This window comes from Cyclopterus lumpus, chromosome 14 (assembly GCF_009769545.1).
Source record: "Cyclopterus lumpus isolate fCycLum1 chromosome 14, fCycLum1.pri, whole genome shotgun sequence".
Lineage (NCBI taxonomy): Eukaryota > Metazoa > Chordata > Actinopteri > Perciformes > Cyclopteridae > Cyclopterus > Cyclopterus lumpus.
The window spans coordinates 6937108-7080009 of NC_046979.1; the positions used below are offsets into that span (position 1 = coordinate 6937108).

Below are 142902 nucleotides of genomic sequence, written 5' to 3' on the forward strand. Positions count from 1 at the left end.
TCCAGCAGCCTAGCCGCGTACTGTAAACAGGAGCTGTGACCTAAACACCAGTCAGGGTCCCAAGTTCAGCTATCCTACGCGTCCCAGTGGAAGGAATTAGGTTTGCAAGACGAGCAATATTCAACTCATAGAAGCACAAGCCGGCAAAGTAAATAGGAAAAATATATACATACTGATTTATCAAGGAAAAAAACATTGGAATGTGTCTAAACTGTTAACAATGTGTTCCCTCTACATTATGGACATTTCTGAGGCCATTGGTAGTGCATTGAATTTAACTTCAGAGTGCAATAGCTGCTAGGAGGATTGTAAAACTTTTGTCTACCTCTATGACCTCAAATAACAGCATTACCGTGAATAAATAATTAGTGCGCTAAATATGAATATTGTGTTTCCTCAAGTTATTTCAATCCTTGAAAAAAAATCGTGACTCCAGGAGGAGCGAGGCTTTAGAACTCATTGTAATTGGTGAATTGACAAAATCATAATCATAATCATAATCAGTGATGATCCCACTGAAGGGATTTAATAATAAAAGCTGTTCTTCAGGGTCAGACTGAGAAACAGGTGCTGCTGGAATAAAAAAAAGAAGAAAATAACGTAAAAATTGCCTTCTTGATGGTGCAGAATCTTGACAACCACTCCTCCTATGTGCACAGCCATCTATGTCTGTTGCATCATAATAATAATAATAATATTAATAATAATAATGCCAATAATTATGTCTTTTCTGTGTTCATTGGGAAAACAATAAGGTGCATATTTCCAGCCATTAAGAGCTAAGAGTACTTGTTTAGTGCACACTCACCTAATATGCTGAGGAACCTCTCTCTTCCCTGAAGCCTTTAATTTTCCAGACAGTCACCCATCTTGATTTCTTTTCAGCTCCTTCTAATCACCTTTCCTTCTTACTCCCTGCACACCTGTCACTCACTCCTTCATTTAGCCCCAGTTTATAGATACCAGCCACTGCCCCTACTCCCAGTTGCCTGGTCATGGATGCATTTTATCTACCGTCATGGTTAAAACTGTGTTAATCGGCTGCATGTCCTTTCTGCTTTTGCAGATTTGTTTAGATTGTTTGACTGATTTTGAAAATCATCATTTAAAAGTAAAGCGGCTTTTTTTATTTTATTCCTTTCCTTGACTTAAACTTGACTTAATAGAGGTGTCAGATGTGTGCCGTAGTTATCCCTGTATCACCAACAGCCAGCCTTCACACTGTTATACAACTGCAGGTCAAACCTAACAAGCTCGTCAGGTCCAGGTGAAATCCATCTGGCTCCTCAGATGAAGATCGGTTCCAGGAATAATTGCCTTTAGTCGCCAGGAGTCATATCTGTGGTTATTTTTACCCACCACCGGCTTCTCTACTCCATCGGGGGGTGGAATTCATATGCTGCCTACACCTCATTAAGAGAAATTCACAAAGTGATCTTGTTGCCAAGGAATATCTCTGTATTTCTACCATCCAATCAGGAACGATGAATAGAATGAGAAGTCAGCCTCATATTGTTGCATATGATACGAGCAAATATATGTTATCAATGGGATACAAAGATATTTCCATATATTACCAAACACATCCTGCTTATACATTGAGTCATTAGTGAAATGTAAGGGATAGCCAACCAGTGAGGAGCCCTTCTAGATACACGTCATCTCGTACCTCAGCCAGTGCAATCTGGATTCAGCACAAATATAATCACAGTGGCCTTTTTATTGAAATCAATCAAAAATGTATTACTCGGGCTCATGATTAGATCCAAAAAGCCACATAGAGATGTTCATTCAGCAGTGCAATACTCAAAAAGAAGCTCAGACATAATGTGTGTAAAAGTTACATAATCAGAGAGCATTGCAGGATAAAGGTGAAACATATGTGCTATATAGCAAACACAAGATACAAAATGAAACACATCTTGTTTATGTTTTCCGACTGTTAAGGAGATGATTAAATGGACGTAGAGTTTTGTGAAATGTACCGTACATGTCATTTAGCTGACGCTTCTATCCAAAGACTTACAATCATGTTACATTCATACACCGTAGACACAGCTACAGGAAACAATTCAAGGTTAAGTGTCTTGCTCAAGGACACATCAACTAGGGCGGGGATTGAACCGCCAACCCCCTGATTGAATGACGGAACTGCTAACCACTGACCCACAGTCACCCATGTTGTTGCTGTTGGTTGGAGCCTTGCATTCATTTCAGCTGTTCAAGTAAAATAATATTATATACAATTGCTGTTTTTCTTGATTGATTCAGTGGCATTATTCTGGAAAATATAAGGTTTCAAGGAGCGAAGCAAGTTGTTATTCCTTTTATGGTGCCCGTGCAGCATCGGGCCAATCTCCCTTCTCTTCTGTCTTTGTTCTGCTTTTTCATTCAAGTGTTTCAGGGACAAAACCCAACTCTCCTTCAGACATCAATGTGAGAGGTAGATCTAATTTTTGTTTTGGACACTGCTGTTCTGATTCATTGCAAAAAAGGCTTTGACTTTGAAAAATAACACATTGTATTCCAATGGTTAAATAAAAGTTCTGTTTTCATGTGATATGGAAATGTGATTCTGTCTTTAACGTGCTGCAGAAAAGGAACGTGAGTCGGGCCAGTTTCAATGCGATTATTGGGTACATTTCCCTGGTGCCTCAGCTCGGTACGGAATAAATTGAAGAAGCGGTTAGAAACTTTATTTGCACTTGCACCTCCATCTGTTTATGTATTGGCTCAGTACAGGTTGGGGCTTACATGGGTTTCAGATTTTTAAATGTTTTATTATGTAAATCTTTAAATCTGGAAAAGCACTTAAATTTGAGAAGTGTTACATGAATAAAATAATACTTATTAATAATGCTCCATCGTGTATCTCTCTACCGTCAAGGGATTTATTTTCTAAATGCTTTTGTTTAACGTGTGCACCTGGTTCCCTTCCTTCCCAGAGTGATGCCGTGGCTCTGTGGCACAAGGCAAAGAATGGCATCTGTCGTAAGAAACTTTTGAGACTTCCTGTCTGACGTTCGGGAGCTGAGGTGCTTAATGTTTAATTAATGATGAAAGCATCTCTGTAAAAGGCGAGGAGTTGTCTGCCATGCGGCTACTGAAGAAAAACGGGGGGGGGGTGTAAAACGTGCAGCCTGATCGTCGTCTTTATCTCTGGAGTCTCTTTGCCTCCATCTCGTGCCCCACTCTCTGCCATCCGTCACTGCTCTTAGCGCCATGTGTTCATCTGCCTTTGTTTTTCCCTCCTGTTGATTTGCGTTTTGATGATGGAAACATAACTGTCCTCCTTTTTTCCTTTTTCAAATGTCATAAAAAGAGAGTGAGCTGATGCATATGATTGTGTTTATGAGGGGGTGTATTTATTTGTGCAAATTTGACTGTGTGCGTCCACACATGCGTGTAAATATGAATGCTCAGAGCCGAATGCACTTCACGGCACATATGGCGTCGGAGTAAACAAAAGCTAGCGGGCCATATGTCTTCCTGCAGGTGCTGCTCGGTGCTCAAATGCCTGAAATCCTCCAGAGGTCTGTGCTGCGAAGCACGTTCTACATACCCAGGATGTCTTTTTCTTATATTTTCAACTATAATATTAGACAAATATGAGGACGTTAGACACACAATCCAGGCTTAAAGCTTCCCACGTGCGGCTGCACAAATGCAGGAGGGAGATCTGGCCACATATCACGGACTGTATGAATGTGTAAATTATTATGTTTAAAATATCACTGCCCCAACTAGAGAAGGATTAGAGCTGACTATAATTAGGTTCTCTCTGTGTGTGTGTGTGTGTGTGTGTGTGTGTGTGTGTGTGTGTGTGTGTGTGTGGGTGTGTGTGTGTGTGGGTGTGTGTGTGTGTGTATTATATTCAAGTTTAATTCTGGGAGATACCGATGTTGGCGTACTAGATTTAAAGACAAAACAACCCTGTACTTTAAAGAGTTTGTGAGCATGTTCCCTCTGTCCCCCCTCTGTCCCCCCCCCCCCCCCCCCCCCCCCCTCCCGCTCATTTCTTTGCACCTGTTAGCAGCCTTAGTCACAGGGAAACATTAAATCCTTCTGTCCACCCTGTCCTAACTGGTTATCTCTGGTGCGGCACTCCATTGCCTTTGAGTCCAACCTCACAGGGCGATTGCTCGAGTGGCAAAGCAAGGACAGGTATCCAAACGTCATTACCCCTCTACGGGGTGGATCCGCAAAGATCGGCGCTTCGATCCCTTTCGTCGCAACATAAATCCCCTCTCTCGCTATGCTGATGATACCCAGCTCTATCTGTCCTTCCTGCCAGACATTCTTACCGCCTCGCCGCACATTTCATCCTTCCTCACTGACATGTTAAAGTGGATGATGAAACGCAACCATCAACTCCATCTGACCGAGCTCCCGGTGGTCCCCGCCAGTCCCTCGGCTTTGCACAAAATTAGCATCCAGCTGTGCTTCTCCTTTTTCTCTCCAACAAAAAGTCTGCAAGAAATCTGGGCATCAGTGATTGACGATGACTCATTTTCCCTTCGCAGGTTGCATCTGTCACTTTGTCAACGCCGAAAAGATCCGCTTGACTACTGTGATATTCTTCTGTTCTTCAATAAGCAAAAGACAATACTTTATTTCATTATTCAATAATAGTCTCCACTGGATCCCTGACATTGCTCTCATTATGTCAGCTATATAGCTGCCATTGGCTCAGAACCCACCTACTTGAACTCCCATATATGAGATATGGGAGTTCAAGTAGGTGGGTTCTGAGCCAATGATCAACCAACAACAATGCACTCAAAGTGAATCCCTCTCTGTCTTCAAGAATCACCTGAATACCTACCTACATAAATACGCTCTTTTTCCAGGCTCTAGAAAAGTTATACAGATATATCTTAAAGTAAAGAAAAAGAAAAAAATCACAATGCATTGATGGATTGAATGATTCAATAGGCTTTTTTTTGTTGTTGCCATGACTTGATCCATTGTAATTGCTCTGAATACAAACTCACCAGAGCTGCCTGCCATCCTCCACAAAGGAGCAAACTAGTAATTAAATATTTCAGGCATTCAGGCAGTAAGAAGTTAATCAATTACAATTTGGATAATGAATCGATATTCATCAGAAGTGCCACACACATCTGGCCGGTTGGGTGATGAGACGTTTACACACAAATGTTCAATGTTAGGTGGTGCATTGTAGCTATTTTCTAATCGCATATTCATAGGATGAAAATGGCTACTTCAAGAAGACTGCCTTTCAAAGAAGAGGTAGACTTTTCAGAGGGCTGTCGAAAGGAGTTTTGTACAAACAAATGTTTGCCGTGTCCATTTGCAAAGAGTATTTATAACATCAAAAGATTTAGTCCTTTTATAGAGTGTTGCTCTGTTTTTTACTGTCCAAATGCTGTTTAAATTAACACATATGTTATGGATCTAAAAAAAAAAAAGACATGCTCGGATCGAAGGAGAATTCCCACCCTTTGATTAAGTCAGAATCAGACAATAAGCCAGACCTGCCGTCCTTTCACCAGTGGGTGAGTGACAATCTTTTGATGCACAAGCTTTATCCTTTTATAAAGAGCTTAAGTTGATATATTTTGCAATTGAGTAAAATCTATGTAGGGCACATAACTTCATAAAAGGACATAGTTTTGACATAACAGTATTAAAGGTAAGGCTTTATTAAGTAATTATATAATTCCATTATAACAGTCAATAGATTCACCTTCATGAAGGGGCATTTCTCCAAAGAACAAAGACGTTTCTCTCCACAGTCCAGTCATTGGTGGATTCTCTGTCCAAGCAACCCGTTCAACCCGTTCAACCCGTTCAACCCATTCATTCATTCATTCCCAATTTGTCGTCACATACGGACACTTGGTCAGGAACCCTTGACATCACATTTTAACACACAGGGTACCCCTTGGCATCGCTTAGGTTTAGGCAACAAAACTCCATGTTTAGGTTTAGGAAATGATCATGACTAGGGTTAAATCAAGTTTGTTTGGCAGGAACTTAAGTTACATATGTACGGAAGATAAGTATGTTACTTATGTACTTCAAATAAGGAATACAATTTATTATAAATACTATCAGGACACATCCTACCTTCAATGTTATTCAAGAGATTGTATTTTGTACATGGCAATTAGTCACTGTGACCATCTTGCCAGCGCCAACTCGCATTTCTGAACTCGGCATTTATTTATAAGAACATGTTGTCATTTGCTCTGAGGTTCTCTAAGTGCTATTATGAGTGCAGTTTTTAAGGGCTTCATCAAAGAGCGACGGCTTTTATAAGAGATGTACAGTACATTGCCATGTAGCTGTTGCCATCCATGAAATGTTTGCCTTCTGTGTGAGTGTGGTGTTTTACTAATCTGAATATCCACGGCTGCATGTAAACAGGAACATTAGAGGAATATTCATTTTCACCGGCCATGTAAACAGCTTCGAAGGAATATTGTCTTTTCGGAATAAGGGGGGGAAAAAACACTGAATGTGCGGTGCATGTAAACATAGCCAATGAGTTATAGAAGCTATTTTGCTGAAATAGATTACACAAGGTCAGGTGTACCATTACCGACCGCTGCACTCAAGCAAGCAGCAAAAAGCGACAAAATACAGCCCAGGACTGCTCGGATCCAGAGCACCAAAACACGACCCTCAACCGAATAGACTGGGTCTTGCCGATGGGCTGTTTCTCTAACTGATAGGACTCTTGTCAGGTTTGGCAACTTCTTTAGGGAAACATGTGGACTGCATAAGTGATAAAAAAAATAAAATAGTGACACCTGAACATCATCGCATCAGCATTCAGAGCACAAGCCTCCCTCAGGCCGCATACATAAATATGTTAGGAGCACGGCCTGCCGTCACTATACAGTCTGGCAGTAATGGATATTCAGGGTGAAGGGGCTCTTGTGGGAGCAGCATGTAAAGGATGACTGGGCTGGAGTTAGTAACGCACCATTAACTGACTCCTCGGGATGCACACAGACAGGGCAGAGAAGGAAACCCGGCCAGTCAGGAAATCAATACAAAGCACATCAGTATGTGAGTCCGTGAGAGAGAGATGGGGGGGGGGAGGATGTTTGCCATATCAGGATCACTTTAAACACACAGAGTGCAATAAACGCACAGGAATGCTCGGATGCTTGTACTTAACAAGTTTGACTGTGCATGCTCTGACACTCAGCGACAACAGAAGCTGCATACTTGATATCTACATTTCCTTTATGTTGTTTTTCTATTTAGAATGAATGGTTTTTAAATCTTGCAACAACCATTTCTGGTTTATAACAAGTGCAATACAGTACAACTAAGATAACTGGACATGTGTGTGTATATACACTTTTGTTAAGCATATAATTACATTAGCCTTGCTTTGAATTGCAGAGTAAAAAAGGATACAGCCAACATAATTATAAAGTATAATGTATATAGGGAAACAGAAAATTGCTTTTATAATGACAAAGCAATTGCAAAGTAATGAAATGGACAATCCAATAGTGAAAAGCTCAGATTGCCTTGGACGAAATATACAAGAAAATCTGTGAAAGCGGCAAGTTTTACGGAATCTTCTTACAAGTCCCTTTAAAGAGCCATGTGTTGGATTTAGTAGCATCTAGTGGTGAAGTTCTAGATTGCATCCAACTTAATAGCCCTTCGTTCACCCCTACCTTTCCAATTGTGTCAGAGAACTATTAGGTGATGTAAAAATATGAAAGGCTCTCTATAGAGCTAGTGTTTGGTTTGTGTGTTCTGAGCTACTGTAGAAACATGGCGGTGCAACATGGCGGACTCTGTGAAACGGGACAGGACACGGTAACACAATTCTTAGTTTCAGGTGATTATACACTATTGAAACCATAGTTCTGAATATTATCTTAATTTTCTGCCAATAAATCCCCTTAACTCCTACAGACTGTTGATTTAAGAATAAACCTGTTTACATGTGAGGTCCCGTGCACACATTTCTTTTAAAAACTGTAATGCACCTTTACAGCTTGAACCGGGGTCAGGCCTTCCTGAATTGTATATGTTTCCTCAGAATCATCCTCAGTTCATGTTAAAAATCTGTCTAAAACCTTTTTGATATGACGTGCTATCCAACCGGAAACATTGGCCGGAAACATTACCTCATTAGGCAAAGGCCCCTTGACTCGCCTCTCCATCAGAGAAGCATGTTCAGACTCCTAATATGTTTTACTATCTCAGCAGCTCAGTAGTCTGTTAATGACTTCCCAAACCTGTAGTGTGAAGAGAGTGAGTGTGTGTGCGCGCGCGTGTGTGTGTGTGTGTGTGTGTGAAGGCTCTCTGCTGTCTACGGGTGGGTGGGTTTACTTAAGATTTTGTTTACACAAGCTGTTGCTCCCATGCGGTGTTTCCTCCTTGTGTAAAAGCTTTCCGAAGAACTCGACGTGTTAAAAGTTCTGCCAAATGAGCAATCGCACGCTGACAGCGTTTGTCTGCGTCGCTGTTCGTCTGCGGGACTCCAAACCGATAAAACAAAGCCGTTAACGGTGACCGCACCTGGGTTTTGAGGGTGTGATTTTTTTTCAGCTATTTTTTCTCAGATTCAGGATAGAGATCCAAGTTCAGTGTAGAACCATGTGAATGAATTGACATTAACAAAGAGGGGCCTCCCAGGTTTTCAGTAGCGTGTGACATGAAACAAGACGTCGCATAGAATATCAATGTCATACAGGAGCAGCCACTCAGGGGAGCTTAACGAGAACATCAGAGAAGTGAACCCGAGGCTGTCGACGGCGGAGGAGTGGAGCATTCAAATGGTAGGACGTCTCACGGGGTGCGGGGAGGAAAAGACAACTTTTTTTTTCTTTTTCAGCTCTCTGAGTAAAACAAGGACACTCTTTTAATCTTAAAACCCAAGCTTCTGCTCCTTCTCATCTTCAGCCATCTTCCCTGCATGAGTCATCCCAAATAGACTTGCCATGTTAAAAAGGGCAGCCAGCGCTTTTCAAAGTTTTAGAATGTTCTTTAGATCAAACTTTAATAGAATTCTATGTTTCACAGGAGATGAGCTAGTGTAACTTTTACATTTTGCATGTTTTACTCTGGACTAGATATCACCTTTATTTATTTATATATATATATATATATATATATATATATATATATATATATATATATATATATATATATATATAGATAGATAGATAGATAGATAGATAGATAGATAGATAGATAGATATACATGAATGTTCATGTCCCCATTTTTATAGGACAGAAAATGACAACGTACTTAAATAAAGTCGTCATTTTTTAAACAGTTGGTGTCAGATCTTCTGCAGTCTGCTGCTGAAGTATCACCGACATCAACAGGCAAGTCCTTGCAGTTGCTGCATGTCTGTTCTGCAGCCATATTCACTTCGTCAGTAGTGAAACAAAACGCATGATCATTTGGATGCATTCACGTAAAATAAAATAAAACTCTTGGGGGCCGTGCAAAAGAAAAATGGCCACAAGTCACGACACTGTTTATCTAATAGTGTAACTACAGATATCAGTTTTACAACAAAGCTTTTTGATGAATTTTGAACCCAAATTGCTGCAATCAAGAGACAGACCAATAACAATCTATCACAGTCCTAAAACCTAACAAACTTTACTACACTATCAGCTTCCCTAAAGCCTCCTTAAATCCGGGAAGAGTCTGAATGCAAACATGCCAACACACACATTCACACAAACTTGTTTGCAGTGTGTCATGTGTTGTAAGATGTTGCACAGACTGTATAATTGACTTGCCAGTTGCCATGACCTATATATGACAGAATGTTATTGCTATGCAGTTCGTATGGAGCCCATGTTGGCAAGTCCTAAAATAATGCTGTGTAGCTTGGGACTGCCTCTGACAGCTTGTCTTAGACTGATTTATGTAAATATAACCAGAGCTGAAATTCCTCCTTTTTGAATAGTGGCTTGAATAGTAACTTTACAGTCATTACAGTAAAGTCATCCAGTAACTTCCAGTCTTATTTCACCGAGGAGCACATCCCACCTGTCTGTGGAAAGATGGAGGAAGAAGCCAGTCAATAAATATTTCATGAGTTTCATTACTGCATATTTATAGTGTGTCTGCCACAGTAAATCCATGGCGTGAAACAATTGTTTTAACCCAACAGCCACAAATCCGAGCCACGCAGCGTCGTCTAATTTAACCGCCCCGCCAAGTGATGCCCGCGGAGTCGTTACCGCCAGCAAAATGGCAACAAGGGCACAATCTTGTTAGTTGATCTACTACGGTGAAGTTTGTCTTTGAGAGCATCGAGACGCAATATGCACAACAGAAGAAGAAGAAAAAGAAGAAGAAGAAGAAGAAGAAAAAAGCCACTGCTAATGAGAGTGAACTGAATTCCAACGGGTTTGTTTTTTTTATCTGCGTTGCTGCTTTATGCAGCGAGCGTCTCATTGCGCAGCTGGAGAGCGAGAGACAAATGATATGAGGCAATAGAGCTTTAGATTGAATGTTAGAGGGAAGGGCTTTTTGTAAGCATTAAACGGCTGAGCAAATCTGTTTTTGGGCAGGACTTCTTTTTTTTTTTTTTTTATCCATCCTACGCACATTATTAAGCATCACATTAGTCCGAGTCAAAAGATATATTCTAAATGAAAAGAAATTCAAGACCCAATTAAATATTTAAAACGTTAGTTTTAATTGAAATGTAATGATATGAGGCAGATATGGCTCAGTTGGCAGCTCAGGACCCCTGCGATAATGAATGATCGATGGATGGATGGATGGCTGGATGGATGAATGAATGATTGGATGGATGGATGGATGGATGGATGAATGAATGAATGGATGGATGGATGGATGATTGGATGGTCAGCCATTAATTTTGGGAGTAGTTAATTGGAGTTGACGGATCTGGGGGTACCAATGAAAGTCAAAATGTGCAAAGAAAGTCATTTTATAACCAAATCACATTTTTCTGAGAAGAAATAAGTTGAAAAGGATGTTGCTAAAAGACAAAAAAAAAACTCTTACATTTATATAAATACACTGTGTTTTAGTTCCATATTAACTAAGACTTCAGCCCAGACTAACATCAAATAGAAAGATATTCTCTTATAAGAAAATTGAATCAAAATCCTCTCTAAAATAGTCTGAAACATTTATTTGGAAACAATTTCACCCAAAAAAATAGCCTCTGTGATAAATACAACGTTATATTCTGGTTTCTATTCGAACAAGCACATATGGAAACTCAACAGAGCCTGTCAATGAGGATGAATATGATATGAGGCTAATTAAAATCTTAAAAAACAGTGACCGCTTGTTACTGAGAGCGGTTTCAACATTTGCTGGATGAAGGAAAAATGAGGGAATAAAAAAAGTACCCCATGACATATACAGTAACTCATTAACAACATTTTAAATTGCAGGCTGGAGCAGAGTAAAAGCTTCACATGGAGAGAAAGATGACGATTGCCTTTGTTGGTTTGAAGAATGGTGACGGAATTGAAGGCACCTCGCTGACCCTTTCTACAGAACCCAGGGCCTTAATTTGAGGCACTTAATCATGGTCTTATTCAGACTCACATAATGCAACACATTGTAACTTGCAACTGCTTTTTTTCTCCTTTGGTACTCCCAAATTGCTCTCAGTGCAAAAAACACACCTGGACTCCAGAGTGGAGGCAATTTCCTGCTTCAGTTTTGATAACGAAAGGTTTTGATTGTGACTTCAAACAAACACCTTCAGGTGTGCTCTGAATATAAATGTATCGCTGGGTTTAAAATGCACTTCTTTGATCTCTAATATTTCAAATTGAGCAAGAATTGACCTGGATGTTCCTTGAGTGGCAGCCATGTTCAGGCCTTTGTGCAAGTCTGTTTTTCTAACTCCCTCAGGGAGAAACGGGAACATCCTTCATGACCCCCCAAATAACACAATTAACACTTAAGATTAAAGAAAAAACAATCATATTGTACCATATGCCGCATGCTGTTAATGTTTTTAAACACTTTGAGGTATTCTGGCTCATGATCAGTAGCTCATTTATATTTTGTTTTTTTCCTCTTAACTTTCTATTGCAGGAAGCATATTCTAAATTCTGTAAACTGGAGACTTGGTCTTCACATGGGAAAACATAAACAAAGTTCTGATTATCATTTAGTGAAAAATAGGATCAACCTGGTAGCTGAACGTTGTTGAAGTGATGTTGGTGGCTGAGATCCTTATCATAAGTGTGTATTTGTCTCTCTGAATCAATCGATTCACTGTTTTGCAAATTACTCCCAATGAATGCTGATGACCTGAATCCTTTGAGACTGTTCAACACTTTATAAATAATAAATACAAAATAATTCATTCCAATGAATTGCTCGTGTGACGGTCAGCTGTGTATATGTATATATATATATATATATATATATATATATATATATATATAGCAAAATCAACAATCTTATAATTGAGAATATATGGAAAATAATGAATGAATAATTCAATTCAATTTATTTTATATATCCCAATATCACAAATTACGAATTTGCCTGAGAGGGCTTTACAATCTGTACACATACGACATATCTGTCCCAGGACCTCACATCGGATCAGGAAAAACTCCCAAGAAATAGAAAAAACCCTTTCACGGGGAAAAAAAGGAAGAAATCTTCAGGAGAGCAACAGAGGAGGATCCCTCTCCCCGGATGGACAGCAGCAATAGATGTCATGAGTACAGAATGAACAGCGTTACATAAACACATGACATGAATATGACAGAATGTATGAATAGTTCATAGTAGGCATGCATTATTGCCCCATTGGATGCCTACTCCATTAAACAGACGGAGGTAGAGAGGAGGGGGGGCGGGGCGCATCAGCAGGGCCAAGGCAGGAGGCATCAGACACCGCCAGGTCCGATGGACCCTATGAGACAGGAAGTCACAAAGACTCCGGGGAGAAAGCAGAGTTACTAATGTGCGATGGAGAGATGTAAATTCATCCATAAATAGAGAGAGAAGAGGAGATAGGTGCTCAGTGTATCCTAAAACGTCCCCCAGATGAAGCTTTTATTTCAAGAAACGTTCCTACTTAACACCAAATTGCATAAAACTGCCTTGAAAATGATTAATTATTGACCGATAAAATAAAACATTATCAAATGTTCTTTTACAACTATCCTTGACCCCATGAGGATTCCTATCAAGAGGGAAGAAGACCTTCCGGGAGAGCTTTCAATGTGCACAACGATGATGAAGTTCCCCAGTAAAACAATCTCATGGTGCAGTGCAGTGGTCCACCCCGCCCCCCCCCCCCCCCCCGACCCTGAACCCTGGAGACTGATCTACGACTTCCCTCAAAGCTTCATGGACACACACACACACACACACACACACACTCAGCCCGTCTGACTTCCTCCCAGTCACGACCTTCCCATGCCTCATTTGCCTGACGTCACCGCTCACGTTCCCTCAAGATGTTTTCTCCCTGTGCAGTGTGTGTATCTGTGCGAGGATGCAAGGAGCCGTCTGAAGATGTGACCCCAATACCTTCACCCCCGGTCCCCAGCGAGCCCGGCCCGCCGCCGCCATTATTTCCCATTAGTGCTCGACGGCAGGCCGTTTGTAGCAGCGAGACCCTGCAGAGAATCAGGTCAGCCACCGTGCCCCCCCATCCCTCTGTGGGCACATGTGCTGTTCGGCCTCACGTGGACCACATGTCTGGTGGAGGTCATCTGAAAATAAGGACAAACAAGCTTGTAATCTACATTTGCTGTAAACAGATTGCTTTGAATGAATGCCATGCATCTACTGGGTGCAGTTGAATTTAAAGCCGTTGCGTCAACAGATTGCGTTTGAGCCTCTCCCGTTGGCCACGTAGTGTATCCGTCTGTAAGGTTACTGGGAAGTTGTGCTTTTGAGGGTGTGAATGAAAGAAGAAAAAAAGAAAGAAAAGAGATTTGGATGGGCAAGTCCCCGCCAACGAACAGTCTGTACAGAGGGGTGGAAATGAAAAAGTGTTTGGAGTATTAGTTTGTCCTTCAGTGTACGAGACAATCCAGCTCAATGCTAAGAGGGCAACACTGTGTTTGGGATCATGCCAGTGAATCATGAACACACAAACACACACACACGCACACGCACACACACAGCCAGCACAGCAGAGCTAATCACGATCGCTGCTGCATCTGCTCCGAGTCCTCTCGTCTAATGAACAGATATGACAAGCACTTCTCTCATCGTGTCATCTAATTCATCATCTACTGTCTTTTTCTTTTCCCTTTTTCTTTCCCCCGCCCCCCCCCCTTGTCTTTTTCCTTCAGGCTGATTGGAAATAAAATGCAATTAGCGACAGTTTTCTTCTGACCCGTTTTTACGAGCAATTTAAATTCAAGAGGCCCACATATACTGCATGCACATGCTTCATTCATTTTATAAGTATGCATAATCAGACACACACACACACACACACTGTAAAGGGCTTTTAATGCCTGAAAAAGGAACAGCCGGGTTGTGAAGCAAGGCTATTCTAAAACGTCATTGAAGGTTAGTCTGAGGTCGGCACCATTGGAATATCAGATGAACATACTAAGCAAAATACAAATATACAAATCACAGTTCAGGCATATTCAATCTAACCAATGAGTGGACTGCAGAGGGGCCAAAGAAAAGTGGCTACCCCAAATATTTAGAGCCCAAATCCACTGTTTGAGAATGATCTCGGGTCAGTGATGTTTTTCTCGACTGGAATTATTTTAATTTTTTTATCAAATAGTATTTGGGAGAAGAAAAAGTATTTTACACAACTTATTCAACTGTACATAATACACTTGGTGTCAAGATTGTATCATCTGTTAAATAGTAATTATTCAAGCAAAGAAGAAAAATGTAACCTGTGACTCCAAACTTTTGAACATCAGTGTGTGGGTGTATTAATAAATATATATATATTTCTTTCCCTTGCTCACACATACACATACAGTGTCCTTTTCAGTGTTTAGTTTACCTCGATGACACGTTGGCCCCGCTAGAAATACCTATATCCTTAAAAAAATCTTCCTTCCCTCTTCTCCTTACACGTCTGCTTCGGCTGGGCATGATGAACGATCGCTCAGACCAATCAATTCTATTTAGATAAGCGAACCTCCAGAGTGGACAGGAAAAGGGAAGAAGGATGGCTTTTGTTGTTGTTATGCAACACAGGGGCCCAAGGTTATTGTTATTTCAGCTGCTATTTGTGTTTAGGTGTAGGGCAGGCCGTGACACATTGATATCTGTATTTCTAAGATATTAACCTCTGGGAAAGGACTGTGACTATACAGCAGCGGTGTGCAGGATGAACACCATGAAGCCTCAGGTGCAACACACAAGAACTGGATTACGTGTTGCCTGAGTGTTATTGCACATTAATTACAGCAAAAGCTCATTTTAATTATGTTCAAAGGTATTCAGGGATTTCTGACAAACGCTAACTTGAAAGTTATTTGTTTTTATACATTTCCTTTGAGAATAACAACCTTTGTGAATGTCAGACTTGTGTATGTACATATAAGTTTACACACTTTACTTTCATATGCGAAGCTGCCTATGCTTCTTTTCATTTATAATTATTTTTAAAGAAGTGGCTTTGGAGGGCGGTATGACGGGATGGGACTGTCACTTTTGCCATCTTGAAAGAATTTTCATATTTTTTTGTTTATTTCTCCCAGAACAGAGTACTTTGGATCAAGTTATGACACTGTGTACATCAAGAACATTACAGTGAATATTCTAGCTTTACTCATCTTTTGTCTTAAGTTAGAGAAATGGTCCACATCTACGGATGTTCAAACTGTACTCGGTACTCCAACCAAGTATGTCCCAGAAACCTGAGCTTAAAGTTCATCTCTCACCTTCCTCTTTAACAATCATATCAAGTGCTGATTAACAGCAGTTCAAATCCAGAAGTGGTTCAGTCGTGAATGCGCCAAAGTTATGGCTGATTATTGCCCTACAGCTCCACCTAGTGGCTCATTACCGTTGTTTCCTGAAATGGTAGAAGCCACCACCAGAAAAACACATTTGCATGTTTTTTATTGTATTTATTTAGTTATCGCCTCTTAAAGGTTGTTGCTTTTGGTGCTCGCGTATGATCTTAAACAGTCAGCTATGACATTCTAACATTTACTGCAACAAAAAGTTTCACCAAAGTCGTCCAGTTCCACAACTTTCTCAGTTAACACATCTTGCATGACTTTTCTTACATACATCTCCCCGAGACTGCGTAAAGAAGCTGTATATCCATGTTTCTCAACACTTTTTGGCATTCGATTTGGTTTTTAGGTTCTAAAAGAAAACTCCTCATAGCCACAGATAAACAAGTACAATGGGATGTTATAAAGTGCTCAAACGCAAAACAAAACACATAAGATCGTTATTTTATATATATTTTATTGTAATGTTAAACACTATTTTCTTTGTTTTTAAGCCTTGTGACCCCATTTAGAAACAGTGCTGTTGTGATGGACGCACTGACATTAGACACCTCACCCTGCTTATGGACGATCCGTGCACATAGAGAGAATCAATTACAACTTTTCTCCCAAATGAGTCTTTACTTCATGTTCAATGCTCATAAATGTCACTAGAAATACAGAGAGAAAACAATGCGTCAGCTTCATGTCAAAGAAGAAGAAAAAGACTTTGAAAAGAATTCCCAAAGAATCTTCTTTTTTTTATTTTTATGTTTACTTCTTTCCCCCTGGAGAACAAGCTCACCTATAATTATCCGCCATTCTGACGAACAAAATGAGCCGTGGAGATATCAATCGCATCTGTGAAGTGACATGTTTTTGAGGCATTACTTCAAAGCCTCCCCGCTTCTTCCCTGCGAGTGACAGATGACTGACATGAATCGGCGACATGAAAGCAGTCGACACAACGGAACGAGGATATTTCGTGACAACGTTTTGTTCTGCGGAAGCCGACTTGTCAAAGTGAAAAGCAGCAAAATGGTGTCGAGGAAAATCAGCTCTTATACGTCAGCTCCTCCACCAGCTGTGAGCCCGCGGAATGGAAAGTTGAAGGGATCCCCGACCACACAAAACATGAAAACTAAAGATTAAATGTATTCAAGGCAAGAGAAAATAGAATTCTGAACTCTGTTGACGATCGGACTTTGTGATTTTTTTTTTTGTTGCAATTTTGCGACATCGCATGGAAATACTTTCACGCAAGAAGGAAAAGGAGCACGACTTGGTATGTATTTTTGCAATATTTTTGATCGCTGCACCGTAAGCCACTTGCAGTTGAGACATCAGAGGCTGTCTTTCTTCTGACGGGCTTCAGAGTCAGCTTATATGTTGCTTTCATAGGACACTTGTCCGTGAGCCCGGCGCCATCTTCTCGGACACCGTGTGGATGGAAACTTTGACGTCGACGCTTTCGCCGTTCCCTCCGCTCGGCGGCAGCAGCAGCGCCTGGCACCCCTCCTCCTCACTTCTCTCCGCGGAAGGAGGGCCGATAGCTTGTCTGCTCCTGGACACCGAGGGCCCGGCCTGCTCTGCGGGGTGAGGCGGCCCAGTCTCCGCGACCTCCTCCGTGGACACGCGGCAGTTCATGATGAGCGGCGGCAGCGGGACGCTACGAGCCAGGTCCTCCATGTGCCGGGCGAACTCCATGGTCTTGAACTGCGTGACCTTGGCGAGCTCCAGCGTCTTGGCTGATGTGACGATGGGAATGCGCTTGGCGACCTCGAATGCCTTCTGCAGCTTCTCTGCGCCCTCGGTGCGGAAGAAGTCATTGATGGCCTGCTCTGTCTTCTTGAGGTGGCTGCTTACCATGCAGAGGCGCGCCACGTTGAGGATCATGATGATGGTGAAGGTCACCAGGCATACGATGACGTAGTACAGGCCCAGGTCGCTGTCGGTGTGGGCGACGCGAAGCGTCACGGCGTAGCTCTGGGCACCGTCGGTGACGCAGGTGTAGCGGCCGCGGTCCTCAAAGGAGACCGTGGTGATGTTCAGGACGCCCTTCTCCTGAACGTTCCACTTCCCACCTGGAGTCAAAAAGCGCGAGACAACGCAAAGATGCGAGTTGAGAATTGGAAAAGCAGGAAAAAGTCATCATAATCATCTCCTCCAATAAGTTTAGAATGTGTAAAAACATTGACGCTGGCTTGTGACGTACAGGGTTTTTGTACAGGAGTCCCTGTTTTAAACACACCGGTTTCAGAAATAGACACATTAATTTGTGTGTGTATATATATATATATATATATGAATAGCCTTCTCCTACTTGTGTCGTCACCCAGCAGAAGTCCCTTAGAGTTGTACCACTCGATTTCATCGTAGCTTCGGGTCACGTTGCACTCGATCAGCACGCTGGATCCCTCTTTCGCCACAATGGTTCCGCTGGAGGGGACGCCGGACGCCACCGCCTCCGACCCATTCAGAGCTCCGTCTGCTGTCCAGCCGCCGAGCAGCAGGACCACGAGAAGCAGGCGGGGCGGGTGGCGTTTCTGAGGCGGTGACATGTCGAGAGGAGTTGCACCTTCAGCTCACATTTAGATGGGACGAACCTGCAAAATAGAAGAACATGTACGCTCATGGAGGAAAACAGGATGAGGGACGCTTCAGGACATACTATGGTTAATGGATTACTTTAAAATTCAAACCGCATTTTCCGGTATTTTTGTCTTTTTATTTATTTTTTTATTTATATTCTTTGACTATTGTTGACTTATAAACGCCCATGTTTTCATTGTTTGCGTTTGTATCTCTTGGAAAAACATTGATATTTTATTAGCTGAAATATTGTTTGATTTGATCCCTTGACCTTTCAATGACAAATACATTACAGTGTTGTCCCTCAAAAATGAACTAAAAATGATATCCAAAATTAGATAGAAGATAACAGTCAATTAATTAGCCACATAGAAGAAATAAGAATATGTGAACATTTAATTAATTTACAAACTGTGAATAGATTTGGTAATATACAGTGATTCAGTTGGAAATACAAAAATGACATTCTTAGATCTTCAATTGTTGGGCTATATACAGACGACCTGCTTTACTGATCTGCGATTTGAACAGTTGATTTATTAAGCACTGCATGCAAAGCTAATCCGTCGGCATATTGGTGAAGGCCCAAGTAGCACATTTTATTAAAAAAAGACAGCCAACAAAACCCCAAACAGAACCTAAGCCATGGATTCTCACCTGCTCCGACAGCGACCAAACAAACGAAACCGAGGCCAATACTTATGTAACTTCTCTGTTCGAAGATATTCCGTTTCAACTTTATTTTAGTACGTAATGCAGCCTCAGCTTGTTTGAGCAAAACTCAGCTCGGCCCGCTCACTTCCTGGTGAGTGAAGTGTAAGTGAGTGGGCGTGGCTTCTTCTCAATTCTCCCACACAGTTATGCTAAATATATGATGACACTGATGACACATTTTCGTCTTGTGTTGACATTAAATGGTTTTATTTATGTATTTGTATCGAGTTAAATCTATTGAGAATTTAAATAATGTTTCTTTATTTCATTGCCCGCACACAACACATTTGGATTGATGAATGACATTAGACATTTAAAAAAGGTGTATGAAACTGTGAGACGGGCTAGATTTAGAATGTTTTTAATAGTTAAAATGCAAGTTTTTTTGTAGAATGGTCTATGTCTTAACGTTTGAAAATAGACATGAAAGATAATCAAAAAACGTCATATTAGAATCCTTTTATTTCTTGTTATTTATATAGCGGAAGTTTAAATTATTTGACGTCACTGTTCCGGAAGTTGACTGGCAACGGGATAAATCAAGCTACATTAAGTGACATAGAGAAATCCAATAGTATGGCAGGTCTTCCTTCCAAAATAATATTGTAATGCCGCTCACCCTTGAGAAAATTCAAATAACAGGCAAATCTAAAATATCCAACACACATTGCATGTATCCCTAATTGTAAAAGAAAAAATATACTAATGAGCCGTGATGCATCTTGCAATACGATTTCTTTTTCTTAAAAAAAAATACTTTTATTTTGAAAGTGCTCACCGGAACCCCTATTTCTCAATTGTACCATCTGTCGGACCCTGTGAGTGAAAACAAGTTGTGACGTGGCTAATCCGTGGACAAAAAAAAGAACCAGACACCCTGAATCATTAAACTCTTTACTGAGAAACTAAAAGGCGAAACGTCAATGAGGTGAAATAAAGAAGATAAAACCGATATCGTTGTTGATTTTGGGAAGGAAACTGGGCAGCTTAGCCAGCTCGGGTCACGTTGACTGCTAGCGTCAAGACTTTGACAGGGGTAGAAGGTGAGTTTGTAACAGCGTCATGTTGTTTTGTTAACATTAAATTGTGTGTTGATCATCTTTAGAGCAGCGTGTGTTAATTAAATAACATCTAAACGCTCCTCCTCACCATGTTGCGATGTGGTCATTGACGTTAGCTTACTGAAACAACTAACTAGAAACTTACCGTACATTGAGGCGTGCATAGCAATTAGTTAAACTAATGTTGATGTGCATTGATGCCAGTAGAATGTGTTATTAACAGATCTGAATGTATGTGTCGTTATTCTCATAATATCAATTCCTGCATTATAAACATTATAAAATAATAAATTGGGTTCCAGAAAACCAAGACTGGACTTTAAACTAACTCTCCAAGCTGTGCAGATAAACAACAACTAAGTAGTTAACTGCTGTTTCTTGTGTGTTTTGAAATGCATTCTGGGAAATTTCTGATACCACTAGCTTGAAGGAAAGTCAACACCTGGAATAAATACGACAGTTGAGGAATAATTAGATGTATTGTGTTTATTTAGTGATTTGTTCAAGAACTCTCACATCAAACACTTCAAATGTCTTCAGTTAACTTCAATATAAACCAGCTCTGCATTAACTTTATTTGTTTTTCTTGTTCCAAACTCTGTTGGATCATTATCTAATATTTACACCTTCCATCACATTTTCACATTAAGGCATGCCCTAAGACGTAGAGATGTCAGACAGCGAAGCAACAGCCGCGGAGGCTCCAGAGGTGGCAACGGAGATTCAGGATGCCACTCGCGCAGAGACGCCCGACGACGGCTCTTTGCCGTCCGTCCCTGACAACTCGACCGACGTGGCCCCGACGAGGAAAGCCAGGAGGAGACCAGACGTGAAACCTGCGGCCGAAGTTGAGGAGGTGCCAAAAGTAGAGGAGCAGCCGGCTAAGACACTGGTAAGATAAGCCTTGTCTATCCTAGACAAAACTGCTAATTATGTTTTAAAAAGGGAACATCTTCTGTTGCAAAAAAAGTATTCAGACTTCATTGAATAAAGCCTGGTATTGCAGCTCAGAGAGGTACGCAACCAAAAGTAGTGCAATTGTAGTACTTTCGTCTCCTGGGCCCCCATTGATGTCAATTTATGATGTTCTTGACATTCATTAGTATTATTGGACAAACCTGTCTCTCCCAAAAAAACATCTCACTGACCCTCTTGTGACTTCCTGACCTTACACCAGATAGTGCGCTCTCTTGCATCACTATTCAGGTGCTACCAGTGCAATTGTATTCAAGCTGCTGTTTGAACTCACTTACCCCGAGTTCACAAAAGCCATTTCTTTGTTGTCTATTATCCCATTCTTCGCGACCAACGTTTCTTGCTCTCTCTTGTCGTTTGTTTCACCCCCTTTTCCTTCCGCCCTCATCCTTGTGTCCTCTCTCTTAGACGCCGAGTGAGTCCACTGTGTCTCAGGGTGGTTGGGGATACTGGGGCAGCTGGGGCAAATCCATCCTATCCACTGCAACAGCGACTGTGGCCACTGTGGGTGAGTAAGGACCGCATAATACCCCGATTGCAATGTGCGAGGTGGCTAAAACGTTGTCTTTGCTTCGGTTCTGCACCTTCATTTGAAACAAAGCAGCATGCCATGTGACACTGAGTGTTGATCTCAAGCTTTAATAGTTCAGAATGCGGACTTGAAGTAATGGTAACATATTAAATATATTCAACTTACATTTTCAAGGTAAATGCTGGTGGATGTTGTCAACTGTACCAATCAATCAAAGAATAGTCGAAGAAATAATGTGAATGCATTTCTCATTCTCTCTTTTCCATACATTTTTTCTCTTTTCTCCTCTGTCCGTCCAGGCCAAGGTCTCACTCAGGTGATCGAGAAGGCCGAGACGTCGCTGGGTATCCCCAGTCCGACCGAGCTCTCGGCGCAAGTTGAGGAAGAGCAGAAGGAGCCCGGTAAAGCACAGCTGCACGTTGTGTGTCAACGCCGGGTCAACCGGTCCACTCACAATGGGATCGACTCCTCTTTTACACAAATCGTACATTTTGTCCATATTGCGTTGACTTTGTATAACGGCGGGTATTGTGTTTGTGTCCTCGTCCTGCAGCTGAATCCAGCAGCGAGACGGACAGAGCGACGGTCGAGGGATCAGCGGCGGTGGGAGGGGCGATGGGAATGCTGTCGTCGCTCACCAGCGTCGTCCAGAGCACGGTGAGCAGGAATATCCTCTGTTTTATTTCTGTGCCCAGGAAGGATAAAGTAGGAAACCATCTCATGTGAAGCATTGATACTGAATTTACCTGTTACTCTCCACCATTGTTTTCTTATTGTTTTAAGCCAGTTTGCAATTGGTTCTTCTTTTAAGAAGCAGAAGAGTTCAAAAAGCTGTGAGTGCAGTTTTGGTGATTTGTATCTTTTGGGGAAATTGAAGGTTTGAATTTGCTTATGGGGTTTGGTCAAAAACCCATAAGCAAGTTGTATTTCCAAAGCTGACATTTTGGAAATGCGTTCTTACCCGAAAATAAGGACCTTTTGCATATAAATATTTTTTTGAAAATGTCTTTATTTGCCCAATTTGTTGCAGGAAGCGAGCTAGCAACAGCCTTTTAGAAGTTAGTGTGACATTGGCTTAAGCTTCGTAATAACTCATTAATTCAGTCATTAAATACTTTGTCTTTCGTGGTAATCGTTCCAAAGCGCTTCATATTTTCCGTCCACTCACAGGGGAAGACGATGATAACGGGCGGGCTGGATGCTCTGGAGTTCATCGGGAAGAAGACCATGGATGTGATAGCAGAAGGAGATCCCGGCTTTAAGAAGACCAAAAGACTGATGATCAGGAACTCCACTCTGTCTCAGGTGGGCGGCCCGGGGGTCAAACACTCATTTTCAAAGCGCCACATATTCATTTGTGACGAAGACTGGACTGGAATATTTGCGGCCTAGATTTTGACCTTCAGCACCTGTCAAAGATGAGGAGTCAAAGTCAAAGTCAGCTTTATTTGTCATTTCTTCGATGTGCAAACATACAAAGATCTGAAATTGTGTTTCTCCCCTTGTCCAACATAAAGTGATAAAAGTGATAATAATAATAATGATAATAAAGTGCAAAACAGATAACAACAAAGAACATGTAGACAACATTTTAGGCTCTAACGAAAGGTGACACTCAGAGGTATCCTATCCCATATACAAATTCACTATTGCTGACACAAAGTAACTGAAGCATATATACATTATAGTGTTTTAGTGGAAAAGCAGTTTATATAAAAAAAAAATAACACAGCAAACTATTTACATTTATACAAATATGACTCACATGTCATTTGCAGTGTGCCATTCATTGTCCCTATTTGGGAGCAGACACAACATCACATCACACAAGGAGCACTTCAGGGGCGCTTTTTTATGGCACAGTTGGCACCTCAGCCGACCAGCAGTGCTGGACCCACTGATGTGCACTGGCTTGTGATGTGCCCCGTATGGAGCAGGAGGTGGTACGGGTCTGGCTGTGGAGGGAGATCCCACCTCTGCCAGCTGCTCGGCGAGGGTCTCCCTGAACTCCTTCTGGCTCAATGGAATTTCTCTGCGGCCTTTTGTAAGGTCTTTGTGGAGCAGGAAGGCGTTTACAATTGCAATGTCCATGAAATGATAAAAGAATGTTTTATACCACTTCATGGTCTTGTGGATGACTTTATAGTACCCTATCAGGGCATCGGATAGGTCCACTCCACCCATGCACCGGTTGTATTCTTTCACCGCTGGTGGAATTGGGATGTCCTTCACTTCCCAGTGCCCAGCTGCATCCTTTAGTCTCCTTTGGATATAGTCATTTGCATGGGCTGTGTGGATGGTGGAACACATGAGGACATCTTTTGTGTCTCGCCACTGGACAAAGAGGAGGGAGTCCTTCCTGATCCACCTAATGCTGCCACGTGCTGATTTAGAGGTCAGACAGTTCAAATTAGTTTTGGGGAATCCAATTCTGTTCGTGCGGATGGTTCCGCACGCCCAGATCTTCATTTCAAGGAGGTCCCTGAAAAGTGTTGGACTTGAATAAAAATTGTCCACATACAGCTTATAGCCAGTGCCCAGCAACTTGGTGTCAGTGAGCTGCATCACTGAGTCGTAACTGAAACCCTTGCCAGTCTGTCCCTCTATCTTTCCACCATATATAAAAAAATCCCATGTATAACCATTGCGGGAGTCCGCCAGAACAAACTGTTTGAATCCCCAGCGAACAGGCTTGTTCTTCATGTACTGCTTGATCGCAATGCGGGCTTTGGAGGCAACCATCCTCTCATCAATTGAAATGTCTTGGCTGGGGTGACAGTGTGTTCGGCAGGCTTCTCTTATCTCCTCGTAGAGAGGTTTTATTTGGGCCAGTCGATCAAAAGCCGGCGTGCCTCTTAGTTGTTCATTAGCAGCATCCGCCACCAAGCTGCTGAGGTGAAGTGTCCGGCTGATCCGAAGGAACTTCTTTCCCGTCATGATCTTTTTGGGGAGCTGCAAGTACATTTTCCCCCCTCTCCAGTAGTCTGTGAATGCACGCCATTTCACCAGACCAAGGAATACCACCAAAGCCATGAAGGAAAACATGTCCTCCGATGTTATATGAATCCACGGGTTGGAGGGTGTTTTGTGGTGAGCTTCCCCAAACTCATTTGTGTTTTCAACAATTTTTTGGATAATTGTTGATGTAAAAAACAGCTGGAACAGCTGCAGGACTGCGTATTTCACAGTCAAAATGAGTTGGGGTCCTGGTTCCCGTTTTGGTCTGAAGGTGGGCTGTGGTGGTGAAATGTCTGGAACATCTACATCATTCCATTCTTCATCAGGTCTGCCAGTTGACGACCCGGCTTGATTGTTGCTGCTTCTCCCTCTCCCCCTCGTCCTCCCCCCACGTCCTCTGCCTCTCGGTGTTCTCCTGCTGGCAGAACTTCTTTGGGGAGTTGGGGTATGAGGCTCCTCTTCCGATATACTTTCAACCACTAAGTGGCGCTTGCTGACTGGGCACGAAGTACCCGGCTCCCAATCTGAGTCAGATGATGGCCTATTATGGAAATTAAAGAAATAACAGTTAGTTATTTACAAAACTAGACAAAACTTTTCCATCTTTCCTCACAATGAAACAGAGGGGGGACGTCACAAGTACACACCACTCCCAGACTTGCAGTAACACCTAAAATGTGTATTTATAATTCAAACTAAAGCTTATTTATGTGAAAATACTATAATAATATATATATTACAATATTACTACAACATATAATAATAATAATACTACAATAATAAAATACCTGTCGAAAATAATGTCTCCTTCCAGAAATATTTCCCTTATGTCAAAATACTATAATAATATATAATATATATATACTATATATATATAGTATATATTATATATTATAATAATAATGATTATTAATAATCATTATTATTATTAGTCTACAATATTACTACAACATATAATAATACGAAAATAATAAAACACTTACTTGTCGAGAATAATGTCTCCTCCCTCCAGAAACATTTCCTCTTCCTCGGAGTCAAAAGACATTTCGGTGTCGACCTCGGAGATTTCATCCCCAGAGTTGCCAGAGACACACTTCCATTGCCTCTTTCTGTTTAGCCATTCTGTTGCTTCTTCCAAACACTCAGAAACTAACTACTTATTTTACGCACGGACGCACGGACCCACCCAAGAGTCAGTTTATCATTACGCAGTGAAATTCCCTGGTCTTTTACTCTACCTGACCATGTCATTTACATATCGTTGTTTTCCTCTTTTCATCGGCTATTCGAATCCAGCGTCATTCGACAAATCCGCCTCTGTGCGAGCGCACAGTACACGAAAGAAGAGGGTCGTCCACTTTCCTTCAACGCTGACTCCGCTTGGCTAATGTGGGCTGAGAAGACGAAATGTTGCTCCGATTGGTTGAAGTGGGGTGTCATTCAAAAGGTTAGAGTCCAACGAACAGTTTGATATCCGGCTTGTAAATGTGAGCGGCAGAGAACGGCTCTTTACAGCTACTTTTCTGAAATATTTTATCATATCTGCCGGCTGATTTGAAATGATGCAATGCCAGTTTGTGGATATTTATCGATGTAATCACGTGTTTTGGACAACATCTTTTACTGAATTTACGACGTATCAAGACCGTTTTTATTGGAATGTGATGACCTGTGGCTCAAAACGAAGCCTTGATTTTAAAAACGTTTGTTTGTTTGTTGTTGTCTGACAAAAACGTTGACTGTAGCTGCTGTGGTGGTCCGATCTTGATAGTTAGAATCACAAGAATCGTAGGTTTCCAGAACATACGACACTAGTACCTAACTATAAATAGATGGACAGTGAACGGTACGATCTCCAGCGCACAGGTGTAGTCTAATACTAATATTAATGCCATTTGTTAAGTGTTGAAAAAGCTGGGCAGGAACATGCTGGAAATAGGGAACCATACAGATGTTTTATTTATTACAATTATAGATAAATATACCGAGGTGTTGTTGCCGACACGTACTGCTTGTGGCCTCTCACTGAGGAAGTCCAGCAGCCAGTTACACAGTGAGGTGTTGAGCCCCAGCTGGTCAAGTTTGCAGATCAGACCGGACAGGCACAGGACCTGATCGTGGGGAGGGGGCAGAGTCATGCATGGACGTGTGCCGTTTTGTGCTTCAAACCGTGCAACGAAGCTGTTGAGGTCATTTAACAGAGAGATGTTGTTGTCGCAGGTCTGTGGCTTGGGTTTGTAATCCGTAATGGTCTGAATGCCCTGCCACAGGCTCCGTGTATCTCTGCTGTCTTTGAAGTGCAAGGTTATCTTATTTGTGTAGTCCTGTTTTGCTTTCCTGAGGCCGTGGGACAGGTTGGCTCTCGCTCTTCTCAGGCCAGTTTCATCCCCGGCTCTGAAGGCCTTGTTTCTGGCCCTCAGCAGCCGATGGACTTGCCCTGTCAGCCATGGCTTCTGGTAAGCCCGAGTGGTGATGGTCTTTATACGGGTCACATCATCCATGCACTTACTGATGTAGGAAGTAAACGTGTCTGTGTACTCCTCAATGTCTGTGTGGTTGTTGTATGTGGCTGCCTGCTTAAACATACCCCAGTCTGTTGAGTCAAAGCAGTCTTGGAGAGCAGAGAAGGCCCCCTCTGGCCACACCCGGACCTGCTTCAGAACCGGTCTAGAGACTTTCACTCTGGGTCTGTAAGCTGGCATTAGCATGACGGTGATGTGGTCAGAGAGTCCAATGTGGGGTAGGGGGGAGGCCTTGTACGCTCCTTTGTGGTTAGTGTAGACCAGGTCCAAGATGTTCTCCTCTTGTTGGGAAGTCAACGTGCTGATCTAGTTTCGGAAGGACAGTTTTGAGGTTTGCATGGTTGAAATTACCAGCGAGGATGGTGGGGGAGGAGGTACAGGAGAGACGAGACGTCATCCTGTCTAAATACAATACACTTCAGTTGTCTCACTCCGGGGTTTTACTGCCGGCTGTCTTTGACAGGGAGCTGACGTCTTCTCAACTCTGTCTCGTAGGTGTTGAGGGAGGCGAAGGAGCGAGAGGAGCTGCAGACAGCGGAAAAAGAGTTCTCCGATTCAGAGTACAAGGCAGTCGCTCACTACGGGATGCTGTTTGATGAGTTTCAGGGTCTGTCGCACCTCGAGGCGCTGGAGATTCTGTCTCGGGAGAGTGAGTCTAAGGTACGGAGACACCCACAAAGACATGCCGATACATTGTTTTCACGTCTCATATTTCAATTTGATCTGATAGTGTGTGTGTGTGTGTGTGTGTGTGTGTGTGTGTGTGTTAGGTGAAGTCGGTGCTGACCACGCTATCGGGCGAGGAGCTGGTTCAGCTCAGAGGGGAGCTGAATCTGATCAGGGACTCCTTCTCACTGGTGGAGTTTGATGACGAGGAAGTGGACGAGAAGAAAGGTAACGCATCCCTGTGAAAGTGTATGTGCAACGTAAATGTCTGAAGTGATGTAAACGCCTGGAAAAATCTTTATTCATTTACTTTTTTCTAATTCCAGACGAAGACGGCTCTGAGTTTGAGAAGGAGTTAGTGGAGGCCTTGGAAGGTCTCGGTGTCCCTGCCACAGCTGACAAACTCAGCAAGGTACCAACGACACAGTGCTGTGTTTTGTGAGGTTCCAATTTGTCCTGTTGTTGTTGTTGTTGTTGTTGTTGTTGTTGTTGTTGTTGCGGTGGTACCAAATAACTATGTGGCTAAGGCTGGGCCATGTGGCCAAAATCTTCTATCACCACATCGGTCATTATGTAACTCGGTAACAATACATATCATGATATAGCAAGTTTTCTTTCTGGTTATTCAATGGACCGTCCTTATGTGGTTTTGTGTACGCTTGTGTGAATTAATTTCACTAAGAGCTTTAGTGCACAATAATCATCAGTAATTTAAGTTGGTATGTGCTGGTTCTTATCAATTGTGTAGTATTGTGTAAATTCTCACATTTAATTATCGCCCAGTCCTGCGTATGGCATTCAAATTCAGTCAAATATAATGTCGCCATTTAATCATTAGATTGTGACCTTCCTGTTTGTTTGTTTGTTTGTTTTTTTGTTTGTTTGGTTTTGTGCGATTTTAATACCATGATCTCTGACCTGCAACAGGCCTGCAGGAGCACCTGCAGCCAGATCACTGACATGAGCAAACCAGCGACGGAGGAGGAGGAGGAGGAGGAGGAGAGCGAGGAAGAAGCAAAGAAAACACCTTCTGTGGAGGTATGCCACCGATATCGTCAGTATTAAAACTTTGTGGAAGTGACACGATGTCCCAGTGCACGAGGTCTTCAAATCTCTTAGTTTGTCCGACCAGCAGTCCAAAACCCAAAGATATTAAATGTACAATAATATAAAATAAGAAAGCAGCTAATTCTGGCGCCTTGACAGATTTCTTTTTCGTATTATAACGTGATAAATTAATAAGTGACATTTGCTTTGGCACTACACATTTGAATGTTTCTGTGGGATGTTTCAGTCCACACAGCTTCCTCTGCTTGTGTGTGTGTGTGTATGTGTGTGTGTGTGATTCCACCAGGAGGTTCATGCCGCAGCCATCAGGAGTCTGGCGGAGCTGACGGCTCGATCCATCGAGCTTTTCCACAAACTGGCTGAGATGACCCTCTTCACCAGCGGCAGCACGAAGGCCAGCGTTCTGTCACAGTAAGGCGGCGTGGGGGGGGGTTCTTTCTTCTGAAGGGTGTGTGAATTATGATTAATCCATGCTGAAATCTAACACCTGTATTGTTTTTTTTCACGCCGTCTGTCCTCAGGTTAACTGTCGTCCTGTGTAAAGAGCTCTCGCTACTTTCCAAGAGGTTCACCTCCTGCCTAGCAACAGCCGGGGTGAGTGTGATTACACTAACCGGACTAACAGTCTGGTTTCACATTTAGATATTTCATTGATGCATAATGTGAAAGGAGAACAGACATGACTGACAAGCCTCTCCTGCTTCAATTGAGTCAAATCCCCCAACATACCGGACCTTTTATGAAGTCACCACCTGTCGCATCGTCTGAATTAGTTTGATTAAGAGTTCACAGGGATGCGTTTGGTCATCTTTACCTCATTTGATCCTTGTGTTTGTTTTCACAATACGTTGAAATGCCAATACTTATTTTTTCACAGAACTCCTGCTGCTCTTTGCACCCCTCGGGATTTTTGTATTTTCCAAAACTGGGCTGAGCTGTAATTGGATCTGAACGTTCTGTTTGTTTTTTTTCAGTCAAACGAGAAGGGAGACGTCCTCAACCCGCTGATAACCGGAGTCTTTTTAGAGGTCTGTTTCACGGCACTGCATCGCTCTGTTCACTGTTCCAGTTTTATCTGTATATCCATTGCCTGTACAATGGGTCAGTCTCTCCTTGAAACGCTTCCACCGTTTTATTGATTTCACCTCTAGTATCTAGCTCTTGAATCTTTGATCCGTATACCTGCATGTGCTTCTTTACCCGATTTTAGAGCGCAAAACACAAGATTGGTTATTGTAGCGCCACAATTCTGTATTTCATGGTAAAACACTGAAAATGTGTGAATAATTGCGAAGCAAAAATAAAAACGAGCATTTCAGAATGATACTGAACTGCGTTTTGAATCCTCTGTCCTTGCAGGCATCCAACAGTGCGTCGTACATCCAGGACGCTTTCCAGCTGCTGATGCCCATCCTGGAGATCTCCCACATCCAGAGGAGAGCTGAATCCACAGAGCAGTGACGTGTGTGTGTGTGTGTGTGTGTGTGTGTGTGTGTGTGTGTGTGTGTGTGTGTGTGTGTGTGTGTGTGTGTGTGTGTGTGTGTGTGTGTGTGTGTGTGTGTGTGTGTGTGTGTGTGTGTGTGTGTGTGTGTGTGTGTGTGTGTGTGTGTGTGTGTGTGTGTGTGTGTGTGTGTGTGTGTGTGTGTGTGTGTGTGTGTGTGTGTGTGTGTGTGTGTGTGTGTGTGAGAATCGTCTGCGTCAGCTCTTTTCTATGGCTGGTGTTCACACTCAGGAGAAAGAAAACAGTGTTAACATGTGTGTATTGCTGTTTTAATTATTGAGCCCAGTAGACTCATTACAAGTAGAGCATTGAAGAGGTCTGGATCGACCAGCGAAGGCGAACCAATGCAATTGTGTTAAACGGGGAAGCAACTTCTTGTTCTTCCTTTTTATTCCAACGTGTACACTATTTCCCTCTGACAGCACGAGGTCACCTTAGCTTCAACATCTCTTAATTTTAATCGTCGTAATTTGTTTTTAGAAAAAGGTGCGTCTCGTGATAAATAGTACGATTTGTTGTTATTATTATTTTTCTCTCTACTGCACAGAGATAATCTGTCTTTTATGCATACATGTGTTCCCCAATGTACAGAGCATTGTTCTTTTAGTTTTTGCCAACTTTAGCATCGTCCTCCAATCGTGAGCAAGCTGGCCGTAGTTGGTTTACAGCACCGTGGATCTAATGACGTCCGTTTGGAGAGGGGAAGACGGTTTACTGCCATGCTTGCATTTTTGACTCTCCTGCTTTCTTTTGCCCCTGACTGTACAACAATATATCTGCTTGAAATAAGTATTTCCTGTCATATCCTTGCATGTTTTTCGAGGCTCTCCGTATTCACATCACTTCCCAGCTGCCTTGTTTTCACTTCAGCCGTACGGTCTATTTGAGACATGACACTAATTACCGTTTTATTGCTGAGAAATAAATAAAGTCTCACATTTTGACCTCATGGAATTGAAAAGCACACACAGAAAACATATTATAATAATCAGACTGCAACACAGCTTTTTGATAATACAGCTCTGTTTTCTCTCTATTGACCACACTTGTAAATGTACAATGTCCAGTTAGAGAGAAATATGCAAACATACACGTTTTAGATTTCATCCATTTCTAGCTCCCTTTTTATTGCTATGAACGTCATAATTCATGAGGCTTCAGGAGTTCATTAACCCCCCCAAAGGAACGTCTTATCTGAGCTTCCGTTCTATGATGCTGAAATGCTGTGTGCGTGTGTTGTGTCAAGCAATATACTTTACTGTACATCAAGTATTGAAGATGGTTTACAAATAAATTGGCTTTCATATTGGCCTGTGATTTGTGTGTGAGTGTAAATGACAGATTTAGTTTTATTGTGTATTGGAAATACATTTTCAAATAATTTGCTAGGATAATGGGTTAAAGTCCTGTGTGTTGATGGTTCAGTGTGGTTTCCTGGTTTGGACCCAGTGGTTCCAATAAAGAGAGATCTTAAGGCCTACAGCAAACAATGATATCTTAGTGTGCGTGTGTACAACATTCCTGTTTGATCCAATGCCGACTGCGAGCCGGGTTTTCGTTGATGCTCTTGTGGTTGAATGAGAGCAGATCTTTCCAGCCAGGTTCCAAAATCTGAAGCCAGAAGACTGGATGCTTTTTTATGACGACAATCACATTTGGGTGTAATGTCCATGTTTGTAATGTCCATGTTTCCATGTCATGGTGTATATAATATGCCATTATGTATGTATGTTTTGTTTGTTTGTTTGTTTCTCAATCCATAGACTTTATTGCAGGCAGGTTGCGTCAGAACTATTTATTTTACATGTATCAAAGGCAAAAGCACCAATATGATTTAAAAAAAGACCCCTAAAAGAATTATACTATTATATTATGGTATTATTCTAGTGATAGCTTTTTTCTAGTTGGTCAATATGAAGCCTATTGCATAACCTCTACTGTTGGATAGTTGAATCTCTTTTTTTGTACTTCTATTTTTTAAATAAAAAAAATCTTAATTTCTAACAATAATAATTTGCAAAAGAAACAACTAACTATGGTTCTCAAACAAAAATGTAATTTCCCTCTGAAATGTAATTTTGTATTTGCCCGTTGCGCCTCACACATCTTCGCGTCATTACGCCACCCATGCAGTAGGTGGCGGTGTGCTCGTGCGCCGTCTAGAAGAAGATGTAGAATAGGAAGAAAACGAAGAAGAAGAACAACAGAAGCGCTATCAACTATTTAGCTAGCTTGTTAGGTTACGTCGAGGAAATTCTGAGGTAAACCTGTTTTTCTTTTTCATTAGCACTTAGTACTTTCCGACCGCGATACGATGCAGCACAGTGCGCGCAGCAGCTGTGGCCTATCGAGGCGTGTAAAAGCAGAGCCGGTTCATTTATCCTCTGCTCCGGTGTTGTTAGCTCTCCCGGTAACGCGAGGATTAGCTTGTACGCGTTAGCCGTTCGTGCTAAGTACGGCGCCAGCGTCGTTAGTTTGCAGCGATATTACCTAAAAAATGAGCTGTAATTAAAACCTAAACATTATCAACCTTTTCCAAAGACTTCAAGATAAACGGGACGCTTTCTTGTATTATCCTGGTGTTATGTTGTTAGATATCTGTCGGATAATCGGATAAGTATAAACAACTAACTGCTAGCTAACTTATATAATGTTAATTCAACTTAATGTCACGGTAGCATAAAGGTCGTTCATTTAAAAATGAAATCCCATTCCATAACTGTTGGCGATGAGTTGCATCAAACAAATGTTGTCATTGCAGTTAACTAATGAAGAGAAAATGCCGCTTAAATCCAACCAGTTAGTGGTTGTATATTAAAACCTCACAGCATGGCACGATACTGTGTATTCTAATCAGTACCTCTGTTTAACGGTGTCAACAAAGGGTGACCATTATACCCTTCATTATGGTATGTTTGATTGCAGGGCACGCTGCTGTATTGTGCATTAGTTTTAACCAGTTGGTTTACTGAACTGTAACGACTACTGTAACTACTCGCGATACATGCAAACATGGCTTCATGAAAGTTTCATTCAAAACATAAAGCATTTTAATTTACTGCAGCTCTTATTCTGCAGCTAAAAAACACAAGTCAGTTGAAATATTAAAATCGTATTTAGTTGCTTCAAAAAAATATCATTTGATTTCTCAGATGTTGTTGTTTATATATAGTTATTTTAATATATTTTGTGTGCATTAATGTATGCATTATTATCAATTGTAACAGCAGTAGTGGTACCATCAATCTACAAGCATGATCCTTGTTTATCTGATGCTGTTGTAATACCACCATTGAAGTGCAATTTAAATTTTTTATATTTCCGTTTTATCCTTTTTTCCTAGAGGTGTCTGCCTTCGTCACTCTGCCTCCCCTTCGCCCCCTTCACAAGGTTGCAGGATTGTTGGGGTTTTAGCTTTTTTTGTTTCCTGACCCGCCAACATGCCAGCCGCACTTACGGATTCCAGTCAGATAATCTGTGAAGTCTGGGCGAGCAATGTGGAGGAGGAAATGAGGAAGATCCGACAAATTATTCAAAGCTACAATTTCATTGCCATGGTAAGAGACATCGTATCGCCTTAAACAACCGTACAGATCACGCAACGGCTAAGTAGTTACACGTTTTGTGCTATTTTTCAGCATGAGGAAAACAGTTTTCAACTTTACGTTACAAAGTCAAGGTACAATATATCATGAAATATGTCATAACAAAATGATTGTTTACTATGTCATAAAAATGTCATTACAGAAAGTCAAATGACCAATTTGCTTCTTTTTTTTTAAATAACTCAAAATAATTTTTCAGCTAATCTGTAATCTATACTACACAACTGGAGTGAGTCCCCTGCAGTAGATGAGCCTTGACCGCCACATACTGATGAGACGTGGCCGTATAGGAATATTATAGTGTGGAGCTTTCTGTTCACGTCTTTTCTATTTCATCAGGACACAGAATTCCCCGGAGTGGTTGTCCGGCCCATCGGCGAGTTTCGAAGCACAGTAGACTACCAGTACCAGCTGCTGAGATGTAACGTCGACCTCCTGAAGATTATCCAGCTCGGCCTCACGTTCATGAACGAGGATGGAGACTACCCTCTTGGCACGACGACGTGGCAGTTCAACTTCAAGTTCAACCTCACGTATGCGGACCGCCTTCTAGCACTTTCTAGTCTGATCGGCCCTGACTTCATGGTTGAGCTTGGTGATGATGGCGCTGTCTGAACGGTTGTCTGTTTTTCTTTTGCTCCTCACAGAGAAGACATGTACTCACAGGACTCCATAGACCTACTCCAGAACTCTGGGCTCCAGTTTAAGAAACACGAAGAAGAGGGAATTGAGACACTCTATTTCGCTGAGCTCCTCATGACGTCTGGTCTGGTGCTGTGTGAAAACACCAAGTGGCTCTCCTTCCACAGGTCAGTGGTGTGCTCTCACTCACTGTTCGATCGGTAAAAAGAGATATCATGCTTGTCTTCGTTTAAAATGAACACCTGCGTCTTTGAAGATCCTTCTTGTTTTTATACCAAGAAACCACATTTATTAAAAAAGAATGTCTCCATAATTATTTATGTTACTTAAAACAAAATGTGTTTATTACATCCTCTTCATTTTTACCAAAACCCAAAGGAGGGAAGATTCTCACGGCCCACAGTGTTTGTTTATTTGAGAAAGTTTGTGCTTTTTGGGGTAACAAGCCATGGCAGCATTATTCTCAAAGAAAACTAAACCTGCGCCAGAAAGGCCACCTTTTGGATTTGATTATGTTCTACTCTGGACCGGCTGCTGGGTCAACAACTCGTAGTGGTACAATCCTGTTTAGCCGACCCTAAACACCAGTGTGATCCCGTCCCCCCGTCACCCTAATCCCTGTACTCTATATTTCTCAGTGGCTATGACTTTGGCTACCTGGTGAAGCTCCTGACAGACACACGGCTCCCCGAAGAGGAACACGACTTCTTCCAGATCCTCAACCTCTTCTTCCCCGCGATCTACGACGTCAAATACTTGATGAAGAGCTGCAAGAACCTAAAGGTATGCACAATACAGACGGGGGCTCATCGGTGTGTTCTCCTCCACTTGTACATAGGAGGCTAAATTTGTCACATCATGTCAAAACAAGCCTTTAGCAATCTCACTTAAGTGTTTTGGACTTGTGTGCGTGCAGGGAGGGCTCCAGGAAGTAGCGGACCAGCTGGAGCTGAAGCGGATCGGGCGGCAGCATCAGGCTGGATCCGACTCGCTTCTCACCGGCATGGCGTTCTTCAGGATGAAAGAGGTACCGTCACACGCATATCCAGAGGTGTTGTTTTTATTTTTATAGTGTAGCTGATTTGTAGGATAGTCGGTGTCATTGCATTTTCAGACAATTCTTCTTTTAACTTTTTATTACCAGAACATGTTTTACTGCCCCTCGCTTTGTTTACTGTAATCTGTGCTGAAGGATGCCCACTGGAAGTATTTATTTATGAATGAATATATTTACAGATGCCATGCCATTTCTTTACCCCCTTCCCCAATCACAGTTAATGTATTAGACCTTTCCCCTGGGCATTACTGGCTTATCCCGTCATGCTCCTCGCTAGAGATTCAAATGAACGGGAGCAAGCTGCTTCGCTCGGCTCGCTGCTTCCTGTTTTTTTTTTTTACCCAAACTAGTCACATGTCCCACTCTTAATTTCCTGGTTTTAAACACAAAAGCACATCCCATCAATGAAGTGATTTTGTGGCACATGTAAATGTACAGCATGTGAGAATAGAAGGGTGTTAATCGATGATCTTTTATTATTTATTTTTTCTGTTCAGCTTTTCTTCGAAGACAACATTGACGACGCAAAGTATTGTGGGAGATTGTACGGCCTGGGCTCAGGCTCCACCCAACCCCAGAACGGCATCTCCGGCTCGGGCCAGGAGGAAACGAACAACAAGCACTGACTGTGCGCTCACAATCTTCAAGTGGAATACGCACTTGTTTTAAAACCCAACCAGCAGATTCCCCCCTTTGATCTCCCTCAACACTCGACCGCTGAACAAGACTAAACAAAATATATATATATATATATATATATATATATATATTTCTTTAAATTTTCCTTCCTGGGTGACTGTAAAATGGACTCACAGTGACATAGGATCCGTCACTGGCTCAGTCTTTTTTTTAAAGTCGCTTTTACTGAGTATACGGTCGTATATCCAGAACTCTTTTTTCTTTTCTTTTTTTTCCTTTTTTTTTTCAGCAGCATTAGTGGCCCCCCTTCTTTCACAGCATGGGACCAGCCCCTGTATCATACTGTGATTTCAGACCAAACTTTGCCAAAAACAGTCGGATTCTTCAGTTCAGACTATCCTCCTCATCAGTGGGATTTTGTCTCTTGTTGCAGGGATTTCATTTTTTTTAAGTTAATGTTGGAAGGGCCTGTAAATTACAATGTATAATTTTGATGAAAATAAAAAAAGTGTTTTAGCTCTTTTCCACTTTGAGAAACTTTTAACGGCGGGCGTCGAGGTGTATAACTGTGCTTGGTTATGCATGTGTTTCAATGGGCAAACTACTGTCGTTCTGTACATCCACCAAACCAAACTGTCCACGGTCAGGTTGACAGATGTTGTGGTTACTGTTGTTTTTACATTCTACATTGTTTTAAACAGTTGTATATTAAATTGTTTTGTATTTTGAATGTAATCCTTTTAAGTATTTTATCTTTTTATTTTTTTTTACACACCTACACAGTTTTTAATGCTTCTGTTCGAAAGGGTTTATTTCGAGTCATTAGAAACTCTCATCTGGAATTTTGTGTTGCGGTAGATTAAAAATATTAGTCGAAAATTATGTGGAGAGTTGCCTGAAAATATGCATGATAAAAGGTAATTTCTGTCAAATCTGACGGCAATCAATTATTTAGCCTTTTCTGGATGTCAACTCAAACATAAAACATTCTGTCTGAACAGCATTTTGTAATTACTTTTTTATTCAACAAATAGCTGTACAGTGGGCGTGCTTCTGTCAGAGGGAAAGAGAGAGAACGTAGAACAACTTAACTGTCCATAGGTGTTGACCATTAGGTGACATCTGTAAGCAGATTGGTTTTTCCTTTATTTTTTTTTACATTTATGGTTCACGGTTATACTAACTATAAACAATTGATGAAGAATACAAAGATGCTTGTGAAATTCAGCAGGGTGTTTCAGTTCAAGTTAAACACCTGCACGTGTTTTGTGTTTCCAAGATCTCAAATTGTGACTATCAACAACATCATTCTGACATTTTTCGTGACTTGATCCTGAAATCTAAATCTATCAAATGGAAATCTGAATGTATGTTAAAAAATGCTAAACTAGATTCAGGGATTCAGAAAAAACAACTTATTTTAGATTTAGACTTGTTTGTTTGTCATTTTAACCGTAAAAAATACAGCTGAATAGAATGATATTGTGTTGCTCACAGACCCAGGGAATAAAAATAACAGAGCATAAAAACTAAAACTTTAAAATGTACAGGGTCTCAGTGGGTTCAATCTGAATTTAAAGAACTTAACATAAAATGCATTGTGTGGAGTTGTATGAACAAAACTTGATCAGAGCAGGGAAATGCATCACCTCAAACACACACTGGAGGCCAGTGGGGTTCCTTCAGTTTGGTTTAGTGTGTGCAGAACGCAGTGTGTGCTGTGCAACCTTTAGTCCGGGTTCCACTGTTATATTGAGACGGTAACAAGTGCGTAAGCAATTATTCTTCAAATGCATTTTGGGGCTTTTGTTCCACATCAGAATAAGAGGCAGAACGTTTTTCATGCAACCAGTCAGCATTTTGTTTGTTTACAACACAAACAGATTTATATGTAAAAACGACAATGTGTGTAGTGACAATGTAACAAGAAACGGCGTGTTCATTAAGAAGGCTTTAGAGGTTTCACCCTGCTTCCAAGGCTTCAAGCTGAGTCCAAAATCAGCTTGGCTAATTATGTCTCAACTCCAGCTCCATACAGAAATAGTGAAACATTTTTGGGAAATTGTTATATTAATACCAATAAATGTGAAACAGCACAAGTCCAAGAGAGTAAACTCTGCCTTCCAGCACCTCCGTTGGTCACTAGTTAGCACGTTTGTCTGTTTAATTCGTCTCTGGACCTAATTTTTAACAAAGGATGATGTCATGATATTTTGTAGGTGAAATTAAGGGGAAAAAGGTGTATTTGGTACAGATAAACCATAAATAAACCCTTATGATGGAAGGTAATATCAGCTCAAAATAAAAGACAGAAGATTGGACAGTGACACCTAGTGGTTTTATTTAGTACTTTACTTTTGTAAACGTCTTTTCTTGTTTTGTATTCATAAACAAATGCATTTATGGATACATCTCTGGATCGCTGTAGTTCAGTCCTTAGATGGCGCTGCTAGAGGTGATTATAATATTGGGCATAAGTTCCCCCTCTAGAGTTATGCCACATCTGCTCTAAAAATACAACCCACATGCCAATAAAAGAGAAACATAATGCGCTAATAGTTCATATTATTGTTATTGTGTTGAAGTTATTTATTGTTACTGACTTTTTTTAGAAGAGTAGTTCAACTTCAATCTATATTTATACAATAGCGGTTATAGTGCCATAATTTAATATCAAAATAGGTAAAATGATTACAGAGGGAGTATCACTTTACACAGGGGAAATGCTGGCAATAATGTTTGCATTACAGTGGATAGAGGACACAGGACCATTGAGGGCAATCATTTGTTCGGACTCAAGTGCATCATTAGAGAGCTTACAGATCAGCCATTCAGACAGTAGACCGGACCCCCTTATTGAAATACAGCAAACATCATACAGGATTCAAATGATGGGTTTGACATAGTGTTCCAGCCCATGTTGGTGTCAGGGGAGGAAAGTGGGAGAAAGGAGATGAAGGAACAGGAGAGAGGAAGCAGTGTTATGATTCGGACACACTGGGCTGAACAGTACGCTACAAAGAATAGGGAAACATGAAACAGGCATGTGTGACTATTGTGGGCCAGAGGAAACAAACACACATGTTATTTTAGACAGCTAATTGGAGAGAAGACAGCTAATTGGAAGCCTCTGCAAGAAAAAAGTAAATTTAGATATAGTATATAACTAAAGTGATATCAAGTACTATTACAGGAACTAGAACATTTCTTAAGAAATTTAGATGGTGTGGCTACTACCGAGAGGTGTTTATATACATATATTATATATATATATATATATATATATATATATATATATATATATATATATATATATATATATATATATACATACACTAGAAAAAGCAATTCTGGATTTTCTACCAAACCATTTAAAACCCTGTAAAAAAACCATGACCAAATCACCAAAATAGTATTATCAATAGAGCGGAAAGAACGCGTTGATATATTTGTTATCTTTGTGGAGTAAATGTAACCCGAGCAACTCTGAAGCTGTTTCTCCTCTGATCTCTCTATAAAGACACAAACACACGTGCGCTCACACGTGCGCTCACACGTGGCGATTCCCGCGCGTGCACTTTGCTGTTCGCGCGCATGCACGTGGCTCTAACTTGTAACTTTAACTTGTAACTTTAAGTCATAACTTCATCTTGTAACTCTAACTTGTAACTTCAACTTGTAACTTCAACTTTAACTTTAACTAACTTTAAATGTAACTTTAACTTTTAATATAACTTTAATTTTAACTTTAAATGTAACTTTAACTTCAACTTTAACTTGAACTAACTTTAAATATAACTTAAAGCATGTCCTCTTCCCACCCCCCTGCACTGGACTGTGTAGATAATAAAGATTTAATCGGGGAGGTGGGGGCAGCAGAGGAAGGGGTCTCTGTGTGGCAGCGGCGGCCATACATCTCCTCCTCTGCCTCAGTCCAAACAAAGCTCCCTGGGTACGGAGCGTCTCCAGTATATGCCAGATTTATTTAGTTACATTTAAAGTTAAAGTTACAGTTAAAGTTACATTTAAAGTTACAGTTACATAGTTACAGTTACATTTAAAGTTACAGTTAAAGTTACAGTTACATTTTAAGTTACATTTAAAGTTAGTTACATTTTAAGTTACAGTTACATTTTAAGTTAGTTACATTTAAAGTTACATTTAAAGTTACAGTTGCATTTAAAGTTACAGTTACATTTTAAGTTACATTTAAAGTTAGTTACATTTTAAGTTACAGTTACATTTTAAGTTAGTTACATTTAAAGTTACATTTAAAGTTACAGTTGCATTTAAAGTTACAGTTACATTTAAAGTTACATTAAAAGTTACAGTTACATTTAAAGTTACATTTAAAGGTACAATTACATTTAAAGTTACAGTTACATTTAAAGTGAAATTTATTCTTTTCATGTGTATGTTCTTTTGCTCTGCGTTGGATAGTAGCTGTAAACTAGAAAATGGCAGCGGCCATACATCTCCTTCTCTGCCTCAGTCCAAACAAAGCTCTCTGGGTACGGAGCGTCTCCAGTATATGCCCGATTTATTTAGTTACATTTAAAGTTACAGTATGTGTCTGTGTGTATATATGCATGTGTGTGTGTGTTTGTGCGTGTGCGTGTGTGTGTGTGTGTGTGTGTGTGTGTGTGTGTGTGTGTGTGTGTGCTTGTGTCACAGACACACACATAGAGAAGCTCACCTTCGACTCCCACCCCATTGTGGCGCAGATGGAGAGCAGCAGTGAGACGAACACACACAAACAAGTAAGACATCTCATACCGGGGTCCCTGCTGTCTGGGTGTGTTGCTGCAGCCGTGTGATGAGCAGGGTCTGTGTAGGTCTCACAGGCAGGCCCGTGGCTCTCCGGGTCTCACAGGCAGGCCACGGAGCCCGAGGGCCGGTTCCGTAGGTCGGGGGCTGTACTGTATCCGATTTTGGACCACCGTCGTCGGATGTTAGTGAATCCCCCCCATCATATACCAGGGGCGCGAGGTGGAGTACCGGGGGCCTTAAAACTCGTGGTGACCGAGCTTTTGAGGCAGTAGCACCAACGCTGTGGAATGCTCTGCCTGCACCCCTAAGGTTTGCTGATTCAATAGTGTCATTTAAACACCAACTCAAGACATACCTGTTTATACTGGCGTTTGGTTAATTACATATTCTATGGCCTGCTTTTAATCTGTTTTGTTTATTTATTTTTCTTATTGGTTTTATTATGTTTTTTACTGCACCATCTTTTACTGTGCTCTTTTAACTGTTGCAATGTGTTGGCCCCTGTTATTGTCAATTTGTTTTAATTGAGTATTGTACTGCACTTTGGGACCCTTTGTCTGTGATAAGTGTAATATACATGAACCATACTTACTTACTTACTTACGAGAGTCGGAAACATTTTTCAGAAAGGAGAATGGGGAAGATATGAGACGAAAACCCTCAAAATAATAAAAACGTTTTTGGACGGGAGCTGGATAAAAAAAAAAAAAACAGACTTAATCCATTATAACCTAGAGTTCAGAACAGGAAGCAGAGTTGTAGTCTTACACCCTTCTCTGCATTTAAATTCTTCTATTTGGGTTGAATCCGGTGGACTCAAACCAAATATAAAGACATGTTTACTTTAGGTTAGGGCACTCCCACAACTAGAAAAAATACATCTACATGTGTAATCTTCTTGTGGGATATATATATATATATATATATATATATATATATACACACACAAATAAATAAATACATAAATAAACACAAACCTGGTGTGGTTTCTAAACTGTGATTGGATAATTCCAGTTTGGGAATTTGAGGTTTTAATGAAATATGACATTTTTAAGTCATAGGGCCATGTTTAAATGATTTACACAACAAAGTCAACATATTTTGAGAAAAAAGTAATAATTATATTTGAAAAAGTATATTGTTGTATAGTGTTATAATATAGTAAACTGGAGACTGAATACCAGACCAAACACAAACAAGTCTTTGTGGAAGAATAGTTTCTATACAACAATGTAATGACAGTCAGATTTAAACATGGACTTTAATTACATCTATTTCTGGTAATAAGTAATCTTACTTGACTATTGATATAGTGCACACTGTAACAAGTTTCTCTAGTTTTCACAGTAATATCACCGTATACTGGCCATAATCTTACTGTACTCCTATACAGCATTTTGCTGTAGATCTGCAAAGCATCATGGTCAAAATTAATTCCCGGGTGAATCCTACTGTAAATAAATGTCACTGTGAATCACAATACATTACATGTACACTGAGATCAACAGTAACACACACAAACAGTCAAATACCTTGTATGTGTTCACTTACCTGTCCAATAATGCTGATTCTAGCAACAGAAAAAATGATGGATCAAACTTCTTGACTTTTAAGCTCGTGACAAACAGGTCAAACTCAATTCAGAATGGCAAATTTATTTTATTGACAACTCCTGAATCCACACGGGCAGCAAAATGGAAATCATTTCACATGTAAACATGTTGTTTAAGGTCACTTAAATGTTTTGAGTGTTGGCAGGACATACAGACACACGGACACACAAAGAGATGTTATCCCACTGAAAGTCTTCTTCGATTATTTGTCAACATGGTCATATTAGTGGGTTTCTTACTGTACGTAAAGTTGAGCATGCAGAAGAACTTTCCCAGCAGCCTTCATTTAAAACACCAAAATGGATTAATTATGGTCAGTATTGTTATTTTTTTTAACAGTATAGAGTTTAGGATCACATCCTTCAGATAACAAATGTGTAACACGTCAGAGGCCTCGTAGACAGTGTTAACGTCCCAAAGTATTGAAATCCCACTGTAGAGATTTTACTTAGAGCCAGTCGATGATTGAAACCATTAAACAACATTATTTTAGGAAAGATTGTTCTTTGAAATGCTGACACAAAACAAATTCCAAAGCAAGTGAGCATAAAATCACACAAAATGTTATTTACACCTGCGCGCAAATCTCCAAACCCCCTGTAGCAGTGCGAACCCGCCGAGCAACTCTGCCTTTTAATTAACTTTTAAATTATTAATGAATTAATCAGTGGCGCTAATGGAGCTACGTTTCATTTAGGACCTATTTCTGGTGTGTAATTACTGCTGGGCTTTAATTTTCCCAACACTCACACCTCCCTCATTTCCCAATAAGACTGAACGGCGTCTGCCTGTTCAAAGCAGCATTTATCTTCTCATTTAATTTTTTTAATAATTCCCCACTGAAAACTACCAGATTTGACTGCCTAATGTTAGAATATTGTGGAGCACCGGAGCCATAAATGTTGTTGGCATATTAAGGGCAGAAAACCTCCCAAAACCAGCAAAGAGACACACAGCACTGACATATTAACGCCCTTTAAAGTTACGGCTAACGTGATTGCAAATAGCTGCCAGTTCTTCTGTGTCTGCTGAATGGAGAGTCTGAGCATTCATGTGAAGACAAATGTCCAATATTCTCTCTTTTAGCTCTGGTTTGGTTTGCTGAGAAATAAATCTGTCTCTTTGAAAACGGTTTGGCTTTCTAACTGTTGCAAACTACTGCAAACTACCACTAACTACTGCAAATTACCGCTAACTGCTACAAACTACCGCTAACTGCTGCAAACTAACGCTAACTGCTGCAAAGTGCTGCTAACTACCTCTAACTAGTTTTATAATAAAGTTTTAATCAGTTATGATTCAATAAATATAAATGTTTACTTGCGCAAACGTATTGTGTACATATTGTGTTGACATTAAAAGAATGTATATTTTACAAGAAAATACATTTTGTTGTTTACTTATTGTGCAGTTAAATGTTCCCTTTCAATGATTAAAGGTCATGTTTCTGGATTAATACTACGGCAGCATTACTATGTATGTAGATGTTTACCGTTGTACTTATGTTAATTTCTAATTACCTTGAATTTGCAAGGACAGTGCTTTGCAATGTTTTGTGACAATCTGATGTAACAAAGGCTTTAAAGGTCAGAATTTACAAAGAAAACACGTGTTCAGGTTATAAAACATAACCCATTGTTGTAGATTAAACAACACAAAGTATATGAAGTAGTTAAAATGAGCTCTGCTTTGAGCAACAGCAATATTAAAGTGCCGCTTTTATATTAATACATCAATAATGATCCAATTATATAGTAGTAATGACAGTAGCCACTCTGCATTAATATATATCTTCTTTTTTCTTTTTTTTAAATTACATTTTAAATGCAGGATTTTTACTTGCAACAGAGTATTTTTTAAAATCTTCTACATGGATTAAAGTGAGTGAAGCAGCTATTGATCTAGAAATAATGTTTCCGCTGAACAAACACACATTTTGTTGTTTTTGTTTCAGTAAATCAGATGTTCAGACAGTCGACCAGCTGGTCCACTGCCAGCTAAAATATCCATCACATTTACGGCTTCGTGGCTTCTCATCCATACGGAGAAGCTGAACTAATGTATTTGATATAAATATTTTAGCATTATTGGGACTCAGCTGCATCATAAAGGCTGATGTCAAAGGTCCCGTAGGAATAACCCAGAGCTGTTTGTAAATAACTTAATAAAATATATTCTTATATCATCAATCAATTCTAACTTTGCCCCAAAATTACATGATAATGTTAATGTTATATTATGTTGCATTTTTTTTTTTGTCCACTCTGGGGGACAGATGATCTTTCCCCTCCCAGCTGGACCAATTAAACCAGTGACCTTCCAGTCACACACCTGCTGGCATTAAGATAAGTGCTTTTATTATTTACCCCATCAAACATTTATTGCCTCTTTGAATCTGAATTAATGCGATATGGAGTCTCAATATCTTTACATTTATAGTTTGCCTGCATTAAAAATGAATTATTTGTTTAATTTCATTTATTCTTCTTATATTTTTTAGAGCTCTTGAGTACCCTAAACAAAACCTCTTTTTAGAGCTCTTCAGTACCCTAAATATGAAGTAAAACTCTCTTTGGCCACTTGGGGCAGCAGAAACAAGCTGACATATCGCCTTATAAAGTTAATATGACAAACATGTTGGAAGACAGTTGTTCACACAAACCGTACGAGGACCTAAACATAACTAAATAGTTTTGTTGACTAAAACTTAAAAAAGTATTTCATGATCTTTTCCTGTGACATTTATATTGACAATACTTTATGCATGGGAAGAGCTTAAATTGATTTGTTGCTCGACTTTAGTAGGAAAACAATGAGGAGAAACCTAAGATACAATTGGAAGAAGATACAATGGTTAATTATCTCTGGAGCCATCAGATTTATCCCATGGCCTCTTTGTGGGAACCGCTTCTAAAACCACTTTGCAGTTACTTATTTATTTTATTCCTCTTTTTGATGTTGCTGCCGGTTCCGCCGCTCGGCTCTGAAGTTTATGTGACTTCTCCTGTGTATTTTGTAACCTACTTAACTCTGACTCACGGGTTGAATGGAGCTAAAAACACATAAATAATATGAACTTCCAGTTCTTAAACTACATCAAAGTTTTATTTGAGCGGTACGTTTTGGATGTTACGGCCGACACGCTTCAAGTGCATCGGTGGACTGAAACGGTTCCATCTTTAACGACGCGACTCCAAAGCTCCATTGCGGGTGGAAAACATAAAAGTCTTGCGATCATTCAGCAGAAATCATTTTGGCTTGGAAAGTAGCCTTCACAGCTCGTTGAGGCCCGAGTCTTAATCAGCACAAACGGCGTCTCCGGAGATTTTATGATAATGGGCTCAAGTGAGTGTATTCAAGTTCACAGCCCTCCTTGGTTTCATGTAAAAAACAATACCAACTGTACACAGCAAGAATGACCATTTTCTGACCCTTGACATCCAGATATTCTACTATCAACAGCAAAATGAAATGAAGTATTAAAATGTTGCCAGAATCTCTAAAAAGAACAAATGACCCGTTTTCAGCTTTGTGGCAATGCTTTTTCCAACCGATGCTAGAGGCTTTTTAAAGAGTTTTTCTTCATCCTTCAAACATTCGTCAACACATCTGGAGATACGTGGTTTTCACTGGACAGGATGGGGATGAAAAACTGTCTTCTGAGAAGAAACTAAAGCTGTCAAGACAACTGATGTGGCGTTAAAAAGTACAATAAAAATACTTAAAAGTACAAGTAATTTTGCCGCGTTGCCCTTTAACATGAATTAACGATGACCTCATTAAACACGAGGCCTCTTAACCGTCATTTTTGTTGTAAATCCGTAAACTGTTCATACACGAGGCCTCCGATTTAGCCGACTCCCATTTAAAACACCAATAGTCCTCTTATTATATGACGATGCATTCAAATGCCAGCAGACGGTGGAGCAAATGAAGCGGTGGGCTTTGTTATTTCTGAGAGACGAGGTCAAAGATCAGAATTTCCCACAAGTTGACATTTCCCTTCGTGAGCCTCCAGCCACACATGCTGTTACCAACTGCAGCTGCCGAAACGCACGAGCCGGAAGTGACTCGACTTGGATATTATTAGCTCGTCTCCGCTCACTGCGACGCTGATCGGCTTTGACGTCGCTCCCCAATCATCTGCTACGAACGCCTGCAGCAGCCGCGGCTTTCCTTCATCTCGAGAATGCTGCAGATGCAAATCACCCGAGATGTTTCAGGGCGTTTGGCTCAGTGAGTGGCAGTATTTTATTTTGAAAAATCAAACAAAAAAAAAACGTTTGTTTCAACGTTCGTTTCTCCATGTCATTACTGCTCGTTTTGGGAGGAGCGAAGGCTGCTGGGATAAATCCTTAGATTAGATTAGAAAAAGAGACACACAATATAATAAGAGCGGACAAACAAAACCCACAGTTGCAGTAACAAGCACTTTACATTTCAAAAGGACATTTTCAAAACAAATTAAATCCCAGTTTTGTTTGTTTGTTTTTTTGTTTGTTTCAGACTCACTGAGCATCAACCGTTACAACCTTCATTCGGTTAAATCTCTCTGCAACAAGTGAATGAGGTGATTTGGTGTTACTGTGGTTATGGACTTGAGGATTTGGGGGCGGGGCAACATGAGATCCACCGAGTCCATCTGTGCTACAGGTAAAGAAGCAGCACTGCGTTGTTTTTTCCTGAGTGGACACAGAACTGCATGTTTGGTTAAAGCCAGCGCCCAGTTACACAGAACGTTGATGGAAGAACATCAGTCGCTTTCGTCGAGGAGGAGATGATGAAACACACAAACGTGAGAATCAATCAGTTCATCCATCAATAAGCGTACAGATTTCCCAAAAAATGTGAACTGTTCCCTTAAGGGAGTTGCAGGAAACACCTCAGATACGGGAGGCTTGTTCAAATATGGAGTGATTTCTTATTGATGTATATTTTAAAAAGGCTCTTCCTCTATTTATAATTTGGTCAAAGGCATGTAACTAAATAAAAGTAGTTGTACAAAAAAATGTAAAAAAATAGGACGAGGCAATAAAATCAAATATCCCGATATTTTTGACCAAATACCTCGATATCGATATTGTGACCATTTGGTGCTTTCACACAACATTTAAAACAATGAGATTTTTGGTATCTGAATAAAATGAGTATAATGACATCACGTTACTGTAATGCAGCCATTTAAAACCAGGAAAAGACAGTTATAACAGACAATATCGATATAATAATCAATATAATTGCCCAGCCCGAAATGAGACTAAAGGGGACTCACAATGCCAAAAAGAAAAGAATATTGCAAACAGCATCGTGCAGACGAACGTCCTCGGTACATTTCAATCACAAATAAAACAGACATTTTAAAGAATCCATTGTGTCTGTTAGTCATCATATTATAATAACATTTGACATTGGATCTGTAAATGTGGCAAACAAGCCGACAACTATTTTTAATCCAAATTAGTTTTATTTACAACCTGCCTGAACGTGTTCCTCACAATAAATAGGAAGTCAAAAAGAAAAACAAACAAATCAGAATAAAAACGATTTTTTTTTATAGCAGCTTCTTCGCAGTTTTCCCATTAGCAGCTGGGTCGAAAGGGATGAAACCTCAATTCATATCAGAAAATAAACAAACAGAAACGTAGAACAAAAAAAAAAAGCGTATTTTATTTTACCCAGAAATGTTATTTCTTTTTCAGCGTAGCTTCATTCACAGATCCCAGCAGTTACTTATTTATGAACGATGGCCACAACTATATAAGCAGAAGGCATTTTCACGCATTTTGTCGAGCTGTCGTAATCATGCACGTATGAGTTATTAATGAGAAATGAATGTTTGTTCAAGAGCAGAACCATCAAAAACTACAATCCAGAGCTCTTCCCTTTTAAATGCTTACGGATGAATGCAAAAAAAGAAAAAGAGAGCGATGATGAGAAGGAAAAAAACTCCTTAACCTCCTTATATTCATTCAACTGTGGGGTTTTTCAGAGCGCCAACATTCTCATAGAGATTAAATTCCCCTCACTCTTCATCTTCAGAAGGGGGGGGAGGATGAAAAATAGAAATAAAACAGGGGAGTAGCTCTTCATTTAGCACGGTAAACAAGAAGCTTTGAAGTCAGCCATTTAAAATAGGATTTACATGAATAAATAAACCAACACTGTTCATGAAATTGCACGAGAAGGCAGACGGCTTTTTTTTGGTGGTGGTGGAGGGGGAGGGGGCAAAGAATATTGACAGGTTATGGGAATTAATAATAAATACCACTCGCTCCGTTTGTGTTTGTTCAAACTTGATTATCAGCACTCGTGATCTTGGGAATGTTTGCAAGTGAAAAACAATGAGTTTATATTAAAACACAACTTTATTGATGTCCACGTTCCACTTTGATGAATCCTCTCGTCTCACAGAGCCTCTTTGTCCTGAAGAACAATGAGATCCTTTTAGTTTGTTTTTTGTTTTTTTTACTGAAGGTGTGCTTCACAACCGTGTGCTTCACAACCGGTGTAAAGTATATATATTTAAAAAAGTATAATAAAATCGAAAAATTATAAAAACGTTCCCATCTCAGGTTCATCTTTAAACTTTTACAAGTGATTAAACTTTTTTTAAATCACCGTTTTGTTGGCGGAGGAGAAAGAAACGCGACCGTCTTTGATGGCGCCCTCACAACTTGGTCCAGAAAGTGAGACATATTTATGTGAAAAGTTTTGTTACTTTAGCCTGAATGTTTATTCTCTACAGTCGTTTTGTTGGATCCCGCGGAACCGTTTACATGTCAGACACATGGTCGCTAAATGCCATTAAAACAAAAAGGTGAGGACCTCCAGATGCTAAACTTAAATTTATATTTGCAAAACTTAAACTTAAATTAACAGAACAGCTGGAGGACCTTTCTGAGAAGCAGCTGCTCCAACAGCAAATTCCCTTTCTTTAATGTCCACTATTCAGAGTTTATTTACGCTTATTTATCTCTCGCTAGATCGGTGCTCTCGCATGTTTATTGTGTGTTTTTGTTTGCATTAAATTAGGCATTTCTTTTGATTAAAATGCAAGAAATCTTGACGTTTAATGATTTAAATCACGAGTTTAGTAATTAACGCTGGACTCGATTCGCCGCTCCACATTCAGACGGTGGCGGTCGGACAGAAGCGGTACGTTCGGACACGACTGTGACCGAGGGAGGGATGACGGCGGGCCGCGAGTAACCCAAACGTCACTGCTTACGTGTGTGTGTGTGTGTGTGTGTGTGTCGTGGGGATGAAGAACAGAGACGGACGTCTGCGGTGCTGCCTGGATCAGTCTTAGCTTACGTGTTTGTGAAAGCCACTGTTTGGTTGCGTGTCTCAGAAGACCCGTCAAACCGGCTCCTCATCATCCTCCCTACTCCTCTTCCTCCCTCTCTCCTTCCTTCCCTCCTCCTCCTCATGGAGCTTATCGGTACGGCGGTTCGGGCTGTTGAGGGTTCGGCCTGTAAAGCTGCTGCACTCTCACCGGCCGCCCGTTCGCCGGCCAGCCGCCCGGTAACTGTCCGATGACCCTGAGGCCGACCGGCTGGCCGTGTCCCGTCAGCGGGGTGCCGGGGCTGAGGATGTGGGTCTGACCCAGCTGGGGCTCGGGCGGCGGGGTGCAACTTTGGTGGCTCGGCGCCGAGGCCGGGGGAGAAACGGGGTAATGGGGGAGGAGGATGGCGGGCGTGAGGCCGTAGCGGACCTGGAACACTCGGAGGGGTCCCTGCGCCACGAAGCCGTTGGGCCTCTGAGGCTCGCGAGGCTGCTCCGAGTCCCTCTTCACCTCTTTGCTCTCCTCCGCCGGCTTGGTTTTGCCCTGCTGCCGCTTGGCCCGCATGGCCTCCTGCATCTTCTCCGCCTGAGCCCGGCGGACGTGGTACGTCTTCCTGGAGCTTTGGAACTCGTCCAGGAACTCGTCCAGGCTTGCGTTCCCCTCCATGAACTTCTCCAGCAGCTCCTGTGAACAAATAAACCCACATCAGTGGACGGGGCGAGACACAAAGGGAGGCCTACCGCGGGCGTTCAAACAAACTCCTCGAAGAATGAAGAGGATTTAATCAGCTCGGGGATGTTTACCCGTGAACTTTGGCACAGTTTGACGGCTGTAATGTTTCACTGTAAGTAGGTTTCACACCGCTGACAAAATATCCGTGTGACGCAACTGTTACTTTTGGCCCGTGATCCGTCGCCATGTGTGTTCCCAGGATGTGAAGTTGTATTTGTGAAGTAATCACTGCACGTACCACAGAGATTGATTATAAGCCAATTCTGATTGCGTTTTACAGGCCTTGGACTGAAAAAGTTTTTTTTTTTTTTTATTCACATTCTGGGGGGAGAAAATATTCCGCTTTATGTGGGTTTGTATGCACTTGAGTCGTGAAGATACCGTTGGTTTTTCTGCGGTAATCTAATTTCTCGAGCCGTCATGTAAATGAGGTTTTACATAATCAGGGTGAGGGATTAGAGAGACACATTTCATGGTATAAACAAACTTCTTTTTTTTTTTTTTTTACAAAAACAAACGTTTCGACAAAGACTTTGTTCAGGTAAAGTATTGCTGTGAGATCAGCGTGGAGGGATGAAAGGAAACGCGTATTGTTTTTTGGATAATTTCATGCAAAGGCCGACTAAAAGTGAAACCGACACAAAGCTCTAAATTTGTTGGTTTTACAGCTTTTCTAATTGTAAATATCAGACACATTGATACTGTGAAGAAACACTGTTTAATCATCTCGTCTCACTGTGCAAATTAAACTGTATTTGTGGCTTAATAATGAAGGATTTTCCTTCAGAACATTATTTTTGTATGTCTTTTGTCTGATAAAGCGACGCGTTTCTATTATATACATATATCATCTTCCTGTGAATAAACTGATGTGAGACATTCACACTGATGAGAAACTAGAATAAAATGGCTTTACTTTGTTTGTGAATGAAAAAAAATGAGTGCATTTGTCATTAAATGATGAAAAATGAAAATGTATGTCTCATCAGCAGAACGAAACCCCCAAATATTCTATTTACTGTCATACAAGACAATAAAACAGAGCAATTACTCAAATTGGAGAAGCTTAAACCAAAGAAGTGTTACTAATTTGTTATCAATAAGTTGAATTTACTCCTCATTTCTCCTCAAGGTAGATCTGCCATTTGTTCCCTGACATGAAAACCAGTGATAATCTGCAACTAAAAGACTGATCTGGTGAATATTCACTCAACCAATAAATGATTTGGTCCACAAAGCGCTCAACACAGTGTCCATCGACTGGCCGCAACTCAAACATGTTCACTTTGAGAAGTTTCAATCGTCACATATTTGTCTTAAATGGTTCATCGATTAGAATAATTGTTGCCACCGATTTTGCAATCAATCGACAGGTTCCATCGTTTCCGGTCTAAACGTGTTAACCTGATTTCTCCCAGTGACCTTGTTTCTCCTCACAGACTGACCTGCTGTCCAACAGAGTCTTTTAATGAGGACTGGAACCTAGTTTCCTCCACACAGTGAAATACAAAATGCTGTTTAACAGGCACTGAAACAGAAGGAAAACTGCATTGAGGCTTGAAGGATACGTTTGATTTTATTCTTCTTATTGGTTTCTCTGAAAAAAAACTAATTAAAAGACGTGTTAGTCTGACTTCTCAATGCCGTCTGAGGCTCATTCATTCTACAAAAAAACCCTGAATCTTTTAAACGGGGTCACACATTGTTAGCAACATTTTAGCCAATCATGTTGGGGACTATTTTTAGCAGCGGATTAATACACGTTCATGACAGCAGGATGGTGTTTGTGGGATTAAGTCAAAATAAACTACAGCCAATGAAGCAAAAACAAGATTTTGGCTTGTTTTTTTCACAACAAAGTAGCTCTTTGGCATAAATCAGCCTTTATACACACACACAAAGAATACTTTTTATTGGGAGGTACATAGATTAAACAAAAAGAAAAAAAAGATACATTATCACCAGATTTATCCTTTAAAAGTGTGTTAAATTCTAAATTCAGAGCATCGACACAGCAACAAACAACTGTTTCCTCAGGACGCCTTCACTCTCTTTACAGAGAATTCAGTCACTCTCCCTCCACATTGTTTACATATGGCTCTCAACATGGCTGAGCCGTCGCCATGTTGAGAGCCGCGCAGAGACAGACAATCCCTTTCATCAAAGATGTGCTCAGAAGGTCTGAGAAGTTTAAAAAGGCCAAACCAGAGCCTAAGTGTTATTCTGACTCCTGCACTGGTCAACCACGTCCTGTGATTGGTTGAGTTTGTGATTTATTACATCTCCTCCCACTGCGTCTTCTCCAACTGTGTCGAGAGATTCTCCATCTGGCGTGGACGCCAGTAAATAACCTCAGGTCACAGGGAATGTTATTGGCCTTTATTGCCAACAGCTGTTACAGGCTCATTTAATTTTAATGTGTGTGTGTGTGCGTGTGTGTAAACAATAATCTGTATCTGTAAAATTAAATCTAAATAAAGCACAAAGCCACAATTGAATCTTGACGCTGATCAACATTAAAATACTTTAAAATAATCCTTTGAATCTGCTGTTTTTTTTGCAGATTTAAACTTGTTTATTGATCTGAATTTCATGCTGGAGAATAAATAGCAGATCAAAGTAGATGAAAATTCTGAATTAATTTCTTAGTCGAAAACTATTTTGGTAATTCATTAAACGTTTGTTTCAAATTCTCTGATTCCAGCTTTCCAAACATCAGCGCTTTTATTTATCTCGACAGCAAAGTGAATATTTTGGGGACATTTCGACATTTTATCCAGAATACTATGATATTCTATAAACGAAGCAGTTTATCAAATTAACAAATACCACATCAATCGGTCTTCCAAGTCTGTTTGTCTTTAATATTTAGATTCATAAATAAAAATGTAAATAAACTTGGTCATTATTTAGCGTTTAGTTTATGATTGGCAGAAATGTACCCGTATTAACAGCTAATTACAATGTGTTTATATTTCAGCTTCTCTGTTTACGATCCCCCCATTCACAGCAACATTGATCTCTGAAACATTAATACAAAAAAGTGTTTTTTCTTTCTCAGACTGAGGAAAGAAGAGACACTGTGGACAGATTTTCTGAAGGTTGTTTGTTCTGTACGTGTGTGTGTGTGTGTGCGTGACAGAAAGCGCACGACAAAAGAAAACATCCCTTTGGCAGCAGTGCAACATCAGTCTCCTCTTGGCAGTGATCTGGCGGCTTCAGCATAGAAAACAAAGCTGCGAGGTAAAACCCCAAACCGGTTTGCTCTCGGCGCGGCCTCAGCTCAGCACGAATCTGCAGCGACGAAGTCAAAACAAGCTCTGCTTGAAGGCTGGAGGGTCATTTGACTTGATTTTCTAAACGAGCGCCGAGGACAACGAGACAAAAGCTGCTTTTTCCTTCATCCGGGTTTTCGTGTTGGTACCTGGTGAGGAATCCTCCCAACGAGGAGGCTTCTTCGACTGCAGGCAACGGAAGAAGAAGGAGAAGAAGCCGCCTTTCTTTGAGGCCGTGGGAACACATGCTCTTTTCAGATTTTCACCGTCACATTGGCTTTGATTACGTCTTTGTGAATTCTGATAGATGTTTTGGGATTTGAATCTGCTGCATTTCTTGTGACAAAACAACAAAAACAAGATGGTTTCTTTTTTCTCTCCCCCTCCTCCCCCACTGAAGCAACGGCCCTCAATCAGAGGAGATCAGAAGAGAGAGTCCCAGAAGAAGGGACATGAGAGAGAGATATCAGGTCTGCTGAAACACAGAGCCTCAGTGAGACGGAGATGCGTTTTAAATAGGAAATGTAAAGTGTGAAATAACAGGCCGAACGTCAACCGACCTCTTAAACAAATGGACGGAGGACGTGCGAGGCTGCTCGGCATGTGCTGGTTGTCGCTAAATCAATCAGCGGGACAGCCGCTCTAATGAGTCGTGCAGGTATTGATCGGCGCCGGGGGAGGTGTGCAGAGCGGATCAATCCCAGCTCGGAGCCGTGGCGAGGGTTTCGTGATAGAGGCCAACACAACATGCAGGACCGCTTGTTAATGCGTCGTGATGGTTTTTAAATTGGTATTATTGCATACAAAGACAAATGCAGACTGTCCAAAGATAACGGTTTTATTCCTTGGCTCTACCTTCATGTGTTCACACAGAGCTTTGCACACAGGGAACATCCATAAAGTAATAAAATGATATTAATTGAACAACATTAAATTGATTTTTATAACACTGAATGAAAGAAAAGATGTTCGGGGGAAACATCAGAAATGCTCTGACTGTGTGAGTGGGCGGGACTTTATGTGCGTTTGATTGACAGCTTAACCAATTGGGAGACACAATGAGAACCGCTGCCAACAAACGTTGAGCATCAAATCTGAACAATGTTTACACTTGCAGCGATATTTTTAAGCGGTTTAAATTCCTATCTATTTGATTCATTATAGCCATCTTCTGATTTTATATTCAAGCCCCTTCTTCAGTATTGAGCAATTGCCATCTGGCCCCCAAGAGAAATCACCATTTAGTAAAAAAAAGACGCAGAGAATGGCAGCTAGCCGTTTGTTCCACAAGCCTTAAACCGGTACAAATCTGAACGTGGGATTGGCAGAACACATGTGCAGTGTGTAGACAGGTTTCTGCAGAGGTGGGAGTGGGCTTAGTCACTCACTGTATGTACATGCATCGTGTCTTTGGAGATCATGTTGCACAGAAGTGGGAGGGCTTGACTGCAGGCTTTTCAAGAATCATGTGCTGCCAAAGTGACGCAAGACCGTGTTTGATTCTCAGCGAGAGCACAACAGGAAGAAAGCTCCACTTTGCTTTGGGGGAAACGGGGAGGGGGGTGTGGTGGTGGTTGACATCTCTTACCTCCGAACGCTCCTCGGCACCAGCCACCTCCTCCTGCAGGACGTTCTGCGCCGTCTGCAGGCTGTGCTTCTGGACGCGAGCCCCTGCAACGACAAAAGAGACACAGCTTGATGCATTGCAGAGTGAGGGTGAGACGGAAGAAGAATCCAGCAACCAGGAAAACCACAGCATAAAAGAAATAGTTTCCGAATCACAAAGAGCCACGAGGGTTTGTGCTGGCGAGGAGCTGGTGGCGGCGGTGATGGCGTGGATGGCAGTTGGCTTGATAAAAGGGAAAACGGGCATTCAATATTCAACTTTTGGCTCTTCTGAGAAGCTGGTCTTAGTTTGGCTTGACCACGAAACTGAAACCCATTTCGAAGTCTCCTTTTTGCCATCAACTCGCATTACTTTCTCCGATGCACCAATTGATCCCCCCCCCCTCCCCCCGCCCCCGTTTACAGTCAATAAATCTATAAAACTTAAATAAACGATTAATTATCCAAGCTCTCTTTGATGTCGAGCCTCATCAAATTTGCCATAGAGCTCTGTGTTTGTGTTCACACGCAGATACCGCATCTGAATTATTCATGTTCGCGTCAATATAATAAAACAAATGCACGGCAGCTCTCAAAACCACATCGCCTGTAATCAGCCGCAGAACGTTCAGCCCAGCTCGCATCAGCTTTATATCCGGGTAAAGGGAGCGGGGACGGGGTGTCGTTTGGTCGCCGTGACGCTGAAACCGTCAGGAGAGTCTGGATGCTCGGGAATGAAATCATCTTTTAGCAACCTCAACATGTTCCCAGATCAGAGTGTTGGCATTACCGACAGGAACGAAAGGCCAAAACTACAAAGAATGTGACCCGAGCTGAAAAAGAAAATGAAGGAAAATCCTGAGAGCTTTGAAATAAAATAACCCAATGTTACTCATATTAAGGACAAGTTGTCAGGATGTGACTTAAGTTTAATTCAAACAAACATTTGTTGAATCTTGAACAGTGAGGCGCCTCGGGGGTTAAGGTGCCCCAACATGAACCTCCGACTTCATATGAATGCAGGATTATGGAGTGATTTCCTTGTCTTCTCTCTACTGCTAATAAAGCTAATAAAACAAAAAGGCTTTAGAATTTAGAAGTGAAGCTCATCGAAGAATTTAAAAAAGGCACTTTAAAACCATTAAGGCCCGGGTTGCTTAAATCACACTCCTGTGTCTTTTACTTCCCGAGGACATCATTAAAAGACGCTCCTTATAACCCCAAAACGTACTTGGGAATAATTCCGTTTTTAAATTTTCTTCAGAATCAAAAGTAGCCTGAACATACATGACAGGAACTGCTCATACCTAATTCTGTATACATTTTTTGTGATAATTTGCCAATATAAGAATAAACATAGGCTCTTAAATTGCTCTTGTATAGTTTTCTTTTTACTCCTGTTATTTTAGTCGTATCTACCTCCTGTTGTCAATTGTTCCACTTTCTCCATCTGTACTTTCTGTGCTGAGTTCCCCCACCGGGGTTCAATAAAAGGCTGATCTTATCTCCTCTTCAACAAACGGGGCAAAGCTTATTTTATTATGACACAAATTAAACAAATTCACACTGGCTTACATATACAGGAGGCCCCACCAACACATCGTCTGTGCGACGACCATCAGAGAGAGGGCGAAAAAAAAAGGTCCACACGGCCTGCTTGATGAATACGTATAATAAGTGTAGCACGCCGCACCATGTGTTCACCTCCTGGGGAATCGCGGTCGGTCATCATTATGAACAAGCTTGACCCAGCTGACTGCAAAGTGTGTCTTGCCCCTCCAAGAGACGCTGTGACAGACCCGCCCCCTCCCTCCCACGAATCAGCCCGAGTTCAGTGGAGACCGAGGGGCAGATAAAGGTCACAGTAATGACTAATAACTATGTAACCTCGGAGGGGGAGTGTGTGAGGATGGGGAGGGAGAGATCTGGTAAAATGGACATTGTGTGCAAGCTGATTCTCTTTAAACGTTCTCTGCATTGTCGCTGAAAGTAACGCACGTTTACAGTTAAAAAGGTTTCCATGTGGGAAAACGCGTTGCTTTGGAAGAACCTCACAGCACGTTCCGCTTCCTCTAACCTTTAGCATTAATAATCCATTGCTCCGCGCTACATCTCAGCGGTCTGGCCATCATTGTGTGAAAGAAAGAAAGAAAAAAAATAAAGCTTGCATTAAGGAACGGTCTCGTTCGTGGCCCCCTCGACGAGGCAGATGTGGGGAGATGGGGGGTGTAATGAGAGGTGACAGCCAGGCAAACAAATTCTCCTTACAGCAGCTGTATGTGACCTACATATGAGGAGGGGGAGAGTGGCGGGGCGAGGGTGGGGTTGGACTTGGAGGCTAGCGCAGCCTATATAGCTGCACTTATTCCAGTGAATGGTGATGGAGAAACACGTTTTCGTCTGGGAGCAGACATGAGATGATGAGGACTCGTGGAGCTTAGTTTGTGACTAAAGGACCGTTTCACTCACGCAGTCCGTCGCTGAAATGCCCAGAAACAGTTCCTGGTTGGTGTGAATTAGAGCAGAGATGGATATTCACAGCAATCTGTTAACACTAATCGTCTGCACTGTTCACACTACACAACTTTCACACTGGACAGAACGCCATAATGTTTACACTACACAACTTTCACACTGGACAGAACGCCATAATGTTTACACTACACAACTTTCACACTGGTCAGATCGTTGCACTGTTCACAGTTCAAATACAAAATGAGCCTCAGAGGGCTTTACAAACTGTACACATACGACATCCTGTCCCGGGACCTCACATCGGATCAGAAAAAAAGAAAACACACTACAATAACTTACACAAGGAGGAATCTAACGATGATGTCTGCTCTAAAAAATTTAAAAAAGAAAGAAAAAAAAGTAGCCTCGTCACAAAAACAAAGTGACACTGGGGATGTCGTTCTTGTTGATGTTGCTGTCGGCACACATGTTCACATAAAAGGTTTCCACCCTTACTGAGTTCGAGCAGGTCTCCTCTTAACCCGTGTCTCAGGCTCTCATTGGCTGTCGCTCCCCAACAGGTTCATTTATCTAGCCCGACTCTCTCGTCTCTGATCTCCAAAACAAATCGGTGCAGTGTGAACTAGGCCTGAAGAGTCTCCTTGAGATGTTGTGACATTTTGTGATTTATCACCTTGTTGTCGTTTTTTTTTTTTACATTAAGCGACCAAACTATCAAATCAATCATCATTGATAATTAAATCAAGGAAATAGATTTTGGCTGAAAAACATGCTACCTTGTGTTCTTCAACAAGGCTGACGGTGTAAATCCCCTGTGGTGGCCCATTGAAGGTGGTCATTACATAGAGACAATATACAACTATTTGGATGGAACAAACATACTGACAGATTATTTTTCCACTGGGGTCAATGATATCCACAGCTCATTTCATTCAAACGTGAAGATACTTCGCCAGGGACCAGAGTGCTCGTCGGGGGAGGTTTCTGAGTTGTTGGAGGCGCAAGATAAAACCAAAGCTATTCTGAATTCTGTTCTGGGAACAAACGGGCGGACAGATGGACCAACTGGCATCACCTCGCTGTTAAAAGGGTCAGTTCACGAAGCAGAAACTATGGGCTAGTTGGGCAGATTTCTTGTGAAGAAATAGTCCTCATGAATTATGTGTGTTGTGAGGATTGTCAGCGATTATAACAAAAGTCGCTGTTCCTGTTTAATTTGTAGATTGTGAGGACCACAAATTAAATCCCCATTGAACCTGGACAAATGGAACTCAAACTATATAAAATCAGTTGAAATATATTTTAGAGGTAGATTAATAAAAGTACAAACTATGCGACATTGTCGTTACGTACTATTTTGATATTCAAATAGTCATTTATTTCTGTAAAATTCTATATCTAAATAATGTATAAATTAATCTAGAAAATAATCCTCAAATTAATCTGTAATAAAAATAATCCCTGATTGCAGCAGTGGATAAATTACTTTGGTGAACATTTTCTTTTGGAAGTTATCTACTATTTTCACAAAACACAAGAAAACAAATTAATGGATTGAATAATGAAAATAATATTTAGCTGCAGCCTGAATATTCACATATGTGGATCAATCGAGATATAATGAAACTTAACAGTTTATTGAACTGTTAATGTATGAATGAATATGTGCTTGCTTTGAACAAAGCCTCCATTAATGTCCTGGACTTTGTCACGTCCGCGGCTCCAGACTGGACCAAACAAATCAAAAACACGTTTAAAAGAAATCATGGACTGCATGACCCACAACACAACAATGGGATCGGGCCTTCAGGCACCGGTTCCCCTCGAGCCCCCCCCCCCCCTTCCCCCCCGACTGTCGAGGCGTGCAGTGCGGTCAGGTTTCAGAGTCAGCATTTAAAACCCTCTGCAGCCATCTGAACCCAAACCTCTCTGTGTTCTTGGAGGACTGCGGGGAGGAAAACATTGATGGATGTGACAGTTGCAGTTACCGTGCTGGGCCGAGCAGCAACCTCTCGGCAAACAGCTGATGCCAACATGTTAGTAGACCATGCTGGAGCTGGAGGAGACCTCAAGGGAACTCGGAGATAAGAGTACACAGTACATTTTTTAATTGTCCCAGGTGGCGAGAGAGAGAGGCTCGGCTTACTACTTGTAATCTCCTGTGTCTCTGCTGTAATCTGGTCATTTAAAAGCATTCTTTTTAGAGAATGATAAATACTACCAAAAAGGCGAGGAGTGGACGGTTGAAGTCACGGTTTGAGGAGGCCGATTGGACCCAAAATGGAGGACTTTCCTTTTCTTATTTCATGCTTATTTTGTTCTGCACAACTATTGTGAAGTCCAAACAGAAACCGTAAACGAACAAAAGCATAAACCGGGACTTCCAGCCACACATTTATTGACCCGTGATCTAATAAACTTTGATTTGTAAGTGTTCATTTAAAGTACATTTGATGTGTGTGAGGGAGCGAGAGACATATTGAGCAAGACCTAGTGGAGGTGAATAATCATGTTATATTCATTTTCGGTCCGGCTCGTATGGACACACGGCTCGATTTTAATTTAAAAGGCATAAAGGACTGGCTGAAGTGGAATATTGATCGGTGGGTGTGGTGATTATTAATTAACACTCTCAGCCAGTGGCTTCGCTGGTCTCGTAGCTCTGAGCCAGCTGTGTAAACCCCAGTGACACAAAGGAAGAAACCCGAAAATCATGTCGCTGTCTGGCTGGTGCGGAGTGGCACGACGTGAACACACACACACACACGCAAATCTGCAGCCAGAGGCGGAACTTAATTAGCATAACGTGTGTTGAAGCCGTTCATAAGGTTGCATCGAACCGATGCAGTTTCAGTCACAACTCTTTTGTCTGTCATCACATCGTAACCGATGCGATAAAACAGCATTTAAATGAAAAAAAACACGAGCTCGCTAATCAGATCACTTCCGCTTAAACAAGCAGGAGAGTGAGTTACAATAATGGCCCTGTGTGTGTGTGTGTGTGTGTGTGTGTGTGTGGTTGCTCTGTAGCAGTTTGGTGTTATTTGCATCCGATTTAATGAAGGTAAACACAGCGGATGGCTGAGAGTAATGGCATTACACCGCTACACTGCCGCTCCAACCTCCGAGGCTTGACACATCTGCTCTGTTCAGACAGCTGTTTTCATACAGCAGAAATCAGCTGTGGACAACAGACACAGGGAGAATTTGTGTATGGATTAAATATTTTTTGATGGCTATTTAGTAGATACTTGTAGTAGATGTGTTTCACTTCGACACTTAAGTTACATTAAAGTCCCTTATTCCCTCTGATGATGCTTTTCGTGCAGCACGCGGATCGATCACAAAGAGTGAAGCGCTTAGAGACTTTTGCATGCTTCAGAAATGTCAGGAAATTACTCAATGGCATTTTCTTACAGCGTCCGCTGTCGCCCTCTGAGCACAACAGATTTCCACGCTTCACGCCTGACCTGCCACCAACATCGTCTCCGGACGATCAAAGTCTTTGAGCGATATCAATGCAACTGACTGATGGAGCGCCAGCTGGAAACCACACGAAGACGCCACGGGTCGATCACACACACACACACACACACACACACACACACACGCACATACACACGCACACACGCACACAAAAAAAGCCTCTAGCTCTACAGCACCGAGCGGTTTTGAGAAATCAAGTGAATAAATGCAGTTTAACGTGCCGGGACAGCGTTCTGCTGCCGATTATACACAAAATAGGTCATGGTATTACAGATGGGGGCCTTGCGGGGCACGGATGTATCGGAGGCTTGAAAATTAGCCAGCGAGTCAGCAGTGAATTACACCCCTGCGGCGCTCCGGCCTCATGTTTGTCCTCCGCTGACACGGCGCCATATCACGGCAGACCTGAGAGGCTTAGTGTTTGCATCCAACACCAGTGTGATAACAGCTTCACAGCTCTGCGCGGAACCAACTGACACCAACGCTTTCAAGTTCATTTGAGAATCGGGGCTGAAAAATAACACATTTGGAAACACATGATATCTGTGTTATTAAATGACTTCTGTTATTTTCCGCGCACCCGGTGGTGTTTGAGTCGAGTGACGATGTTTACTCTGTTCAACCATTGCTGGTCAATGCAGCGTTTTAAAGACAGCTGTCTGATGCCAGAACTCATGTTTCTACGAGGGGAGAGAGTCGTTCTGACATCTTCACACTCGATCGATCTTGCAACATCTTTTTTTTTATTTTCATTCCCGAGCGGAAAACCAAAGTTCCTGCCAGTCTTTCTTCCATGTCACTGCTCACTCTATTGTCGGTTAGTGGAAGGGCCGAGCGGGAGTTTCACGCTGTGCCTCCAAGTCAAACCCCCACAGTACGAGTGTCTCAACAATGTAGTATGAATGGCAGTGTGACTGGGACTGAATAATCAATGAATTTCATATAAATGATGGTTTGAATGAGCCAAGAATTTAATTTGCGACTCACATGATTAATAGCGTCTTAACGAGCCGAAGCAAGTGACAGTTTGAGCCGGAAAATATGGATTTCACAGGTGATAACTGTCGCATTTGGTAAGCAAACCTGCAGACAAGGTTGCGTAAATTGGGATTATTCTATATGGCCGTTATTCACAAAGTGGCTTCAATCAAACATCTGAAAATACACTGTGAAATTCCCGCACGTTAGAGGCCTTTAACGTCTCACAATAAGGACGATGACTGATGACTCATCTAATATAATCTAATTAGATATTACTTTATTCATCCCCAGGGTGAAATTTCTTGAAGCAGCAGCAAACATGTTTACAAATATACAATAAAATAAAATAGCAGGGCATATTACATTTAAGAATTAACAATAATGATGTGAGTAACTACATCCCCACACCCCTCTATTTTACATAGAAAACCAGGACATGTGAGGTATTAAGTACAGTTGTTGATGGATTGTTGATGCTTTTTTTCACGTTCGAGGCACTTAAATTCACAGAGAAGAGGCCCTTCAGCCCAAATTCTGGGTTTTAGTTCCTCTTTAATATGCGTGCCGCTGTCTGAACTGTTTACACTTGACGGTTTTGACAAAGAGAGACAGGACAGGCTGCTGTGTATCATCCGCCCTGCTGAGAGGCTTCAAGGACGCTAAAGCAAGCAAGAGAGATTGTGGCCGACCGCTCTCATCCTGACCTGGACAAAAACAGTTTTGAGTCCCTTCTGGCAGGAGGCTGAGGTCCATCAGGACCAAGACCTCACGCCACAAGAACAGTTTCTTCCCGTCGGCAGTCGGGCTCATTAACAGAGTCCGGGTCCCCCACTGACGGACTGTCATCCCCAGGACAATTTCCTACCCGGTCACTCCCCTGCGTGTCAACTTTGACTGATGTTGCGCAAATCATTTGCAACATCAGAGGGAAAGATCATTTATCATATTAATATTTTTAAAAAACATATTTAAATGAATGGTGTGGTTTTTGTGGGGATCCATCTTGAACAAAAGTTGTTTTCTCAAGTCTTAAACCTCAGATATAGTGTGACGGTCAGGACTATGATATTTAATTTGCAATGGAATTTCATACATTCGCCGTAAACAAGTATGTTTACAGAAATAGTAAACATGTTTGATTTTTCTACATTTTGATTAATTGCGCAGTCCTCTCAGCATGTTAACTTAATGTTAGCTGAAGCAGCTCCAGAGCAGAGCTGTTAAAACACTGTAGTTCATTAACATAATAGAACCTGCGTAGCTGTTGTAATCGATTAAATGAGTAATGTTACGTATATCACTGATGAAATATTCTAGAAAACGTCAGCTAAATTGGCAAATTTTGCCATTTAGGAATTGGCTTTTATATGAGAAACCCAGATGGGGGTTATTTTACACAAAATACAAACTATGTTGACCACAAACAGATGGTTTTGATCTTCCTCAAATCAACACTTTCTGGCTTCCCACTAGCAAATTAGCCAATTATGTTGGAGTGCAGAACCGAGCTGAGAACGCCTCAAGCGCCTGGGTTTTTTGAGGGGGAAGATAGGAACTTTACCCCTGACAGCTTCACCATAACACCCCTCAGTATGGGGAAATCTGACCTGACAGCCAAGCGCCTCATAAATATAAAAAATGTCTACAGACGCGAAGAAACATTCAGATCTTTTACACCCTTCAAACCCACAAGCGATTTGAGTAAAATGCTTTCACTCAAATCCGAAGATGGAAAGCCCCAAACAGAAAGATCTGTTTCTAGACAGCAGACATGCACTTAGCTCTCTGGCTGCACAATAAGTCAGCTACCCAGAGGAAGTGAATATTTAAAAAAAAAAAAAAAAAAAGTCTCGCCTAACAGCTCCCATTCATCTTTGAAGGCAACAGAAAGCTCATAATCCCACTTTGATGACCACACCCTACATCACAAATACAAGAATGAAAATAAGATGGAGCAAGAACAGACCTGCAGCCACATGAGCAGATGTTGACCTCTACTTGTCCTGAACTGGTGGGATTGTGGAGTATTTACTGGGTGGTCGGTGGGTTAAAGGTTTGATTTCATATTATATTTTCACATATTTTGTTGTCACAAGAATATCTATACACTATTTTTAATGTAAAGCATGGATTGGCAATTACAGGGGATACTGAAGGAATTGTAACAGACAAAAGGTGCTTGTCAGCAGACTGAGCTGATAAAACATGAGGCTGTTGTGTTGAATGGTGTTAAAGTCTCACACTATTTTTTAATATGGTCTTCGTCACAACAGGGAAGAGGTACGCTACTCGGCCGGTTCACAACAATCTGTTGGACGATATATTTTCTTAGATATAGTTGTGATATTATTATTTTAAGACCATTTTATGCCACTGAAATAATTGTATTATAATAGCATACTATAATAAAATATAATATAATAGCATACAGTGCACTTTTTAATCTTAAGAATATGCAGGCATTGGAATCGAGCTGTGAAATAATATAAAAATATACTGAATAAATAAACGGAAGTAGAATAAAAACACACAACCAAAAGAATTAAAATATGCATTGAGGCTCAGTTCACAAAAAAATATGCAAAGTCTTATAATTGTATAATAAACTGCCGTTTATTGTGGGTAATCTGTTACCGCGGTCATGTCCAGATATTGAACAATATCTCCATATATGGTCCACTTTCCAGGAGCCATTTTAATCCACTTCATTTATCGTTGAGATTGGAGGATAACTGTGGTTAATACAAATAACGCCACAAAATATTGCAGTATAGGAAATGTCTCTTGCCTTGGAAGTAACCCTGGGTTAAGCTACGACTGTAGGTCATAAGCAAGTTGGCTATTCCTGCTTACACGTATACACTTTTGCATGTATTTTTGGTTGGAAACCACAATCAAAACTCGTTGCATAGAGTTTTATTCTTACAACAGCCCCATCCGAACACCTTCGACATGCATGGAAAACGCCCTCACCTGAAATACCTGTATTAATAACAGTTTTTTAATATGGACTCCTAAATACACAGGAGCTCGTACTCTTTGATTCATAGTTGGTGACACCATTTGCAGATGTTTTAAATAGCACATGTCGCTGTACCAAAAATATCTTCCAAGTGATCTGAAGCTGTCAACACGTGACCCGTTTAAACATTCAATAGAGGCCCGAGGCAAAATAGACACCTAATCCTGCTTTTCTATATCTCAGTGATTTTTTTTTTTTTTTTTAAATTCTACATTTTTGAAGTCCCAAAATGTTTACACGTCATGTCTGCAGAAAAGTTTTTATTCTACAATACCCTCTCTTACAAATACAATTGCATCTAAAGCAGTATTTTTAAGGTTACGTTAAAGTACAGCATTTCTTTTTCCGGTAACGTCACCACAGACACTAAGTTTGTAACATTTATTGACATTAAAACCTTTGAGTTTGCCGCTTTAAGGCACTTAAAGCCTTTTGTTAGGGTTTCGGGAAAGATCGTGGTTTTGGTTTGATATTGACAAACGCAAGAGTGACTCCAAGCACAAAACCTACTTCATTAACATTTAAACAAAACCACAATCCTTCCCTCAACACCAAAGTGCTTTTGTTGCCTCAGGCGCCAAAGTCCTGCGCTTTGTACGCCCACCACACACCACCACCCTTCAACAAAACGGGGCAGGAAAACAATGCTGGTGGCAACCGCAAATTAAGAAGATGTATGAAAAGGTTTCTAAGAAACAGGGTTGCTTTAAAAGAACAGGGTCACCTGTTTGTGTGAAGCATAGACTGTATAAAAGAAGTGGACGTAGTCATGGTGACGTCTTTGCGGACTGACGTTTTAAAGCCTCAAGTTCGGCGGTTTCGTCGTCGCCATCTTGCATTATGGCCATCGCCATGATGTTTTTTTTTCAGAAGTGACCATATTAGGACTGAGGAGGAGCGACGTAGAGATGCAGTATACGTCACCATGTAGCCCCGCCCTAAAGCATACCTTGCTTTATGGTCTGTTTGACTCTAAATGACCATCATTTACTAAATGAATATCATGCTGTATTGAAGAAGACTTGAAACCATAAACTCTGTTGTAACTGTTTACTGAGGGAATAAATCCAGAAGTAGAGTCATTTTCTCCTAAACTTCAATACAACCAGGGGAGTCGCCCCTGGTGGTCAGTAGAGAGAATGACGGTTTTAAGACACTTCCGCATCCGCTTCACTCGGCATAACCGCCTGGTGTGAAGGGGATTATTTATCTTTTATCTCAAAAGGTTTAGAAGTCAGTGCCGATGATCAGCAACAAGGTTAGCGACAGAAAGAAGCAACTATCTGTAACTGACGGTAAAAAACTCCCCCTGGGAGCAACAACCTCGACTCGGCTCAGCTTTTCTCTGATCACAGCTCAACGTCCACCAAACGGCAGGATGCATTTAACAGCACAGCTGTCTCCCCTGATCCACTCCACAGTGTATCTCTGCTGCGAGGCCCTTCTTCATTCATCTTTTTTCCCCCTCTTCTCCTCCCTTGTTGCTGCAAATGAGAATCAGATGCTTAGCAGGAGGAAGGACAGACCCCCGCCCATCCGGCTTTGCTGGGGAGGTGGGACAGCATCTGTGTAACACTCTCGCACACATCGACAGGAAGTTTAACATTCCACCCAACTTCCATCACCGTCCGGCAGCTGAGGCACAGAGATTCTGGCAACGTCTTTTCAGTACAGTGAACCGAGAACTGGGGGGGCCTGCTGCTCCATAGAAGCTCAGACTAAACAGTCATAAATAAGTAGCAGTTGACATTACGTCGGGTAATTAATGCAGCGGGATTTATTTTATCACCTGCTCTCGGCTTGGCTCTGTACACGGCAAAGGAATTTCTAAAGCTTGCCCTGAGAGGCTTAAAATTTAGAGCTGAGGCTTAAGAAGACATCCTCTGGTGCTGCCCTATAGCTGCCCCATCAAAAGCATGACTTGCCCTCAACAAAGACAAGGCCCCTTTCACCGCGCAAATTCCTTGACAACTGCTGCAAGCTTCCTGCTGGCATTTGATATGCTCCGTTTTCGTTTCCCATGACCAAAAACTGCAGTCGCGCTGAGCGGTTGAAGGCTTGTCTCGCTGACGCTCTGAAGCTTTTTTTTCCTCCTCTCCTCGCACACTCCCTGCGATGCGAGACGTCCCATCGCTCTCTGCACCAGCGAGAGTGTCACCGCGAATCAGAAGCGATTGAAAACGTTGCTTTCGGAGTCTCAGTTGAGGGCGGTTTGTCTGCAACTGCGAGTTAAGACGACGAGGAGCCGCAGTGGGACGTCGCAAAGACTTTCAATCCGAAGTGTTGAGGGGGGACGCAACCGCCCCTTCTTTTGATTCGTTTTCACTGACGTCCGCTCAAAACCTTATGAGAGCTCTGTGGCCGTTTAAGTAAATAACGGCGACAACAATAGTCCGCTGTTCAGGGTCATTGAGAAACAGAAGAATGTATTTTAGTAAGAGGAGCATTTCAGTGCTGCACATTCACTTAGCAAGGCCACATTTACACAACCAGTGACCTTGTCATCACACCCACACTCCTCGACTTACGTCTCGACAGTTATCGTCCACTGGCATCCCGGATGAAACCAGACACACACACACACACACACACTCAGACACACACACATACACACCCCTTTCCCCCCCAACTTCCTCCTCCTCTTTGTCTCTTTAGCGCTGGGTCAAACTCACCAAGCTGACTCTGTTTTTCACAGCACGTGGTTGCCAGGTTGGACAGTTCCCGGTATTTCACCGCCAGTTGGAGTTTGCCGTTACAGAGGCGGGGTCGCCGGGTGAGGCTGTCCTCAGCCAGGCTCCGATTGGTCGTCTGCAGCGTCTCCCTGTCCACTTGGAGCTCCTGAAACTGAGCAGAAAGTACAATGTCAACACATGTCAGATTAGTATATCACGCATGCGGTTCAGCGGTGTAATTATCTACAGGATGTTAGAAATCCTTCTCACATACACGTGGATTAGGCTTTTATTTTGAAGGATACATGTTAACTGTGTGGGAATACATGTGTTTTCATATATACGGAAAGCTTTGTGTGTTAAGAGATGATAAAAACCTTGTTTATCTTTACTGTATGTGTGTTTATGTTTGCTTTACTTCCTCCGTTTTGCACTCTTCTAAGCCGTGTTTACTGGTGATTAGAGTTTTATGGCATTTTCTCAAGCAAATACATGTGGGGACTTGTCGCTTTTCTCTATTCTATATCCTTGATACTGGAAGACGTCACGTTGAGCTCTGGGAAATTGTTTTTAGTGTTTTTTCACTCTTTCCTGTCATTTTATAGACTTTGGTGATTTTTTAGGGTGCATAATGCAAGAGAGACCCTGTGAATGTGTTGTGTCCCTCCCTCTTACGGTGTCCTCCGAGGGACCTATTTTAGAAAAGAAAAAAGTACAGTAGTCATTGGCAAACGATGTATCTTCTTGAGCTGGCTAATGGGGACAGGACACCGAATCACCTGAAGGTGAAGAGCACCTGCTGAATGAGGGAAGAGGGTTCATCGGTCACATTCGCGGCAGCCATCATACCAAAGCACTGCTTCTCAAACCACCGGCACCAACACTGGTCCAACAAGACTTGGACTTCAACAGAGGTACAATCTCCTCAACTCCACCTGTCCTCTTAGATTATTATTATTATTATTATATACATAATGATAGACGTTGATGATAAATGTTATCTCTAATATCAACTGCTGCCTGTCATCTTAAGACTTTTAAAGTAGGTCGCTTTTGAAATTATTTTTGGCTTGCAAATAGACTTTTTTTTAAAGAAGTCAAAATCAAAGTGTATTAGAATAAAACCCGTTAAGCCTTTGTGGTGTTGAGCTTGAGAACTATGCTTTTTTTTTAGGAAAATAAGCTTTGAGAGCTAGAAATGTCAACAATGAGGCAAACAATGAGTATGAATAACATATCCGTCAAGAGGGTCATCTTTCTGCAGAACGAGTACTTTAACACTTGGTACTTTAAGTGCATTTTGCTGGACTTTTACTTATGCAGGACTTGTATTGGAGTATTATTACACTGCTGTACTGGTACTTTTAATTAAAGTATTGCCACTGAAAAACTGGACTTTATTTAAAAAGCCTGTAATATTTCATGTATCAAATAGAAACACTGGGCCCGAAAAAGTAAAAATGATTTATGGTCAAAGGTCACATATCTAAATGTCTATTGGTTAAACATGCTGTTGGGGGTCTGAGAGATGATCGTCTGGGTTTGTTATGTGTAAATGGTGGCGGGGCGGGGGGGCTGATCGCCATCACTAGACCATAAGAAAGCTATAAATTATTCAAATGAATGCCACACCCTCGAGGTCATCAGCACGGCTGTAAAGAAACTGCCTGTGTCTCAAGACGCTGACACAAAGCCACTTTGTGAGCATCCCGCCGTAAAAAAAAAAAGAAGGGAAAAAGATCTGAATGCTCTTTGACTGCCCCATCAAGTCGCAGCATTCCTATGACTTGACCCAGCCGGATACTTTTCCCTTGCTCGATTGCTTTCTTTCAGCAGTCAGTCACTGTGCGGTGTATCTGTCTCACATTTTACGGCGTCATCAGAATGATGCGCAAGTCCCAAGTTTAAAGGAATTTGCAGTATGTGCCCCGAAGTCACAGGAAGGCTGAGAAAGAGATGCTAAAAACACTGCTGTTCCTTCTGAAGAAACGATAACGCAGTCATTGGCCTCACTTTTTTCTAATAAGCGGTCCAAACGGACGCTGCATTTCCTGCTTTGGCTAGTACACCCCCCACCCTCCCCTCCCCCTTTACCAAACAACAGCTGCTGCAGTTTTCGGGGAGTGAGTGGCTGTAAAGTCGGGCTGACAGCGTTTACCATCGCTGACAAATGACACTCTGGGAGCACTTAAGTGTTTGGAGTCCTGCATCGACGACTGTGGCTCAACATGTCTGACCACGTTACAAACGCACAAAAGAGGGGCTGCTCTTTCATCTTGAGAGATGCTCCAGCTTAATTAGGCTTCTGCAGTCCGAGGCCGTCAGTTTAACTTTCGGTCCGAGGTGAAAATAGACGGTTTCACGGAAGTCTGTTTCATGATAGGGAATTCTTCATATGACGTCTCAGCTGATCTTCGCACCGTTTGAGATGAGTTTAAAGCAGCTGTGTTTGATGTATTTACATTTATTTTGTACATCATTAAACACCTATGCGAGGTGTGTAAAGGTGTCGGAATTATGATCAACCTGCTCATCATTCAAGAACATATCTTCATCAACTCAAAAGCATTTAGCAGAAGACCCAGATTTCTCACCAAAAACAGAGCTGAAAAGAAGGGTGAATGTTGACTTAACGTTCATGAAGTGAACAGTAACACAACTGCTGCATGTGTGAACAGGCAAACAGTTCATCGATCAACATTATGCGATATTATGTCCGTGTTTACAGCTGGTTATTGCAGTTTGTTGCCTTAATTTGTTATGCAAATAGCCATTAAGTTGTTTTTTTTTTAAACGGACACGTGCCTCTATTGGTTGTTTATATTTGTATCTCACATAATGAGATGGATCCTGTAAAAAGTAGAGTTTTTGCTTTTGTTTCTTGTGATTTTTAAGAAGAAAGAGTCTTGTGTGCGTGTTTTAGGTCATTAATGAGAACACGGAGAACGCTCCTCGATGAATCATCGTGGGTGGTTTACATAATGTTCATCATAAACATGAGATTAATGAAGCGGCCCGGCTCCCAGGAGCCCACACTGAGAAGAGCCGCATGAAACCAGCCCGCTGTGGTGCCATACAGTACATGTTTCATGTACAGTGAAGTAGATTACAGAACAGTGAGAGAAACACCCTCTGCAACAAACACAAGCTCTTTATTGTTAGTGTATGACGGACAGATAGTTGCTAAAACACCACCAAGCTGGTCACAGAAGGGGGAGGGGGGTGTATTGTATGACCTCTTGATGAGACCACTGTGGCTCCATCATCCCCATTCAGTCACAGCACCAGGTTTCAAATGTCACATCCTGGGCGTCCAAGAACTGGGGATGAGTAATGTCTGCCTTTGTTTTGTTTTTTCTCACAGCAATAATCACAGGACCTTCGGCTTTTTGGCCAAAGGTGGTTCTCAAAATTCATTATTTAATCCCCTCGGACGCACAATCACGGTGAGAACATGCATGAGAATGACGATCCCACCCAGGGTTTTGTTTCCCTGAACACGCACACACACACAGAGCTGGGAAAGACATGCATCTGAATCCTGACTGCGATGCCTTTTCTGTTTGAGCACCCCCGCAAAGGCAAACTTAATCAAAATGGGGCCCACGGAAAAGTTTGGGGGAGCCACTGGTATCTATTCTCGTATGTGTGTGTGTGTGTGTCGGGGAGGTCATCATGTAGCCCCGAAACGTGCCTACACCGAGAGTAATGCACGTGGATTTCCTTTTTTTTTTTTAAATTATTTGCCATGCCAATACTCAAAGCTACACTCATTCAAGCATTCGTCTTCTGGTGTTTTCTGATGGCCAAAGGGCCGCTGCTCAATTCGGGATTAGTCCCGACGCACCAAGACGCCACAAAACTACACTTTTATTCAGAATTAACTCCTCTCGCTCGCCGTCTCTTTTTTTAAAAAGCAAAAGAGGACTGAAGACGACCAGTTTTAGAAGTTGAAATTGCAATAAAATAAAGTCTCGCTGTGACTACTGAAGTAATGCCGAATGTAACAGTATACCTTAAGAAGTGTATTGATAGTCTACCTCGCGAGCATGTCCTCTAAAGGATGAAGAAACTCTTAATTTACCGTATTTTTTTTAAATGGGAGTTTGTAGTAAGCACATAACAGCGCGTATGGAAGGAGGGGGGGGGGGGGTCTCTCCAACACCTCGCTATGATGCTTCCTGCACAATAAGGACGCTTGTAAAATAAAACGGTCTCTTTCACGGACCCCTTTGTGTTTCAGCTTCGCTCCAGTAACTATTAATTCACCGGAAATATTAGGGGCGCCGGGGGGTTCGTGGAAAACGAAATTTAGAAAAATCCGACCGCTCGCCACGCAGACAATCGATGAGTCGCGTCAGGCAACCCCCGCACGTTAAAATGACTTAAACGCCAAAAAAAGGGGGGGGAGGCAAGTAAAAAGCCTGAAACCGCGCCGTTAACGGGAAAAGAAAGCAGCTTGAAATATAGGATTAAAGCAGCACTTCGGCTCTTTTAAAAAGGGAGTGTGGGGGGGGCTTACCTTTTCATTGAGCCGAAGGATTTGGTCCATTTTGTCGTCGTTTTGTAAAAGCTCCCTCAGCTCGCTCGTGCTCAAAGCCCTGTAGCCGTCAGGACACGTGCTCGACTCCTTCAAGTTGGACATTTCCCTTTTTTATTATGTTGTTATTCCTTTTTTAAAAAGCGGCTGAGGACGGTTCAGGAGACATAAAAGTCCGCACAGCGGTCACATCGCGCTCACATTGGAATGCGATGCGATCAGCCCGCATGCAGCAGCGTCAAGACGGACACCAACCCCTCAACTGCGACACTTCCGGTGAGCGCCTTCAAAATAAAACAACCCTTTTCTGCTCTCAAGAGTATCTGGCAACACTTTCCCCTAATATGTACTGTACAGGTAATTACAGGTTGTTTTTTTTAACATTTGAAAACAGATATATGTTGCATATTTTTATTTATTTATTATTATTATTTGCTGACATCTTTTTTTTTACTAATTTTCTCCTGCTATGTTTATTGGTATGCACCAAAATACCAAGACACATTTAATGTGCGTGGAAATGAACAATAAATTAGAAAAAAACAGCAGACAATTTAAATAACCGTTAAGATGTTGTCATGCATTTTAAAAGAGCAAAGAAGTACAATGAGATAATATACACCTTTATCAAACCCCAGAGGGGAAAGTCATTGCAACAATGGCAATTATCAACATCACCACTTTCACTAGTATACCATTAAATATAGCTAAAAACATGAGCTCCATTGTTTCATGGATTTGAACATCTTTATGTTTTATATATTACATCATGGTTTGTCCCATAGCATCCTTTGAAGCATCGTTATTGCGACAATTTAAAATACTATCCTTACAAATTATGTTTTATGTCAACAGGGACAACTTCAGGTTGCAACACTTTACACTTGAGTAATCAAGATATAATAGGTGGAACAGTACAGTATGGTAGTAATACAGGTTGAAAAGTGTATATGCAACAAATCAAGCATGCAAAGAGAATATTATCATGAGCATTACCAAATTAACCCGAGAGCCGGGCCACAAGTTGTAAGAAGTTGCTGTTTTTATTTGTTCTTTTTACAGCGTGTGTTTGGAAAAGAAAATGACTTCCTTTGGATCTTGGACGGCTTGCAATTTTTTGGGACACTTTATTCTGTAGAAAGAAATATTAAAAGATGATTCATTAATTGACACATTAATTGATATTGAAATTAGCTGCAGTAATGTGAATAAAACACAAACTAATTTGGGAACAATAATGTTAATAATTAACTTTACTCAGAGCATTTTCCTAAGTGCCTCGGATGGTTAAACCAAGGATTAAATCATGAAGGCAAATAAAATAAAGCAATTCAAAATAAAATGCCCAGCAATAATATATTAGACATATAAGACATGCAAAGAAGTGTAATAGAAAGCACATGTGTACATATTTGATGTGTTGCTGAGTGTTAATAAAGGTGTAGATTTTCAATATAAAAGAAAATGTTTCAGACATCAATATTCCTTTTAGACTCTATTTTCCAACAGTATTATCTCCTCATTCACTCTCTATGTCAATGTATTTATTCACACTAATTAATACTTATTTTCGTGCTAATATTAGTTTATTTCCCCCCTGCTTCAAGCTCGCACCTTTAGCTCGAGCTAAACTTCCGTTTTAGATTTTCCAAAATTAAAGTCCTCGAGAAAAATTACAGATTTTTCTATAATTGTTAGAGGCAGAGACTCATTCATTCACAAAAGCACGGTAACTCTGTCCAATAACCACATTATAAGAAGATATACGTGTTTATTAATGTAGTCAACTGTCACAACTCTACCTGTATTATATAAAAAGATAATGAATGACAATATATATATATATATATATATATATATACTTATATCTGATTAAAAGCACATTATAATGTGTTAAAAGGCAAGGCAAGTTTATTTATAGAGCACAATTCGTACACAAGGCAATTCAAAGTGCTTTACAGCTACATCAAATTACAAAAAGACAAATAAAATCATTCCATAAAGAGAGTGCATATAAAATACTTTCAGTTGTCAAATAGAACCGTTTTCAGCCTGGATTTAAACATTGTCAGAGTTGAGGCCTGTCTCACATATTCTGGAAGACTGTTCCAGATTTTAGCATAAAAGTGAAAAGCAGCCTCACCGTGTTTAGTCCTGACTCTGGACCAGCAGGAGACCACTCCCTGAGCTTCTCAGAGCCCGAGATGGTTCATATGGCTCTAACATGTCACACATGTACGTTGGTGCTAGACCATGAAGAGATTTATACACAAGCAGAGCTGTTTTAAAGTCTATTCTCTGAGCAACTAAAACACATTCAATACATGTTTATGTACTGCTTATAATTTCTATGAAATAATAATTGTCATATTGTTCATTTATTCTTCCACCAAACCAGTTGCACAGTGTAAAAAGTCATTTGTAATTTTTGTCAATTTTTTTCCTTTATTCAACCTCAGTGACCTTCATGTGTTTTAGCTGTTTTTTTGCCCAAATCTCTCAAACTTTCACCTTTTTTTTGGAGCATTTTTTTTTTTTCTGCATCGTCTCTTTGGAGCGTCGTCAGCTCCCTTAATCCCAAACTGAGGGCATCCAAACCCACTTATATCCATTAAAATTTCCCAGGGCCAAGTGAGGCAGTGACTGATGACTGACAGCATATTATTATGTGGTCAGACTGTGAGAGATTATGTATGTAGGTCACCAAATTGTTGGCCTACGGCAGTTTTTCATAAATGGAGACCAAATTACTTATTTTTTGTAGATTTTTGCCCCTTTTTAGATCCAATATTTGTATATAGGCATAATCATACAGTACAAACTGACTTAGAGGCTGAGAAGGGCCCTGCTGCCACCAGGGGCCCCCAAACCACTGGTGTCATTTAAATATTTATCCAGTAGGTTTTGAATCAGAAACATAAAAAGGATAAATATATTTTTGATAACCTCTGTCTGATCAGTTAGTCACACATGTTGTCAATAACTAACAAATATTCAAACTATGCAAGATATGTCAAATAACTGCTAGGTTGATTTTTCAGAACAAGCACTTAAATAACTTAAAATAAACAGCTTGAAGCCTTTAATGTTGTTTAAAGTTACAAGAATCAAACCTTTATCTGAATAACACTTATATACTCTGCCTCTTCAGTGCTCCTCTTTGTACTTATATACAATACAAATACAGATAACTTCACCTATTTCATTTGTTATGAATTATATTAAAAAACTACCACCGGCCAGAGTAACTTCGCTCCGATGTCTCTGCTCAGCGAGATCTAGTTATGAGAGTCAAAAGTGTCCTTTTTACAATAATCTCTCTGCCTGTTCTCTTGTCGTCTTAACCCACGTCGTCGTAGTCCTCGTCGCCCTCGTTTTCGTCTTCACCTCCAATGTCGTCGTAGTCCTCCTCCTCGAAGGAGTTGTCCGCCACTGGATCTGCATCCTGGTACCGTGGAGGAAGAGGAAGAGGCTCGTCCTCATCCTCTACCATCACATAGTCAGACTGCTTGTCCTGCTCGTAGTCGGGGACGTCCTGGACGTAGTCGGGGATGCTCTGTTCGTAGTCAGGGACGTCCTGGACGTAGTCGGGGATGCTCTGTTCGTAGTCAGGGACGTCCTGGACGTAGTCGGGGATGCTCTGTTCGTAGTCAGGGACGTCCTGGACGTAGTTGGGGATGCTCTGTTTGTAGTCAGAAAAGTTCTGCACGTACTCCTCAGCCAGGTTCTCATAGCTTTGGGCCTCTGAAACAACACATTTCGTATTAAGGCAGAGATTATTATTACTACATTTAATATACAGTGTAACAGTTTGATTGCAGCAATAATATAAAGTGTAACAGCGGTTTGATTGTTTTTTTGTACGTCCATACGTAGAAACCAGCAGCCCGAATCAACTATAAACATATATTTGAAGCTATATACCATCGAAATATACTTAAATACTTCATATATGGCAGAACTATTTCACACATCCCTTGGACTTAGTGGTTTGACACAAGTGATGGAAGAAGTACTCAAAACCTTACTTAAAGCTTTTATTTTTACTGTTATCAGTGGTCAAATGTCTTGTATTGTGTATTGAGTCTCGCCTGCTGTGAGAAACTGATGCCGAGGAGGTAAAGGTGGGGTCTCGGCTTCAAAGGTTCTCTCCTGGTATGGGTTGCTCCTGAGAAATCAAGAAGAAATGTTTTATGTTTTGCATTTCAGTTCGTACAATCTGACCTATAGGACACATTTAGGGAAATAAGTTGATTCACTTTCTTGACCAAGAGTTACATAAGAAGATTGATACCATTCAAATATGTGTTCTTTAAATATGAAGCTACAAACTTAGAGTTACGGGATTCCAACGGGTTATTCCTGAAGGGCTGAGGTTCTGTCCAGAATAACTCTTTTTTGGAAGAAAGAGTTCTTCAAAGGACGTGGGAGTTAAATAAAAGGATTTGCGGTAGAAAGCCGTAGAATATAAAACCACCCAGGTGGGCTCTTGGTGGCACCCTGAAAAGGAGCAAAGGGTCTAGATAGAACCTCTGAAAACGGTTCAGGTTGGAACCATTAGCCGATAGAAGGGTTCTCTGAAGAACGTATCATTGAAGGGCCTGTGTGGAATCTTTCACAGATAGTTGTAGGTACAACCCTTTATGTTGGGTTTCAAGGTAGAACCCGCTGTAAGGGTTCCAGGTGGGGTTCTCATATGAGGCCAATTTCCAGTTAACTAAGCTAAAACCCGACAATTTGACAGATAAATATATACGTTAAGTATCAATCTTCTCATCTGGCAAACAAAGAGAATAAGTGCATCTCCTTAAATGTGAAACGTTTCCTCTGTACAGAACATTTAGGTTCAACATGAAATGTAAGAAAGATCCAGTCGAGTGAATATTCATACTTGGCAGTGAAGTCGGAAGACGTTCTGGGAAACTGTGTGATTCTGTGTTTTCCTTTGGAAAAACAAAAATGAGAGTGCAGTTAAATTTAATAAGCGACATAGGAAAAAGAAAAGTCTGAAATAAAATGTTGAAAGGTTGGTCAAATCTTTGAGCATTATAAAAACCAGAGCGTTATTATTTTTGGGGGAATGCAGGATTATGTTGTCAATCCAACCGGACTTGTTATTATAAAGGTTCTTTATTTGCTTCCGGCTGTAAGACATAACCATTTGAAAACTTAAAAATAAACATGTGCCCATTAAATCGTGTTTGTATCTAGATTTATACACAAACAGTAATCACGTTTTCATAATCCTCTTTAGTATCCATATGTGCTTTTATTTGTTATACTTTATTTCCTTTAAATCGTCTGTGTTGATGCACAACCTAAACCATCACTGAGCCCTTCTCTCCGCCGCTGCAGCCCAGTTTCCCTCGGGGATCATTAAAGTTTCATCTGAGCTAATCAAATCCAGAAGGCACCACTAATAATAGCAATTCATACAATTATAATAGTTTTTCTTTGGCTTTTCAGCAAACCCCTCTGAGTAATGCTTTTCATTCTCATGATGCCAGTGTGTTTCTCTTCCTGTTCTGGCTTTTCATTTGTGGTAATACAGTATATAGTTTTTTTTCAGGGAACTAAAAAAAAAACAGGTAGTTAAATGATGTTGAAAATGAAACTTGCAACTTCTGTTCACTTCTTTGTACTGTACATTCAACATGTACTTGAAACTCAGAATGAACATAAAGGCCTAATATTCAGATTGAAAAGCGGCTGATGGATGGAGCCTTCTTCTTTAATTGTTTGTCTAGTTTGATTCAACCTGTAACCTGTGTAAAATGAAAATAAAATGATTGAAAGAAAGGGAAATTACATTTACTCAAGTATTTTCAATGTATGCTACTTCATGCTCATACAACTCAGAGGGAAATATTGACTTTTTACTTTACATTTTTTTCACAACAATAGTTACATTATATATTAGGATTTCATATCCAACATTTATAAAGAAATTAAACTATCGCAAAAATACTTTAAATGAGTTCCACTTCGACCAACTACGACAGTAAATTGCTCAATCCAAAGTAATAGAACAGCAGAACGGACATGGAGCCGTCTACTCATATGATAGTGCAAAAGAAAATGGTGATTGTTGTGAAATGTTATGGTGAAACATTGGATGATATGCAGGCTTCTATATCTGTATGGTAAAGTGTGCACAATATAGTGTACATAAAAATGTGGGCCGCTCTGAAACTTTTTAAAGCTGATAATATAAACATGTACTTTTTCAATGCAGGGCCTTGACTTAAAATGTGACATTTTTTTATATTACAGTATTGCCACTTTTAAGTAAAGGATCGGAGTATTTCTTCCACCAGCTATACGGGCTTATGGCACCTTGTCACTTGTGTTTCACTTCCCACCAACATATGCCACTGAAGATTATGATATGCTGCTGGTATGTGCAGTTTATTAACAGCTTATCACTCTTATACTGGAAAATAGCCACTTATTGTGGGCAGCTGTCAGTGATAAACGCTTGTAGCTGAGTCGCCGGAGCCACGTAGACAAAGAGTTTAAATACTATCAATTTACTGTTAGTTCTGTTTTTCATGTTATATTGTTATAACAATATGTTATATTGCCCATTTGATACATCATGTGTTGTGCTCCTGCCTATTTTCTATACTTCTACTGTTGATGTTGAATGTTTGTGATAGACTGAAGGGCGAAAGGGTTTCCTTTATGTGTTTAGAAAATTCTCCTACTTCTTAATCTAAATAAACTCTTTAAAATAACCTCTTGGATGAGCTGGTAAATACATCGTGACAAAGCTGAAAACAGGCTGTTTTTCTTTTTTATACGTGGTTCTCACAGGACAGAGATGCTACAAACACATGATGATCTTATAGAATATGATACATTAATGTATTAAACCAGCCAACAGGATATAAAGGAGTTCAAATGCAACATACACATTAATGCAGCAAGGGGGAACCATTTAATACTTTTACTTTGCATACTTAAAGTAAACTTTGCTGATAATACTTACAGTATTTTACACCACAGTGTGGTGTTAGTACTTTAATGTGTCTGAACACTTCTTCCACCACTGTTAAATTCATGCTGGAGCATTTTTTTTGTCTCTATAAAGTTAAATCAGATAAATACCATGTAGGCAAATGGTGTGATTTTATGAATACTGAGGTCACTATTCAAAATTTCCCACAAAAAACTTTTCACATTATATTTTAAATTAAAAATGTTCTGTACATTCTATTTGCCTGTGATGGTCTTACTATACTTTCAAAGAAAAACTGACCCTGCTGAGGTGGGAAAACATGAATCAAAGATTCATTAAATAACATTTAAACCCCTTTGCCAGATTATCATGGTGGATCAGTAGCAGTTATTTCAGAATAAAAGAAAAAGAAATGTGTCATAACAGGAAAAAGAAGCAAACATTGTTGACGTGTGTGAGAAGAGGTTCCACCTACCTGCTCTTGATATGCACTTGTTGATGAAGATGAAGATGAGGCTGATCACAATCCAGGCAAAAATAGTAACAATTATCACCCATAACCAGAGGAAATTGCGCAAAAGATCCATGGGCGCTCTGTTCGACACAACAAAAGGAGATTAAAGCGTAAAAGAAAATCAGGTTAAAGCTGCAAGAAAACTAATTCTTCACTACAAGGAGACATCTGACTTGTTGCTTTTCAGTACACAGAACTGAGGATCGGAAAGAAGACCATGCACCACTTCCCGTTTTGTGCGTTGACTAAGTGTCAAGGTTATTTTTGGGTGTTTATGTTAGCACTCTCTAGGGGCTTTTTTTCTTCTAAAGAAGTCAAAAAAATGCGAACAAAAGCATTTGTTCGGCTGAGGCATCCGTGACTGTACTTGACATGACCTCACATAATAATGCTAAAAATATGTATTTGTGTCCTCTTATCGACATGAACAGAATTAAATAAACGTTATTTTTTTGGGGTTTATCTTCACGCCGCCATATGCTCTGACAACAGCTTCCTGACAACTTCCAGCAAAGTCTCACAAATACCACTGCTTCAAAAAGAAGTCTCGCTGGATATTGTGATATTCAAGCACACATGGATGCACATAAAAGTGTCATCTTGAATAACAACACAACTCAATTTATTCAGAATTAATTTGGCAAAGGACCTGGGTTTTAGGGTTCATTCAAGTCCAACATGTTATTTCATTGTTCAACTTCTTCTTTCCAAATACTCAGAATGTTTACTCACCTTTTAGTGAACAGCGGATGTCTGTTAAAGTGGTTTGAAACTTCACAGTAAATAAAAGCAGATGACGAGATATGACATTGTGTAATCATGTGTTGTATTTGCGTGGCCGTTTTTTTTTTTTTTTTTTACGTTTTCTTAGTTCAAGGCTGAGACTGAACTATCCCCTCCCCACCCTCTGCCATGCTTCAGTGACCCCAGCATATATATGTGTGTGTGTGTGTGTGCGTGCGTGCATGCGTGTGTGTGTCTGGGAGAATCAAAAAAGCATGCCAAATGTATACATCTGTGATGTTTTGTGGGAAAGTATACTGTTAAGTCTCTGTGATGTTAAATATGTGAAAACCAATTTGTTATGCATAAATGTCCCATTGAGAATATGCAGTGATGTCAAGGTCTGATGAGTGCTGACGTCCAAATCCAGAGCTGAGCACTGCATCCATTTCCGAGTCTCTTTATATTTGCAGTTCCTGTTAAATCAATCTCATGTTACATTTGTTTTATAACCGTAGCGACTTTAAGAAACAGATTTAAGGCGCCTGCCTTTTTAAATTACTATTTTTAATAAAGTAAATTATCTTATTTTGAAAGGGAAGACCGGAATCTAAATTTAGTAAACAGGAAATGGGCAAACGATTAGCGTAACACAATTATAAATCTAAAATAGAAAAAAATGTCATTAAAATGTCTTTACTTGTTATAATATTTGTAAAAAATTTAAAGTAATCCTAACCGTTACGACGAACCAAAGCTCGTCGTCGAGTCGTGACGATATGCATTTTATTTTGAAAGTCTTACCGGAATCCGCACTCTTCGCCCTTCCTCGGCGGCTTAACACTAATTGTGATGTTAGCCTGTTTTCTTGGACACTCCCGGTAACTGCCTCAGGAAAACCATGGCCGAGCAGGCCTCAGGACCCCCTCTGTCGTCCCAACATGACGGTAAACATGTTTGTGTTCGTGGGTTGTTGTGTTGTATGTTTGTGGGGGAAGAAAGCGAAGCCAGCGGCCCTCTGTGTCCATCTGTGACAACATTAGCTCAGTTAGCATCATCATGGGCGACGTGTCACTGACTCATTCTGGATATTTAACACTACGCAGTTAAACGTGGAAGTGGAATAGTTAGTAGGAAGTTACTGAAGCTTCACTTCTATCTCTGAATAATATAATATATGTATATACAACGTTCTCTTTACTAGCTGTCTATACGTTAACTGGTTAGCTGGGAGCTAAAGCTAGTCTGACTAATGTTTTCTTGGCCTTGTTGGTATGTTAATGTGGATCATATGGATTATATAAGTTATATCAGTGCATGAGAGTATCTAGTCAGTGTGTGTCTAGCCTGCACCCTCGAGGAGTTGGACCATAATACAGAACGGTTGATCCTGCAGGAGGTGGTTCTCAAACAGTGGTGCGGGGACCATGTTGGGGTCCTGCAGCTTCTAGAATCAGTAATCGGAACATTGTATTGCCTTTTTATTATTCTTACGTTACACATACAACAAACTTGACTGCGGGGAAAGGTGCATGACAATAAACAAAAACAAAAAATGCAGTGCAATAAGATGAGAAGTAATTTAAAGATGGATTAATTTACAAGAAGAATATGGTAAACAAACTAATGACAGTACTTTAAAACAAACACGTGTATTATCCAAGTGTATTTTAACAGAAATAAAAGATGTGCAAGAGTGAATAACAGTGGGGATGTTAGTGTCAGTCAGTGGGGGTCCTGGGGTTTATTTACAACCCAAATGCAGATGGGAAGAAAGTTTTTGTGGCGTGAAGTTTTGGTCCTAATGGACCACGAGTGCTGATCTGCTTTCTTCTGTTGTAGAAAGATTTGAAGGTATAGACGTTTTTGGAGCATAATTATATTATTTTTTGCTCATAGGTTTCGCTTCTCGCACTTAAATCCAGCTATAACAACAAAGATTTTTTTTCCATATGCATCATTTGGGATTCAAATAAGTCCCATTTCCATCCTGCAGTTTCACTGGCGATGATTGACTGGTGGCTTTTTGTTAACTGCTTCAAGCATTAGAAAGCACTCTGAGGCAGTCCATCTTTGTCAAAGGTTATCAACACTTTCTTGTACAATTTCTCCATTTGATCATTTGAGATATTTTTGTCATGTGTTATAGTGTGGGTCATCTCAATCAATATTTGGAAACGGAGCATGTTGTAACGGTTTTTAACAGAGTCTAATAATTTATCTTCAAAGATTGATCGGCTATAAACACTCTGATGGTTCAATTACAAATTTAAAATGTAAAATTAGGGAAAGGTGTGGGTAAATTATTTTGTTTTGTTTTCTTTCCTGCAGGTATTTGTCTTTCAGCTGTATCAATAAGTGTGTGTGCCTTTCTGTGTAAAAAGTAAAACTAACGAGAAAATAATTAGAAGCCGTCCCTTTTTTTAAAAATCAGGTGATAAGGCAGTAAGTGTCAGCTTTATAGCACTACGTCTCTTTTATTTTATTGCATATAATAAAACCTCACGTAAGTGCTCAGAGGTTAAGTCAGTTCTATATCGACCCTGTTTACGTTCCCTAATAATCTCTAAAGCCTCTTTACTTCTACTTTGGTTTCCCGGGCTGCTTTTATTTGGAATGTCCTCTGTTAACATCCAGCATACCGACTCTAGATGTGCGAGTGCTGAAAAGATTTTGCGTCTTAGATGAATTGATTGTTGGTTAATAATTACGGACTTTGTTTACATGGTGATTCATGTGATCTTTGTGCCTTCCTGGAGCAAATGCACGAGTTTCTTACAACAAGACTGACCGTGTGACAGAATCTTGGTTGTGTATAGCTTCTTATTTTATAACCGCACCGCGCACAAGCAATGTATCGCTGTATTTTTTTTGTTACATGCGTAAGTTGACCAAGAAGCCATGTGGAATTTCTACCTTCGAGTCCGTCACATGATCGTGGTGGAGTTGTGCTGCTGCTTGTTCGTCTGTGTTTTGAGGGTATCATTGGCTCTCTGGCCTCAGTCTGCTGGTTTTGAATGAGAAAGGAAGTCGATAAGTTGTAAAGCATCGCTGGGTGTAGGAAGATCAAAAAAACATGTGACTTCAAGCCAGTTTGGATGACTTTTGTTCATCAGTTTACAACTGTTGAATATTTGTTTATTTGGGAAGATTATTAAGTAGCCTGATACTGCATTGATAAATACAAGTGTGGACTTTACAGAGAATGTGCTTTTACATTATATGGAATTTATATTGAAAATAAATCAGTAATAGTGAATATGTTGGCCTCGCAGGTGTGTGGGGGCTTATTTAATGTGGCGAGCAGGGTTGCAAAATTCTGGGAATATTCAAAGTTGGATACTTTCCATGGGAATTAACTGGAATAAATGTGAATAAACTGGACATTTTGGGGTAATTTAACTGTATTTACCTTGTCATAAGCAGACATGCATACAACCATTTTTAAATACAACTTTTAAAAATGACATTTTTGACTTTTTTGACATTTTGTGAGTAGAACTTTATTCTTTCATCGAACAACAAAAGCATGAGGTTGAATAAAAAAGGTGTATTCCCTATAATCCCCCCCCCCCCCCCCCCCCCCCACACTTTTTTTTTGGTGTGTTTTTCCCTGAATCTAAATATTTTCTTCCTGGAACTCATCAACGTCCTCCTCACTGCTGTAAAAAGTTAGTCTACTGTATACAAATAAACTTGGTATTAAAATGAATATGGCTTCAGTTTACCAAGTAATCAATATGCTATATGACAAACAGTGTTGGGAAAGTTCACTTTCTACATGAACTAGTTCAGTTCATAGTTCATAATTCAAAATGTTTAACTAAGTTCACAGCTCCAAAAAATGAATTAGTTCAGTTATTCTTTTCAATATGTTGCGAGCTATAATTGAAATCTATATCTGTCTGCAATACCGCTCTTGGCCTCTACGCAACTCGGCGCTCTCACACTTGCCAGGCATAGGGCCCAAACGTGCACCTTCAAATCATCTTGTTTTCATTATTTCTAAGACCAGTTTTTTATATTTGTGTCATCGCCAGACGATTAATTACAACCTTGTGTGTTTTTTGTAATCTTCTCTGTCATCCAGAGGTGCTCCAGCAGCGAGTGGCCGCTCTGGAGCAGGAGCGGAACGAGTTCATCAAACTCAAGCACCAGCTGGAGGCCGAGTTCAACCAAAAGCGAGCCAAGTTCAAAGAGCTCTACGTGTCCAAGGAAGGTGAGGGTCCCGTCTCTGTGCCCAGCTCGTGTAAACCTGGTCAACAACGCTCTGCATAATGCCGCTTCTTCCTCTAACCCCAACATGCTGTGTTTTTGCTCCCATTCTTCGTATCACCCTTGATCCACCCCCCTCCCTCCCCCAGAGGAGCTCAAGAGGCAGAACGTGGTGCTGGAGGGCGCTCAGGTCGAGCTGAGCTGCGTCCTGGACCAGCTGTCTCACGCCCGCACCGAGGTGGAGACCATCAAAACGGTGGCCACCTTGTCGGAGAACACCAAGCAGGAAGCCGTCGACCAGGTCCGCAGCCAGTGGCAGGAGGAGGTGGCCTCGCTGCAGGCCATCATGAAAGGTAAAACCGTGCGGCTCTCACGTGTACAGTAAAACAAAAATGATATGGTGTCATTTCACTCACACATTTTATTTCACACGATGTGGAGAAGTGTGGGGAGAAAAGCTGCAGTGACGCATCTGTAAAATATTGGAAGAACCGTACCAATTCTTTTTCACGTTTCATTTTATGCTTTTATGACCAGAATCCGTGTGTGAGTACGAGGTCCAGTTTCACCACCGTCTGGAGCAGGAGCGGGCCCAGTGGAACCAGTATCGGGAGGCAGTGGAGAGGGAACTAGGTGAGCTGAGACGCCGCCTCACCGAGGGCCAGGAGGAGGAGAACCTGGAAGACGAAATGAAGAAAGTAGGCTTCGGTTTCTGTCGTTGAACTTTTAACTTTGTGTATACATATATTTATATATTTTTTTTGTTTTACAGAAAGTTGAAACATGTATAGATACTTGTTCACATATCTGACTTGTAGACAACTAATCAATGACTGCTTAGTCTTGAAACCTTAATTGAAAAATATATATATAAAAGAAATTGTCAGGGGAAAAAATAGAGGCAAAACTTAAATGGTAAAGGAATAGTTTTCCCCCTAAACATATATATATATATATATATATATATATATATATATATATATATATATATATATATATCCATCCATCCATTTTCAATACCGCTTATCCTCATTAGGGTCGCGGGGGCGCTGGAGCCTATCCCAGCTGACATAGGGCGAAGGCAGGGGACACCCTGGACAGGCCGCCAGTCCATCGAGGGCACATGTAGGGACATACAACCATTCACTCTCACATTCACACCTATGGGCAATTTAGAGATCAATTAACCTGCAGCATGTCTTTGGACTGTGGGAGGAAGCCGGAGAGCCCGGAGAGAACCCACGCTGCCACGGGGAGAACATGCAAACTCCACACAGAAGGACCGCTCCGACCGGGAATCGAACCCGCGGCCCTCTTGCTGTGAGGCGACAGTGCTAGCCACTATATATATATATATATATATAAATATAAATTGTATACAGTACTCGGCTATCGAGGTGATGTGAAGGTTTTGTTTGCCATTAAGGAGAGCAGAGCTCCTGAAAATATGAATGCATATCAATGCAAACGAAAACAGGGAAAAACTTTCTGAAAATGCACAACTAATTACTTCACTGGAGGAAGCTCTCTGCAATGATGTACACGTGTACTCCAGGACATCGTGACTTCACAGTTGGGTGATGTCACAGGCTTTGAAGCTTGAGGGATACTTTTAAGCCTGGTGTAAGTTTTCAACTAGTGCAAATTCACTTTCTTTTGTTTGAAATGGAGAATGCCTGCAAACTAAAATGCAGCTTCTCAACGAATCGTGTTTTTTTTTTTTTTTAAATGTAGTTTTTAACGAGTGTTGAAAACCCTTTGAAAGGCGCAGGAAGATGCAGAGAAGTTGCGTTCAGTGGTGATGCCCATGGAGCACGAGATCGCTGCCCTGAAAGCCAGGCTGACTAAAGCCGAGGACAGGGTGAGGGAACTGGAGGCCTCCAAGGTGAGTCAGCAGCACATAATATCTCCGTATTGGCTATTGGCTGAAGAGTTCATGTGTCGGGATAAACCCACAGCTCATCGTTTTAGTTTTTACGGTCCACAGCTTTACGATTTTTTGATTCACTCCCAGCCATCGTTTCCAGCCCCAGCTTTTATTTATTTATAAATAATTAATAAAGCAATATTGTTCGCCAGGCGCAGTTGGCAACTAGTTGGTGAGGAAAGTGGAGCGTTTAGTAGCTAAAGAGCCGCTTTGTGTCCCTGAAGAGTTAATGGATGATGAGAGCAGAGCTAAAAGGAGAGTGAATGTTGGACTTGTATTCTTCTCCAAACTCCTAAAAGACGCCAAAGTTGCTCGGTGATGTAACTTATCAATTGTTTTTTTTACGGCTTGTTCTGCTGCCAGAATATGAAATTAATGCCACTTTGAGTCGCCTCTCCTTCTGCAGTGACGGTAACTTTCTGAAAGCTCGGATCGGCGAGTAAACCTTTTCTCTCGTCTTCGTTTCCGTCTCAGGTGAAGGAGCTCAATCACGTCCTGGAGGCCGAGAAGTCGTGTCGTACCGACCTGGAGATGTACGTCGCCGTGTTGAACACTCAGAAGTCCGTCCTGCAGGAAGACGCGGAGAAACTACGGAAAGAGCTCCATGATGGTACTTTTTTTTCTTTCTTCAATTAATGAAAGTCCTTTTGATCTATAGAGGAAATGTACTGGCTGCACAGGTTAAAGAGAGAGTAAGAGAGAGAGAGAGAGATCTCTTTTTTTTTTTTTTTTAGAAGTCCCTGTGAAATGACAACTCGATGTATATGTGTGTGGGAGATTTGGCAAAAAGTACTTTTTACTGTACTGTACTTAAATACAATTTGTCACAAATATTTCAATTTAATACATCTCCAACCATAATGATCATATTTATCATCATACTTATCTTTTTAAATCTTTAGTGGTTGGGAACCAACGGACTAAACTATGTAAATGTATTAATTTACATATAGTAGCCTAAAGCTACTATATGTAAATGTCTTAATTTACATATAGTAGCCTAAAGCTACTGTGAGGAACTTTAAACTGGATCAGAATCAGTTTAGTCCTGATCCTCTATTTTTGTTGGTGTTTCAGTCTGTCACAAGCTGGAGTTGGAGCGGCAGCAGCACAACCAGCTGAAACACACGTGGCAGAGAGCCAACGACCAGTTCCTCGAGTCCCAGCGTCTCCTCATGAGGGACATGCAGCGCATCGAGAGTGTGCTGTCCTCGGAACAGCTCCGCCAGGTGGAGGAGATGAAGAAGAAAGACCAGGTACACAATCAGACCCCCGTTTGCCTGCTTTGTAGTGCTCTCCGAAAGTACGGTGAGAATTGTTATACCCGATATAGTGGACTCAAAGTATCCCGCAATGCATCAGGAAAAGTAGTGGACAAATCCATCAGCTGCGGTACGAAAATAATATATTTAATGTGGACATTAAATATATTAATGTTTATAACTTATCGTGTTGTGATGATATTTTCATCACAAAACAAACAGCCACAAAATACTGTGTATTTATTTATTTGGAAAAATACATAAAAACATAGACGTACTGCTTTACTCCTTCTGTTCTTACCTTTCACAATAAAAGCCCAAGACACGGCATCATTTGAGAAGTTCACTTTGTTGATGAGAGGCAACTCAACAAAATAGCTAACAATGTGTTTTTACTACAAGTAATGATGTGGGTATTTATTATGGATTGTCCACCGGCCGACGTTGATCTGGCACTTTTTAATTGTGCGACAACTAACGGCGCTGAGAAAATGAGTAATGTCTGAAAGTGTTTCTTTTCATTACGTCACTGCAAACCTCAACCTTAATACAATCTTTAAAATATATATTTTTAAAGGTAGCATTTATGTTTAAGCTGTTATACAGCATTGCATTTATATTTTCTAAATAATAAAGTGGAGTACATTCAATAAATGGAACAATAACATGATGCAATTTTCCATTAAAACCTTTTTTTTCTAAATCTTGTTCCAAGGAGGAGGATGAGGAGGATGAGGAGGAGAGGCTGAAACAAGTGAAGGGGCTGCAGGAGGAGGATGTGGGAGACAACACCGAGCCTCTGGAGGATTCTTTCCTCGGGCTGAGTATCGAGGAGGTACGGGCATCACGTAATGCGATACATCCATCAGAGAGAACAGAGCGGAGCCATTATCGTCTTACGTCATATTATATTCCCCCTTTTGAGTAACGTGAGCTTCAATCAGGCAACATGGCACCTTCACTTCTGCCGTCATTGTTTTGTGTTTCTCGCAGCATTTAACTGACGCTTCTTGGTGTAGAAGCTAAAAACCTGATATGAAATGTGTGTTTTGTGACTTTTACCTACACATTTGTCTTTTCTTGTCATGTTTTCATTCGCTATTACTCAACAGATCACTTTGTTTGTATTCTTGAGGTCTAAAAAAATATGTTTTATGTTCCTCGTAAACAATTTTAAAGCTTCCACTCGATCTAATAGCTACAAATGGTTAATTTTGTCCGACTATTTAAATATTAGATTTTGAAAAGCGTTCGTCACTCATGATGTGTTCAAAGACTATCGGCAATGGTGATGTCAGTTTTTACAGCTTCTGGGTGTTATAATGCTGTAATTGTGGATTTACCGTGTTTTGGGGTTTAAGAAGTTTAATAACAAAAGTCCAGTGTCTGCACAGCTTAAAAAAAATATATATATATATATATATATATATATATATATATATATAAAAAAACAACTCACCTTCAGCATTAATGCAGAATGTCGACATTAAAGAAATCAGAACCACATACGAGGAATTTGGCTTAGTGAATGGTGCATGACAATAAACATGAAGTGCATGTAAATATGAAAATATACATTAGATTATTATTATTATTATTATTAACAATATGGGATTTCTTAAAACAACATTTTTGTTTATCCAGTTATTTAAGTGTCTATTTAAGACTATTTAAAGAGCTGTGCATGAATGTGCAAACGTAAGTAATTGTCTTTATTTATAGATTTCTTCTTTGTCCTTTCTCCTGCAGCCTCATGCCAACCACAGCGCCCACGGCTCCATGCACTCTTTAGACACTGACGTGGTGACGGGCGGCCCCATGGATCCCTACAAGGAAAACCTGCGGCGAGTCCAGTCAACGGACAGCCTCGGCTCCTCGCTGTCCGTCCAGCAGGGCCTCGGCGGCCACAACCACAAGGCCAAGTCGGCCAGCCACTTGGACGAGTCGGACTTTGGGCCCTTAGTGGGGGCCGACTGCAGCGTGACGGACACTAGCTTCGGCGAAACCTCGTCCATCAGCTCCATGAAGCTGACGGGGAGCCACTTCCTGCTGACTAAAGACCAGGAGAAGGCCATCAAGGCCATGACGCCTGAGCAGGAGGAGACGGCGTCGCTGCTGTCCAGCATCTCCCAAGCACCGGACACCGCCTTCTTATCGCCGGCGGGCTACAGGCTCGTCAGCGACAGCGAGTGGAACCTGCTGCAACAAGAGGTGCAGCGCCGAGGCTTTTTTTTAAAAACGTTTTAAAATCTCTGCTGCGGTTTAATATAATCCCTGTTTACTTCAATTAATTTGAACATTTAGTCACCGCAGAAGCTGGTTTTCCTCAAGGTACCCAAGGGTGAGGGATTTATATCCAAATGGGGATTTTGTGGGTTAAGAGTTTCTTTAAGGTCGGACGAGGACCGTTGTCTCGGAGATACCGTGAGGGTTGGAGAAGGCGTCTTTGTTTTCTTGTGCAATGTTCTTCAGTTTATGATTCTAATAATCATTTGTTCCCAACAAACAAATTCCCGACACACACTGGGATGTCCACTTCCCGTATTCAGGCCTCGGAAAAGAAGGACTTTACATTTCATTCATTGACAATGTTATTAATTAATCGTTGAAATAAGCACACACACACAAGGTCCTTGCGTCATCGAACGGTGTTGTGCTTCATGTTTTCTTGTCGTTCGTCTGTCACCAGGTGAAAAACGCCGGCAGGAAGCTCGGCCGACGTTGTGACATGTGCTCCAACTACGAGAAGCAGCTGCAGTCCATCCAAGGACAAGAGGCCGAGACACGAGACCAGGTTTGTGTCTCTGCTGTCACTTTATCCAGAACGCTTGTTGACAAGAGCTGTGCTGCCTTTTAATAACCAGTGTCCGTTTCTTTTCTTTTATGGCAGTGTTTTTGAAAATGCTCACTAGAGGAACTGTCCGTCTCTTTCAGGTGAAGAAACTGCAGGTGATGCTTCGTCAGGCCAACGATCAGCTGGAGAGGACGATGACGGAGAAACAGAATTTGGAAGATTCGGTCAAACTGGGCAACGAGGAAACTGCCGCTAAGGTTTGGACACACTGAACGTTTTTAATAATTATTCCCTTGTGCTTTTTATCTGCGACTGACAGTCTGAACTTAAGACTTAAAGCTTAGAGTTCTCATTCTCAAATCAAATGTGATGGCCTAGCACACAGGCTACACATGTATTATTTGAGTCACAGATGGTGTTAATGTCTTATAAACCCTGCAGGACGGTCTTAAGTTCCCACAGTGCTTTTTTATTATATGTTCATTAACATGTTGGTGCAGTTCAAGTTTAGCCGTCGCTGAGCCTATTTAGTTTACTTATGCTGTACCCCGCAAACACAGGCAGAAGTCCTCTCTCCAGTAGCGCCGACATACATTTACAGTAACACCCGTGCTTGGTGCACATCAGAAAAGCTACAGGCTCGATAGCTCCGTGGCTAATTTGATTGGTTGAGTGGTAGATTCGGGGAATAGTCTGTCAAGCCTTGAAGTGCATTCGAGCACTTATTCTCGATATGTGACGCTCCAAAGCAAATATGCTGCTTGGCTGTTGTTCATTAGGTCTATTATTTCCATCCTGTTTTGATTTATATCTACCTACATGTAGTGCAGTGACTCTGTGGACGAGAGAGAACGCCTATTGACTTCAGTACTTTAGAATAATACTGTTACAAAGGTAGTGAATGGGTTGATTTCCTGGAAATAGCCACGATCTACGTGGAGGTATATGACCTAAAGTGCTCAGCGATGATTCCTTCTCATCTGCACTGGTTTGGTGTTTGGATGACTTGCCACAGTGGGAGGAGAAGAGCAGCAGGAGGGAGGGTGACCTCTGATCGAGCAGGAATGTGTAACTACAGCGAGGAGATTTACCGTGTTTTAGGGCTTTCCACCAAACTCCCTCCTTTTTTGTCTTTTGTCTGAAAATATTGGTAAAGTCTTTTATATTACAATTTTCGGCCACAATATTGCATGTTGATTTAGTCAGTTAATGTTTATTGACGTCTTTAGTCGTGGAAATAAAGAATACATTTACGCTGATCCCCAGTGAGGATTCACACTGGACCATCGTCTCAATCAGTTCCATAAGGAAATGAATCCTATCGAGCCCGAAGCAACACTTTTTTTATTCAGCAGACCATGTGGGTGCGGTGATGAGCAGGATGTGGTGGAGCAGAATCATATTAATGCGTTTCTTCAATTTCACGCTGCTCTGACCACAAACAACTGTTTGATATGGAACTGTTAGTCAATGGATTATTTTGAGGAATTGCGCCTAAATGCAGCCGTACTTCACTGTTTAGCTGAAGTGACATTATTGTTAAACATAGCTAACAACTGCTGTCAATATCTAATCATTGCATTTTTTATATAATCACATTTGGTTTGTAAAAGGTCGAGGAGTCAGTTTGTTTATGGTCATTACACGACACAGTTGTTGCACAATGAACTGTAGTTTTGGGTCTCCTCCATACTACACACACAGAAAATGCATAAACAGACATTCAGAATATTCAAATTGCTAATTAATATGAAGAATATAATTTAACACACTTTATAAAAGTAGCTTGGAATCAGCTGGAAATAGAAAAAACAAACAGCTAGCTGTATGTATGCATGTACTGTATGTATTAAAGGAAAATTAGATTATTTTTAAGAAAATGTTAGTGCATTTATGACCTGAATCTGCTTGAAACGGTAGGAAAAGGACAGGTGTGCTTGTCGTCCATCTGTTAAAAGGCCACTAACAAACCGCTGATACACGACACGCCCACTAATAATGAGTGACGCTTTTCCCAGAATGCACCACAGGCTGCCGTACTCTCTGAATAATTTTTTCATTTCTTTTTTAGTACAAAATACACTTCCAATAACGTGTCTTAATTGTAGACGTTATATCGCTTTTAAATACTATTTATTAAATGCCAGTATCCTCCTAATAGATACTTAAAGCTTTGCAAGGATCTTGCAGTGCGTCGGAGTCCCGTCCGTCACAAAAAAAAGAAAGTGTCAGAGCGTCTTTTGTGAATTCAGGCAGCTGTGAGTCACAACTGATCCGAGGACTGTTGGTCCAGTGTTCACGGGCGCTCAGCTGTCTCTGCAACTGCAGATGGGAGAAGTTCCCTCGGCTTCAGTGCTGACTTTGAATCGGCTCTGAGGTTGTTCTTTTTTAAATTTGATGTACACTTGTTAGGGATTATCTCAACATATAGTGTAATCTCCTTACCCCATGTCCTTGTGATGGCGTGTCTTGTCTTTGTACATTTTGTTTTGGTATAATTAAAATGACACAGATAAATTACCAAACAATTCTTAGGATTCTAAAAATACATATTCTATGCTATTTCCAGAATATATGCGAGTGGTTTGTTTCTACTTTTCAACACGTTCTGCCATTCAGTTTTATTTTTTTATGTCAAATTCCGATTCCCATTTTTCTCTAATATACTTAGTTGTACAGTATACTGTTTTGTGATACAACATTTAATATAGTTAAATATTGTAAGGTTCTACTTTTAATGCTTGGACATTAATACAAGGAGTGATTGAATTCTATTGTGTTTTTATTACTTCCACCTCTGATATACTTTTATATGTCGACTCCACTGCGTTTGTTTGACAACTTTTAAGTTAATGAACAATACAAAATATAATCAACAAATAAATTATAGATTAACTGTATTGATACTAGGGTGGGCAATACTACATAATGAGTATGATTACTTTGGTACTTTTAAGTATATTTTGATAATACTTTTTTACTTGCAGGACTTTTACTTGTAGTGCAGTATTTTTACGCTGTATACTTTATGATAAAACCATTATTTGGATGCTGATATTTTGTACTTGTACTCAAATAAAAATATGAAGTTGTATTCCTACTTTTATTTACCAGATTACAAGATGTGTGTCCTTCTCCCCCCCCCCCCCGACTGAGTATTACTATCCAAAGTCTAAATACCTCTTTGAAAGCTTCATCTCGTCTTAACGATGTTTATTTAATAAATAAATGTCTGTGTCGTAGGTGTCCGCCTTCATGCAAAGAGTCCAGGAGTCAGAACTGCTGCTCAGCACACTTCAACAGGCCTTCAGTGATGCAAAGGGGAACACACAGGACCAGATGGTGAGCAGCCGACTCCTCCCTTGTTGCTTGTTCCTGCCAGCTGTGCTTGGGTGTCGAGTTCCTTCCCTCGTGTCAGAGTCTGCTGGCGAGACGTTAAGCCCTTCAAATAGGCGTACCGGTTCTTATTTAGTTTTTGACGGCAGGCTCCAGCGCCGTTATCGCACACACAGCCAAACGGTGTTGCAAGCACGTTAGCGTTTTGGAATTTACTTCTCTGTGGCGATGATGTCACTCATTCCTCCGCGCCACGACATGTTTGCTGACATGTTTGAGGATTTCTCACGTAAAAAAAATGCTGTTAAATATGTCCAAATGTTTCCCAACCGCCACAATGGAAATGTACAGATTTATACACTGTAGATTACTGCGAAATGTATGTATGCATTGCTCTGTAAATTAGGTGAAATGTTTGAAATGTAAGTAAAACATTGTGAATATGACCATTACAAGCATTGAGAGGTTTAAAATGACGTCTTTGGATGAGTTGTTTTGTCCAACCGACGCAAAGATATTTAATTAAAAATAATATAAAACCGGATAATGCAACATATATACAAGTAGTTTTCTATTTATATTTAGACTACTTTTTTGGAGGTTATGTAAAGTCAGTGTTCCTTCCTACTACAAATATTTGCTCTTGGTTCCAGGATTTGTTAACTTTAACTAACTAAAAATTCTGATACACACACACACACGCTGCTCCTCCACCACAACAGAAACATGCAGATTAATTCTGTAAAATAAATTCCTCATGCATTGCTAAGTAAAGTAAATGCACTTTGATTTTCTAGCAGATCTTTGCGAAAGGGGAAAAACCAGAAGGAAGTGAGTGAGACAGAAACATGTTCAATAATGAATGTGCAGCTGAGAGCGGTATCGCAGCTCGTGCATCGGACAAACTTGTCCGCCAGAAGAATGAGACATTCCTGTTGCCTCATGTGGCTTTAATCTCAAGAAATATGAATTCAGCCCGAATGTTACACCTAGCGGAATGATTGCTCTGCAGCGAGAATCTGAGAACTGGTGTGAGACTCTTTCACAAGTTCGTTCCACATGACAGACGTTTAAAAAAAGAGGGGGGAACAAGCTGGCACACGGTGAAGTGATTTGTTTTGTTTTGTTTTGTTTGTTTCAGGCGGTGCTGGTGAAGTCGAGGGAGCAGGTGGCAGACGAACTGAGCCGACTGCAGAGAGACAACGAGAGCTTGCAGGGAAAACACAGGCTGCACGTAGAACTGCAGCAACAGGAAGATTTCCAGATGCCCAATACTGTGCAAGTACGTGAAGCCCAAACTACAGCTTTCAAACTCAACATTAGCGGTAAAGCTCAAAACTCTCTGTGAATCTGCCAACATGTGTCTATTAAGCAGAGTATCTAAAACTGTCAAGCACCACGTAAGTTCTTTTAAAAAATAAAATTCTTTGATTCAATGGTTCCAGATTTTAAAATTACCATTTTTAGACATTTATTTATTATCAGTATTTGTATTTTTAATTTATCAAAAATAATGATCTGTAAAAAGTATTGTTTTGCTATCTGTACATAAACTTGTTGGCACCAATTTAACTATTAAATATTTGTTGCCGTTTAGCCGTTAAAAAAAAAAGAAGCACTGCAGTCAAAAAATGTGTTTGCTCTCACGCTAGCCGCACACAAAGGGAGGAAGAAGCTTGCGTTGCACCATCAATTTTATATATATATATATATATATATATATATATATATATATATATATATATAGCCACAATAACACGCATCTATTTAATCTCTAACACTATTATAGTAGATCTTATTATGTAGCTGCATCATTTTCACTTTTATAAGAATACAAAAAGACAGTTATTTAATCCGACGAATCGCTTTATTCAAATTGTAGGATTTAGATTGATGATGTAGTAAATATGAGGACATGTATCTGAAGCTTCATCCAAAAACTTCCAAAGGAGTTCAGAAAAGTAGCATTCGGTGACTTCCGTGGTCAAATTCCATCAGTATAACTTGATTTTACTTCATGGGTGTATGTAACTTAAGTAAATTACTTGCATCATTACAATAACAACAACAAAAAAGATAATATTATGTTTCGCATTTACTCAACGCCCCTTCAAGATGTCATCATTTCATAGAAAGGTGTAAAAAAAAAGAAGAAAAAAAGACAACTAATTTAATCCAAAGAATCCCTTTATTCAAACTGAGTATTTTGTTCTTTACAATAAAATATGACATCAGACATTCGAAGCTTTGAAAACCTCAATAAAAGAAGACATTTGGTACAGCCGTAAATTTTGGACTTGCATGCTTAAATTGTATCATTACAACGTGTTCATATGAGGAGATGCTTCATGGGTGCGCTCCATTTGTCACAAAACAGATGGCCGCTCTTCTGCCCTCCATTTAGAAGATGAAAAAACTGTCGCAGCATGAGCAGCGGTGACCCCATGAATACCACTTGGAGAGTGGGGCACACCACATTATAGAACCATAATCCCTGCAGTGCAGCAGTCAGAAGATAATTGCTTCCGCGGTGAAGCCTTTGTGACTCCATTAGCTAATTTTCAGCAATTTTTAACGACGCCACTTTCTGACAGGGTGAGAGAAAACAATCTCTCAAACACACACATCAACGTTCTCCCACACTGTTCCTCTTCAGCCTCTTGCTGAATGATGCTTCGGCGGTATATCTGGCAGAGTGGGCCGGTGCTCTAGTGGAGGTGGAGTAACACTGATGATCTGGTGACATTTTCAGCTTGTTGGTGGTTAAAACAAGCTGCTCACATAACATATCAATGTGTATTTACTGCATCAAGACACCAAAAATAATATTCATATAATACTTCCTTATTTCTTAGTTCGTACTGGTTAGTTTCCATCTATTGATTTACACAAAATAATCTATATAAAAAAAAACTTCCTATCCCTTGTAGGTTTTATTTATTCTTGCATAAATGCAGTACTTTGACATCAAACTTAACCTTGTTTGGTCTTTTAAGTGTCAAATGTTTTGTAATTTGATGTGTAGCAATTATTAACAGTCGTTTTAGTTTAGATGTTGTCGCCGTATACATATAGAGATGCATGTCATCTGCATACGTCGTCACATTTTCCAGCTCCGTCTTCATCAGGCATTTAGATAAAATATGAGAAAAGATGTAACTTTATGTATTCTGATGGACATTATTGTCCAGAACAACAGTTGTAGTACAAAGTAGGAAAGATTACAAATATAATCAAATGGAAATAGTTATAGATCATCAACGAGTTGCAAAAACTAAAAGGAAGAAAGTCACCGCCCTGTCTGCAAACTCCTTTTATCTTGATGATGATGATGATGATGATGATGGCGATCCACCACCCCCACCTCGATGCCTGTAATGTCGTTTAATGCTTCTTCAGGAGCTCCATGGCCTGGTGGTGCAGCACCGCGAGGACCTGGTGGCGTTGCGGACGGCCGCTGATCACATGGAGGAGAAGCTGAAAGCTGAGATTCTGTTTCTGAAGGATCAGAACCAGGCGGAGCAGTGTCTGAAGGAGAACCTGGAGGAGACTCTGCAGCTGGAGATCGAGGGCTGTAAGGAGGAGATAGGTGAGAGTCAACCGTCCAGTGAGATCCTTGATTAACCCGTGAAACAGCTATACGGTAGATGACTAACCAATCATTTTTGGTGAACAAACTTTAACACTTGAGGGCATAGTTCACCCAAAAAATACGATATAAATGTTATAAAGTAACCAAGTAAACCTCCCGAGGTCCAGAAATGCCGAAGCGGGCCGGTGACTGTCCGGCCAATGATAATGATCGTCATGCACTCGCATAAATTTGGGACCAGGTGAATTTTTCAACAAAGCTTTACTTGTGAAGGAATTTGTTGTGCAAAAAAAGAAAGTTGGGCAAAAGTTTTGCAAAGGCAGTTGAGTTTGGATTTCCGTGGGACCACAAATGCACTGATATGATGATCTATTGCTGTAACCTCTGTGGAGATGTTTCCAGTAGACAGACTGTAATTGTTTTACATTTTCTGGACTTTTTTTATTTTTTTTACATTTGCTTTCGTTTCTGTTTTTGTTTCTTCTCCATTGATCACTTTCATTCAGACATCTTGAAAGGTATGACCAACTTGTGTGTTTGTGTGTGTTTGTGTATCCTGTTAAGTAACAATGTTGTTCTCAGTCACATTGTGTGCACTCTCAGCCTAAACCTTGACAAAATGTGTTGTTGTTTATTCAATGGTCACCTTACACAACGAGTGACGAGTCCGGTGGCACCGACGTGACATTTAAGTGACCAAATGCTTTTGTGTCACAGTCTAAATACTTCTTGCCCTGACTCTATATATCAAGTACATTGAGCTTAAGTTTTGACTGTCTACTTGACTTGTTTCTTTACATGGTTTGTACAAAGATTATAATGTAGTCCATGAATATGAGATATACGTTTAAAGATAATAACAATCCCCCTTTGTCATATTGGAGGTTGGTTTAAGGCGTTTTGCCGGTTACACCTCCACTCTATGTTCGTATCTCCAAGTTACGCTCTTCAAAGTTAATTTAGTTTGTTCGCCCTCTCCTTTCGGAGAACAGAGCAGCGCATCAAGTATAAACGCCTCCGTGCGTGCTGTCAAAGCGTCAAACAACTTGAAGCTGTTTGGTTTGCCTGGAACGTGTTCTGTTTCATTTGTTACCGCCCGACCGGGTTAAAAACAACAACACATTTGGTCTTTTACTAAACGCAACCGATGTGTGTTTGTGAGCATGCAGAAGTGAGATAGCGTAAAGAGTGGTCCCTCGAGGTGCGACTCTAAAGCGACTGCTAACTGTCCACATGTGATCGGATCACCCAAGACCCAAATAATTCTCCTAACGATGTCTCTTCCCTCCCCACAGCGTCGTTCTCCAGTCTGAAGACTGAGCTGGAGCGAATAAAGGCGGAGAAGGAGAAGGTACTTCCCTCCGTAACCCTTTTTTCACACTTTTTCAGACCGAGGAAGTGCGAACGCGTGAAACGGACTTCAACCCGCCAGCTCCTGAGGACAAACTTGACGTGAATAGACTAACAACATCCCAACGCTCTCAATCGTGTCCACGTTTCCATCACTTGCGTTTCTTCCTTGCGAGGAGAGAGGCCACGAGGAATGTTTTCAGAGAAATGAGACGTCGCGTGAAGAGACGTCCGGTTTTCAAAGACGGTCGGCCGCCATTCGCATGATTGGCGCATTGCGTTTGTCTTATTTAATAATAGAAATGTCTGAAGAGACAACGGGACTTGTGTGAATAAGCTGCTTCAGCTTTGATGGTTTTGAGATCGGTGTAAACGGGATCATGCAAACAATAGGTCCATTTTTAAAGTTTTTTGTGTGTTTTCAGGTTGTTCTGCTTCCACCAAGTGGACAAAAGAAAATCTATGAACCCAGCTTTAATATTGAAAATCTACAACTGTCAGAAATGTTAAAATCCTGAAACTATAGGCTTAAAATGTAAAAAAGAAAAAAAAGTCTGATTCACCCCCATCCCGCAGATCGCTTCATCCCTCTCTCCTCTCTGTTGTCGCCTCTTGGTGCAAATGCATTATCTGCAGTACTTTTGCGTATTAACGTTTGATAATCTGTTGTCCGTGTAGCTGCAGAGCAGTCTAGCGGAGAAGACCGAGACGCTGGAGAGCATCCAGGGCCTGAGGATCAGCCTGGAGCGCCAGCTAAGAGAGCTCGCCACCGCAAAGGTCGGTGTCCTTTACGCACGTTTACCCGCAGTGGCCAATTTTATAAACGCTTCAGTTTATAAAAGATCTGCGACTTAAATATGTATCTAACTTCTTCTGCAATGTGGTGTGTTTTGTCACTGCAGAGCGCACTAGAGAGTCAGGTGTTTGACGAGAAAGACAAAGCTCTGCGACTGCAGACGGAGCTGGATGTCAGCGAGCAAGTTCAGAAGGACTTTGTCAAACTTTCTCAGACCCTTCAGGTAAGGAGGAGGCGGAGTCTATTTTTCAGACCGGCATAATGTGGGGAAAAAAAAGATGATGATGATGTTTGTCTGGTATATGTAATGCCTCTGTGCCATGGAGCTCCGTGTGTGTGTGTGTGTGTACATTGTTAATCAAAAACATAATTATTGATTTCCTTTTCAGTCTTAAATGAATGATGATGAATTAATGAATGATGCATATCGCTGTAATCGCTTATAATATGAGTACACTAATGGTCTGATACTTAAGAGTTACTATACGCGATTTAACTTTAATAAATTATTGTTTCTAAAATGAATGAAATGATTTTGGCCGTCTGCAGGTGCAGCTGGAGCGAATACGACAGGCGGAGTCGTTGGACCGAATCAAAGTCATCCTCAATGACACCGACTTGACGGACATCAACCACCTCCCGGACACATGATCCCCACCCCACCCCCACCCCTCTTCTTTTCTCTCATCACTGGCCCCAATAACATTATTGATCTGACCCTTCCCCCTCCTCCTTCCCCCCCACCCCCTCCTCCATAACCACCACAGAAGAAGAGTTTGAAAGGACAGACCAGGCAATGAGGAGCCTTATTTGTGTGAATTAAGAGTCTTGGAAACACACCGTGGATAGAATAATGAAGAACACTACTACTACTACTACTACTACAACTACAACAAAAAAAAAAAAGGAAAAATGTAAATACCTAAAAGTGCGACTGGACGGAGGGCGTCCATCTTCCTGTTTGTCTGTGTCTCGTTTCTACTGTAGATATATGACTGTCTGTATTAGCTCAACCAAAAACGCAAAAAAAAAAAAAAAAAAAGGTTTGTCGTCTTCTAAAAGCACTTTTCATCTGCAGCTTCTCTTTCCGGGTAAATATAGGAAACTATTGGATGCATAACTTTCCTCCGTCTAGTTCCCAGAGCGGGTGATAATCGCTTCCTTGTTCCACTCGCTGGTTCTTTCCCACCTCCTGTTCTTTCTGTGACGTTTCCCACTTTGTTCTGGTCATTTTCACCTTGTGACAAAGAGGCAATGAAGGAGATTCATGGAGAAACACTCGCACATCACTTAACTGGGATAAATTGAGCAATCCTCTCCACATCTTAAACATTACATACTGTATCTTTGCTTTGTTCTTAACGTCTTGACACTTTCTTTTTTTTAAGCTGCAGAAATACAGTGAAGAAACATTCATGTGTTGTTGCTAAGTTTTATTTTTCACACTTGTTTCTTGATTGTTTCAAGAGATGGTGTGTTGTTGTTTTTAAGTGTGTTTGTACGAGGTACGTCTCCACAGTATTTAGAGGACTTTGGTGTTTTAAAGGGGTAGTTTGGTTTCAGTCGCACAATAACACAAACACAATAAATGTTGTTATGGAGTCTGGTATCTTTGAAGAGAGCAAAGATAACTGCTGTGGTTCTGATATTGATTGAGAGGCGTGTCACACAACCACACTTTAAAACAGTCAAACTGTCTCTTTTTGGACACAGAAGTTGTCTGAGTAAAAAAAAAAAAAAAAAATAATGGTTTGGTGAAGAAGAGGTGTAAATGGAAAATAATTGATTTTAAAACACACTGCTCCTTTTTTTTTTTTTTTATAGATAGATTTTTTCTTTATTTAAATCTAAAGCTTCTTGAGGGGCTTTTAGATCCCAATGAAAGAGTTCACCATCACAACACTTTGACAAGAAGTTTCTGTTCTGTGTGAGAGGCTGGGAGGGGAGGGCTTCATTCATCACTACAGGAGATGCTGCGGTCTTTGAAGCTACTAATGGATCTGATTAATATCATCTTAAAGTGTTCATGTGTTTAGAAAGCAAACCTTTAATAATTAAAACAGGAACAAACCTTTCTTTGTAACTTCCCAAATCCGGCTTTGGACGTCGACTTCATTCAACGCCACGAATGTTCTCGACGAGCGACTTCAAATCGTTCAAACAAGTCCTTTTTTTAAATTTTACTATAGAAGTTTATTCAACACACATCAAGTGTTTACGCAGGTTTTTTTTCTGAATATTTGTTCTCCCGACAAAACAAAGATAAAGTTAAAGGGCCCTCTGCGGATATCTCTCCCGTCAGTTTGAACTCTTTGATTCTTCCAGCGCCTGAGTTCAGATGAAACCAGGTACACAACGTCACACCTTTTCGTTTGGCACTGATTAAAGTGGAAAAATCACTTCCGAAAACTAATAGGAATAATATGATTTTTCAGAACCGTGGCTAATATTTTCTGTTATGCTCACTCTTTCAAGCTGTTTCTCAGCAGCTGGCAGTCATGCTCTCCTTGAATGAATGAATTTGATGACAGATAAGAGGTTGAATTGTTGTGAAAAAAAATATTCCGGAATGGATACATACATACAGCAGCTTTGTAAGGTTCAAGGACACGTCAATCTCTGTTGTTTTTGTTTTAATGTGCATGATTTGCATCTCCTCCTGTTGCACATGTCTGTACTGTAGATATCTTGAGTTGATATTTATGAAAGATTCCTTCAATGTGTTATGAGAGGACGTTTTGGGCAAACCAGCCTGAAGTTGCACTGACGGGAAAACCATGTTGTTTTTCTTTTGTTTCCTTTTGCCTGTATAATTGTGGGCTAACGTCCGAGAACTGATGAATTTAAGAGAAGATATTTTATAGGGTGAGATCTGGATGATGTTTTTTCTTCTGAACGGCCTTATTGCATTATGGCTTGGTGTGTTTTAAATTTTATTTGTGACATTTAATGTCTGTTTATTACGGGGAGACATTTGTTTCGTGGCTCATACAGCCTTAATATGGAGCTCATTGCATCATCATCACATATTTTGTTTGAATAATTTCTGGTCTAACATTAATTAATTATTTAATAAAAACAATGTGTATTGAATCCCAAACATGGTTGGAGTAGATGTAGGTCTGAAAGCCCACACACTGCACCGCCTACGACTTTTGTTTTTTTAGTATAAATGCTCACGACAAATAAAACGCACTCGCAGCTTGAATTTGAGGTGTTATGATTTGTTTTTGAAGAGTATGACTTTTGCGGAAATCATTTTGTAGTTTTCATAACATGTTCAGTCGATAGTTAAAAATTCCCAAAAATAAATATTAATCTGTCAGGTCTTGCATCATAAACTTTGACTAATATTTGTTTTTGAAAGACTTGTTTGCAATAAATCCCAATATTAAACATCTGACTTACAAAGCATCATATGAATTTGACTCTTTTTTTTTTTTAATGTTCTGTTTCTGCCCTTTTACTGATAATTAACATATATTTTGTTACCACTTAATGTTGACTCAAGAGCAGTTTGAGCTTTCAGATGCAGCTTTTATAATTGTATTTGAACCATTGTTATCATATTTTACAATATAAGTGGGTACAAATGTTACACCGATATTCTTGTTTGCTGACGAATTAAATGGCATCCGGTTTAGGATAAACACCCCCGATCCAGATACATTTTTTTAAATGAATACTAAAACCAGCTTCAGCTAAAGTAATATTTCTTTAAGCATTGGTTTCAGCTGAGATGTAAATGCTGTTTCACTACAACAGGAATACAACCCTGTAAAATCTCGAATATTTTTTTTGTTTTTGGTGGCTTTTATGCCAAAAAGGTGGTTGAACGTCACACTGCTGAATGTTTGTTGTTGTGAATTAAAAAACTCATATTGGTCAAATCCACGTGTTTGTTAATGCGAATCCACTCGTCGCATTTCAAAATGTCGACATGAATTGTAGTTCTTACTCATTAGCTGAAAGAGAGGCATGGTCAGCACGCTGAATGATAACTATGATTAAATGTAAACCATCAAATATACATAAAGTACAGTATGTGTGAATGTATGTGTTAATAAAAAAAATCATCTCTATCAAAGTGTAATATCATTTTTGAACACACTACTGATGCATGTGCAGCCCGCCCCCCCCCCCCCAACAAAAAAGGCAAACATTATTTTTCTATGTTTATTTTTTGCAGGCCTCTTGGTAGAACATGTCTTCTCAACGGCACAAGCCGTCATGGCACCCGTCGACCTGTAGGGAGCAGCAGCTGCGTTTAGAAACTGCGCACCCACCGCCCGCAACTTCCAGCGAAGAAGAAAACCCGACTTGTACGGTAGAGGGGTGGACAAAAAAAAAAAAGCAGAGGAACTACTCCTGTTTACAACAACACAATGGAGCCAAAATGGTCAAATATCATCTACAAGCGTGTTTTATTGACTGGATTTACGCTATGTGTTGTATTAGGTGAGTGCCGGAACCCAACTCGGGTTACATTTATATTTAAAAAATGTTTGATTTTAAGGTGGGACACCAGGTTAGCTAGCTAGCGATGTTATATATATAACTTAACTTAATAACTTATATATAACTCACCAGCGGGCTCGAGACGAGATTTAACACCGCCGAAAGCTCTTATATTGTGGGTGTTGACTCCTCCCGTCTTTGTACACACTTCAACATGACCTCACGGTTATTTTATTAGCCGATATTTAAAAATCTTTTTAAAAATGAAAGCGGTTTGGTGCAGAGCGGCGGCTACCGCCCTCCGTGGGTTCGCTCCGCCAACCGTAATGGTGCCGACCCCGGCGTCGAATACGGGAGGCTAACCGGGCGCGTTCACGGTCGTATTTAGCTGAGAATAAAAAACGTCTGGTCGTGTGTGACGTGTGCTGATTTAAAGAGTGACTTCTAGTGATACGGGTTAATGTTTAAAAAACGTGTGCTGGCGTTTTGGTCGATAAGCGAATCCAGATTAAAAACGGCAGGTTTGTGAATAATGGTGTCGTAAATACGTGTCGCCCCCGGGGTCGTTTAATGTTTCCGAGCTCACCAGCTCACTGTTGACACGTTGAGCAGTGATTTTACAGCACAACACATCGTTATAATTAACATTAGCTATCGGCTTTTTCATTTTTTATCAATACAGAGCCAACGCATCGACTCTTTACCTTCACTAGCTTAGCGTCCAAAAAAAGATAACAACCCATTTCCTTGTTGACTAACCTCCTCCTCATCCAGATAGTAAAGCCAACATCATATAGACATATATTAAGCAGTTATTGATGCGAGTATGAACGCAACTGTATTGCCATTTTGTTAAGTGTGTCTTCATATTTACTTTCAATCTTCTTCTTTTTTTGTGTGCTAATAATGGCTGGCCACCAAACCCACCAGCTCAGACGTTGATGCGTCCTCATTTGCATAATGCAAAACACGTTTTACCCCTAATATTCACCCAGACACTGTAGATTTCAAGCTCTATATCTGAGGCGTTATCTGGTGTTTCATATGTGACTAATGTGATGCAGCAGGTGAAGAAAAAAACAAAACATTCACCACTTAATTTCCTATGTATTGCTGGACAGCTGGATTGCAACATGCTGAAGTTGCTTTGAATCTCAGACTAGTAACATCTGACTGAGGAAGCGGATGACCAACGCTTCCTTCCCCTTTTAATACTGTGGAGTAATCTTCAACTGATTGCTGACAGAATAATTTTGTTCTGCTTTTTTTAAACGCACAGTATCTTCCTGCTGGAGACCGGATCTCTTGTCGCAGCATCTGCACTTACTGCTGTGCAGACACTAAGTGCAGAACACAGGAACTATCTCCGCTCCTGTTTTATTTACATTGCGGTTATTAGATCCTCCGTGGGGAGCAAATGTGAACAACATACCAAGGTTGTGACTTGGTGTTTCAAAGATGTTTCCAGGTTGTGGAGGTGACATTAAGGCAAAGGTGCTGTCATACATAGCTGTCATGTACACATTATTCATCAGTCAGTACTTAAATATTATAAACCCAGTTATTTAAGTCCTGTCTATCGACTTTCGTCTGTATCTGTAGCCACTTCAAGTGAACTTCTCACAAATATAATGTTGATTTTTTATTTTTTTTTGCCAAAGAGCCTCACTGGTTTCTTTTTTATGAGAATGTTGATGCACAAGTTATTCATAATGTGCACATACAAAATTAACAGAAACAGTTTGAGAGACGATAAATATCACACATTGTTGTGTTCATCATTCAAATCATTCCAAAAATACATTCTCATCTCTTGGTCTGAAATCAAACTAAAGTGGTATTAAACCCAATGTTTATGCATTTAGCACACAGCAAAGAGTAAACAAGAAGTACTAAAAACAACACAGACGGTGAGACAGTTTAGAAGGGACCAGTACAAACTGAATTGTTGCAATAACTCAAACATTATTAATTAGTGGGAAGTAATTTGCGGAATCTTTATGGATTAATCTGATAATGACGCCGATAAACAACGCAGTGTCGTCGGTCAAAAGGTGTACCAAGCTCAACTCGGCGTCGTAAGGCGAACACCACGATTCTAGTGTTCGCCTCGGGTCCCTCGTGAGACCCAGTGTGGTTGGCTGTCTTGACATCCGAGAAGCTTTTGAAGTCTTTAACCTGCTTCTCAAACTGGACTTCCTGGACTGCGTTTCATTGTCTCGCCGGTACCTGAAACAACATGACGCATCCCCTCTTGACATGTCGAGGCTGCGCTTGTTGTTTATGTTTAAGTTCTTTTTATAACGCCCATTTCATCAACAGTCTCAAAACCCACGTCGGCGATTGACATACACGCCGACCCTGAGGTGATGATGCAGAACGGCACCACGGGGACCCTCCGATGCACCTTTAAGTCCAGTGAGGTGGTCAGCAGCTCCACGTCGGTGACCTGGAGCTTCCAGTCGAGTCAGCCAGACAATCAATTCTCCAAAGCTCCGTACACGGTGAGTCCTTGTGGGCCTCCGGGATGTTTTTATCTCCACTGACACATGAAGAGCTGCTCCTCTGGGCCAAAAGCGTAGTTTCAATATACAGCTGGTTACAGTTTCACTTTTGTTTGTTTTAATTTGTGTGTTGTTTTGCTGCTTCCAGCTTTGTGTCACTGAAGCTCTTCAAATCTCTGTTTGTTTTTCTGTTTGCTTCCATCTATTTATCTTTGGGTCTCAATCGTGTTCAAGCGTCACAATTCAATCTTGGTGGGAGGGGTTTGTTGTCCTTCTTGGGGACACAGTTTTCAGAGCTGCATGATTTATTTCCACAGATAATTCCTATTTGTTTCTGGCAGAAAACCACACGTGTCATGTTCAAAGAATCAAGATTTACTGTCGAGTGCTAAACGTGTCTTAAATCGTGGCAGTGAACATAATGAATTGCTCGTGTGATTCTATTCATGTTCACTAATCCGAGACACTTAAACCTGAATCATTATAAGTTCCACGTACAATATTTGAGCTTCACATTTGAAGACTCATTTCATTGTGTTTCGTTGTATTTGTTCGTGGGGAGGGTAGCGGATCCGTCCACAACACTGCCCCGCTTTGTGTCTCCAGACCGGTCCGGCTGGGCGGAGGCCTCCCCGTCAGCTGTGATCTCCTGCAGACGCAATGAAATAGCTGTAGGGTTTCTTTACCGGCAGACAAGTTGTGCCAGAACAGACGCATGTAGTCAAATATTCACACTAACCTGGTTAAAAAGCATCTTTTTTTTTTTTTTATCTCTGTTCAGACAAAAACAGAGTTGTATATTTTCCCGGCTTGACGTTCCCTTTCACATTTGAAACTACATAACCATAAACTCTCATTTTAAGCAAAGGCGGTTGGTTTTCCTTTACCTGGAACTTTTAGATTATTTGGGATTTGACCACTAACTCCAGTTGCCACTTTCACAGTGTGAGCGATAAGAAAGTTTGGTTGGATAAAATAAATATTCATGTGCAGAAATGTTTTGTTTCTGACATTTCAAAGAGTAAATCCTCAATCACCGAATCAATAAAATATATTTACAGCACTAAACAAGCGCTTGTGTTGTGCGTCTTCTCTCTCGTAGATCACTCCACATCAGTGTCTTTAGAGTTACACTTTCATTCTCACAGAATCTTATCAATAATTTTAACCTTAGAAACTTCTGGATTTAGATCAAACGGCTCAGAAAGAATAAGATGGTAATGTAGAAGGCTGTGTATGATATTTACGCAGCCTTCTACATTGTTCTAATATAGAAAATAACAAAAGTGTTGTCTCGGCTAAACCAGCCGTTAGAAAAAATAAAATGTGTGACCTTTAACGAATGTTTTCCTTCCCTGTTTTTTTTGTGTTAGATTTATTACTTTTCCAACGGGAAAGGGTTTCCGGGACAAGACGAGTTCAAAGACAGAGTGCAGTTTATTGGAGACATAAACAAGAGGGACGTGTCGATACAGCTGAATCCGGCTCAGTTCAGCGACAACGGGACCTTCTTCTGTGACGTGAAGAACCCGCCGGATGTCACGGGAACGCCGGCACGGACGGAGCTCAGGGTCGTTCTCAAAGGTGAGCGCGCCGACGTCCTTTTTATAATAGAAATCCAACGAATGCTCGTCAATACCCTCTGAATCACCAAGCAGTTTTTCTTTTCACATTCTGTAGCCTTGATTTCTCACTGAGATCTCTATGGAAACGGCACAATCATGGCGAGAAGCTAGAAGCAGAACACAGTTACAATAACGTAAATCATTAAAAACTATAAAACGCCTATAGTGCAGAATGTAATGGTTTTTTTTTCTCACATGATCTGGTTACTTTAAATGATTTATTCATGTGCGAGATTTTAACTGAGACATGTACGATAAAATGTCAGAATTTTAAGATTTGGTTTCTTTTTGGGTTTCTTTTTTTTTTTTTTTTAAGTGTTTGAACAAGCTTTTCAATCCCGCCTTATGTTTTGGCGTTCAGAGCGTTCAAATGTAATTATTGTAAAGGAGGTCTTTCTATGAGAATTTCACCTTGAGGAAGGAATACTTGAAGATTGTGATTGCACAAATGTACCTGCGTCTTGTTATTGTAAGAGCAGCAGTGTGGCGTTTGCCCACTCGCTGACTCTCCAAGCTCACACTGTGATTGGACGGTGCGTGACAATCGCCACCTGAGCCTGCAGCGGGCATCTTCGTTGTGCCGAATCCGTCATGTTTCCAGGCAAAGACGGGCGCTTTTCCCTCACAAGGAGGGTGCCGGTTTTGGACACGCTTGCTGGGTCACACCGCCTGGACTGAATTAAAACCTTGATTTAAATCACTGGTTAAGTTTAATCTAGTTTTAAGCCGAATAGGATTACTTTTTAAATCACTTGAGTCGGCTTTAAAACGAGATTAACAGGTGTGTGTGTGAAATCCAAAATGTTGAATGTGAAAGGCGGCAGTAAAAGCAATGCTGACACAGCGTGAGTGGCTTTCCAATACGACAGGATTGTACAAGGAGTTGTTTACCTTGGTTACCGTGGGCGTTGGATGTATTCACCGAGAGGGAAAATGTTGAGCAGCAAGAGGGCTAATCCCAAATCTCCATTATTGAGCATCTCGTGCGTCTCATTTGGCTTTAGAGAGATTTTAATGTGAAACGAGAGCAGCCGGAAGAGACGGTTTAAATTGCACTTCCAGGAAAACCGATGGTGAAAATTGAATTACTTTTTTTCTTTTCTTTTTTACCGACTCATGATGGCGACCGCTGATCTGAATAGTTCAGCTCAATTTAAACAGATTTTAAAGGGACGTTCTTTCAGCTCAAGGAGCCGCCAGACTCCTTTTTTTTTTTTTTTTTTCCCTTTCTTGTATTTTTAGTCGACGCGAACGTCCAGATTCACACATTTGAAGTGGTTCTCATTTTGCACACAAAGATTAAACCTGTGATCTTTAGGACTACAAACAAACAGCTGCCTCAAAGCTGTCTGCTTATTTAAAGTCAGAATGGAGGATTCACTGTGGTCAACATAGGATTACTCTTGAGTTAATCCTGGTTTATATCTCGAGTAGATTTCCTGCAAGCTCCTCCTCATAGAATCTGTTCCAGGTGCGTTCTTGCCTTTTTGTTTTTTTCCATTGCATGAGGCCCACTTGTGCGTGTGATGGCTTGTTATCTTTTGGCTCGGCGGCGGTTGCCCCACCCTCCAGGTGGGAGATTGTTGTTTAACTGACATTTGTACCTGGGAAGCAGCGCGGAGCCAAAATAAAAACGTCTGCATGTTGTTAAAAAATGTTTTGATATATGATTGACTGCAGTGTTGTTGTTTTTTAAAAAAGAAATGCAGAAAGGTTTTCCCTAAACACACAGATGATTTGTCACTGCTGGATGGGCCAGACCATGTTTTATGTCCAGTTACACAACTTTATGTGCACATCATGAGAACCAGTTTAAAGTGCTGAGGTTGTGCGTTCACACAGTATCGCATCTCTGTCTGTAGACCACAAGAATGTGTTTTGATAAGTTTGGATGAAATCACATTACATATTAACCTTTTTCAAATGTAAGTAACTACATTTTTCTCTACATAAATAGTAACATTTTTTATTTTTATTCCAATCTTTGACTTTTCTATACTATTTTATAGGTTCTTTTCTTGCATTTTGTGTTTCCGTCAGCTTTATTATTTGTCTTTCACTCTCCAGTGTGTCGCACTTTTAGGGATCTAAGAACAGAAATGTAATATATTACTCGTAACTATGTTTTCATTGGTCTATAATCACCTGAAACTAAGAAGCGTACATACATGGGGAGCAAGGCCCCTCAAACAAGTCCTCCATGTTTCTACATTCACCCAGAACGGATGGTTTTTTTTACGTTACCTGAAGGCCACACTAGTTTCCCCCCAAAGCTTGTGCAACTATGGGAATAGGGCTCACTTGACACTATTCTTGGAAAGGGAGGAGTGAACGGATGGCGGGTGGTGTTCAGTTGGTTGCAATCTGCAACCTCACCATCGAATCTTATCTTAATCTCATTTGTGTTGAAAAGAATGCACCACGAATGAATCCATAAATGAACCAAAATTACTTATCATGTGGTTTTTGAACGCAGTGGTTAAACGTGGACTTTACATCTGAAATGAAGTGTGTCGTTCTTCTCCAGAATCTCTCCCTCATAGCAACACCACCATCATAGTCGGAGCGGTCTGCGGCGCTTTGCTGCTGCTCGTCCTCGTCGCCGTCGCCGCCTGCGTCGTCATGAGGGTGCTTCACAATCGCCATGACTACGAAGGGTAAGTCTGCCGTCTGTCAGAGGGCAGAAGGGCCGTCGCTGATGTAGTCACATGACACCCCAAATCTCAAATTAAAAAACTTGGTCCGTAAGAATGTTTTATATTGAGTATTTAAACTTTTAGTATATGGTTTGTAACTTGTTCAATGGGCCCTTCACAAGGTTCATTAAACATTAATAAACCATGAAGGTTTATCTTATTGTAACTTTTACTATATCATCACAGTACGACTGAAAGGATCCAAAGAGCCGCAAAGACGCCATTGTCTTCCAGTTTGATAAGTGGAGGCGGCTGTAGAGACGGATCATGTTTGATAATATAGTAAATGTTTATATAATATGTCTCCAATGGATAATTGAAATAAAATAAATCTTCATGGATTCGGCACAAAGGACAGAATACATACAGATGAATGACGTACAAAAATAAATTATATATAAAAATAAAAAATAATGATAGTAATCATTTGTATAAATATCAAAACGTAAACATATAATAATATAGTGCATGTGTGTATATATATATACACACACACACACACACATATAAACACTTTACTTTATATATTTATAATTATAACATTATTATAATAACTAAAAACAAGCTGATCACAAATACATCTTCTCAGTGTTTGTTGTTGTTGTTGTCGGGTAAGTTTCTCAGGTGGATTTTAAGCATCGTGTGTGCTGGTTTCTTGAATCTTGTTTTACTTCCAGTAATATTTTACCTCCTGAGGTTGAATCATCAGAACATAACACTCTTCTTCTTCTTCTTCTTCTTCTTCTTCTTCTTCTTCTTCTTCTTCTTCTTCTTCTTTTGCCTCTTCTTCTTCTTCTTCTTACCATCTTCTTCTTCTGCTGACCAGATGCGTTACTAATTCTTAACATGTTCTTATTAAATCAAAAACAAGACTGTCCTGTTTGTTCTCGAGGAAGTTTGACCCCGTCTGCCTCGCATGCTGCAGAAACACTCGATGAGAGAACCTCATATCGATCCATAATCATGAGAAATGTTGTAGGACAACAAAAAAAAAGCTTGTTGGATGGCTTGAAGCCAGCGATCTTTTTTGGGGGGGTTTTCACTGGTGCCAGTCGCTCTCCTCCATCTCTTGTTCGTGAACTCGACTCACTCCACAGCAACACTTTCTTTCCACTAACATCATCGATTGGCTCGTCTTCAGCTTGTCAGCATGCCGCCTTGTCGTTGATTGTACTAACCACCGTCTTCTTCTTCTTCTTCATGTGTGTTCCTTCATCTCCAGCTTTAAAAAATTTAAAAAGGACAAAAAAGACAGAGCAACGTAGTTTGTTTGGAGTTTGTCCGTGAAATGTTACCGGCTCATTCTGTAGCACACGTTGCGTCTCTTCCTGTACAAACTGTTATACATTGTCTCTACTAGAGGTGCACTGATACCCTTTTTATTGATCTAAGTACAAATCAATGAGCGGCAGGGCTGCAACCGGTGATGGGAGAAATATTCAGATCCTCCACTGCAGTAAATGTACTAATATGAAAATACTCCAATACAAGTAAAAGTCCTGCATTTACAAGTTTTAGTAAAAGTGTAAGTACAATTGTCTAAATGTATTTAAAACATGAACAGTAAACATTATTTTGCATTAGTTAGTTAACTATTAAATATGTTTTTTTCAAATTAATATTAGTGCTGCTTTAATGTGTATGTAACGTGCAAGTACCTATAATTTATATTTAATACAGTACTTGAGTTAATGTACTTATTTACTATTTTACCACCGGCTGCAAAAAAAACAACATAATTTTTGAAGGCTGAAGATATCTTTATCTTCAAAAATAACATTAATGTTTTTACAAATAGCGTTAATGATGAAGACGCAAATGACAAGGTGGTACAAAATGTAAACTTTACTACTGTGTTTAATTTGTACTTCTTTGCTTAAGATTTTGTTACATTTATTTATTTTCTGTCAGAAAACAGTAAAAGATGCTGGTACAATTTTCTAAAGATTTAAGTTGACGCCTTCAAATTGTTGGCTGATTTTCAGATTCACAATAACATATGATAAAGAAAAGCTGCACTCAAAAAAAAGTGCATTTGAGAAGCAAAAAGCAAACTAGGGATAACAATAATACAATATTAATTATTAAGATTTCTCTAGTTAAAAAGACATGAAACTCACGAAAAGGTAGAAAACAATTAAATAACTAACTATTAACTGTGAACGGATAATTCCAGACGTCAGACAAGAATGTGAGCCTATACAAATAAAGAACAATAATAATTTGTAGTTTCCAGTCCTATTTAACCAGTATGTACTGCAATATGTGCATCATAAAGTCACTTGTCAAACGTAGAGCTGAAGCCGCTCCAGTTAAATCCCACCAGTGCACCTCTAGTCTCCTCACTGCCTCCAGTATCTCTGGGAGCTGCAGTGGTTTGCATCCAGTGTGTTTCACATGCTCATCGCTCATTGTTTTTATTTCCTTTTTCCCATTTATTTGTGTTCGTCTCCATTTGACTGTGCACCAATGATTGCTCGACACCACGGCAAAATCGTAACCCCCCCTAAACGTAGATGCACGTCCTTGGATAGCGTGAGCTCTCAGGCTCCGAAACCACGAAAGAAGGTGGAGTCCAGCCTGGAGGTCTCCAGGTCTACCGGTCCCTCGGGTCCACTACAGGTAGGAGCTGGGGGACAGAAACAATCCACTGGTGGCCACCATTTCACTGGGATAATGTTCCATATATGTTTCTTTATTCAAGCTGTGCTGAATCGTTGTCCCCGTACACTGTATGTAACGTTCATTCAATATGTAATACTACATCATAAAGTCCTCAACATGAGTCCAACCGTAAATATGATAAAGTTAGTTTATATCTCATTTGTCCAAAACAAACAAAGAAAAACTGCAACTCAAAAGTAGAATTCAACGTTATGTTGACATGAAATTATCGGGAAGAAGCAATATGATGACACAGTTACAGTAAAGTGGTTATTAAACATAACGAAAAGTTTGACATTTTGGGAAATTAACTTATTTGCGAAAATGAATATGACTTTCTTATGACCATTGCCATGTTTGGAAATGCAAGTTTTTTTGCAAAAGCAATGTGCTGCTGTAGACGGATCAGCAAAACATATTTTAGATACTTAAAAAAATCTAAAGTGTATATTAAATGAAGAACTGGAAATATAGCGTAGATTTGAACTTATATAGATTCTTTTAGGCATCTAAAATACGTCCACAGCAGAACATTTCTGTTCACCCATGTTGGTTCTCTGGTCTGTTTCTCCAAACTACTGTAGTAAAGCACTAACTATGGAGAATAACCTCATTCAAACATCCCAACTATTCCTTTAACTAATGACCCGTAACAATAACTTGAGCTGCAAAAAAACCCCAGACTGAAACAATTAATTAAATATCAAATCAAAAGATCGACTGAATAATGAATCGGCTGTTTGCATGTAAAAAGGTGTGGTTGCCTTTTCTTAACCTTGTGGCTAGTCACTAATGAAGCCAGTCAGAAGAAGAAAAAGTACCAGAAACACTTGTTATAGACTCTTTGTAGGGATTTAACCAGGTGCATGAGTTTAAAAGTGATGTAAAGAAACAAAAGTCCTGTTTTTTGTGTTTTTTTTATAATTTCTTTACTGACCTCCTTTCCTGCCTCTTTCGTGTTGTGTCGCAGGGCCCGGTGATATACGCCCAGTTGGATCACTCAGGCAGCAAAACCTCATTCCACAAGATGGAGCCAGTGGTCTACGCTGACATTCGTAAAAACTGAAGAGGAACCCGGGACCCCCAAAAAAAATATATATATACACAGTAAAGTATCAGACCTCTCTATCAGCTGCTCTTGGTAAGGGTGGGAATATTTCAACAGGGACAAAAATCGGTGCGGTTTCTTTATCTTTTTCTTATTCATCTTTTGTCCTCCGAAAGCATGATGCCGTCGCACGATAGTAACGTCTCCATGTGCTTTTCATTGTAAAGGCAGAAAGAAAAAAAACAAGCATAAGAAACACTCTTAACGGACTCTACATCAGCCTTTACATTCTCAGTAAAAAAAAAAATACCAACGCTTTCATTGATATCATTCCACATATACAGATGTTTTTATTTTGTTCTTTTGTAGCTTTGTGCTTGCAAAAAGGTTCTGCAGGCTGTTGCACCAGCTGAAGATCGATCTGAAGTGTTAACGCAAACTAAACCACTCGTACGCAAAGCAAACGTAAGCCAACGTCACCGACTAGTGAAGGGAATTTATCCTCCTGCATAGGAACTAGCTAACGCGTGTTTTGTCCGACTAACATCCCCTCATTATTTATCGATTAGTCCTCTGGTGTTTATTTACTAAGCTGGTATCAATAAAAGTCTTAAGAGCAGAAGTCTAAACTTCAACAGATACAAGTCTCTGTTACAAACGACACACTGTAAGTTGTTTCCTCCTGTGAACGCACCGCAAAATCACACTTGTGCAGGTCATAATCATCATGACTATAAAGGGATCTATCACAAAACAATGTGCTGCCAAATAAACATGTTCATTGTCGATTAACGGTTAATTAGGAACGACCAAAGCTGGGCAGATGCGCTGCGATTCATTGATCTTGTGTTGTCGCGTTAACAAAAACAAAATCAAGATTTGTATTCAAACTAAGGCGACGGCTCCATCCTCCACAATGTTTAAAAAAAAAAAAAGGGAAAGGTAGTTTTACTTTGTGCACTTCTACGTGAAGAAAAGAGCAACATCTCCATTAAACACTAAACACGACAATAACACTCCTTCCTATAATGTTTAAACCAGCTCTCTGTCGTGAAAAATGAATAACGGGCCTTTGGACAACAGCTTTGAGTGGCATCGCACCGCTTCGCTGCTCAAACAAGAATTTCTGGCCAGAAGTTGTCTTGACGGCGCGTTTAATCGGTTAATTAATTAATTAAAGGTTCTTCATACGATAGTCAGAGCATTAATTAGACAGTGAAGTCCTTCTCTTTCTCCGTTGTGTGTTTTTCATGCTTTATGAGCATGTTAGCGCGCCGCTGATTAGCTCACGGGCACCGCTCTGCGCCGCTCTCGTACGGCAGTTACAGCTGATAACGACCCCACCCTCCTGTTTCCTTTCAGGTAAACACCGTTAGCTCTTTTGGCACGGTTGGTCGTTGTTTTCCGCTGTTGGCACTGCAAGCCGGCCATGTTGAGAGCCACGTGGAGGCAATCAAAATACTCTGAATATCGAATTTAGCACCTTTAACTTCTTCTGGTCTGATTTTCAAAAGTCAACGTCCGTTTACAGGTGTCACAGAGCGGGAGGGGGGAAAAAAAGTGATGTAAAGCTTTTTACGACTCTTCAGGGAGCTGCGTGAAATCTGATACATTTGACTCGAGTGATGTCACTTGAGTCGCCGTCAGTAAGGGGGCTGAAGAGTTTACAAAAGGAGAAAAACATATCTTGATGTACGTACTGTACTGCTGCAGGGTAGAGGCTACATTAGCCGCCACTAGCATAGCAAGGCCCCCCCCCCCACATATTGCATTGTGGGTAATACAGGCACCGGGTTTTGACAAGGAAGAAGAATTGCGTGGAATAAATGTAGTACTCTTAATCAGTCCTGTGTCTATCCAGCGTTACACCTGCTTAAAAGTTCTCTTAACATCTTCACTGACTTGTACAGTGAAGCTCGTTTCTGTGAGATTTAAATGCTCTTAAATGACATTCCAGCCGAGCTTCGTTTTGAATTGACACAACGCCGGTGCAACAGGCTGCTGCAGCCACAGATCATCTCCGCTGCTGGGCACTTCCATAGTGATCTTGTTTTGTAGGTTTGACATTGCCTTCAGTAAACCTCGCATGCAGTTGTAACAACATCTACAGATGAAAACTTGGTACTCTTCAGACGGAAGAAGCTGTCTGATATTGTGTTACTGTGAATGCTTCAGTTTTCTTGTGCAGAGTTCTGGCATGTTGTCGTGGTACCGTTTTTAAAAATGGCTCCTGTGTGATTTTTTTTCACCTCAGTGGAACATCTGCTTTAACCAGTTGTTTGTTTTTAGTTTTTATTTTTAAGTGCATATGAACAAAAAGGAAATGCAATCCGAGTAGAGTTTTTGTGTTTTGCATCACACTTAAAAAAGTATTTCTTCCCATTTGTAAATGTGATATGATATAAGTTTTATTACCTGGGCTTTTTGTCAGCTTAGTTTTGAGTAATTTAGAAATATGCGTTGAAACTAAATGTTCTACTGAGGTGAAACATCTTCCCTGAAAATTGGGAGCTCTCATTTGTTGGACAAAACGAATGATACATACACTGTTTGCATGCAATTTACTAACATAACATTCATTATTATGAAAATATCAATTTTCCCATCCTTGTATCATGTAAAAGCTCTTTTTTTTGTTTCCAAACTAATGGGCCAAATATGTAATACCAACAGTAATATTAAAAACAGTTCTTTGCTTTTAAGCTTTAAAATGCATTCCAAATGTAAATGCTTATGTTATACAGTTTGAAGCATTTAAAAGCCAAATTTATGTTTTCAGTTAACAATGTGGTCAGATATTTGTTTTGCAACCAAGTCTTAATGCCGAAAGCTTCAGCTTGTGATTCCGAATGCACCTTGTTGACCAGTATTTGTATATATTTCTTGCTCATGTAAGATATAGTGCTGTTTACTGTAATTCATTCCAGTGTGGTTTGGCTGCAGATGTCTTTCCAGAGGAGGAAAGCCGTTTGCTGTAGAGGTCTAGAAAGTTGGTGGCATGCTCAATGTTTTCTCTTTTGTTTGTTTTTTTTCTTAATTATTATTTGTCAGCGAACACTAGCATGTACAGTGCCTGCAGGGAGTGTCGAGCCTGTCGATCCAAAGTGCCGTGAATCAAACTTTTATTTAGTTTGAAGCGTGCACAAAAATACCCCCCCCCCCCCCACACACACACACACACACACACACACACACACAGACGTTTCTTGAGCTTTTTTCTTGAACGGTTGCATTTATATTTAAATCCAGAATATTTTCTTGGCCACTAGGGGGAGGCAGAAACAAATTGCTGCTAAATGCTCCACCAGCTAGTCGCTAACGGCGTCCGTCTGCTGTTTATCGTGCTGAGCAGGTCGTGTTCGGACTTATTGCATAATATCAAAATAAAAGCAGAGGCTGGCTGGACTCGAGTCATTCGTTTGAGAACCACCAAAGTAATAATTATCGCGTTTGTACCAAATATCACGACAATTAATCAAGAATGAAGGGAACCTTTCATTTAATTATGAATAACTCCGGCCAATAAAAACCTGCATTCCCCCTTTTTTATTTAATTAAAGTTGGACCTCCAGCTTTTGGGGGCTAACCACTTGTACATTCACAACTAGAAAAATCTTAATTCACTCCATTTTGGCTCGACTCTGGCACCACACGATGAAGGAACTGTCGCCTTCTATCTTTTTAAAAAAAATTTTTTATTGTTTTGTTTCTACTCTCAGTTTACAGCATGTATTTCCGTGTAATTCACCAAAAATCCAAAAGAAACCAACCTGTATGATACCGACGAACCTTTTTACTGCTGGTCGCTTCGATAACCGTGTCTAACCGTGACTTTGTTGCAGTGTTTAGTGCTGTTGTAGAAATTGTGATGTAAACTATAAATTATGATTATTATTCGGCGTGTTGGTGTCCTGAAGTTCTGGGTGGACGCAGCGTTCACTCCTCTCATGACGAGTCTTAAAAAGTGCGTGCTTCGTGTTCTTCGATGGTAAATAGTTGTGTGTTATTTGAGAATTGTTTGGTATGTTATGTTGTAAAATCTGCACTATGTCTTACAAATCAAAGACAAACAAATTCCCTGTGATCATTTTGTTTTGTTTTTATTTTTCGTTCATCTCCGAGTGACCTTGGCCTCTCTCTCTCTCTCTCTCTCTCTCTCTCTCTCTCTCTCTCTGTTTAACGTCTTTAAAACTGGAATGTTGTACATTTAGTGCCTTTTACATTTCATCAGCTAACTTGAACACCTGCTCAAAGTAGAGAAAAAAAAAGATAAGATTCATTTATTTTCCTTTTTATTGTATGTATTTTTTTATACACATAATATCGCCTCTGTATCCACTGTTCAAATTTTATATAAAACCTATTCCTGGCCAATTATCTGTGTGTGTTCTAATTCTTCACATAACTCTCTTTTTTGCCATTATATTGGTGAGTGTTACAGTTTTAAACATTTATTTATTATTGATCCTAATTTGTGATTTGACATATGTTCTTGTTTTTAAGACAGTAATGTATGTGGGAGTCAGTTTTTCTTTTTTTTCTCTGTCATGTCTTTAAAAAAAAAGATCTATATATTTTAAAAGTTAACAAAACAGAACTCCAGAACTTTAAGGATACAAAAGAAAATGAGAAAGAAAGAACAATAAACAAACCCTTCATGTTTTCCAAGTGTTTATGTGGGCAGCAGGTCACATGGCACGAGAGAGACGCCGTGTGATGCAGGTCACATGACCCATTGATGAGTTGAAAATATATATTTGAACACCTGTCCTCACACTGTATACCCAGAGGAAGACTAATTAAGTCGAAATATCTTTCTTTCCGAGAGCCTCTGATGGTTTCCAGCTGACACGAAGGACTTCCTTCAAACGTAAGCTGGACCTTTTTATTGTTTTCTATTTGTACTCTTTCTCAATTCTCTACTCTATTGTATGTCATATATATTTTGTTCTCATCCATTTGCCGAGACTCCCTCGAAGCTGTTTGGAGACCAGAGGGGGACGACCGTGAACAGAGGGCTCCAGCCAGGAATCGAACTGGTGACGTTGTGTTTCCATGGTTTAAATCGTAAAGCCAGACTTTTTTTTTTTTATTGGACAGCACCGACGTGTCACCTGTCGCTCGTAAAAGACGTCCTTAAACGACCAACACTGTTCACTCTGTCAACATGTTATCTGTTGCCACCGTACGAGCCACTCGGCCGTCGCCATGTTGAGAGCCGTCCAGAGGCAACACAAATGCTCCCAATGTCGCATTGTGCACATTTAATAAAGTATTTATAAAAGTATGTAAAACTTGGAAACGAGCTGCAACACGTAACTTAACATTTTGACCCGCTAACTATTGTTTTTACAGAATAATGTTGCTTTGAACAAGTTCTTTTTTTAGCCTCTGACTCCTGTTTGTTTTGGGTCTGTTGTGTTTTTTTTGTTTGTTTTTTTGTCTCCATCTGTTCTCGTATTTGAAGAGATATCTTACTGGTTCAATAAAAGATTCATAAAAACAAAAAGAAAATCCCATGTAAGGTATCAAATGTGTTGGAAGAAGTACTCAGATATCTTACTTAATACATTAGTTGACGTTTGCTACTATAACAATATTTTAATGCTAATACTTTTATAGTTTTACTGAATTAAAAATTACATAAAATGTAATGCAGGAATTTTTAAACACTAGCTACTTGTACTTAAGTAAAGAATCCAACACTGACAAGCATCATAATATTCTTATAGTACCAAAAGTAAAATTACTCAAAATGCAGAATGGCCCATTCCAGATCATATATTATTGGATATATAATATCACTTTAAACATAAAATACATTCATGAATATGTTCTAAAAGGAGTCGGCAGAAGTACATGATGTTTATGACTGCCAACTGGAGAATGTTCCCACTCTATCTTAACAATAACATAGCAAATCCATATTCATGTATTTAGTTGTTGTATGAATAATCAGAATTTGCAGATAAATATAGTGCAGCAAAGTGTGGGCTTAAAAAAATAAATAAAGTGCTATTTAATCATAAAAGTTGCTCATAAATACAGTCCTACATTTCGTTCCACACACACACACACAGCAGGTGTAACTACTGCACTGTGTGAATGTGAGCAGCAGGGGGCAGGATTGATCTGACCGTAAAGGTAAAAACTATCTCATCTTATTACTGATAAATGAGCTGGGACGACTCCCCACTGATCTCACTGGCTCCTTCTTCCAGGAAACACTTCTGAAACAAAAAAAGCTGCACAGCTGAAAGGGAAACAAAAGATACCGGCTGGGAATCCCGGAAAACAAAAAAAGAGGGACAAGTCCCCTGTGTGCGTGTGTGCGTGTGCATGAGTGTGTGTGTGAGAGAGAAACACATGACACCACCGACATAAGGAAGGATAAAAGGATGGTGAATGTGAGACCAAACCTGCTACGAATGTACGAGACACTGCAGAAGAAGAGACCAGGTGAGACTACGACTTCTTCTTCTGCTGCTGCTGCTGCCTGTTCTTTTTCTTTTTCCTCTTCCATTGATCCTTTTTTTCCTTCTTCTTCTTCTGCCTCTGCCTCTCCTTCTTCTTCTTCTGCCTCTGCCTCTCCTTCTGCCTCTTCTTCTGCCTCTTCTTCCGCTCCTTCTTCTTCTTCTGCCTCTGCCTCTCCTTCTGCCTCTTCTTCTGCCTCTTCTTCCGCTTCTTCTTCTTCTTCTTCTTCTTCTTCTTCTTCTTCTGCCTTTTCTTCTTCTGTCTCTTTATGCTTATTCACAAACAGCCTTTTTCTGCTGTTTAAACATGGATGACTAGAAGTGATGGATTGTAACTAAATACATATACTCTTTAAGTACTGCACTTAACTAGACTTGTGAGTTATTTTTACCTCATCCTCCACTTAATTTTGGAGATACATGTTGTACTTACTGTTTCTAAAGTATCGTTGGCAACTCATTATTCTTATAAAGAATGCTGTACGTACACCAATAATAACAACGTGCAACAATAATTTTTTTATGCTACAGAACAGAACCAACCGTATTTATTTACTAACATGCTCTCAGATTTAGAGACTAGATGGACTTTAAAAAATCTTCCGGACTATTTTCAGAGTGAGTCAGGATGAACTGAAACTGAAAAGAAAAGATAAGAACACATGCAAAACAAGAGTACTTAACAGTCAAAGGAGTTTGTTAAATATTTGTTTGGGATTATTGCGACATAATATACATATATGTTCATTTCCTTTTCAGTGAATAATGAGAATGAGACGTTTACAAAAATAATAAAAGTAAAAAGAAAAATCATTGATTGTGAAATGATGCCACGTGTAAACAAGGATTTCTACTTCTTAAAGGATATTTAGCTTTTTCAAGTAGAGTCTCATTATACCGCCAAAATAAAAGGTGATTTTTTTTTTCTTTTGCCTGAAACCCTCGTTACTAAAGGAGGAGAAAGCGTTCACTTTCCCAGCATGTTTCGAGACACCCGGAGACAATTGTACAGACTCTCAAAATCTGGGTGTGTAAACTGGCCTTTACTCATCATCATGACACTGTTGTTTGTTTACAGTGTGGTGAACCAGAGGAAAAGACACATGACAAACCAGACTCACTTCCACAGTCTTGAAAAGGATGTGCGATTGTTTCAACACTTGTCGGATAGGCGGACAGATTCCTACAAATCCATCAATAACCGCTGCTGACATTTTTCTCTCTCCCTCTAGATTCTCTCTTTTCAAACATTTATCCATAAAAGGATGTTTTAGAAAAGATAAGAAACCCATGCAGAACTTTTGAGCGTTTAAAAATACCTCAAATTCCAAATAGAGATGTGTGTGTCTGTGAGAGAACATCCAAACTATTTTCTGAAGAAACTTTAGGATTAATAAAAAGTATTTTGGGGGTGGGTGGAGGGGAGTTGTGTCTCCTTGACGTGAAGCATAAAACTGGACTTCCCAACCCCCCTTATAAGGCATTTCCCTGAGAACAGTGGGGGGGCGAGGGGGGCCGAGCGATGCAGGATATTCTCACAGGATGTGATGGCTGGACAGCAGCCGGAGCCGTGCGATGTGGAGGGAAGAGTCAGCTGAGAGGAGCTCTGTGGCTCATGGTGTTGGCTCGGTCACTATCGATCTGTGAGTGGGTGGGTGAGGATGTGAAAATCCACATGTTCAGGAGGCACCGTGAAGACTAGTTATCAGCTGAGGTGATTGTTCAGCTCTGGAGCTCGTTGCTGTTGCACAGGTTTGGTTGTCGGGAGCCTCGGACTCGCTTGTGGGAGCAGATGTGTGCACGCTGACACGTCGTAGGGCTGGAAGAAGTTCTCAGATCCTTTTGCTTCGGGGGAGGAAAAAGTAAAAGTACAGAAAGTCGTGTCGGTTACTAGTTTGCAGAGAAGATTTTTTTTACACGTAAAACACAAGATGTAAGTACATATTTCAGGTAAAACCTCTGTATTTTGACATTGTGTTATGACTACTTTTACTTAAGTGAATAATCTAACTACTTGAAGGGAAATTCAAACTAAATATATAATTGTAACAAGATGGAAGATCTGCAGTTAAGAGGCAGAAACACAGCTCCCCTGAATGAATAAGGGAGTAAAAGTACACAAGTATTATCAGCAAAAAGTACTCGTTCACAGACAAATGTCCTCTGTGACTGGAATATTGTCATAAATAACATTGTTAGATTTGCATCAGTGTGTCGGAAGCATTTTATTGTTGTAGCTGCCGGTGGAGCTATTTTTAACTACTTTATTTACTGCTGGGTAGTTTAGTCCAGTGGTCCCCAACCTCTGGGTCGGGCCCCTCCTAAGGGTCACCAGATACATCTGAGGGGCAGATTTATGTTCATTTTGTTGACTTTTCTTTAAACTATTGCATATTTTAACTTCTATATTTTTAAATGAAAACATGTGACGGGTTTAAAAAAGGGGAATGTCTCTTTTGTGGAACTGCTAACGACTCGTAGACGGTTGAGGTGTGACAAGATCACTTAAGTTAATTCTGTTTTAATAGTAGTCATTTTTGAATTAGTGGTTGGCGTTGTTGATGAGTCGGAAAACACGGGGCTTTCACACAGGAGACAGCTCTTCATGTCCCGTGTGAACCAAATACTTTTGATTTGTTTTCTTTCTATTTCACAGTCATTTCAATGATATTTTTTACTAAACCTAACCTAGTTTTGTAAAGTAAAAAATACAAAACATTAACCACGTTTTTAAAGCTATTTAAAATCCCAGAGAAAATGCATTTCCCTCAAAAGCTGCCGACCTACCAAGCGCCAGTGATGTTGGGAGTGGTGCCTGCGAAGAGCTCAGAGGACGTAAAAAGACAAAACCTGCCGCGGCTCGTTCAGCCTGCTGCCGTCTGACGAGAGATGCAAACGCATCATCGGCTGCTGTATCAGCAGACCTCAGATCAGCCTCTTCCACTCCGGCTGTGAGACTCCTCAACTCGGCCTCCAGCCTCCACATATGATGGACTCTGGCTTTTTTCGGACACTGAACCTTTGATTCAGTTTAGTTGCATTGAGTCATACTTGTCTTACTATAGTAACTTATAGCTGTCAAATAAATGTAGTGGTGTGAACATTTAAATGTTTCCCCCCTGGAAGTCCATGTCCACCTTTTAGAGAGAGATTTTTGATCTTTCTGGCTGTTGATTAACAACCACAATGTTTTATCAGGTTGTAAATGTTTAAAGTAAATTCTATGATGTACTTTGTGTTCGACTTTCCGTTTTATGAAAAAGAATCAATCGATCTGCTTTTAAGCACATTTCAAGTTTCTTAATGAACAACAACAACAACAAAAAGAGTTTTTGGTTAATTGCCAAAAAAGATCCAAAGGTTTTTCAGTCGCATTAATGAATGACGTGTGTGTGTTTTGTGCAGCTACAAGCGCTCACACACATCACATGAGAGCACTGTGATGAATGTCCTCATTGAATTTGCACAGTTTCTGAGAGCTGCTCTGTTCTTACATGAAGGTCTTACACGGAGGTTGAGGAAAGATTTCTAAACGTTTGTCTTTAATACTGAAATTAACAACACAATTCACAACAAATTAAAAGTAAGGGAGATTTTAAAGCAACAGCTGCTTGCATTTTCTAATTGAAGAACCCAGACTGGGTGGTTTTCACTCGCTCTCTGCAGACCTTTATGGTACCTCTTCTGGGTACTTACTATCACTGCAATGCTAATTGCTCCCACATTGTCTACCCCTCCGAGCATACGTGCTGTTTTTGTTTTGTTCAGGGGAGCCGATCAGAAAATATTTCAGCAGAAGTTTCCACAAAAATATAACAAGGCAGAGAATTTAGTAAAAGGTGACTCATCGAGGCCCCGGCAAAAACAATCTCTCTCACAGAAACCCCCCCCAAAAAAACAATAACCTACAGTGCAGAATTAATTGCATTTACTCAGAACTCGCGGAAACGCACGTTATCTTAGTCACTCGTTCTCGGTTCTGCAGCTGAACACAGTATAAAATAGAAACGTCACTGCACACGAAAAACAAAAAAAGCCCCCTTTGTGTGCATAGATAGCACTGTCATAGGTCAGCATGTCACACGGGATGTAGGGCTACTTCCCCCTTCCTTCCCTTTTCAAGTCATATCACCGGCAGCATGCTTCCTGCATTCATGTGTTTGTTTGTAACCTGTGTGATCTGGACTCTCTCCCATGTGCCGCAGCACCATGGCCGCCTTCCAGCTGCTCTTCCAGCTGCTCTTCCAGCTGCTCTTCCCGCTGCTGGTCAGCTGCGTGGCGACGTCCACACGTCCTCCCCGCCACCTCTCTGCATGCCAAGTTGTAAGTAAAAACTACACCGGTCGACCTTGTGGAGGTCAGATTCTTCTCCGTTTTATTGCATCTTCCCTCACATCTGCAGAAAAATAAACACAGAAAATGTGTTCATCTGTTTTTAGTTTATTTCAAAGTGGAGATGAGGCACCTAATCCATCAGGTGCTGAAGGTATTTTCAGATTATCCCCAGGCAGGTCAGTGTTTTATTTGAAAGCTCTTAACCAGCAGATCTGGTTTATTAGTTTAAGCTGTGCTGCCGTCAGACCTTCAGGCTTCAATATTTGGACAGAGAAACATTTGGCTTCTCTGGAAGAAGAATGGGATTTTTTTCTTTTTTGTTTTAAACATCTTTCCTTGTGAATCTTGTTTTGGCTTCTCATGCCGTCAGAACTTGTTCTAATTATGCAATGAAGTGGAAATGTGACACGCATCACGTGCGCTGGAGGATTTTCTTTTCTTAGGAAAGACCAGCAAGAGCTGTGAATTAAGTTACTGTACCTGTTTCAGAGACTATATATCTATATATAGAAATAGATATATAAATCTGGGTGATTCCCCATCTGTCATCTCTGGGCTGTTGCTGTCTAATAAAGCCATAAAACAACAAGAAGAAGAAACAAACACACAAAAACACATGTCCTGGACCAGACTCAAACCAGTGATGTTCCAGTTCTTATTGGCTCCTTAACCTCCCCTCAGCCACGAAACCGCTGCACCCTCAAAGACAAGTCACATGATTAACTTGCAGTGTGTAGAAATTCAGGCGATCTATCAGCAGACATGTAATATAATATTCACCTGAAACTAAGAATCGTTGTGTTTTTGTTAGCTTAGGATGAGCCCTTCATATCTGGGGCTAAATTGAATCAGTCGATATACTGGTACCTCAAAAGGGTAGTTAATATACTTGACTTTTTGGGAATGTAAGCAGTGTGGATATATGATCTCAGACACCACCAGAATCCTTTAAAAGACGGCACTTTCTTTAAAAGAAGTCACATTGGTTCCTTCGACACCTGACCACAGAAACAAGATGTTTTGTCCTCCACAATAAATCAGTGTGTTTGTTTACGGGTCGGCTTGTAAGCAACGAGGAATGCCATTTTTCAAGATGCCAAATATATGCCAAGAACCTGCAAGTACTTCGCCTCAGAGAGAAAACAGAGACGGAGACAGTTTTATGAGCTGTTGTTGGACAGAAGGGGTCTCGGGCCATGTGGTCTCAATTATAAAATGCTCTTAATAACTTAAATATTTGAATCTGTAAGGTAGGATGAGTAGGGTAAAAGAAGGGAGAGGAGATGACAAAAACGGGGAGTCGGCAATAAAGATAAGAGGTGTATCATGTGTTTAAACTGACAAATCTCTCTTTAATGTTGTTGCTTAAAGGAGGAGAGATTGAGTCATTAAAGCGGTGAGTTAATTTCAAGAGAAAAGAAGAGTCATTTTTCTCATTAGAACAACTCATGAATCTCCGCGGGCCGCGGTGTTGCTGCCAAGAACATGCCGTAGACTCTACAAATTGACCCTCCGCGAGCTCTTGAATCATTTGCTCTTCATCGCGTCAGGGTCTGGCAGTCTGGCGGCGTCCCCACATAACCAGACTTGTGTGTTTTGTATTTTGTACGCAGGTCCAGATGGATGTGTTTTGCAGTGACCTGAGCCTCAAAAGTGCCCCTGTCAACCTCCCCCGTGGCGTCCAAACGCTGGACCTCTCTCGTAACCAGGTGCAGAATCTCACCCAGGAAACTCTGGCGTACCACACCGGCTTCCACCACCTGAACCTTCGCTCCAACAAGATCCACTTCATCCAGCCGGGTCTCTTCAAAGACATGACCGAGCTGAAAGTCTTGGATCTGTCCAGAAATCATCTGAATGTTTTCGCTCTCTCCAAAATCAACGTCGGGCCCCTCACGGCCGTGAAGTCGCTGGATCTGTCGAGCAACGGGCTGTACACGGGGATGTCGGACTATTTCCTGGCCGAGTCTCCGTCGCTGGAGAACCTTTCTCTGAACGGCAACAGCATCACCAAAATATCACAAACTACCTTCAGAGGATCCGCGTCGTTGAGAAAAATCGGCCTCCACAACAACGTCATCCTGGAGATCGAAGACGGCGCTTTCGACTCCCTGAATCGTCTGACTGAACTCGATTTGTCCAAGAACTCCATCACCTGCATCACGGACTTCAACCTCTGCAACTTAAAAGTGCTCAATCTCAGCAAAAATAGCATGGAGTTTTTCCAAAGCGCAACATCGGCAGATTACTATAATCTGCTCTCACTCGATCTGAGTGAAAACAAAATGTCTTACTTTCCCCTTCTCCCCAGAAACAACAGGCTGGAATACTTGGACGTTTCACGAAACCGACTTCAGAGCGTCAACGTCACGGGGAGTCCTGAAAAAAAGGTGTTTTTTTATCACCTGAGATACCTAGACATGAGTTACAACCAACTCAAAAGCATACCGGAGTCCTTTTTTTACTGCATGCGATCCCTCGAGGTCCTGAACGTGAGCAACAACTGCATCAACTCGTTCTCTGTCGCTAACGAAGGCCTTCTGCACACTGTGAAGATCATTAATCTCAGCTATAATCCGCTGCAGAGCCTGACATTCGGGGAAAATACTTTGCAATCGCTGGAAAAGCTCTTCCTCATCGGAAACGACCTCGCCACCCTGGACCATCGCATATTTCAAAGGCTTCCGAGCATCAAACACCTGGAGCTTCAGCGGAATAATCTGCAAATCTGTTCCTCGGACCAAAACCAGCAGGATCCTCTGGGTTGCGTCTCCTTTTCTTCTGTCCCAAACCTGCAGTACCTGGATCTGTCCGAAAACAATCTGAGAACTCTGCCTGCGAATGCGTTTTCCAACAGCCCTCTGACATTACTGGACTTGTCCCTGAACCTAGGCTTGGACATGGACAAAGACTCCCTCTCCAGTCTGGAGCATTCCCTGGTCCACCTCCTCCTGAGAGAAAACAACATTTCCAGTCTAAACACGGACTTGTCGTCGCTGATGAGTCTCAAACACATCGACCTGTCCACCAACCAGCTGACCGCTCTACCCGTGTGGAACAAAGACTCCTCCATCGAGTCCCTGAACCTGCGGAACAACAACCTGGTCACCCTGGAGTACAGCACCATGCTCGCCCTGGAGCACTCACTAAAAACCCTCTACATGGGCTCCAACCCGCTGAGCTGCTGCAACAACCTAGACTTCCTCCACATGGTGCAGAACTCGGCGGTGGTCGTTCCCGACATCGAGACCGTGACATGCGTTCACGAGGAGTATTCGGAGCCGGTCAACATCGAGAAGGTGACCCAGGAAATGTGCCATAGGTCGGGCGTCCAGAACGTCGTCATAGCCGTCGTGGTGACGGTGTTAGTTGCAGTGATCGTGTTGGTGCTGCTTGTTAAATTTTGCCACTCGAGGAAACCGAAGCACAACCGAAGCTTCAACGCTTAATGTGAAGGAATTACATTTTTTAAACCAGAGACAGAAGAAGAAAAAAACATGAATGTTGTGTCTACAAAGTCACTCAAAGACGTGAGAAGGGACCATTTATTGCCTTGACTTTGGTTTACCACGACCGACTTTGCCCCTGGAGTGAATACATCAGAATGTAGTCAACAGCGGAAGAAGCAACCACAATGGCTGCCACCAATGAAGAAGACACATGCCATATTGTCTCCTAAATAAAGACCATAGAGTGTTGCAGGAATTAATCCAAAAATCCTAACGAGTTTTTGGTTAAAATAAAGTCTGTGGTTATTTTCTACATTTTGTTCTACGATATATGAAACATGTCAGTAAATACCACTCTGGTGACTTTTGAATGTTTCACGTGTGCCTTTAAAAAGGCGGTTGCAGCGACCTGTTCGTCCACCTTAGCTTAGCATAAGGACTGGAAACAGCTAGCTCAGCTCAGGTCAAAGTAACAACATGTGCCTAACAACTCTTCGAAACCTCACTCATTAAAATGATCTTCTGAGTTTAATTTGTACGCAGTAACTACAGGAAGTGACTGTGCCCGAATGTGTCGTTTTTACATGAAACAAATGAGGTTTAATGAGGGAGGTTTGGAGGTGCTAGTAGCCAGAGCTAAGCTAAGCTAACAGACTGTGAGCTTTTGCTTCATATTTGCAGTACAGAGACAAGAGCGGTTTCATCTAACTTACAGCGAGAAAGCAAATATGCACATTTTCTATCTTTAATATTGAACTATTCCTTTCGAGGGACTTTTGAAAATGTTTATATGAATTAATAAGTGAGAAATGAAACAAAGTCAGACGTCTTCACTCAGTGACTTTAAGAATAAAGGAAGACAAACACTACAAAAGATCAGGAAACAAAAGGCTTTATTCATGGCAGATGAAGTATGATTCATGATATATGTAGATTGTCAAAAAGAGTTTTTTATAAAGCAATCCAACCAGTTTCTTTACCCATTTGATGTGGTTTGCACTTTAAATTCCTTCTTGTTTGTGTTATTGTGTCTCATTCTGTGACTGTTTTTAACACTAAGAATACTTTTGTTACTATATAAGCTGGATATTTAAAACGGGATGTTCTCTGTATTGATCCCAGGCCTGTGGTGCAATGCAAAAATATCTTTTAATTTGACATGAAAAGCTGAAAGCTGGGCTTAAAGCTATGAAATTAATAACTGTGATACTCTGATATGGAAGTTTAAAATACATACTGTTTATTTTTTTAGATAAATAAATCTAGTGGGCAACACTGGGATCCACAGTTTCATACCATTTTAGTGTGTTTGCTACTTTTCTCATTCTGTGATTTTTGAATATTTTGTACCATATGAAGGCCATTTTCTACACACAAAAATAATTTCCTACTTTGTGGGAAATTATTTTATATAAAGAAACATGTAAACCTCTGAACGTAGTATTCACACCAACCCATTTCTTGTCACCTCATTATTCAGCTACTTAATATGCTTAATTTGTTTTTGTTTTTTTGGAGTTTGGGGCAAGAAACGACACTTAATAAATTATATTAACTGAATGTAATTTTCTAATATTTGTCTCTTGATTATTGCGCAAACATTCGTCATTTCATATATTATTTAATTTTGTATTTTTTTTTTCATGTAAAGATAGTCTTTACTTTTTTTAATAATCTATTCATGACTATTTCACATTAAACCATGACGGACAGGATGTGACACAACAAGCAGAAAATACAAAGAACCAACATTTGAGAAATCAAGAAAAGGGCCCCATATTTTTAGAAATACAATATGGTATTTTGTAAGTAAAACGGATCAATTTGAATGTTAGAAGCTATATTTTAAGCTACATGATGAAGCTATGCTATATTTCATTTATATTGTAGCTGTATGCCACACAATTAAGAATCAATTAAAACTATTAACTGATTCTGCATTAAAAAAAACCTTTATATAACAGTTATTGTATGTAGGTACTTTATATAACAGTTATTGAATGGAGGTACTTTATATAACAGTTACTGTATGGAGGTACTCTTAAGTCATAGCTATTTGTACTTTTGGTGTTTTACATTTTGATGCAAAAACGTTGTTGCACCTAAATTCACTGCAAAAACTCACCAAATCCTGCAGCACCATATCAATACACTGCATGCTGATGTTCCCGTAACAGTGAAACATGAAATGTTTTATGATATCCAGGTATTTATCGCGCAATTCTTAAACGTTTCAATCACATGCTGACAATAAGACATCTTGAGACTAAGAAATTAAATAACGAATAATAAAAACAGTAAAATAGAGATGTATATAAAACAATAACATTGGAAGTAAAGGACAACATTAATAAGTGGTTCCTTTTCGTCCTTACACTTGATCGGGCCCTTTCACCCCAAGATGGGGCTTTTAATTTGATATTTCTGACCTTCCACCGGCCTTTCTACCTCTGCTCCGTCCACCGTGCAACGTTTACGTGTGGATTAAGCCTTTAAGATTTAAAGAGCATGAGAAGCTGAACTTTCTATGAAGAAAGCCTTTTCCCCCGTGTGACTCAGATCCTCCTGCCCCGCCTCCCCCCAGGAGGGAGAAAGACGCTGAAGCTAATTCACCGTCCAGGGTGGTACAGGAAGTTGTTCACGGGCCGCCGGCTGGTTTACGTCAAAGGGGATAAAAAAAAAATAATCCTCTTCATCACGTTCCAAACAGGCACGATGAGAATCTCACAGACGCTCGGAAAATGAATACATTTAGAAACTTTCGTCTGGATGACGAAGCCTTGGACTTTATTTTGTAGCCTGGCACTAATATCAACATGTCACTGGGTGTTTGTGTTTGATGTAGAGATACTGCCCTGAATCACACCGTGAAGTGTTTAAAGAAGAAGATGCTGTTTAACTTGAACTTTCAAGAAGCTCATCACATGCGCCGAAGCATGTATTTGCTTGAATAATAAATATACTTCTGTCTGTCTGTGATGTCTTTGTTCGGATAGTTTTTTCCCAGTTATGCACACTGAATCAGCTACTTTTTAATAGAACTTGCTCGTCTTAACTGTTGTATGCAGCGACAGGAAGCCTCACAACTAATTACACAATTTTGATCTGGTATCTGGGACTGTCTCTAGACCGCGTTTGTTTATGTTGGTGAGAGTTGTGTTTGCTTACTTCTTTAATTAACAAGTTCAGTTCTTCTGCTTCCAAGTTACACAAAGCGGGAGTTGAACTTTAACATTTTGATTCCTAAATACTGACGTCTATTAGGGAGAATTTGGGGGCTCTTATTGATTAGAGAAACGCAGTAGTTTTATCAGAATTTCAGTACAGTTGGTCAGTTGAAGCTCAACCTGCCTTTTCTTCATTTGTAACGGATCATAAAGCTCACGGTTCGGATTAGATTGGCACAAAAGAAAAAAAGGGTTGTTTGATCTTTGACACCGTCCCATACATTATTTCAACTGCCCTGAAGTCAGTAAACCATAAACAATTTTAAATATTATCTTTTAATTTTGTTAGTAAGTAATTAGTTGTATTTCTTAATAAAAACACACAATTCAAATGATGACGAAATAAAAGATTGTATTTTTATGGATTGAAACAAATCTTGTCATTAGTAGTTTTATTCTGTATTATAAGCGGTTTATAGCTATTGCAAACAGGCCATAATTCATCTCCAATATCTATTTATGTTGCTGTGAAAACATCTTCAAACAACACTACATTTTACGAGATTACATGTGAACACATCATGATAACGTTATAATTGTGTAACTTGGAAGCAGAAGGACTGAACTTGTTAATTAAAGAAGTAAGCAAACAACTCTCACCAACATAAACAAACGCGGTCTAGAGACAGTCCCAGATACCAGATCAAAATTGTGTAATTAGTTGTGAGTTCTCAATTATAGAGAGTTGATGGTTGATCTATTAAAAAAGGTATTTTCACTGAACAGAGCCTGAACGCATCATAATGAAACTGAACCTTCAACCTCCTGATTTAAACACTCTGGTTGTTTACAAAGTAACATTATCAGAGGTCATTGTCCTGATCGCATATTTGACTGAATATTGGAGGATTAACAATCAATTCTATAAATACAATTGACTCGACTAAGAAGTTCTTTGGTTCAGGACAGCCCTCAGTGTATTTACTTAAAATTAATAACTGAATTACCTGAAACACTCAATACATTTCTCCTTTACTTATTATGGTTCCAGAGAGATTAAGTTACTAATACTAGTAATACTACTACGCTCTATTTATTTTTTTTAAACTTTGCACCGGAGAGGTGACACCTTGCATGTAAAATAAATAAAGTTGGACAGTAGTGGAGGCTCTTCCACCGCAGGGAGATGTTTGTTCAGCCTCTGTTCCTCACATTGTATTTGGAGCTTTGCCCTCTCCGGACCCGGAGATAAACAAAATGGACTCCTACCAACCAGTCCAGCTGCACCACCCAGCCGAAAGGCACCGTTTCCCTTCAAAGACTTTCCCCCACCCCCCTTTGTTTATGAGATGAGCAGAGAAAGAATCAGAGGACCAGAGGCCCACGGGAAGTATTTGTGGTTCCTTAATTGGAAGCAGACCTCAGTCACTTTTCCTCCTCTGTGACCGGGCATTGAGTCATGAATATATATTAACCTGTGTTTATCATACTTCAGGCATGCTGAGATAAAACACCCTTGACCAAAGCAGGAGCACTTCTCACTTTCTTTTTCTTTGGTAATGGGAATGTACTGAGGAACAGCAGTGCTTTGAGCTACATGCTAACAGCGGTTAGATGACATGCTCGCGATGACCACCGTGTTCACCATCTTGTTAGCATGTTTTCATGCTAACATTCGCTAATCAGGACTAAACCCATTGTTCAGGCTGATGGGAATCTTATCAGTTTTGCAGGTATTTAATCATAATCGAGGCGGAAAACTCCAGTTCTGAAAAGAGAAGCCAATGTTGAAGTGCCTTAAAGCTGCATTCTCTCTACTGACCACCAGGGGCGACTCCTCTGGTTGTATAGAAGTCTATGAGAAAATGACTCTACTTTTCTTGATTTATTCCCTCAGTAAACATTGTAAACATGAGTTGATGGTCTCAATCTCTAGTTTCAAGTCTTATTCAATGCAGCATAATGTTCATTTAGTAAATTATGGTCATTTAGAGTCAAACAGACCATAAAGCAAGGGCGGGGCTTAGCCTACTGTGATTGACAGGTCGGTACCACAGCGTTGTCCATTTATAGTATGTAATGAGTTCATAAAGGTTTACTGTAACATTTTGGTAGCCTAAACATTATTCAGCATTCGTTTGTACTTAGCTCCATCCTCTTATGATACTCGTTCCAAAATAAAAACAAGATGGCGACAGCCAAAATGTAAAATCTCAAGGCTCCACAAACCCAATGGGTGACTTTATAGTGATTACGTCTACTTCCACTGTTTCACTCAAACCTAGGGTTTATATATATATATATATATATATATATATATATATATATATATATATATATATATATATATATATATAATTTGGGAACCATTAATGTCTGGACAAAACTTCATGGTAATCCATCCAATACTTGCAGAGATATTTTAATGTGAACCAAAGTGTTGGACAGATGTTGCCATTCTTGGACCCTAGCGTGGCTTAAAGAGGTATTTATTCCCAAAGTAAATTGGGGGAGCCGTACCTTTTTCTTTTAAGATCAATGAGCATCCAGGTTGTTAAACTTCAGAGCAAACTTACCCGCTTGCCTTGAGGGTAATCATAGCCTCACGCAAATCAATAAATATACTTTTTCATGTGCATGGACAATAAAAAAGGAAATCTGGCGTGATAGTGTGCTCATCTCGCAGCCATATGTCCAGAATCTTGTCTTGCTCACGAAACAAATGGCCCGACTCTAAACTGAATCAACCTGGACTCTCAAACATAAATGTTGTTGGATGCGCCTCAAAGCAAGTCGAGTAATTTAGTTATTGTGCAGATGCATGATGTGTAATAATACCATTGTGCTGACTGCGTGTCCTGTTTGTATTTTGTCTGCTGCCCTCCTCAACGTTTCAACACAGACTTAAAGAACAACAGCTGTAGCTAGACTCCAGAAACAATAACAACTAAAAGTTTAATGTAGAATACACACATCAAATTTGTGTAACTACAAGGAAATAAACACCTCTGACCTTTCCCATGGTCCTTGACGATAAATTCGGGATAGTGAGCGCTGTGTGGGAGCACTGGGATCGCTGTGGATGAATAATAGGATGCTCTCAGTTTGCCAGTCAGTGGGGCTGGAGATCACGGAGCTAGGCACAGCCACAGAGGTCAACATGCACATCCATCTCCTCTGAGATACTCCCAATGATGGTTGACTTGAAACAGATGGAAAGAGGACTTAGTCATCATCTCTCGCATATTTATTTACACTAGCATTCTCTGGCCCGAGGTGGTAATCGCGGTTCCCACTGTTTGATGGATTCTCTCGCACTTTTTGTAAAGACATTTATGTTTCCCCAGACGATGAATCTTACTTTGGGTATCCCCTCTCTTTTCCCTCAGCACCATCATGAGGTGGACTTTTTATGGTTTTGGAATGTCGCAACAATTATGGGCTGGATTGCCATTAACTTTTGTACGTATTCATGTCTCCCTCAGGAGGAATTGTAATGACTTTGGTCATCCTTCGCTTTATACCTTTTTCCATCAGGTCAACGTTCTATTCTAATAATTAATTCAATATGTTTTGTTCTATAAAAGAAAAAAAAGTTGTGCAGGTAAATGTTTACTTTCAAAGTAAAACTTGGCTTTTTTACAGCTTGGGTTTTATTTAGCTTATTAGCCAACGGTTCTATGGGCTCTAATAACCCTCTACTCATTGAAGTAATTGCAGACAATCTGTGAACATGGAGACAGGAACAGTCAGACCAATCTTTATCTAAAATGTTTCAAAGTAAAGTGACAATCCTTAAACACCGTTGTCACTGAATGAGTCTGTATTGAATCAGGCAGACATTGCTCCACTATATCTTTACAACTCGATGTTTGATGCTAAGGTAATGCTCTGAATCCTGAGAACCACAAAAACACAACGGGGGGAGGAGGGGTATCATAATCTGATTCCTCCATTGAGGTCCAACAATGAATCTCTTCTCAACTGATCCACTCATAGATCTCTTCAAAGTCTCAGGTTGTATACTCGTAACCACAATGACTCACAGAACTCTCTGGTTTCTCACAAAGTGATGGATTACAATAAAGAACCATTGTGGCATTTAAAAAACGCTGATGATTTCATTCGTTAAAGAAATGTTGTTTTGTTGGAGTCTCGGCTTCTCTTCCGCCTATACGTTCTAGCCAAGAGGAACCGGTGTCTGAAGGACTCAGCCCAGACTCACCCGACTAAAGCAAAGCAGAAAGAAATCACCTAAACTCAAGCTGAAGGAATGCTGCCCTGGCCTCCATGATGAATGAAAGATATGCTGGAGGAAACTCCTATTTTGGCCTTATAGAGCCATAATCTTTCCCACAGGGTTCAAATGACTTTAATTGTGAGCAACAATACGAAACAAACCACCAAGACACACTGAATATTGCTGAATGAAGACGTTTAGTCATCTATTGATCTTCTCTCCAAGTAAAAATCAGCTGGACTTGTTTGACTTCGTTGTAGCAGCTCGTCTACCGCTTAAGGTCAACCATCAAAAATGTACTCTGTCACAGTCATCTTTAGTGGTTGATATATTATTATCTGCTTAGAGCGAATGTTAGCGGATTAGACAGATCATAATACCCTTTAATACGTATTCTACTTTATTTTCCCACTGTGATGTTTAAACTGTGCTGAACTGTGAGAGGTGATCAGTTTGGCGTATTGATCGACAGCCCGTTAAACTGCTAGTCGTGACGTCCCATCACTGAGAGTCAAGATGCCTTAATCCCTTGTGTTGTTTTGTTTTTTTTAGCATTGAGGAGCTGTATAGCAGAGTTCCTTTAATGCATATTTAAACCTTTAGCTCCACATGAATCCACACATATGGTTGTTCACTCGCCATCACCTTAGTGCGAGCAACTGTGGCCTGTGTTTGGTGGCACTAGATAAAACATCAGAGGGCATTACGATTCAAAAATGTCATTGCAATCCGGGGAATATTTGAGATATTTCTTGCACGCTGAAAGCAAGCATTGCGTCTGTTTGTTCTTCCTTAAGAAAACAGGGGTGATATATTTACTGTTCACTGTAGCCGTTTCTCAGTCAGGTGAGTCAGCAGAGCAGGATAAACTGTGTTTTCCGGTGGGACTTTGGCAACATTGTCCAAGCAGGGGGTGCAAGGGTGCAGGGTGGAGGGGCGGTAACCCAGCATGCTCCGAAACTCCTAAACAGAGCCATATGTTTTGAGGTTGAGCCCAACCAATCAGATTCAGCAGGCATGGATGTGAGCCCCCAGGAGCCCAGTGGATCACTTTCAACATGAGGGAAAGCGCCGGTGTGGAGCTCGACACTACCCGGGCGTGTGCATTAATACAGCTTTTACAAGTGTGAAGAAACAACAGAGAAAGCTCCAACGCCACGGCACTGCAGCCAATAAACATGAAACTTGGCTCCGGCGGGCGTGATGATGCAATAAATATCATTTTTATATACGCCAGTAGAAGCCACCATGAATGTTTTTTTGGCTGCCTGAGCCAATTTCAGCCCAAGTTTAAGAAGGTAATATAAAGGTTTTACATGAAGTGGAAAAATCAGCAAAGACTCCTGGCAAGCTGACCCATGCATTATTTTGTGAAACATTCAAATGCCTGTCATTTACCTTAGAGGGGCTTTGATATACATTTTTACATTAAAAAAAAAATCTTAATAGTCAAACTATTTGCTTATACATCGATTGAGATTTAAAAAAAAATGTATCTGTACACTGTATAATCTTCAGAGCATATCTGTGATGGCGGGATGGTTTGGAAATAAAGCACATTTAACCTCAAGCACAATCCATCCATAGCCTACCATGAACCCAGAGCACTGTTACGCAACCCGCTCCATGACAGGAAGCTCCTAGAATTTCAGCGTCAAAGTACTTCTTTGTTTTGGAGGAAGTCCCTCTTGACGGTTGAGGAATTTCAGTAGAAAGTTGTTTTTTTGGTTTTCTTAAGCGTTGCGTATTGTTGCTTCACTGTGATCTCGTGTCAAACTGCGACCCATGTGCACAGTTTGACACGAGACAGCTGAAGATTCTCTGTGCTCATATTTAAATCGGACTTTAAAAAAAAAAAAAAAAAAAAAGGTGCCAAGAATTCAGAGCAAATATAGCTATTTGGCTGTGTAAATATATATCGTGGGAGTAGAGAATGCATGTGTGCTGTAATCAGAGCTTCTGTGTGCTTCGCTCAGAGCAGATGCTGCGGGGCATAAATCGCGCTCCCCCTCAGGTTCCCAGTGTTCGCTCCATCAACACCGTCCGCTGCTCAGCCGCCGGCGCGTTGATGGTCGTATGGAGGCAATCACTCACTCATATAGACATGCTCGGAAATTAGAGATTTAAGGATTTAAGAATTTACGGGAGCACGAGAGCACTAAATTGTGAAATCACAAAATATATGAAAAGCTATTTGTGGTCCAATATGCAGCTTACTTGAAGCCTCCAGTGCACAAACATTGACTTGTCATGTGTCCAGCAGTTACAACTTAAAAAAAAAAAAAAAAAAGGAACAATATTTGCATTTTCAGAAATGATTGATTTGAAGGGTGAAGGGGGAGAAAAAAACTTGAAAATATCCAAACACAAAAAAAAGTATTGCTCTGAATGACGTGAACACAGCATTACACTGTTAATCCCTCATTCTGTCTCTGGATGAATAAAACTGTAAAAAAGTGACATATTCTACTCAGCGGATTTATTGTGCAGATTAAATGATTTTTTTTCTCAACCGGTCATCTAGTTTGAAAAGGTATAAAATAAATGCATAGTTCAAACACACTATGCAGAAGCAAATGCATACTTAAGGAAATTCTCACAGCAACCTTTTAACTGCAGAATATATCTTACAACCAAAAAAAGGTACATTTCATAATGTTCTTTTTACATTACATCAGTTACAATAAACAGTAACACATATGTTATCCTTCCTCTTGTCTGGTTTATGTTCCTTCCACGTAGTAATTTCAATCTGCTCCAGCTTTATCCTCTCACTTAAATCCCATGAGCTATTTACAAGATTTTACTGTTAAAAAGCTGCACCTCAGTCAAAAGAAATACTGTTCATCTGGTAGAAAAACCCTTCAGACGTTCATCAGCAGGAGAGTTGCTTTGTACACAAAATGGGAGAACATATATTTGAAATACTCTGGACTATCAACATAAATGCAGCACTGCAGTGGTTTGATCTGGCTGTATGTTATGTGAAATGATGTACAGTGGCACAAGGCACGGTACCAAAACTTCCAAGTAATCAATTTCACGGATGTGCAACTGTCCTGGAAGGTTTGTTTGGAGTGGCTGCTTTTCCAACTGTCTGGGGCTGCACTAAAACTAATCCTTTCACCTCGCTCCCTCATTTTACATCGCAGCGCTCCTCTCTGGCAATAAAAAACACATGTGCCATTAGTCGTGGAGAGGAAAACGAGTACTTATTATGAACAAACTAATATTTTACAAAAAATAAAAAGGAAAAAGGGAAAGCATTTTTGCTCTTGCACTATGAAAACCAGGGTCTGTGGGCAACGGGTCCGTGCCCACAAACCACCAGCGAGGAGTGTCTATGGTTGGTTGCGGGGGCTGGCTGCCGTGGCCTCGTCGTTGCTGCTGTCCACCTCCTGCTCCATGGGGCTGTCCTCCTCCAGCTGCTGGCTGGTGTAGTTGGTGATCTCCAGGAAGCCGCTGGGCTCCACCACCACGTTGGACTGGCTGGAGTCCGGCAGGATGGAATACTGAGGAATCACCTGCATGCGTTAGTCACATTTGGGTTTCAGTCAACGTCCAGAAAGATAACAAAATGTAACCCCCGTCCCATTAATAGTAGATGTATAAAGGCATTTTATTTAAAACACAAATCATCTTTTGCCCTCTGCATCATTAGTACATGCCTGATATATTTGAAGTTCACAATAACAGTGTTTCCTTTCAGTTGTTTAGCTAATTTAATGTAAATTTCTGCTCAGTCGTGCAATGTTAAATGTTCGCCATGTCAGAATCCATTTAGTGCATCGACTCTTTTTCGACAAAGACAAAAAACACCTCCAGCGAGCTTACAAATGTTTTTGCAATTGAGAAAGTATTAGCAAATCTCTCCGTTTCCATACAGCTTCTCTGATGCGATACGTCAAAAATAAACATGAACAAATGTGACGCGGCCTGTGTCGACCGACTTATAAAAATGTCTAAACAAAGAGGTCTTACTGACAGACCCGTCTGTACCATGACAGACATGATTTATTCCTGAACATCTCACCTCAATGACCTCCAGGTCTTCTTTGCTCCTCTGTGCGGTGAGACCCTGCATGCAGCCGAACTGCTGGGACTTTGTGTGGGAATGATGCATGGAGGCCCCAGAGCTGCTGATGAACTGGCCCGAGTCCAGTGTCCCCGACACGGCCCGGACCGCCACGGATTTTCCCAGAGGGCCGCAGTCGCTGGAGGAATCCACCACCATAGGCTCTGTGCTCGGGTCGATCTCCGCCTCAATCATGGAGATCTTCAGGATGTCCGACACCGAGGGCTTGTCCCCCGAGGACCTGGTGCTGGACTCCGGGATCAGTTTGGCGGTGGCCTCGCCGCTGCTGAAGACCTGCGACGTGTGGTGGGAGCCGCCGAAGGTGATCTTGGTGACGGTGGCGCTCTGTGTGATGATCGGCTGCTGTGGTGGAGATATTTTAACGAGGGGAAAAACAAACAAAAGAGACGGAAATTGAGGAAACTCCGACGGTCATTACTTTTGTCAGCCACAAATAGCGGCTGCAGGGTGCGTCTGCATGTGACTGACAAATGAGAGAAAGCCTGCTCTGTACACAGTGTGTTGTTAGCAGTGGTATCCTGTTTGGTTTCTGATATTCTTTGTCAAAAGAGAGCACAGGACATTTGATTTTTCCAGATATGAATACTGTAGCAGAAAGAAAAACACGAGATGTAATTTCACTCTGACTTTAAGAACTGCAGTTCTTCTACTTTACATTCACAGTCCACAAAAGTAAAATATTACAAAATAATGTTGTATTACCGAGTGAGTAATTAACAAAAAAAGAGCAGCAGCTGCAGCCGGCGTTAATACAGCTATAAATCAATTTGTCGCCGCTTTATCGGTCTCCGGCCTTTTCAAAGTCAGCATGACAAATGTTTTATAACATTAGGAAGGCAGGAAAAACCGCGGCACATTCTGGTTCGGTCACACGCCTCGAAAACAAACTAATTTAGAAGACTGACAAAGGTTTGGCGAGGAAGTTCTTCCTCAAGGCGTTTAATTTTCGAGTCCAATGTTGCACTTGGAAGGCGTGACTACTTGCCTTTTGTGCTAGCTTCAATGAAACTTATGCCCCGAGTTGTTTATTTCACTGCTCTCATCAGTGTCAACCCACTCACCTGGCTGGAGGCCGTCTTTTCCGTGCTGACAGGGTGGTGCGCCTGCAGCGGAGGAGGGTGGGACATGGGCGTGTGCAGGGGTCTGTGGTGGGATGTGGGCGCCTGCTGGAGCTTCGGCAGCTGCGGCGTCAACAGGGGCTTGCTTAGGGTGCCCGGGGTCGTGACCTTAGCTCCGACTTGGGCCGGTGCAGTCAGTGGTCTGTCTTTGGGGCTCTGGGTTAAGGCCTGGGGTTTGGGCTGACTCTGCTCTCGTAGTTTCGGGAGTTTCTTCGTCAGAGGAAGAGTGGAAGGGAAGGCGGCGGCAACGGAAGAGGAGGAGGAAGGCTGGCTGATTTGAGGTTTGCTATAGAGTTGTGGTGGCGGCTGCACGGAGGCGGAGCTGAGCCGGCTCTGCTCGGCCTCCGCCCGACTCGAGGAGGTTTGCTTCATGGGATCTGAAGCCGGTTGGCTGGAGCGGTAGAACAAGCCTGTTTGGGGGTCCAAGGTGTCGCCTTCCAGCTCGCCCACCTCCAACACGGTCTCGGTTTTCCCGTGGCTGTCCGAGGGCTGAAACAGTCAAAGTTAAATGTAAACGATAAAACTTAATTCACGGTAATTTAAATAACTCTTGAGCCCACTAAGCTGCTATGTGTTCAACTAAACTATCACAAACATCCCAATAAAAAAGTTACATTGACTATAAATGAATCGTTAATTAATGCACTATATGCTTT

The 142902-nt window shown here is 40.7% G+C and overlaps 9 protein-coding genes across 27 annotated transcripts in view; 5 read left to right on the forward strand and 4 right to left on the reverse strand.

Moving 5' to 3' along the window:
- Nucleotides 1-16019: 16019 nt before the first annotated feature.
- LOC117743136 (microfibrillar-associated protein 3-like) lies at nucleotides 16020-19322 on the reverse strand. The gene is made up of 3 exons (XM_034550926.1): nucleotides 19165-19322; nucleotides 18239-18521; nucleotides 16020-17999 (listed from the first exon to the last, which is right to left on the reverse strand). The coding sequence occupies exons 2-3, from the start codon at nucleotides 18474-18476 to the stop codon at nucleotides 17311-17313; spliced, it is 927 nt and encodes a 308-aa protein (XP_034406817.1). The 5' UTR covers nucleotides 18477-18521; nucleotides 19165-19322; the 3' UTR covers nucleotides 16020-17310.
- Nucleotides 19323-20031: 709 nt separating this feature from the next.
- On the forward strand, nucleotides 20032-31821 carry fam114a2 (family with sequence similarity 114 member A2). The gene is made up of 14 exons (XM_034549810.1): nucleotides 20032-20264; nucleotides 20933-21174; nucleotides 21666-21765; nucleotides 22089-22190; nucleotides 22343-22446; nucleotides 22960-23094; nucleotides 27765-27929; nucleotides 28040-28163; nucleotides 28262-28347; nucleotides 28863-28973; nucleotides 29290-29414; nucleotides 29525-29597; nucleotides 29978-30031; nucleotides 30363-31821. Exons 2-14 carry the CDS (start codon nucleotides 20953-20955, stop codon nucleotides 30462-30464), a joined length of 1503 nt encoding a protein of 500 aa, XP_034405701.1. The 5' UTR covers nucleotides 20032-20264; nucleotides 20933-20952; the 3' UTR covers nucleotides 30465-31821.
- Nucleotides 31822-32631: 810 nt separating this feature from the next.
- cnot8 (CCR4-NOT transcription complex, subunit 8) lies at nucleotides 32632-37450 on the forward strand. Its single transcript, XM_034549811.1, has 7 exons — nucleotides 32632-32765; nucleotides 33848-34061; nucleotides 34449-34642; nucleotides 34757-34918; nucleotides 35390-35534; nucleotides 35668-35778; nucleotides 36306-37450. The coding sequence occupies exons 2-7, from the start codon at nucleotides 33945-33947 to the stop codon at nucleotides 36432-36434; spliced, it is 858 nt and encodes a 285-aa protein (XP_034405702.1). The 5' UTR covers nucleotides 32632-32765; nucleotides 33848-33944; the 3' UTR covers nucleotides 36435-37450.
- Nucleotides 37451-47867: 10417 nt separating this feature from the next.
- Nucleotides 47868-73167, reverse strand: vps37d (VPS37D subunit of ESCRT-I). Its single transcript, XM_034550809.1, has 4 exons — nucleotides 72886-73167; nucleotides 68364-68535; nucleotides 55711-55793; nucleotides 47868-50799 (listed from the first exon to the last, which is right to left on the reverse strand). Exons 1-4 carry the CDS (start codon nucleotides 73006-73008, stop codon nucleotides 50266-50268), a joined length of 912 nt encoding a protein of 303 aa, XP_034406700.1. The 5' UTR covers nucleotides 73009-73167; the 3' UTR covers nucleotides 47868-50265.
- A 2248-nt stretch (nucleotides 73168-75415) lies between these two features.
- LOC117742935 lies at nucleotides 75416-81244 on the reverse strand. Of its 2 annotated transcripts, XM_034550606.1 has the most exons (5): nucleotides 81111-81243; nucleotides 80340-80458; nucleotides 77795-77846; nucleotides 76995-77071; nucleotides 75416-76647 (listed from the first exon to the last, which is right to left on the reverse strand). In XM_034550606.1, the coding sequence occupies exons 1-5, from the start codon at nucleotides 81197-81199 to the stop codon at nucleotides 76244-76246; spliced, it is 741 nt and encodes a 246-aa protein (XP_034406497.1). In that variant the 5' UTR covers nucleotides 81200-81243; the 3' UTR covers nucleotides 75416-76243. The 2 variants fall into 2 exon arrangements, with proteins under 2 accessions (XP_034406497.1, XP_034406498.1); XM_034550607.1 differs by lacking the exons at nucleotides 76995-77071; nucleotides 77795-77846 and having other exon boundaries at nucleotides 81111-81244.
- A 659-nt stretch (nucleotides 81245-81903) lies between these two features.
- Nucleotides 81904-103473, forward strand: rabep1 (rabaptin, RAB GTPase binding effector protein 1). Of its 4 annotated transcripts, XM_034549683.1 has the most exons (19): nucleotides 81917-82048; nucleotides 85192-85320; nucleotides 85466-85669; nucleotides 85854-86014; nucleotides 87082-87201; nucleotides 87718-87853; nucleotides 88321-88499; nucleotides 89221-89340; nucleotides 90255-90716; nucleotides 91195-91299; nucleotides 91440-91556; nucleotides 94543-94641; nucleotides 95777-95917; nucleotides 98035-98224; nucleotides 98734-98745; nucleotides 99523-99578; nucleotides 100256-100354; nucleotides 100480-100596; nucleotides 100923-103473. In XM_034549683.1, exons 1-19 carry the CDS (start codon nucleotides 82003-82005, stop codon nucleotides 101022-101024), a joined length of 2595 nt encoding a protein of 864 aa, XP_034405574.1. In that variant the 5' UTR covers nucleotides 81917-82002; the 3' UTR covers nucleotides 101025-103473. The 4 variants fall into 4 exon arrangements, 3 of the variants coding, with proteins under 3 accessions (XP_034405575.1, XP_034405574.1, XP_034405576.1); XM_034549684.1 differs by lacking the exon at nucleotides 98734-98745 and having other exon boundaries at nucleotides 81904-82048; XR_004611023.1 differs by lacking the exons at nucleotides 98734-98745; nucleotides 99523-99578; nucleotides 100923-103473 and having other exon boundaries at nucleotides 99617-100354; nucleotides 100480-100505.
- Nucleotides 103474-104678: 1205 nt separating this feature from the next.
- Nucleotides 104679-119745, forward strand: mpzl1l (myelin protein zero-like 1 like). The gene is made up of 6 exons (XM_034549522.1): nucleotides 104679-104831; nucleotides 107154-107335; nucleotides 108709-108919; nucleotides 111488-111617; nucleotides 114173-114278; nucleotides 115291-119745. The coding sequence occupies exons 1-6, from the start codon at nucleotides 104759-104761 to the stop codon at nucleotides 115384-115386; spliced, it is 798 nt and encodes a 265-aa protein (XP_034405413.1). The 5' UTR covers nucleotides 104679-104758; the 3' UTR covers nucleotides 115387-119745.
- A 1858-nt stretch (nucleotides 119746-121603) lies between these two features.
- On the forward strand, nucleotides 121604-131185 carry lrrc32 (leucine rich repeat containing 32). 5 transcript variants are annotated; one of them, XM_034550777.1, is made up of 3 exons: nucleotides 121604-121827; nucleotides 126047-126164; nucleotides 127790-131185. In XM_034550777.1, exons 2-3 carry the CDS (start codon nucleotides 126051-126053, stop codon nucleotides 129623-129625), a joined length of 1950 nt encoding a protein of 649 aa, XP_034406668.1. In that variant the 5' UTR covers nucleotides 121604-121827; nucleotides 126047-126050; the 3' UTR covers nucleotides 129626-131185. The 5 variants fall into 5 exon arrangements, with proteins under 5 accessions (XP_034406668.1, XP_034406666.1, XP_034406667.1 ...); XM_034550775.1 differs by lacking the exon at nucleotides 121604-121827 and adding an exon at nucleotides 123210-123774; XM_034550776.1 differs by lacking the exon at nucleotides 121604-121827 and adding an exon at nucleotides 123210-123555.
- An 8307-nt stretch (nucleotides 131186-139492) lies between these two features.
- The window catches only part of emsy (EMSY transcriptional repressor, BRCA2 interacting), a 17073-nt gene continuing 13663 nt past the window's right edge, over nucleotides 139493-142902 (reverse strand). For 6 of the 11 annotated variants that reach the window (XM_034550020.1, XM_034550018.1, XM_034550017.1 and 3 more), the window contains 3 exons: nucleotides 142190-142735; nucleotides 141066-141470; nucleotides 139493-140556 (listed from right to left, as the gene is read on the reverse strand). In XM_034550020.1, coding sequence (XP_034405911.1) covers nucleotides 140374-140556; nucleotides 141066-141470; nucleotides 142190-142735 — 1134 coding nt within the window. In that variant the 3' untranslated portion in view covers nucleotides 139493-140373. The remainder of the gene's footprint in view (nucleotides 140557-141065; nucleotides 141471-142189; nucleotides 142736-142902) is intronic. The other 5 variants (XM_034550019.1, XM_034550015.1, XM_034550013.1 and 2 more) reach the window with 3 other exon arrangements.

Coding starts and splice junctions, on each gene's coding strand:
- mpzl1l (XM_034549522.1), top strand. CDS start 104,759: ATGGAGCCAAAATGGTCAAATATCATCTACAAGCGTGTTTTATTGACT. Junction 108,920..111,487: donor GCTCAGGGTCGTTCTCAAAG/GTGAGCGCGCCG, acceptor GTTCTTCTCCAG/AATCTCTCCCTCATAGCAAC. Junction 114,279..115,290: donor GTCCCTCGGGTCCACTACAG/GTAGGAGCTGGG, acceptor GTTGTGTCGCAG/GGCCCGGTGATATACGCCCA.
- LOC117742935 (XM_034550606.1), bottom strand. CDS start 81,199: ATGATTACACAATGTCATATCTCGTCATCTGCTTTTATTTACTGTGAA. Junction 80,459..81,110: donor CATCCGCTGTTCACTAAAAG/GTGAGTAAACAT, acceptor TGTGTCGAACAG/AGCGCCCATGGATCTTTTGC. Junction 76,648..76,994: donor GCATCAGTTTCTCACAGCAG/GCGAGACTCAAT, acceptor GTGTTGTTTCAG/AGGCCCAAAGCTATGAGAAC.
- LOC117743136 (XM_034550926.1), bottom strand. CDS start 18,476: ATGTCACCGCCTCAGAAACGCCACCCGCCCCGCCTGCTTCTCGTGGTC. Junction 18,000..18,238: donor TCTGCTGGGTGACGACACAA/GTAGGAGAAGGC, acceptor TTTTGACTCCAG/GTGGGAAGTGGAACGTTCAG.
- fam114a2 (XM_034549810.1), top strand. CDS start 20,953: ATGTCAGACAGCGAAGCAACAGCCGCGGAGGCTCCAGAGGTGGCAACG. Junction 22,447..22,959: donor CCAGCGTCGTCCAGAGCACG/GTGAGCAGGAAT, acceptor GTCCACTCACAG/GGGAAGACGATGATAACGGG. Junction 23,095..27,764: donor GGAACTCCACTCTGTCTCAG/GTGGGCGGCCCG, acceptor TCTGTCTCGTAG/GTGTTGAGGGAGGCGAAGGA.
- rabep1 (XM_034549683.1), top strand. CDS start 82,003: ATGGCCGAGCAGGCCTCAGGACCCCCTCTGTCGTCCCAACATGACG. Junction 87,202..87,717: donor GGGAACTGGAGGCCTCCAAG/GTGAGTCAGCAG, acceptor TTTCCGTCTCAG/GTGAAGGAGCTCAATCACGT. Junction 100,355..100,479: donor GAGAGCTCGCCACCGCAAAG/GTCGGTGTCCTT, acceptor TTGTCACTGCAG/AGCGCACTAGAGAGTCAGGT.
- lrrc32 (XM_034550774.1), top strand. CDS start 126,036: ATGTGCCGCAGCACCATGGCCGCCTTCCAGCTGCTCTTCCAGCTGCTC. Junction 126,165..127,789: donor ACCTCTCTGCATGCCAAGTT/GTAAGTAAAAAC, acceptor TTTTGTACGCAG/GTCCAGATGGATGTGTTTTG.
- cnot8 (XM_034549811.1), top strand. CDS start 33,945: ATGCCAGCCGCACTTACGGATTCCAGTCAGATAATCTGTGAAGTCTGG. Junction 34,062..34,448: donor GCTACAATTTCATTGCCATG/GTAAGAGACATC, acceptor CTATTTCATCAG/GACACAGAATTCCCCGGAGT. Junction 34,919..35,389: donor AAGTGGCTCTCCTTCCACAG/GTCAGTGGTGTG, acceptor TATATTTCTCAG/TGGCTATGACTTTGGCTACC.
- vps37d (XM_034550809.1), bottom strand. CDS start 73,008: ATGTCCAACTTGAAGGAGTCGAGCACGTGTCCTGACGGCTACAGGGCT. Junction 68,536..72,885: donor TCCTTCGGCTCAATGAAAAG/GTAAGCCCCCCC, acceptor CTTTCTGCTCAG/TTTCAGGAGCTCCAAGTGGA. Junction 50,800..55,710: donor GTGCCGAGGAGCGTTCGGAG/GTAAGAGATGTC, acceptor ATTTGTTCACAG/GAGCTGCTGGAGAAGTTCAT.